Here is a 144179-nt window from a genome sequence, read left to right on the forward strand (position 1 = left end):
AAAATAAATTAAAAGTAATGTCTGGCATTTGTAAGGTATTATAAGACATTTATAATAAAAACAAATATAACTCCTTTGAATTGTTTGAAGAAATGTGTAATATTAAGGCAAATCATTAGTGGTTGAAATGTATTTCCCACAAATCCCACCAGTTGTTTTAAACGCAATCTCACAGTAACAGTTTGTTCAGCCAAGATTAACATAAGCCAATATACACATTTGTAGAAAAATTCAACCCAATTACTTTGAGAACACTGACATATTTTAGATTAAAATGCCAAAAACTCAAATTTTCTTAATAATTAGTTTCAAAAATGACATTTTTTAAAGAGAAAAATTGTCCTTAAAAACACCTCCATGCACTTATGTTACATCTATTATACCAGATACTGAGTTGCATAAATGGGCAAAAATAAGAAAAGCAACTCATCTCAACAGTTAATAGCTCATGTTTTTTTCTAGTTGACATATGAGGCAAGTTGCCTTAAAGGTCATTAGCCACGTGTTCTGCAGATAAATCTTACAACTGTTGCTGTTTAACTTGGCAGGTCTGTAAAATATTAGAAATCTGTGATTGAAACCCTGGAAGTTTTTGCAAAGTTCTAAAACTTAAAAAATTGAAACTACGGCAAAGATTGTTCATGTTTTTATTGTCTGAAATCAAATGATAGCAACTCCTGGCTTTTTTATCTTCTCAAATACAGCTCTGAGCATCTCTTTCTTGATTTAGGGAAACATATCTATCCCTGTATACCAATTCAATGGGTTTATGTGATTTTTATTGGGACTTTGGGAGAATGGGGAGAAAGCCATCAGAAATACACCTTTTATATTGTTTTATAGTCAGAAGATTAAGGAAAAAAACAAGAGACTATAAGGCTGAATGAGCAAGTGTTAACAGAACATTTCAATATGAATGCTAGAAGGGGACTAGCTAAAATTTTTATAATTTCAGATGCTGTCTGCATGGAAAATTTAAACTACATTATTACAGCAAATCAAGTAGAGAATTTTAGGATTATGTGTGCTGATTAGTAGAAGAAGGAAATTTAGGAATAGATCAATAGAGCAAATAAACTTTAACCATCAATATGAAAGTTGTATTGGAACTTGGAATTCTTATTTCATGATGACTTGGTTTAATCTTTCAGACATGTAGTTCTTGAGTTCTCTCTGCCTGGGACACAATCTCCCTTATTCTTAAATACCCAGAAGAAGAGTATTCTTTTGATGAAGATCAAGGTCACATATCACTCAGTCCTTCATGATCACACTACTTCTTATCTTACCATTAATTTTTACTGCCTTGTGGCTATTCCTGAACTATTAATTCAAAATGCAGTTGGATTCTTAAAAATTTCAGGGCAGAAACCAAATCCTTTACTGCCTGATAAACTCCCATATGACTAGTATTGTTTACGCACTTTGAAATTCACAGAAACCTGTCAGGTAAACATGAGTGATTGAACAAATGTGTTCATCTCTCTGCTCTCTCCCAAATTTCCAGTCAATTACAGGAAGGAATAAAAAAAGATACTGATTTATACAATACAAGATAATAAGAATGGGAGAGAAGACAGCAGTGGACTAGAAAGATAAAAATTGGGGAAATGTAGCATGAGGATGGAAGAAACACTTAATAGTATAGGGGAGGATGAATCTTAAAAGGAAGCAGAGGGAGGTAACAAAGTGTAAACCTATTCATTTGTCAAACTGTAGAAAGGCTCACACATTAGAGATAGCAGTTAATCACAAGGAGGGTATTATGGTCTGAAGATCTATCTGTGTCCCCATTCCCCAGATTCATCTGTTGAAATCCTATCCCCCAAGGGCATGGTATTAAGAGGTAGGGTCTTTGGTAGGTGATCAGGTCATGAGGGTGAAACCCTAATGAATGGGTTTTCTGCCCTTATGAAAAAGGTCCTAGACAGTTCCCCTGTCTCTTCCACCATGTGAGGATACAATGAGAGGCCCAAGGCCTCCAACCTGGAAGATGGCTCTCACCAGAATCTCACCTGCCTCCAGAATTCATGCTGGTACCCAGCCTCCAGAACTATGAGCAATACATTTCTGCTGTTTATAAGTCACCCAATGTATGGTATTTTGTTATACAACCTGAATGAGGAGGGGTAAGATGGAGACTAAAAACGAATGAATTCATTAAAGATACAAATTAGGATTAGACAGTTATCTAGGTACCTGTCCTGACCCCATGCAGCATGTACCCAGCCTTATGCCACCTCTAGAGGAAATTAAAAATTTGGCTTCAGAAGAAATTTAACCCCAAGGACTCTAGACTTGTGGATGTCAGGCAAAGATTGATGTGGGTAAACTAGCTAACTCAAAGCAGAACAGATTAAGTGAAAGTGTGTACCATGAATGATGAGAACACCCTCCCCCACAAACATCCCCTGCTCAAATCCCAGAAAATCGGCAGTCACCTTCTCCTTGAGGCAAGAATTGTTAGGATCTTTCTGTGGGGAAATTGAAGAGCCATGGAGAAAATACCTATTCCTATTAACATTTGTGTACGACCTAGTAAAAAACCTAGCTAGCCACCCAAACCCCACAGTGAAATGTATGCTCTCAAAAAGCTTTGCCCTCTCATGAAGTTTTGAATAATCCTTAAAGTACATTACCTTAACATATGAATGAGCCATCAAGGATCACTTGCCAGTTGGGGAATTCCTCCAACAAACAGAAAAAAAGAACTTGACAAAAAATAGAAGCAACCCAGAAATCAGACAAAAACTCTCAAAAACACCCTTAGAGAGACAAAATGATGCTATTATCATAAAATAAGAACTAGATGCTTAAATAAAGAAAAGACTGGACATTAAGAATAAAATCTTAGAAAATAAAGACTTGGTATCTGAAAAAATATCACTATACTGATTAGAGATAAAATCAAGGAAAAATCTCAGATAAAATCAAGGAAAAAACCACTATACTGATTAGAGATAAAATCAAGGAAAAATCTCAGATAAAATCTCAGAAAAAAAATCTAATAAAAGGTTAAAAGAAAGGACAAGAAAAATGAAGGATTGATCCACTAGTTTTAATGTTTAAATAAAAGATGATCCAGAAGGATAGTATAGAGAAAAATGGGAAGAAAATTTCATAACAAAATATTGCAAGACAATTTCCATTAATGAAAACTATGAATGTCCAGATTGAAAGTGACATTTGAAGGGTCCCTGGGTAGCTCAGTCAGTTGAGCATCTGCCTCTTGATTTCAGCTCAGGTCATGATCTCAGGGTTATGAGACTGAGCCCCACATTGGGCTCTTTGCTGAGCGTGGAGCCTGCCTGGGATTCTTTCTCCCCTCCTCCCATCCATTCATGTTCACTCTCTCTCTCTTTTTCTAAAAAAAAACAAAACCCAAGCAACTCAAAACACCCCCAAATCCCCTCCAAACCCAAGCCGAGGTGGGTGGGTGGAGGAGAGAAAGCGCCTTTTAGGAGACTAATATAGTTAATTAAAAGAAAGAAAAGAAAGTAACAAGATAGATCCAAACCAAGGTACGGCCTCATGAAATTCAGACCACAAGAATAACGAGAAAATTCTATAGTTCTCCACAAAAGAAAACAAACAGGTAACATACAAATTATTACGGCTAAGAATAGCATCAGATCTTTCAACAGCTATCCGAAGGAGAAATAACTTAAAAACTGTGATGAAAATGATTTTCAACCTTCATACTCTATCCACAAATTATAAAGAACTTGAGAGAATAATACATTGTCACTTTCAAATAAGTAAGGTTTAAAAGTTTCTTTCCCGTTCTCTAATTTTTAGGTAGTGACTCTAAAATTAGTTAATTCAAGAAAAAGAGTGGAAAACATGGGATCTGGAAATAGTAGATCTAACACTAGAGAAAACTGAAAGCAGTTCCCCAGATGATGGCCAACCCAAGTGCCAGGATGAGAGGTGTGCTGCCCGCCGGGAGGGCCAGTTAAGCAGGGTCAGAGTGAAGTCAGGTAAAGCAAAGACCAAGAGGTATCTTGAAAAAGAGGTCCAAGTACGTAAAAAGTGAAACAAGAGCTGTTGGAAGCTGTGAGAAAAATTAGCAGTGGATAATAAAGAAAACTTAAAATCACTATAGAAAAAAAAATTCTAATTGTAGGGGAAATGGAATTTGTTTTTTTGTTTGTTTTTACAGAATATTTCAAAGAAGATGGGGCCATCTGGACTGATCTTTGAGATCACAGTAGTCGGTACTATGGAAGCCTCCAGTTTCCACTCTAGGCAAATTTCAGGGTGAAGAGAAAGTGGGTGCCCTCATTTTTCCACCCATCCTTTAGGGCACTGGAGACCTTCTTCTAAATATTCTCTGTAAAGGCGGCACTGACGATACCAGGTGCCAAGACTGAGGATCCCTATTGGGAGGAATCCTTTTATACTGATCCTCCAATTCCCCAGGGGAAGTCTTTTCTCCTAACACTTCCGTTATTCTCTACCCGCCTTTCTCATTGGCTCCTCCCCCAGCAAGGAGAAAGGACTTCATTTTATTGGTGGATCTGAGGGAGGGGAGGAACTGGGCATGCCTGGCTCTGCTCCTTCCGTTCATCTTGAGCGTGCCCCCTCCAGAGGCTGAGCGGAAGGAGGCCTGCTCCTCTGTGCTATACCAGGTAGAGTTTCTTTCACTGGGAAGGCTCTTGAGTCGGGGAGGTCTGGTTATCCAGTGCTGCCAGTCAGGCTGCCAAATCCTGCAGTTCATAGTTAGGGAGTCCATTGTTGCCCCGTATCTTCGCTTAGTCTTTGGGTAGTACTAAAGGTGAGGCTTTGGTTCCTCCATTAGCCAGCCATCTTGTCCTTAGTTGTTATGTATCGGGTTGAACCTAATTCACCGTTAACTCTATCAGGTATCTGGCTGTCATTCCTTCGGTGTTTTCAGTTCTGCAGGATTGTGTGTGGTCAGCTTCGTGGCAGTATATAAATACCATTTATGCTAATTATAAACTTAATAACCTTGTATCAAATTCTTCTTTGCACTACTGGTGTAATAAGTCAATTACATAATGAGAAAATGAAGAGATTAAGTTAAACTTCCTTGATTTGTTAGTTATCCACATTGAAAATATGTTATCAACTGAAGTATAGAATGGTTTGTTTCTCTCCTGAGAAAACATGAAAGTTAGGAATATGAGGATTCAGTGAAGTGAAAGTTTGACAGAAATCATGTATACGTTCCTATTATATCCCAAGAGAATGAGTTCAACTCACATTAGGAATTGACTTCTATAACCAATGTGCTTTGTCACATAAAATTATCGAGTTTTTTCTAAGTGCCAGGCAATGTTTTAATGTTAGGGATACAGTAATCAACAAAACAAGCAAAAATCTGTACCCTTTTGGAGACTTTATTTCTTTTTTCCTTTCTCTTCTTTATTGAGGTATAATTTCCCAGTGAAATACTTTCTCATGGACAAGGCAGATGATGAACCATAAATAGGTCAAATACAGAGTATGTTAGAAGGCAATGAGTGTGATGGAGAACAAATAAATAGGAAAAGTTGAGTATGGAGAGTTGAGATCGCATATTAGAAATGCAGCTTTAAAATAGCACATCATTTTAGTAAGGACCTGGAGGCGAGTGAGGCAACAAACTATATTATCATCATCATCTAACATGCTATGCATGTTACTAAGGGAGTGAGTGAGAGAAGAGGCCAAAGATCTCAGCCTTTGGACGCTCCAACGGCAAGTATTGGAGATAAAGTGAAGGGAGCTGAAGAAGAAACAGCAAAGCAGTTTGCAGGAAATATGGAAACAGCCTTGAGAGGCCTATTACTATCTGAGCATAAACAAATAGAGGAAGGCTCAGGAAGACTTGACGAAGGTGTTAACTCCGCTTGACATTAGAGAATAAGCAGGATGTTGATGAGCAGAGTATTTTAGATAGTTAAACATGAACACCAAGGCAGTGACAGAGGCATGTGAAAAAAAACAAAAACAAAAACAGATTTGGAGATTGCTGAGTATTTATTTGAGTGTTCCTGGAAAGAGGGTTGGTTGGGATAGGAGCTGGATTAGGGGCAAGGTTTGCTGGGGGTGGAGAGCTGAAAGATGAAAATTGGAAGTCTTTAAAGACTTGGGTATGCCATGATTCCTAATCAGGTAAGTGAACTTTATAATGGAGACATCAAAGCCAAGATAAAGCCATTTTAGGGGGCGCCTGGGTGGCTCAGTGGGTTAAGCCGCTGCCTTCGGCTCAGGTCATGATCTCAGGGTCCTGGGATCGAGTCCCGCATCGGGCTCTCTGCTCAGCAGGGAGCCTGCTTCCTCCTCTCTCTCTCTCTGCCTGCCTCTCCGACTACTTGTGATTTCTCTCTGTCAAATAAATAAATAAAATCTTAAAAAAAAAAAGAGATAAAGCCATTTTAGTAATATTACTCTGATGACCTTGTAGTTTTGAATGGGGTAGGGCTGGAGGTAAGAAATTATCTTTGTGCATGACTATATCCAGATTTGTTGTGGTTTGGCATAGGCATTTGAACTTCTCATACTTTGACCTCTGGTAATTCCTCTCCTCAGTTTGTCATAATCCCATTCACCCTTTAAGTCCTAGTTTGAGTTCATGTGTTGTGTGTGGCTTTTAAAATAGTTTGTTGATTCCAATTCCTGCTGATCTCTCCTAAGATTTATTGCATTGAAAAGAAAACTTAAAAAAAAATTTTTCACTATGGCTGCACTTTTTTCTTTGTGGTTATTAAAGAATTGTAAAGCCAGAGGACATGTATTTTAATTCCTTTATGTTGTTTTCCAATGTACTGTCTGTGTGCTTGGTGCTCTATTTTATTATTGATTTATTCTCATGATGATATTTATGAAATCAGGTCACCATCACCTGCTCACTAGAACTCTTTCTTGAGCTCTATACCGCATACATAACACTGTTCAAGTCCTTTAAGTATCCTCAGCCTATGCTCATAGTTTTGTCTCTTGTCACTCTGTACCATCTCCATGTCTTAATTAGTGAGGTTCTGAAAAGATAGACCTTCAGCCAGATTTGTCATGATCCCATCACCCAAGCTGTCACCTCTTCCTTTGACTCTTAACTATCTGAGATATTTGGATCTTCTTCCTTTTTAAAAAACAATTTAATCGATATATAATAACCATATTATAAAATGTATCATTTTAAAGTGTGCAGTTCGGTGAGGTTGAGTATATTCAGAGTTGTGCAACCATATGATATCTATTCATGGAATACTTTTATTGCACTAATAGAAACCCTGTTTTGTTAGTTGTTGTGCACTACTTCCCCTTCTAGTTCCTGATGGTTATTAGTTTACTTTCTGTGTCTATGGTTTGGCTAATCTGGACATTTCATTTAAATGGAATAATACAATATGTGGTCTTTTCTGTGTGGCTTCCTTATCATAGCATCTTTTAAAGATTTATTCATGTTGCAGTATTTAGTAGTTCTTTTAATGGCTGAATAGTATTCCATTGTATGGATATACCAAATTTGTTTGTACAAATACCATGTGATAATTATCACATGATAAACATTTGAATTATTTCTACTTTTTGATGATTTTGAATAATGCTTTTTGTTGACATTTGTGTACAAGTTATTGCATGAACATATGTTATGATTTTTCTTGGATGTGTAACTGAGAGTGGAATTGCTGTGTCCTATGACAACTGTATCATTAACCTTTTGAGGAACAGCTCTCCAAAGTGGCTCTACCATTTTATAATTCTACCAGCAATGTATGAGGGTTTCAATTTTTCCATATTCTTTTTTTTTTAAGATTTTATTTATTTATTTGACAGAAAGAAACATAGCTAGAGAGGGAACACAAGCAGGGGTAGTGGGAGAGGGAGAAGCAGGCTTCCCACAGAGCAGGGAGCCTGATGTGGGACTAGATCCCAAGACCCCAGGATCATGACTTGAGCCAAAGGCAGACACTTAACAGCTGAGCTACCCAGATGCCTCGATTTTTCCATATTCTTGGTAACACTTGTTATCATCTTTTTTTTTTTTTTTGACTCATTTTAGTGGATACAAAGTGGTATTGTTGCAGGTTTGATTTGACATTCCCTGATGGTTACCATGATATTGAACATCTTGAGCATCTTCTCATGTGTTTATTGGCCATATATATATATATATATGTTTCTTCAAGGCATCAGTTCCTTTACCTATTTTTCAGTTGAGGTATTTGTATCTTCATTATTGAGTTAAGATTTTTTTGTATTTTGAATACAAATCCCTTATTAAATATAATAAATCTATAAATATTTCTATAATAATCTATAAATCTATAAATATTTCCTCTCATTTTTGGGTCCAGTTACCACTTTTTTGATGTTGTTAATTGAAACATAAGAGTTTTTAATTTTGATGAAGCTCAACTTATTTTTCCCTTGTTGTTTCTGTTTTTGTTGTCAGTATTTAAGAAACTCTTCCTTACCCAAGATCACAAAAATTTATCCCCATTTCCTTCCAAGAGTCTTACAGTTTCAGCTCTTACGTTTAAGTCTGTGCTCTATTTTGAGTTCATTTTTGTATATGGTGTGAGTTAGGGATCCAAATTGATTTCCTCAATGTAGATATCCAGCTGTCATAGCAACATTTTTTGAAAAGATTGTTCTTTGCACCCATTACAGTGTCTAGCATGCTTTTGTAAAAATCAATTGATCAAAAGTGTGTGGTTTTTTTTTTTTTAGATGCATGTCTTTAAGCCAGTATGACACAGTTTTGATCCCTATAGCTTAGTGAAATATGGGACCTCCAACTTTGTTTTTCTCTAAGATAATTTTGGCTGTTTCAGGTCCTTTGAATTTCTATATAAAAATATAAGATCAACCTGTCAATTTTTACAAAAAAAGCCAGGTAGGATTTGATTAGGGATTACATTGAATCTGTAGGTTGATTAGGGAAGTATTATTATCTCACTAATAATTGTCTTTCAATCCCTGAAAAATGAGATGTTTTTCCACCTTGGTAGATTTTTTAAAAAAAAATTTCTTTCAGTACTACTTTATAGTTTTCAGGTACATGTATTTAATTTCTTTTGTTATATATATTGTTATTTGTGTGTGTTCATGTGATGCTATTGTCATTGGAGTTGTTTTCTTAATTTTGTTTTTAAACTGTTCATTGCTAATGGGTAGAACTCAAGTGATCTTTTACTTTTAATCTTGTTTTCTCCAAGTTTGCTCAACTTGTTTTATTCTAATTTATTGTGGATTCTTTATGATAGTCTATATACAAGATCATATGAATATGATTTTCAAAACAAGGATAGTTTTGCTGCTTCTATCCAAGTCTGAGAGTCCTTTATTTGTTTTATTTGTCTGTTTGTCCTGAATAAAACTTTCAATGTTGAATATAACTTGTGAGAGCAGATATCTTTGTACTGTTCCTTACTTTAGGGGGATAACATTCAGCTTTTCACTACTAAATATGATGTTACCTATGGGTTTCCTGTAGGTGTCCTTCAAAAGGTTTAAGAGGTTTCATATATTCTGTTTTGTTTAGTGTTTTTTCTTAGGAAAGTGGTTGGGTTTTATCAAAAATTTTCCTCTGTTTATTGAGATAATCATGTGGTTTTGTTCTTCATTTTATTAATTAATCTCATGCCATTTGTATGTTAAACTGACTTTGCATTCCTGGAATAAATACTGCTTTGCCATGTGGTGTGATTTTTTTTTTTTTTAAATATTGCTGTATTCATTTGCTAGTATTTTATTGAAGATTTTTGCATCTGTATTCATCAACAATATTGGTCTGTAGTTTTCCTTAACTGACATCTTCATCTAGTTTTGACATTTATATATATTTATATGTATATATATACATATATATATATATTTGGGAGGAGCATGAAATCAGCATTTACTTGTTTACTTATTTATTATATTGTTTATTATATTCTGTTACCCAGCATATAGTACATCATAAGTTTTTGATATAGCATTCAGTGATTCATTAGTTGCGTATAACACCCAGTGCTCATTACAACCTTGATATCCTAGTTTTGATTTTATAAAATGAGTTATTTTGGGGGGAGAAGTTTTCTCATATTTTTTAAAAGCTTTGTAAGAATTGGCATTAATTTTTCTTTAATTGTTGGATAGAATTTATCACTGAAGTTATCTAACTAGGTGTGGGCTTTTTGGTTCCAGGTATACAGCACAAGAATTAGATATTTGTATACATTGTGACATGATCACAGTAAGACTAGTAACCATCTGTCTCCTTACAAAGTTTCACATTTTTTTTTCTTGTGATGAGAAATTTTAATATTAATTCTCTTAGCAACTTTAAAATACTTGAATCAATATTATTGCCTATAATCACCATGCTATACATTGTATTCCCATGACTTATTTATTTTATAATTGAACTTTTGTACCTCTTGACCCCCTTTACCAAATTTTGCTCACTCTTTAATTACCCTTCTCTCTGGTAACCACCAATCCGGTCTTTGTATCTATTAGTTCTGTTTTGTTTTGTTTGTTTATTTTGTTTTTTAGATTCCACTTATGAGTAAAATCATAGGTCTTAGCATGTATATAGTACTATTCAATGTCTTTGCTTGTTATATGTCTACTCAGAGTTTTGTTTCTCCTTGAATCAGTTTTTATGGGTTGTATCTTTCTAGGAATTTAATTTCTCTAAGTTATTTTTTGGTTGACAGACTATTTTCATGTAATTTTCTTCTAAGACTTTTATTTTTGACAAATATTCAGGTGATATGGATATTTCCTCACTGCAGAAATTTTGAATTATATCTTATAAAGATAAGCTCTGTGAATGGGATTCTTCCAGGGAGCTGACAAATAAATCTAATATATGAACAGTGTTCTGGGGTGAGGCTTTTTTGGCAACTCCAGACCCATTTTGTTCCCTCCAGGGGCTGTTATTCTGCTGGTTTTCGTAGGTTCTAAGACTACTCACTAGTTTAAAGACCTATCATGGGAGAGAAGAATAGGAATAACACAAATTCAAATGTCACAAAATTTACTGTTCTTGAGATTTGTCATTTTTCTTGAAGTAACATTGCTCAGATTGTTGAAAGCCTTTGGTTATTTACATAGTTACAAAAAAGTTGATATTTACAATTTTTGCCCATGTTCCCACTTTTTCAGAGGTGCTTTTGTGGAGGAGTAAATTTTCAGAGGTACTTACTCTCCCATTCTCCCATGCTAGAAGTGCTTCTCTTGGCTGTTCTTTTTAATCACCACTTTTGCACAGAGCCAGAAAGAAGTCCAAGCAAAGACTTAATCAGCTAAATGTATGTGAGCCATAGACACCAATAAGAGAAGACCAGCTTATATTGGTCTTCTGCACCAAAAACACTTTTCATGAGCACTGAAAATTGTTTACAAAAAATTAAAGTTTTCCACGTGTCAAGTTTTGTGCCATGGTGAACAAAATACAGTTTTGGATTTTTTTTTTTTTTTTTTTAAGTGGCCAAAGGATAAAGTAACTTTGGATAAGGAAGATGATACCAGGCTAACAGTTTAGAACTTGAAGACATAAGGAAGAAGTGGAAGATTCCAAACAGAAAGCTATAATAGGGTTTGATAAAGGGTGTGATGTCTATCATGATCATGATGTAATATAGCATTGTAGAAGCCAGAAGAATCAAAGTAGCACATTGCCATTTGATGTAATTGGTTTTATGCTAATCAGAGGTCTTTTGAGGTAATGTGAAGGGAATATATTTTTTCTATCTTGTTTTTCTAACCATAGATAAGGAAAAATTTTGAATTTAAAAGATGAAGATATGATGGTGAAATGCAAAACATTGGCTCTACTATTATCACCTGGAGTTAGTCAACCCATTTGAATTCAGATATGTCTCAGATATGTGACCTCCTCATTTTAACACTTTAATAAACCGATTCACAAACGTGAGAAAAGGTTGTTGTTTTTTCTTTTTTAAGGAAAAGATGAATTAAACCACTAATAAAAGAATCCTGGGGGTCCCTGGGTGGTTCAGTGGGTTAAGCCTCTACCTTCTGCTCAAGTCATGATCTCAGGGTCATGGAATTGAACCCCGCATCGTGCTCTCTGCTCAGTGGGGAGCCTGCATCCTCCTCTCTCTCTCTGCCTGCCTCTCTGCCTACTTGTGATCTCTGTCTGTCAAATAAATAAATAAAATCTTAAAAAAAAAAAAAAAGAATCCTGTCCAGAGAACAGTCCATTTCTGTGCTTTTCCAAAATGTGAAATACTGAATTAAAGACGTTACTTTCTTTCCTGTGGTATGACTCACCTATGGAATTTAAAATGTTTGCAAGCATTAATGGAGAGAACTATTTATTTTTAATTTTAATTTTGCTCCTGTTTCCATACTGCAAAGCAATTCTGGAGAGAATCACATAACCGTGTTGGCTGGTCTCCCTATTACTGGTTTTCTCTGAATGTAGTTATGTTTCATAGTTACTCAGTTGTTCCTTATTCACCCAAGTAGACTCAAGTTATCTCATTTCACCTTGCAAATCTTTTTTTGCCCTTTCGAACTTGTATACACATCCCTGATCGCTTAACTGTGAGCAGACATAATTAATTACTTCTTAATTAAGGAAATGGTACATATATATTATGAAATATCCCAACTTTGTTTTCTTTTAAGCTATCTTTGTGCTTTTATACATCATCTAAACTGTCTCTGCAGTTTTATTAACTTCTAATTTTTCCTATTTCAAAGGAAAATGTGTCCCTCCTCCTTTAGGGGTAGTCAGTTTCCTCTGTCTAGAATCTCATAACTGCCATCTTTTTTTGGACTTTGTTTAAACACTCTCTCTTACATTGTGTGTGTGTGTGTGTGTGTGTGTGTGTGTGTGTGTGTTTAACTACCTCCTTTTGCATTTATTTTCTCCTAGACCTATACATTTTATGAAATTTTCTAAAATATACTGATAAGATCTTAGCCAAAAGGCCGAGAAACGATGAAATTTTCTAAAATATAAACAAAGAAGTACAAACAAAGAACCACTAGCCCAGAAATGTTCTCTTCCACTGTTTCATTATTTTACTTTCTTGCATGGATTAGAAGTCATTTTTAAGATCATGTTATTTTCTGATTACAAAAGTAATTATGATAGTTTAGAAAACTTGGAAAACAAAGAGTTCAAAGGAAAAAAATAGAAAAAAGTTATTAAGTTTTTTTTAAAAAAGATTATATTTATTTATCTGACAGAGAGGGAGATCACAAGTAGGGAGAGAGGCAGGCAGAGGGAGCGGGGGAAGCAGGCTCCCTGCTGAGCAGAGAGCCCGATGCAGGGCTCGATCCCAGGACCCTGGGATCATGACCTGAGCCGAAGGCAGAGGCCCAACCCACTGAGCCAGCCAGGCACCCTTGTTATTAACATTTTAAACTATATTCTTGCATAATTTTTCTGGTACTGTAGTTTTTTTTTCTGTGATAAACATCATACTATTCATTTTATATATATGTCTCAGAGCATATTACAGATTGCAATGTATTGGAAACATTTTCCCACGTCAATATTTTTTTCCTTGTAATTTGATTTTAATGGCTACATAGCCTGGAGTTGTATAAATGTACCAAAAAACACTTGGCAAATTAATAAATTTTCTTATTGTTACTGAAATTATATTGTGTACTTTTTTATTTTTTGTCTCCCTTACTACTTATGGAAATAAGAAACTTGATTGTCTTATTTCCCACTGTTCAGTGTCTAGAGCAGTTTGGGTACACAGTGCTCACTGAATAGAGAGTTGTTTGTTATAGGTTAGTGTATCAATACATAATTAAATTATTTCCAACTTTAATATTATAAATGATAGTGCAAGAAAATTTTAATATTTTGGCACAGATTTTTAATGATTTATTTAGCATTAATTTTTATAAGGTGAATTTTTGAGTCAGATTATTCAGAATTTAATGTTTGTAATAAATTGTCTCATATTTTCTTAAATGATTGATTCAGAGTACTCTCCCATTAGCTGTGTGTGAATGTGTCTATGCTAGCAGTCTTTTCCAAAATTGTATTTTGTATTAAAAAAATTTCTTTCTGAATCAGTAGAAAGTTATCTTTATTTTTAATTGCATATCTTTGATTATATGTGAGTTTTAAGGATCTCATTTATGTAATTTCAGTTCTTTTGTATTTGTTAAGTTAAGCAGAATATGGCCTATCTTGATTCATGTTCTACATGCTTTTGAAGATTATGTATATTCTGCTGTTATTTGGTAATAAATTGCACAAATATAAATGGGGTAAAGTTGGTTGAGAGGTCTTCTATATTTTTATTGATTCTTTGCCTACTTGTTCTTTTAATTAGTGAAAGAGTGTTTTGAAATCTCCAACTATAACTGTGAATTCATTTATTTCTCCTTTTATTTGTATTAGTTCTTGCCTTATGTATTTTAAGCTGTGTTAAGTGCATAAACATTTTAAATTATTATATCTTTTTGCAGAATCAACCCCTTTATTATTAATGTTCTTCATCTCATGATATTCTTTGTTCTCATGTCTGCTTTGTCTGATGTTAATATAAGTACTCTGACTTTCTTTAATGTTTGCAAGTTATATCTTTTTCTGTCCTTTCACTTTTAGTCCATATATGGCTTTATATCTGAAGTGGGCATCTTGTAGATAGCATATACTTGTGTTGAATTCTTTTACCCAATATGACAATTGTCTTTTACATTGATGTTCTTGGACTTTTTACACTTAATGAAATTATTTAAATGGTTGGACTAAAATCTATCATTTTTTCAGTTGTTTCTATTTATTATTTTCTACTTATTTTTTCTATTTTCTGTTTTATTTTGGACTGAGAATTTTTTATAATTTCATTTTTAAACATTTGATTTATTATTTTTTCTTCTTCCTAAAATTTTTTAATGGTTTCCCCTGCATTTACAGTAATCACCTTTAAATAGTGAGAATCTGTATTATAGCACTTTATATGTAGTATAAGGGCCTTACAACAGTGTACTTCCAATCTCTCCCTCTAATTGTGTTATTGCTGTCATACATTTCACTTTTACATATGCTATAAACACAAAAATACAGTTGTATGCTTTAGGTAGTCAGTTATCATGTAGAACAATTTAAAAAAATGAAAAAATGAATTTTGTATTTTCATTCATTATTGAATTCCTAGTGCTCATTTGTTTCTGTACATCCAAATTTCTGATTGGTGTCATATACCTTCTCCCCAAAGAACTTGGTACGTGTAGGTCTCCTGGCCATGAATTCTCTGTGTGTTTATTTACCCGAAGAAAGTTTTATTTCTTCTTTATTTGACAGGAATTACACTGGGTATAAAATTGTGGCTTAAGAGTTTTTCCTTCAGCACATATAAGATGCCACTCACTTCTTTCTTTTTTGTATTGTTTCTGATGAGAAGTTGCTGCAATTAATTCTTAATTTTTTTACCACCTCTGGCGGTGTTTAATGTTTCCTCTTTTTGTCTTTGGTTTTCAACAGTTTCAATATATATCTAGTTATATCTAATGTTTTTATATTTATCTTCCTTTGTGATCACTGAACTTCTTGGATCTGTAGTTTGATGTCTGTCATCAATTTGGGAAGCTTCTCAACCATTATTTCTGTAAGTTTTTTCCCTGCTTTGTTTTCTCTGTCTTCTGGAATTTTGATTATACATATGGATTGTTTGATATTATGCTGTGGCTCTTGGGTGGACTGTTCACTTTTTTTCACCAATTTTTCTTTTTGTGTTTTATTTTGTTAATTTCATTTGACTTATCTTAAATTTCACTTATTCTGTTTCTGCTGAGTCAGGTCTGTTTTTGAGCCCACTGAAGCCATATTCATCCATGTTAACTTCTGGCATGTTCATTTGATTTTTTTGTTATGGGTTCAGTTTCTCCATTGAAATTATTATCTGAATTTGCATGTTGTCTACTTTTTTTTACTAGAGCTTTTTATATATTAATCATTGTTATTTTCTTATTTCTAATGTGTGTTTCCAACATCTATATCATATCTAAGATTGGTTATGTTTATTGCTTTATTTTTGACAATGTATTGTTTTTTATTCGCTTTTTTGGATGCTTTTAAGTTTTTCTTGGCATATGGACATCTTGTGTAGGATAGCAAAAACTATGGGGTGTCTGGGTGGCTTAGTCAGTTAAGTGTCTGCCTTCAGTTCAGATCATGATCTCAGGGTCCTGGGATAGAACCCTGCATGAGGCTTCCAGCAGTTTCTCCCTTTCCCTCTGCCTCTCCCCTTTGCCCTACTTGTGCACTCTCTCTCTCTCTCAAATAAATAAATAAAATCTTTAAAACAAAAAAGATAACAAAAACTGAGTTAAATAATTTTTTTGCCTTTTGTGCCTGAAAATGATGTAACAACCTCTTCTTCTTCTTCTTCTTTTTTTCTAATAGGCTTTTAGTATAGAGGGGGGTTAAGTCAGTTAAAGGAATTGAGCTCCATTTGCATTTTGTTGTTGCTGTGGTTTTCTCTGTAATAACAACTTCAAATCCTTTAGTATATTTTTATATTCAGGGTGGGGACTGGTTTGCCAGAAAGTTTTCCCAATGGCTGCTCCACCCTCTGTTTTAAACCTTGTCTTTGAGAGGGCCTCTCTCCATGATCTTGTTCCTTTCCCAAAAGTACTCTGCTGTTTCTTGTTGCTCAACTTTAGTTGCATCATGGCAAGGATGGTGGTCGTGGTGGTGGTGGTGGTGAGTATTTTCTGTTGTTCTGATTAAGATTTAGTTTAAACAGGCATTGTGTTCTGGGTCATGGGAGTCTCATGGGTCTTCTCATGATGTCTCTCACTCAGTAGGAAAGATCCTTTATTGGTCTGGGACCAGCACTTTTTTTCTGCCCCTCACGGAAGGGTAGAGAACTTTTTCCTATTCCAATCTTTTAGCAAGAATGGGTTTTCAACAATGCCCTAAAGGAAGGGAAAGAGGTTTCCCTCCCTCCCTTTTTCAATAGTTTTAAGCCCTTTGATTCTAGGAGAGATAGGAGAAAGGGATCCAAATGGGGTTTTGTGCTTTTCCAGCAGACTGTTTCCTTTCCAGTTCTGCATCTCAAGGGATGCTTTATTTTTACTCTCACCAGTGGTTTTGTAAGCATCTGGAAGATATGTAGAGACTGGAATTGCAACTGGGTGCAAGATCTTCCTATGTTTCTAGCCCCCAGAGGTTCTGTATTCTCTGGCTAGCCCATATTCATCCAGTAGCAATTCTTTAAATATTTCAGTATAATTCTTACTACATGTGTCTAGCAGCATCTACCTGAGGTTATCAAGTTCTTGCTTTCTGTCTGTCTTTGGAGGGCATTTCCTAAGGTTTCAGGTTAGTTTGTTGCTGCCCTGCAACATCAACAAAATGATGGGTTCAAGTATTAGAGATTTTCCAGCATTTTATTATTATTTGCCCAGTATGAGATTACATGGAACTTAAGTATTGAGCCACCACACCTTGAGTATAGAATCAAAAACAGATAGTAAAGCCATAAGGACTCAGGCAGGATACCCAGTCGATCCAGTTGTTCTGTTCATAGCACTTAGCTTTTGAGGTGCTTCCGAACTGAAAAGTCTTATGCCTTTTCCAATAGTGAGACACATCTATATCTAAGAAGTAGGAAGAATGATTCAGGACCTTTTTAGAGTAGCAACAGTGTAGTACAAGAGTTAGATTTACAATAATTCTTGTTTTCAAGTGCCTTTGATAGATGATTTTTTTAAAAGGAAGATGAAAACGTCTAAAAAGACAGCTGAGCTCAGAATAGCTCTGAGCAACGCTGGAAAACCTTCTGGCCAGCCCAGCTATCTCATATCACAACATCCATTTACCTCTAATCTTAAAGGATATTTGATCTGTTCAACATTGTTAACATGTAGTAAGTCTACTAACTTTCTGGTACATACATTTATGTCATCTGGTTACACAAGCATGGAGCCCTGTTGATCATGATGGTACAGTTATTATTTATTGTAAATTTAGCCATCTCATTATAGGTGAATGAAATTCAAATTGTCAGAGTATCAAGTATAATAAAAGCTTTTATCTGCTTTCCTGTCCTTCCTGCCAAATACACATGACAAACACATTTCACTTTAGGAAAAGACTTAAAAGTACTCTGAAGTGCAAACTATTCAAAGGTCTCCAGTTTCTACAGAAGGAACACACAACAGAAAGGCAATTGCAAATCAGGCTAATCTTCAAGGTAATAGGATACTCTTTAAATCTCTTAAACTATGTCTCTTTTGTATATAACACTACATAATTGTCAGAGAAGAGAAAGGAGAATCCCATGGTACCTTTGAAACTTGAGTGTTAAAATCATACTCATTTTATAATTCAGTCATTTTAAAATGTAGGTCCCCAAATCCTGATCTGTAACGTTTTCTTGATGGGATTGTATTGCCACGGAACACTGCCAATGACACTGCTTAAATAGTAGTCTTCTTTGTTCCAGCTGCCCTCTCACCCTTTTCTGTCACACCAAGGCTCTCCCTCTGTATCTTAAAAATTCTATACAAACTCATTTTTATACAGCTTTCACAGATAGATGGCCCCAGGGCCTGGTCTCTCAGCAACAGTATCACCCTCCTGTCTGATTCTTTACAAAGCTGAAACTAGCTGTGTGTTTTAGTATGTGTTTTTATATACTTACATATTTATATTTATCCTCTCTGACAGTAAGTGATATGCTTTTCAAATATGGAAAACATATCTACTCCCCTCACATCTCTCTATAGCATCTGGTATACTGCTCTTCTTTGTAGTGTGCCTTTGAATTAGGTATAAAATCAAGCTCTGACAGTAGAGACATTTTGAAAAATCTTACCAGCCAACTATAATTGCAAACTGACTGGGGTATATAATATGCAAAGGAAGGATGCTAATTTTTCTTGAGCACAGGGTTAGGGACAGACAACAATTTAATGTATATATTTCTCTTAAATTCATGTATCTATCTATGATGTGTGTGCATGTGTGTGTAATGTAATGTGTGTGTAATTATTCTATTTTTATAGAATAAAATAATAACAAGATCCCCCAGTGGTTTCTATGCACATTAAAGCTCAAGAAAAAAATTGGCCCAGAAATTAATAAATTTGCACAAGGTCATACAACTAATACTTTGAAGAGAGTATTTATTTATTAAAAGATTTTATTTATTTATTTTTAAAGAGAGCCAGCAAGCAAATGAGCATGAGTGGGGGAGGGCCAGAGGGAGAAAGACAGAAAGAACCTCAAGCAGACTCCCCACTGATCGTGGAACCCAATTCAGGGCTCTGTCTCATGACCCTGAGATCATGACCTGAGCTGTAACTAAGAATCGGATATACAACCGACTGAGCCCTGGTGCTCCTGAAGAGAGAATTTAAACACAAGTGTTTGCATATAAAGTTGATGATGTAGTCAGCCACTGACTCTCCATATAAATGCACCAGTAGTTATCTTGACATCAAATGGGACCCCCATGCAGTGACTAACTCATGGACTCCCCCAAGGTCAGACCTTGGTGTCCTTATTTAAGTACCAATTTTAGAAAGAGCCCATCAGGGGGTATGACAGATATGACAGAGATGACGGATATGACTGGTTCAGTCTTCCTGTATTCATGGTCTAAACCAGAGATCTGGGAACACCTGAGAAACTTTAAAAATCTTGAAGTCTGGGACTAGGACCCAGGCATCAGTTTTTAAAGCTCCCAGGTGATTCTAGTGTACAGCAAAGTTGGAAAACATGCTTCTAGGATCTTGTTTCTCAAAGTGCAGTACCAGGTTCTTATTAGAAATGCAGAATCTTGGGCCCCACCTCAAGTCTGCTCAATCAGAGTCTGCATTTTAACAAGATCCCCCAGTGGTTTCTATGCACATTAAAGCTCAAGAAGCACTGGGCTTGAAGTTTTCAACTCGAGCTGTGTATTAGAATCACCTGAGGAGCTATGAAAATATTATGGTAGTCTGACCTCTCTCACAGATATTATAGTCCATTTGGTGTAGGGTGGGGACTGGACATTGGTATGCTGTATGCTTCTCAGTGTGCCGTTATGATTATGTAGTAGAAGGAAAAGCTAAGCACTGAATAACTTTATGTTAAAGAGAATCTAGAGGTTACTAGGTAACCTGGAAGATAGAGATGAGGGACACTAAAAAAAAAGGGAAGTTGAAGGATGCTTATAGTGGGTGATACAACAATGTGTTGGGAAGTGGGGTTCAGAGAGAAATTTTCATGGTGGTGGGGAAGCAAGAGTAGAGATTGGTTGAAGGACTTTAAAAACAGATGTGTAATACTCAATTTTAGGTTGTTGGTTTTGTTACAAAAAAGAAGAGGAGGTGACTATGAGAATATCTGACTCTAGTAATTCACACAATACTTGTGACATGTGTAAAAACCTCAGGAGATTATGAAGGAGGATGGAGGTTTGAGCTATTTAAAATATAAACTACAGGAAGAGTAACCCCGGAAAGCTAGAGAACTTAGAGTTGGAGGCATCTGCTTATCAGTCATATGGAAAACAAACACATCATATAAGGACAGCTTGTTCTTTGAACAGCAGCTATTTCTATTACTTTAGGAATGAGTGATACATCTCTAGCTTTAGTCTAGGTTGGTAATTCATTCTTTTTGGTTATCTAGCCTTCTCTATACTCACTCATGCTGCCTCCTTCTTGAGATTCACGTTGTCCTTCTAGTTGGATTATCTTTCTCATGTTCAGTCATTAATGCATGCAGGATTTTCATCTAACTGTCTCTGGTTTTTTCATTATGTCCAGACACTCCTAAGCAAGTAAGAAATTTTTCTAAATGCTGAGTGCAGGATTCATCCCTTTTAAATAAGGAGACAGAAACAAAGCAAAGCCAAACAACAAACCCAGAATTCTCTTTCTTTCTGAAATAAGAGGGATCATTTATCCATGCCTACTAATTTCAGATGTGTGGAAAAACTCCCCTTGAGGTATCCAGGTTATCTGTGTTAAGCTTGGGGACACATCCACACTGAGTGTGGTTGTATCTTGTACCTAAGTCTTTTTAACCGAAGGGAGTGTTAGGTGTAGTAGTGAGAGCTTAAGTTATTGAGCAAGCAAATTCTCAAGGGAGGAAATGCTTTAACTCATTTCATCCAACCTCTCCTGTCTCTCCTTTCTGCAAGAAGCAAAAAAATGGACAAGAAGAAATGGTGGAAGATTTTGTGTCTAAACAGGTAAAATGTTTTATAAAAATGCTGGTGTGTGTGTGTGTGTGTGTGTGTGTGTGTGTGTACATCTTACATTCGACTGCAAATAAGCACGGTTTCTTTAGGGCTTTTGCTCCAGCAATGAAGTAGGAAGGTGAAAAATTGGAAGGTGATCCAGGCTGAGCATGGTCAGTCTGAGCAAGGGCAAGTATAAAGGGAAAATCAGAGTTGAAAGAAGTTAAGGTGATAATACCAAGGGAGCCCATTACCTTATCGATCAGGTAGAATGTCATTTTCATTGTTTAATATTTTGTATCTTTAGATAAGAGCACAGCCCATGCATGAATCTCATATGTTTTGCTACTAAGTAGAGTAGAACCACATTTTCCCTTTGTGAGTCAATATGCCATAAAATGACTAAAACTAATTTTCCCCCATCTATCTTTACTTCATGTTAGGTTACAGACAGAGAGTGAGCAAAGGATGTCTAGGAAACCAGCCCAGGGAGAAAGGAAGAAACCGATTCAGTAATTGGAGCAGTAGAGTCTTAGGTCATTTAGTATAGAGGCTGCCCCGCATACCATTGGACTTACCACATAGGGAAGAGATGCTAAAAACTGGCAACTAGCATAGACTAGTGGGTGGGAGGAATTCTGTGAGTCCAATCTAAAGTCTGAAGTCCTCAGTGGCCTTGAGACATTCAGAGCATCAGCGTGAAGCTCATCATAAGGACCCTGTGTTACCAAGAAAAGGGTAAATTGTATTCTGTATGGTGATTTGAGCAGAGAGGCGAATTATACACCTCAGCCACAGTTTCAACAAAATGATTACATTGTTTTGTAATGGGATTTAAAGGGTTACGTTTTCATCATTCTAGATATTCATTTATTTGGAAGACTTTCCTGGGACCCCAACTGAATAACGAAGGTGTCATGATATAAACATGAAGTTTTCTCTTAGTTACCAAATAGCATGCTTCTTCCTTATCTACTACTATACTGTTTGCATCTATCCTTTTAACCTTGTATTAATATCACCATTGAAAGTTAACTTAAAATTGCAAATTTTGGTTGCTTATTACAATATATTGGTATGATCATCCCTCCCTTCCCTTCTCTTAATCATGCACTGAGCCCACTTTCCCCTCCCCACACACTTCTGAAATGCTGATCAAACATAATTTGATCAGAATGTTTCCCTACCTTCTCTCTAGCCTCTCTGCTCTGTTTCTCATCTTTTTTATTGAAACTAACACCTAGACAATTTGTTTCTCGGTCATTGTCATTGCTCACCTCCAATTTTAGCTCTTCAGATGGTATCACACTTCTCTCTCAACACATGCAACTAATTCAGCCACTCGACATGTTTACTCCTCACATTTATACAAAACACATTTAAACATTCACTTTTCATTTGCATCTGCATTTCATACTGTGTAGAAAAAAGAACTCACACAAGAGAAGCATCTGCCAGAGCTTTAGTTCTTGTTGCAATTTCATTGTGCTTCTTTTTTCTTTTCTGTCTTTCCTTTTTTTTTTGGCCTAATTTGGTAACGAGGGGAACTATAACATGGTTATGTGACACTTGCCTCTTCCTGTGTCAAACAAGGCACCAATATTTCCTTAAATTTACACCTATGTAAATATCTCTGGGAGTGGTCTTTCTCTATGTGTGTGTATTCCACATGGATGGATGCACATGGTCACCTACAGAGCATGTATTTATAACGAGGTTTGAAGATTGGCAGCTTAACTGTCAATTCCTATCAGACAGGAAACAAACCAGTCTCTTCTTTAGCACAAAACCACCAAAGAGACAGTGCTGTCTGGACGTTGCTTTCAGGTGAATGATCAATTGTTCCTTTGCTTCCAACTCTACTAGTGAAATTTCCACCGTGGACCAGAAATCCTCCAAAGCTACAATTTACCCTTTCAGTGCTTTCACCCTCTTGCCCAGGCAGTAGATTTTATCTTAATCCCTCAGGAGTTTTTCTTTCAGTTAATTGTATCCATATAATAATTTCTTGGTCTCTAACTTCAGCATTTGCTCGAGTGTATTTAAATAACAGCAGATGATGCTTGCCTGCAGTGTAAGGGTAAGAAGACAGGCTGGTTTGGTAGCTAAGCAACAGGGCTAGAAGTGATAATTTATAATCTGCATTGCTTTGTGACCCTCTGCCACTTTTTGCCTAGTTTCATTTCTGGTAAGATGGGGCTAGTAGGCTGATAGTGGGTATTGACATGACATATATTAGATAAATAGACAAAAAATATTATGTACTTCTTAAATCATGGAATCCCATTTTACCTCCAAACTGCAGTGAAACTTTCTTAGACTGTAGGCTTTTGTAGTTAAGGCTCCTTTTGTGCCTGAAGGATATCTAAAAGCCACTATACATGACATTGTTTTTCCTCTTGAGATGGAGGTTATCCATTGATTCTGTATGTTACTAACCTCATCATATGTGACCTCAGGAAACTGATTAACATGTCCCCTCCTTCAGGCTACTGTAGCTCCTACACAATAAAATAAGCAAATAAGTCTTTTTTAATGTACTTTCTTGTAGTCATTTGTCTTTCAAAGATCCTCAGTTTCTCTTTTCCCAGCTCTGCAATTATTCAGAGCCCCTGTAAACTGTTGGCTGGAAGCTTGAACTCCACTCCCATTTCTGAGATATGAAAAGCTTCTCTCGTTTGGTAAACAAAACCTATTAGATTTTGTGATACAAGTATCTATTATACTGAAGAAAAAAAAAAAGGAAAACAAAATAAAAAAACCCAAATCCCCCCAAGTATCTATTATACTATTATATCTCGGCTTAGAAAACGATTTGCCATTTAGAAATGCAGGTACCTGATGAACAAGAATTTTCCTGAGGGATTTTTAACATGTCACACTAATGACATTAATAGAGCTAGGACACAGCGCTTTGGTCAGTAGACCAGTAGAGCACACTGTACTTTTCTCCTCAGGAAATTGTTGTCTTGTAGCTCCCAGTGCCTGGTGAACATGGTAATGTGTCTGTAAATTTCAGTTGACAGAAACACATCAAGTAATCAGCAACCTCAGAAAGTAAACAAAGCTGAGACATAGAGAATGATCGCTGAGCAGCCAGAGGGGTTCTTGGAGGTGGTGGGAGGAAAAGCACACCCAGATGAGAAGGAACACGGAAGATAATTCTTATCCTGGGTGGGAAACTGCCCTCCAGTCACTCCCAGAATGCTGAGACATTAAATAGTTGCCTGCCTCCTTTGGCTGGTAATTAGCTGGTAGACCACGTACCTTGATGCTTTGTACTTCGTCATCAAAACCCTTTTCATCTCTCTTTCTCCCTTTTGTCTACTTTGAAGAGTTAAACAGACACCATAAAACTGTGGAGAATAACTTAACAAACACCAGTGAACCCACCTGGAATTTAAAATTGGAGCCGTTTTCACATGCTGCTCTGGACTTAAAGCAGAGATCACGTTAACTTCCTTTTCTTCACCTAGTCCCATTCTCCTTCCTGCTCCTCTCCCACAGGGAACTGTTTTATGAACGTGAGGTCAACTTTTCAGTCAGTTTTTTAAAAAGTACTTATAAATGTGTCCCAGAACCAATGGTGTATGTGTAAAAACCTATACAAATGAGCATCTTCTTACTCCACTTAACTAATTCTTTCCTCACTCTCAACCTTTATTATACTTTCATTGCCCTGTCTTTCTTTTTTTTCTTGCATGTTTGCTCTCCTCATTTACGTCTTTATCTGGCTCATTCTGTTGCCTTCACTTTTCCCCCCTTTATCTTTGTTCTTGTTTCTTACTTGTGAGATACATATTCACAAGTGCTCATCAGCAGGTGCACCCATCTAACCTGTACATGGCCAATGACTGCACTGCAAACCCAGCCATCCTCATGCTGGTGGACCTTCCCAGACCTAGCTTACGGCGATGTGGTCCTCACTATGAGAAAAAGAACAGTAAAGTCCACACCAGCAAAGGGGGTACATAGAAGATCATGAAGTCTCTTACCTCTAGATTAACTCAAGTGTCTGATAACTAATCCTCTTTTCAAAAATGACCCATTTGTGGATGACATATCAACCTTGTGAATGAATGGTGCATTGAATAATGTATTCAAATTAATGTGGCTACCCCAGTCTTATTTTGCCTCTCTCCTTGTTATGGAAGCAGCTGGAGTTTCCAACTGCAACTTGTAGAGTATTAAGAGAGATTTGACATTTAAAAGGATCTCGGGACCAAGTTTTACGCCAATAGTTTTGTAACGAGGTCTTAGAATTTCCCTAGAGCATAGTGAAATTATTCTCTTTCTTATATATACCTCCTGTTGCAATTTTCTATTCCACTTACTGAACTCCCACTTAGATCAAAGGGCCACATGTTTGACTCACCAGATTCTTGACCAGCTCCTGCCCTTTCCTAGGTTACCTGATGGCTTTGCCATGTGGCTTCTCTACCACATGCTACTGCCCTCAAATACTGACAGTCACTTGTATTTCTTTGCGCACTCTTGATTTACCTCTTCCTCTTGCAAGAGATCAGAGAGCATACTTGCACTCAGACAAATGTTAAAGCTCTTCCAATGAGTGTAAGTCATTATGGATAGCCTGCTTTTCACTTTCACAAAACTTTCCTGGTGTGCAGAGGGTGCCAAAGAGAGGAGGCGGAGAGGTGATGTACCCTTTCCCCCAGTGATCTTATCTTCTTTGCACACTTCTTTGCTATGTAATCAGCCCTTGTTTTATTCACAGTTTGGTTTTGACTGCCTAAATGGACTTAAGATCCTTGAGGGTAAGGCTCATGGCCATGTCACTCAGTCTGTTTGTAGGAAGGAGGCCCTGTCTATAGAGCTCTGTGCCACAGGCATACTGTAGTTTTTTTAGTTTTCTGAATATGATCTCTATGTGCCCTAGTCTCTCAAACACACAGCTGATTACCTTTCCCTGAAACATTGCCAGTAAACTTGCCCCACTCTAACTTCCATCCCAGTCCACCCCAGATCTACATCTAGCTGACTTACCTTGTATGGTTTGTCTCACTGTAGACATTGAGGCTTCTGGGAAATATTCCTTGATATTCCAAGTCTGAGAGCAGTCTCCTCATCACTTACAATGTTCTGTCCTTACAGCTAACAATGGCTGTATGTGTCCCTGACCCAGACTGCAAACTGCTGTTCTCGTGTTCAGGGTGCCCTTGAATGCTGGGCCCAAAGTCTGGTAAGCGTAGTAAGACTCTTCCTTATGCACCATTATTCTAGATTGAGGGGGCTCTTTTTTTATTCGGTCCCCCAACCTCGTAAAAACATTTCACTTTTTTTTTAACCTCTCCATTTTTCTTTTTCCAGTCAATTACAGAGGAAGGAAAGTTGCTTTGTTCTTAACATGTTCATGAGTTAATGCATTGCACAGATTGAACCAAGGGAGGAGATCCAAGGAGAACCAAGGGAGGAGAACACCTTTACCTCATTAGCTACTTGAGTTCACCTGGCTAAAATCTTGTGTTTAATGAGTTTAAAATTTACCTTGCTAAAATCCTTATCTTAAAGTGTATGAAGCACCTTGATCAGAATCCATATTTCAGTTTAAGAAAATTGGAATAATGCTACACCAACATCTCATATGTATTTTATATATATATATATATATATATATATATATATATATATATATATATATGGCCTTTTTATCTTAGGGTTTCACATGGCTTTACCAACACTAATTAACCATTGGAAACAAGGTCCCATGAGTAGAGGTAAAAGATGACATCAATAACTCCTTTTATCACTGCAAACTAAGAAACTCGTAGATTCTTATCCACTAATGAGAAAGTATACATATACATTCAAAGTTGTATTAGTCCAAGGCATTTCTTAGTCCAACAGACTTTCCTGCCCTTTGGCAATTAGTCATTCTTATATAGGCTGTCTGCACAATAATGATTTGAAAACCTTTGAAATGTTGACCCCTGAGTGTATAGCTAAGCTGAACAATTTCTAGAAGGAGTCAAACGATTATTTTTCCCATCCCTTCTTGTATGTTTCTTTCTTTATGAAAGGAAAAAAGAAAAACTAGTGAATCATGTCAAACAAGGAGAGAAAAATGGCCCTGAAATGTACAAAATGGCAGAATACTGACTCATCACATTTACACTTACATATAGTTTATTTTAATATAAATTCAAGCTGCTAAAAATTACTCCCACAGACAGCTGTGTAAAGTCACTACCCCCCCCCCCACATTTTCTTGTAACCAGAGTCTTAGAGTAATTCTTTCAAATGTCTGTAGAAAAGAAGATGAAGATGACGTGTCAACCTCTAAATTAGGAAACCACCTCAGTGTGGTGAGTATTTCCTGAAGAGGTACTCTGGAGAGCTGCTGTTCCTATTGCACAGGAGATTCTGCTCCTGTCCAGCTCCAGGCCAGTCTCCAGAATCTTTGCTCAGATATTCTCTCTGCTGTCTTCCAGCTCTGTCATTTAATGGTTCATCTGTCACTTACACTTGCTGCCCGGGCTTGAGGTGAGGGTCACATTGGATTACGTAAGTAAGGTGGCCAGCACTCTGGCACATAGGAGTTACTCAGTAAATGTTAGCTCCTTCCTCTCTCCTCTGTGCTCTTGCACACTCTCTTGACAGATTCCCTTCTATCTTTTCACCTACAAGGAGCAGTACTTAGAACACTCATTTTGAGAGTTACTTCATCATTCTAGTTCATACTGATTGGCATCTGGATTTAAGTTACTCTTAGTTGGGGTCACCAGTTTGTCATTGCATTTTCAGTTATATGGGTAAGTATATTTTGAATAGTCAACAAAAATGTCTGTGGACATGTTTTGTTTTTATATAACTGCCCTAGTACCTAACATTGCAGGTAGGTAATCAAGGGGCTCCAAACTATGTAATTGGTTATTATTAGCTAGGATCCAGAAGATATCTAAGATGTTGATAAGACTAATCTCTAAAAAGACAAACACAGTGTTTTACCCACTTTGGGGTTTTAAGCTTCTAGTTCATTAAACAGTCATCCTTTCATTCTGTGAGCTGACCTACTTTTTAAGATAAACTATCAGCTGGGTGAGGTCCCCCCCCCACATTATTCTACTACAAAAACAAAAACTAACCTAAAACTTCTCATTCTGTTATTGCATTTGAATTTCAGTGACTTTGGAGAGCTAAGCACATATTGTACAGTTCCTCACTCTGTTCTTAAGGATTTAGATGATGGGTTTAATGTTGGTGACTCAAGAAAACAAGATTCAGGGAAGATAACCAGTATCATTTATGCCAGATGTGGTCAAATATACTGAGGGAAGATGACACAAGGACTGTTCTTTGGGAGCTGCTAACTAGCATGCGTTGAAGATGAGATTGAAACTTCTGTGTAGCTAAGTCTCTATTTATAAGTACCTGAAAAAATTCAGAGCCAAAGCAGCTGATTATTAGATAAACAAAAGTATCTCAATGTTTATAAATTAATTTGTTTCAATAAATTAGTGTCACTCAAGAGAAATTACTATCCATCATTTAAAATATAAATCCTCACTGTGTCTCACCCTAGAGCACCTTATATGGAGTTGCCCATTTGAGAAGCAACTCAAATACAAAATAATACTTTCAATTCGAGTCTAATATTGTGACTTTTTCCTTTAGGGCGGCTAAAGTAACTATACATTTTACTTTGTTCAGGAAAGTGCTGGTTTATGCCTATTGTCCTGACATAATTTTTCATTGCACCAATTTCACTTTCAAAAATTATCTTGGTTTGAATAATAAGTTTTTCTTCATCCTTTTTGGGGTCCTAATTGCAGTTCTTGTTGTTTTCTGTGTTCATAGCATTTTATATTCTGGGGCCTGTCTCTCCAGATTGATATTTAGTGCCTGGCATATTGCGGTTCTCCACTCATGTTGGCTAAATGGTTCCTGTTGTTTCTTCAGTTGTGTCCCTCTGCAAGATACATTGAAATTTGAACCTCTGTTCTTTTATTTGGACAGATGACCTTTTTGGGAATTCAGTATTTGAAGATAAATCAAGTTAAATGAAGTCATACTAGATTTGAGTGGGCCCAGGCCCTAAATCCAATGACTGGTGTCTCTATAAGGAGAGAGTGATTTGAAGGCACAGAGCATACACAAAGAACGAGGCATACGAAGACTGAGGCAGAGGTTAGATTTATGTTACAACAAGCTGAGGAGTGGGAAGCATTGCCAGCAGCTACCAAAAGCTAGAAGCAAGGGAGGATTCCTCTCTAGGGCCTCAGGAGCTCTAGGAAACTAAACTAGCATGTGTTCTCACTTCACCTGTTCTGGAAGATGACTAAAAGCTTTGTTGCATTCACAAAGTGAACTAAGTCTCTGTAACTCAAGCCTTTTTTTTTTTTTTTTAAGTAAGCTCCATGTCCAGCGTGGAGGCCAACATGGGGCTTGAACTCATGACCCTGAGACCAAGTCCTGAGCTGAAATCAGGAGTCAGATGCTCAATTTACTGAGCCACCCAGACATCCCTCTATGACTCAGGTCTTAAATCATACCACCCCAAATATGTACTTCAAATGAGGTAAAATATATCCTCAGTTTTGACTACCTTAGAAAATCTCATAGATTGAATTTTACTTTTAACATAATAGAGCCTATATTTTAAAGTAGGATCATCCCAACCATATTTTTCAAATTTGATGAAAACTTACATAGCATGGCAACCCATATGTAAATTGATGAATTGTCAGAAACTCTAAAAATGTTTGTGTAGGTAGATGAATATAGATATAGATTTATCTATTATAACTAATAGGATATCTATCCTGTTGTTAGTTTTAAAAAAATCGTGTCTGTATCTATGTAGTTGTAGTTGTAGAAGTGGATATTTATACATTCTGTTTTTATCTGTATCTCTTTTTATGTGTATATCTCTGTCCATATATGGTATTTTTCAGTTTCTGTTCATCTGTTCATCTGATCTGTCAGTTGATAGATGAATTAATGGATGTTGATAGATATAGATATAAAAAGGCCATTTACACTTGCAGGAAATGCCATGAATGAGAACTTTGAGAACTTCACTATTGGACCTCATTCATTTACAAAGATATTGTATCTTTTCTGAAGCTGTCTTCCTTCTCTTGCTGAGTCTATTCAATGGGAATAAAATCTACGTGCTTTACTAAGCTGCTGTTAGGATTTAGGGAAAATGTTCAAGGCCTGATGGCACTAATGGCAGAGAGACCAGGAAGGGGTGGATGCTGCTGAAACCATGCTGGGGAATAAGGAATGAGCCATCTGGACCTCCAGCTGAGGCCAATTGGATCCAGACAAGAGCTGCCAGCAGGAATGGTCTGGATCTGGATGAGGGCCATGCCTGCCGAAGGAAGTGGGCTGGCCCTGGAGCAGAGGGAGTGGGATGCTCTTCTCAAGAGAAAGGACTTAGAAGATGGGTTCTCTCAGAGGTCACAGTAAGGGACAGACATGTTATAATTATTAACATTGACAGAAGGCCAGCAAGATGATGAGTACTGTTGAGAACATGGAAGCATTCTTGATTTTTGTCCAGGGATTCATTCTGGTAAAGAGGTCAACTTTTTGGTGTTCTTGTCCCTTATATTGTAACTCTGCAGAGGAGTCATTTACTTGAACCAAAGAGACCAACCTTTTTCTTTTATTGATCCCACCCCAGATATTATATTTCTATTGAAAATTTCTTTCTTCTGGTGCTGCTGCTCTCATCCCTTTACTCTCAATTACTTAGGCATCAACTGTAGAAGGAAAGAAACATCCCTTGGTTCATCACATCTTTTATAGTAGTATCTACAATATTTTCGAATAATGTGGCTTAATAACATTATTGGTTTCCTTCATAGATTTTCTAGTTGTTAGATTTATATCAACACCTATTTAAATCTAGAGTAGAGAAAGGGGAACACCGAAAGAACTCTCATTATCCACCGTAGTTTATTCATTTGGTTTAAAAATAAGCTTTTGATGAAATTTTGTCTAATTATGTGATTTTTATGGAGCCTAGTTTAGATAAAAAAGATTATTCAAAGTAATTACTATATTTATTGACTGTTCTCTTGCAGAATGAGTCTGTGCAGGTCAATACTTCTCTGTCCATCAGGATCAGGAAAAGCATAGTAACATTGTTGCCATGAGCACCATGACACAGAATGTAGAGAGTTTTTGTTCTTTAACTACCCTAAATCCTTTTATGTATTTTCTCCACCAAATTATTTGGTTTTGGCACTACCTGGAAAATAGTTAAGAAATGGTTTATTATTATCAGAAATGTGCATCAGACCCAAGAGTTTGATTGTTTTTTAAGATGCTTGTGTCAAGGTTGCGTCTGGAATTTTTTGACGCAATAATTTTGTAAAACCATCCCAAGTCATCCTGATGCATATCCTAAATAAGTGTCACTATTTTTAAGAATGTTCCATTGTGCATCATACACTCAGTACTCCAAGGGTTTCTTGTACAGTCTAGTTTTGTCCCCTTTCTGCCTTCCTCAAAAGTGTGCTCTGTACATAATGACAAGTTGTTCAGTTGTCTCCACACACATAGGCCTGCAGACTCAAGCCCCTCAAATTCTGTATTCCTGGCAGCAGACTCTTCCATAGCTACAGACACCAAAGACTTTTATTTGTTTGAGAGTCTTAACCTTGTCCCCAATTTGACCGCCCGACAATAAGCAGGGTGAACTAATCTAGATTTAGTCTCCTTTGTTTCTCATTTACCCAGTACTGAATAGTAAAAGGGCCAAGAGGGAGGTTGACAGCAGTGAGCTGAAGCAAGGGTCCTCGTCAGTCAGATAATCAGTCATCAGACATCCATCTTTTGGGTGATGGAGAGTAGACTAAGATCATCTGAGACAGGCACAAAGTCAAAAGTGAGATGGCTTACTCAGTCTGTATGACTGTAAATGCAAAACCAAATAAAACAGCAACAAAGGATTAACAAAATAAGAGAGGGTTAAATAGTACTGTATCAGACTATATTTCATTTGAGACTATTTCTGCTGGAACACATCACAGGTCTAAATTGGAAATAAAAGCTATTAAGTTTCAGTCAACCCATGAAATTATTACTGCAAACATTCATTATTTTTTGAAGCTGCCTATTGACAGCCCCTTGCCAGAAGAAAGAATTATATACCCAAGTCACAGTGGAACACAATCACTGAATTTCAGATTATAAATTCATCACTGTGCTCATAAGCCCATGCCACTGTTTCAAGTAATATTTAGGTAAAATATGTGTATATTTTGTATTTTTTCACACTTTTGGTGCGATATGCTGCTTGATGGAAATCAAATGCTAAAAGTCAAAATGTGCTAGATTATACACAGAGGCCAAAATTAGAATGTCTTTGTATATTAAAATATAGGACAGAGAATAAATAGAAAAGTCTGAAAATGCAATCTTGTACATATGTACAAATTGATCTTCTTGTTATAGGAATAGAGATATTGTTCATTTGTCATTTATTCATTCAAAGAAGCATACTGGGCAGCTACTGTGTCCCAGATACCAAGCAAGGCAATGGGAAAACCAAGTCAGATAAGACATCATCTTGTTCCAAAGGACAAGTAGACAAGTCCGTCACAGACTACCAGGTAGAGTAAGGAGCTGCAGCTTTAGGGTTGGGCACAGAGGAGAGATAGTTAAGTGGAATTGGGTGATTCAAGGAGGACTTGCCAGAGAGATGACACTTGAGCTGAGTTTTAAAGGGGCACCAACAGAGCAAAGGGCAAGAGGAAGTGAAAGAAAGTTATTCTGAAAGAATGCTACATGAACATTCCGGTTCCTAATACCCTTTTAAGTTTTGTACGAGGTCACAGTTTTGGTGGAGTTGCTAATCTTGGAGTCTCAATACCCTCAATGCCTTTAGATTCTTTATCTTTTGGCTGCAAGATTGTACAAAATCCATTGTGAACATTGTTTGGCATTTTTATTTCTGAGGAATGTATTTTTGAGAATGGCAACTTCAACAGATTTTGTCTTTGTTACGATCTTTCTTCAGAGAGATTTATTCCATTTTGTAGGATTTTAAAAATTCTTTCTTTATTCCTTTTGAGTTCAGTGGAGTACCATATGCTGCAGTGTAGACAAGTTGGGGAGTGGATGATTCTCCTGTGTAACAAGGACATCATTAAGTGATCTGATACATTAGTTCTGATTAGAACAAAGTAAACTTCAGTTCAAACTGAGATATCCATTTACACAGGGCTCCTATTTTCCAGAGCAAGACAGATACTTTTTATAGGTCAGTGTACTTTCAGAGTAGAATCTGATACATTTTCAGCATAAACAATGTGAAGAGCCTTTGGATTTCTGTCTTACATTTCCTGGGTCAATAGAAACCCAGTAAATTTCTGGATTACTCTCCACTTAGGGAAATACGAAAAGCACTTTTGTTCGCTATTTTATAAAGACAATGAAGCATACAAACAAGAATATCATTATTCTGGAAGCAATGAGGTAGTACTAAGGAAAAATGTATTCGGATTTAGTTCTTTGAATAAAAAATGTGGTCTTCGAAAAGGAAAAATTGGACATTTGCTGAGTTAATTTGTTTATCATGCAGAGAAGGATTTTATCATGTAGTGTGGCTCTGGTTGACTACTGTCATTACATTATACTAAATGTACATTTTGTAGACCACATATTTTGTGTAATTATGGTCTGAGAATAAATTTAGTCATGAGATACAATATTTTGAGAAGTCTAGGGATTAGGCTGAAATTTGAAATTTCCATAGAAAGTTCGATTTCTGGTGCAGCCAAAAGAAAGATTCATTTTTCTGATATTTTTAGTACAAATTATGTACACAAAATGCCTTTTTTCCTCCTTCCTCATTTTCTAAAGCTTTGGTAATAGGTTTACATGTGCCAGTGATAGAATTTCAAGTGCTTTAAGGGCACCGTAAGTAATGGTGGATTTAGGATAATCTGTGGATTTGATTTCGCTAGGCTCTCTTGTCCCATTCTCATCTTCCTGCCCCCTTTTCTTTCTCTATCTTCAAGTCATATAATAAGTCAAGCCTTAAAATATTCTATTCATCCCTCATCTGAGTCTTAAAACACTCACGATTGTCACCTCTTGTGAGAATCAAGTATCTTAAGTGCATGCCCCCAATGCTGTGACATTTTCTAAAACCAAGATTGATCTGAGGGAAAGGAGACATAGATCAGCAACCAGAAGAGTGCCCTGGGATTTCTGTTTTTCTAAGATGTGAACCTCTTGTATCCATTTGTCATTTTAAAATGTTTCTGACCTCATCTTCTGTATAGACTTACGTGTTTGATGTTCCAACCTCCTTCTAAAAGTTCGCCAAGTTTGCAATGCCTTTTCACCCCATGTGGATTTACTCAGGTTGATCTTTCTGTCTTCAGTTACTGAAACCCTTCACTCCTGATGGATCCATTCAAGGGTCACGCCTAGGTATGATGGAAGGACGTGGCGTACATAAAGAGGGCTGGGCACAGTTTCTGTCTCTTCTAGCATAGCTTTCCTGGGAAGTATATTTGATCCCTTTGAAGTTTCATTTCCTCATCTGCAAATTGGGGATAATATAAGATTATTAAGTAAGAAAAAGTATATTTTCCTCTTCTTCTTTCTCAGTCTCCTCCTTTTGTGAAGCTTTCTCTTAGAACCCTAACTAGACCCTCACAGTCAGAATCTTTCTGTCCTATGTGTTACTGTACTCATTTGCTTTGATAATAAAAGTACCCTCTTACTATTTGTACTCTAATTATTAAAAGCACTTTGTTATTATAACTGGATGTTTGAATGTACATTTTCTCTCGTAAGCTGAAAGCCCCTTGAGGGCAGTGACACTATTTTGTTACATACTAAAACAGTCAGTAAAAAGGTGGTGGCATTTGAAAATGGGAATTACATGATTCCCCCTCCCTACGCCCCTGCCCTGACCCTTCCCTGAATCATCTTTGACCTCTTCTTTTCTTTCTATCAATCAATCAATCAATCAATCAGCCAATCATCTTTTGGCCTTTTCTAAGACTTGATGTTATAAAATATATATGATACTAAAGTTGTAATAGAAAGTAACATAATGTCAGCTCAGTTTGTCTACTTGGTGGTTTATTTTGTTTTTGTTTGTATTTATCATCAGAGAATTGAATTGTTCCTCAGTGAACGTATTCTTATATTGTTGTTATACTTCAGGATGCCTTGGTTTCTTGTGTAGATTTCTGTCCATGACTTCCTACAGAAAGATCAAAATTGCCCTACATTGTCAGGGCAATGATAAGCTAAAAAGCCTGACTGGTCTTTTCTCTGGTCTCTGCCTTATGAAGAGCTATAACTCTGAACAGTACCAAAGCCTTCTTCCACCCTTTATCTGTGTAGGTCCTTCTAGAAGCACAGGGCAGGAGAAGAGGTGTGTCGATGAGTGTGTGTGTGCTCATGTGTCTGAGAGTGGCAGGGAGCATGCTAGCACGCTGGGTGATGCTGGCAACAGCACATTTGGCATGCATCTTCTACATCTGTTGGAAAGAGCCAGCCAAGCCACCTGTTGTATTTCAATTCCCCATTCCTCAGGGACCTGGCTGCTTGCAGCAAAAGGTTTAAGATAGCAGAAATCCACAAAAATAGAGAAGTTATAGGTCACCTCGTTCTTTACACTGGGGATCCCCATCAGACTGGTCTCTGCGGTATGCTCTTTAACACAATACAGAGCATTTCTAAAACAGTGCACTCTTTGTCTATCTTAGTTTAAAACATTCTAAGGGACAAAGGTTTCACTCTTCTCTAAAGGAGATGAATCCCAAAATCCCATTGTTTATGGGGTCAAGAACTGTGTCCCTGATTGTCAGCCGACAGAGTAACTTTCAGAACTTCCTAGTGTTCTCCACCTCATTTCTTTTGTGCTTTGGGTCTTGAATGGAGAAGGCTCTGACTTATTTTGGCCCATAAAATACCCTGCAGGATGTCTCAACACATTGAAGAAAGGTTTAATCTATTTCTGTTAAAACCTGGAGAAAACCTTTCACCTCTCTCTAGGAGCTGCTAACCCTGGGATGCCTTCTTTCTCTCTCATTTTCTGTTACCTGTTGTATCTTTCTTACCACAGTTTCTAGGTATTATCTCCATTGGCTTGTTTTTGAATTTTCTTTCTCTCTCTCTCCCTCTCTTTCTTTCAGCATGAAAGTTTACCATAAAAATGTAAAAGCTGCTTTCCCAATTTTCTAATTCAGTGTCTTTCTTAGTCCAACAGAAAAATTCAGAGGTGATCTATTCCAACTCTCTCATAACACAGGTGACTAATACTCAAAGAGCAAGGAAGTGATTTTCCAGGAAAAATAAGGAAATATTTCAGTTCTCCTCCCCCACCCCGACCCCCACCCCCGCTTAGCCCAGAAAGTACCAATAATAAGCCTTCCCAACATGCACAGTAGGACACTGTCTTAGTCCCCCTCTGTCCACATTATGGAGATAAGAGCTCTCCCAGTGTGCTAACCTCTGTGAGCACTTAACCATGAAGCTCAAAGACAGTGTGGCAATAGGCAGCTTCAGGAGTTGTCAAGAATCCCACACCTGCCTCAGCTTGTTTGTGGGATGTCAGGCTGCCTGCTCTGTGATGTTCCCTTACTAGGTTATGGAGATTCTGTGGCTCATTTTAGAGAGTGGGGTCCTGATCGTGACCTAGCTATAGTGGACTCAGCTAATGTTAAATAGTTGCACTAATTCTGGCCTTTGCTGGAACAACAAATTTATATTTAGCGTTCACAACAAGAACAAGCCCACATAGCTCCCTTTGTGGTGTAACTAAGTAGCCTCTATACCTGAGTGGTTACCCATTAGGCTCTGGAGTCTCACAGCATTCAGATAGTCTGAATGCCCAGGCTCTCACTGATCAGCTCCTAGCCTGGGGACCAATCACTTAAATTTCTTCAAGGGTTGAGTTTATTATTTATAAAATGAAAAAAAAAAATTAGTGTGTACCTCATAGAATTGACTTGAGGATCAAATAAATTAGCAAGTGAAAAATATTGGCATGTTCAAAACACTCAGTGAACATCAGCTTTACAGATCGTCCTCAACTACATGGGATTATGGCCTGATAAATCCAACATCAATTGACAATACTGTAAGTTGAAAATGTGTGTAATATACCTCACTTACCAAACTTCATAGCTTACCCTAGCCTACCTTCAACGTGCTCACAACACTTCCAGTATTCTACAGTTGGCAGATGAGGTCACACAAAGCCCATTTTATGACAAAGTGTTGAATATCTCACAGAATTTATTGTATGCTGGACTGAATGTGAGAAATAGATTGTTTGTATGAGTACAGAATGGTTGTAAGTGTTTCAGTCATTCGCCCTGGTGATCTCCTGGTTGACTAGGAGCTCTGGCTGGCTGCCACTGCCCAACATCACAAGAGAGTATCTTACCGCATATGGCTAGCCTGGAAAAAATACAAAAATCTAAAATTCAGATTATAGTTTTATTTGGACGTGTATAGCTTTCACTCCATTTTAAATTAAAAAAATCATAAGTGGCACCATTATAAGTTGGAGACCATCTCTGTTTTTTCAATCCAAGGTGCCCTGAGTGAAAATGGGGTCACTCTGAGAACCATCATTCCTTGGCTGCCACTGGCCACAGCTGGACTCTAGTGCTCTAAACAGCATTACTGTCCTTGCTCAGGTATTTCTAAGAATGCAACAGGGGTGTTTCTCAGGTGAGAATCGTGAGCCACACTGATTATTTCCCACATGGTGGTGCATTTACACATCACCGTTGCCTCTTCTGGAGGGCGCTGCTGCCACTGAAACTAGGAGTGATCCTGTAGTGAAGTAGGGTGGGGGAAATGCCTCTCTTCCATTTGGGGGTTTGTCCTTTATTAGAATTTCTCTTAAAGTAGTAGTCACTTGCTCTCCAGTGTCTTTTAGTTTTTACCCACAGCTTCTTAGAGCCCAAATATGAGTGCCTGGAAGGCTGGAATGGCAGAAACCAAGCTGGTTCATCAGCTGAGCCTTTGGGTCTGATTTCCTCTTAGGAAGAATTATGTTCCAAGAGATTCCACAGTCCCTTAGACAAACACACGTTGGCAGCCATGTTCCTAGTCCACATCTCCACAGTCATGTTTGAATTTCAGCTGTGGGGCCCCTGCCAATGTTCATTTAACCTGAAACAGCAGAATTTGTACCAATAATGCTCATCTAAGTGAAGTTAAGGAAGCTGTTTACTCATCTAAGTAAGGCACAGTGTATGTGACTAGCCACAATCCAAGTCATGACTTCTCCCAGGCACTAAAACCTGCCACACAGGAAAACTATGGGACTTCGCTGTTTTTTTTTTTTTTTAAAGATTTTATCTATCTACCTGACAGAGAGACCACAATTAGGCAGAGAGGCAGGCAGAGAGAGCGAGAGGCTCCCCACCGAGCAGAGAGCCCGATGCGGGACTTGATCCCAGGACCCCGAGATCATGACCTGAGCTGAAGGCAGTGGCTTAACTCACTAAGCCACCCAGGCACCCTGGGACTTAGCTTTTTGATCTTAACAGAAAAATCCTCTCTCTGTCTCAGAATGGCTAATTTAAAAATCCGGTCTGCCTAATGCCTGTCAGTATTTAAATGACTGGTATTGGCTCTCATTTTTTGCCTCAACTTTCAGCATCTCTTAAAACTGCCAGTTACTAATGGGCTAGGTGTGGGAGATGCCAAGGATAACAAGGAAGTGATTTGTCAGCTTAAGGGATGTCACTGGTCATCAAAGAGTCCCTGTTCTTTGTGTGAGCTGTAAAATCCATCTGAGTTACAAAGTCAGACGGTTGACACTTGGTGCATTTACAGAAACTGAACATTTATGCCAATTATAGACTCTGTGCATGGGGAAGAACAGAACTGATTTAGCCCCTAGACAGGTAACTCACCTTAAGGCTCTGAAAAACAAACAAACAAAAAACCGTATAATGTTAAGTAACAACCAAAATAGAGGCTAAATTCAACCTCATTCTAATCTGCTCCCATCACTTTATTTATTCCTTAAGGGTCATGGAGACAAATCTTCAGAGAGGGATGAACTACCTAAAACAAGCTAATTGGAATTTTGTGAAGCAGACATATGAATATTTATATATAGTAAATATATACTATTATGAGTATAAATAGATATAAAATATATAACAAGAGTGCCATAAAGGATTAATAACATATATGATATAGTTTCTGCTTGCAAATTTCTTCTGTCTGGCTCAAATAAAGAGATACAGATGGATACATCCTCAACAGATGGCCTTTCCAGGCCTGGATATAGGAAAAGGAACTGGTAATTTCACGAAATAATTTTGTGTCAAATAAATGGAATAGACCCTTGACACTTAGGGTGGACTCTTCCTTTAATTTGAGATGACGGGGAAGTTGCCTGTTGGAAATGGGATCTAATCTGAACTTTGAAAGACGGGAAAAGTGAATATAGGTTGATAGTGAGAGGGAAGGAACTTTTTTGTTAGAGAAATGACAGGACAATCCAAATTGCTTTTGGGGGGACTGTGAGTAGACCATTTACACTGGACCAAAGGAATGAGTTGGCGAGACAAGCAGTGGAAGGAAAGCTGGAAATGCGGGGTGGGCTCTCTTGTGCTTTCTCTTGAGCATTAGGCTAAGGATTTAATATATTCTTGAATCACCACAAAGAGCACTGTTGAACCCGATTACACAAAGTAGTGTTCTGGGGAGAGAGTCACAGAATTGAATGGGATGGATCAGGGAAGTGATACCAAAACTAGGCAGGCCAAGGAAGAGTCTCAGAGCATTGTGTGGGAGAGAGTTTGGTGGAAGTTGTAATGACTGGTGGTTGATATAGAAAGAAATAAGTTAAGCAGAGAGAGTCAATTATGATATGGTTTCACTTATGTGTGGAGCATAACAAATAGCATGGAGGACAAAGGGAGTTAGAGAGGAGAAGGGAGTTGGGGGAAACTGGAAGGGGAGGTGAACCATGAGAGACTATGGACTCTGAAAGACAATCTGAGGGTTTTGAAGGGGCGGGGGGGTGGGAGGTCGGGGTACCAGGTGGTGGGTATTAGAGAGGGCATGGATTGCATGGAGTACTGGGTGTGGTGCAAAAATAATGAATACTGTTATGCTGAAAATAAAAAATTAAAAAAAAAAAAAGAAAGAAAAACCTCCTTAAGGATGTGGGATGAACGAAGGAGTGAATGCATGGTCAGACACAGGCTTTGGTGGCTTACTGACTTGATGGGTGAAGGAAGAGGGAGAATGGGAAGTGACCTGGAAGATTATTTGCTCAGCCGACAGGGGGCAAGCATTGGGGGACCACGATCAGAAGTGGGGGATCTACAGGGGCAAGTAGTTTTTGCCCAGACTGTTGCTAAGGCTTCCTAAATGTCTTTGTTAGAAATCAGCCTCTTCAAGTTGGCAAATTAAACTTTAGCTCCATTCAAATATCCAGGCCTGGAAAGGCCATCTGTTGAGGACAAGTAAAATTGAGTATGAGAGGGAGGGTCATGTAGTGTAATACAGGAAGATGGGTGATGTATTAAGTGTATGGACAACATCATTGACTCCCCTCAGAATCTGCTAGAAATTATTCTCTGAAAATGTAACTTTTATGTGGAACTGCATTCATTTATCTCTCATAAATCAGTACTATCTCTAGGGGATTTTTAAAAAAAAGATTAGGTAGCTAACCCCTTAAATGAACAGGGCTTTAGCTAATTATTATTTTCTTTACTAAGAGATTTTCATAATAGCAATTGGAATTTGAGATTGGTAATGCTAGCTGAATTCTTCTAGATGCTAAACTGTTACTGAGAGAGATGAAGCTGAGTTTGAATCCTTGTTCTCCCCTTCATAAGTGTGCGATCTTTTGTCAAAGCAGGTTCCTTTCTAGAAGAAAACAAGGTGAAGATTGAGTTAATATGTGCAAAGTGCTTGCTGTAGTGTATGGTATGTGTTGGATAAATGTTAGGTGATGGTTTTTTGTGTGTGTGTTTAACAGACTCTCTAGCAGTTATGAACCCCAGAATAAAATAGGGTCATAATTTTTTTTTAAAAAATATTCCATTAGATAGGCCTGGAACAGTCAGCTTGGCATAGTAAGAACATCTCTGTCCTTGCAGAGCCCAGGAAACTGGAGGCTATCTCAGATCTGGGGTCAGTTCGGATTACAATCAAATCCCATCAAGAAGAAATCAGTTGTTTGGTTGGTTGTCCACAGCCTCAGGCCTCCACTGAGAAGGTGTTGGCTGTTGAAAATGGTACCCTCTTTGTACTTCACCATTAGGGTGCAGGTCCAGAGCGGGAGAGAGAAATCTTCCTAGCCAGGGTCACCCCAGACATAGTCACCTAGTGCTGGAAAAGAGCTGGACCTCAAATATCACTGACCTCTAAGGTTTGTATACACACACTTAAACAGACGCGTGTTCACACAGCTTTTTTTCCTGTGACAAACCCTTTGTACTAGGGCGGCTGGTTTGGGCAAGCTTTCCACAGAAGTAATCCATGTCTGAGACAACCCAGACCTTAGTCTGGAGTCTGGCTCTTCAGTCTAGAATCTTTCTCTCATGGTGAGATTTCTCTGAGCAGCTCCTAAGCTCCTAAACCACCAGCTAACCTCAGCCACATCAGTTAGAGGTGTGTGAATAATCTGCAACCTCAAAGGGAGCAGGGGCACAATTTTCCATCCCTTTCTTTCCAGAAACACTGTAAAAATTTGCCCATTCCCATTCCAGCATCCTTTGAGCTCCCTATTCTAAGGATTTAGGTAGAGCATCTTCAGTGGTGGGGGAAAAATAAAAAGGCAACCTGTAATACCTTTGCCCCATAACAATGGATGCCTATTTGTTTTATGCCACATAATTAAAAATGGTTCTTTCCACAGCTAATTGACATCTCCACTTGTAGAAGCTGAAGGGATTGGCAGTTTTTGAAATGCATATTCTCTCATTAGAAGACTTAAATTTCTGCCTCACCAGTCATCCCTCTCCACTATTATTTTTCTTCTTATTATTATCATTTCAGAATTTGAGAAACTAAAAAAGTCCCTTGAGAAGACAACCTGAGAGAAAGAGGCAAATCTGATTCTTTTAAAATCCTGCACTCAAGTCAATTACCATGCTAGCTTTGGTCTGAATATTCAAGAAGATACCTTAGCTTTCTAATGAGGTTTTCTCATATGATTTATTGAACTTTTAGGTCCATTTCAGATGACCACAATTCTAATTTTTTTCAATTAAAATTTTCTTAGTAATTTGTGCCTTTAAAAAAGTCTCAGGAAATTCTCGTTTCTTACAGTTCACATGAAAACTGGGTAACCACCTCTTCTACCTATGGCCTTAATAAAAAGGGAGAAAAAGCCTCATTGTTACAGTGTGATCACTGTTAGTTTGACATCCCCATCAAAGCAAACAGCTCTCCAAGCAAGGCTGTCCTTAAAGCCAGAGACAGACTTGTCAGTAACTCAGAGCCAGAAAAACTAGATTTCCAGAACTGTGATCAGACTGTCAGGACAGTGCTGCTTCCACGGGGATCGACCCGAGCCCACCTGTCTGAATTTTTCCCAGACATAACTAAGAACTCTAAAGATGAGCCCTGAGTGAAAGACATCAAACAATTGCATCACTGTTTCCCTTGAGGGATTTTGTCCTGAAGACTAAGAAAACTCTCTTAAATTAGCTCTAATTAAATGCTGTGAATCTGCTGTTCCACCATTCATAAAATGGATTGCCTCATTGTGTTTTTTCTCATGTTACTAACAGAGTGGGAGGATGGAGATTCTTTAAAAGAAGATTAAAAGCACAGAAGGGACCTAGAAAAAAGAGTTAAAAAAAAAATGACAAGGCTATTTTGGATCCCCCGTGGATAAATGGATGGTGGCTCTAGATAATCATTCAGTATGTGTTGACAGAATCTGTTGATGGGATCACTCAGGTGGTACGCTAGCCGTATTGATTACGGAGTGATACATATAGATTATGAAGACGACTACCAGCGCCTTTCACACCCCAGTGGCTGACTTTGTATACAGACAAGAACCAGTTATTTTGTACAGACTATTCCTTAGGGTATGTGTGCAGGGGTGGCGGGGTGGGGGGCCCACCAGATACTCTGCTTTAAGTCGTCCTGACAAATTAGAGTTATTTTAAGATTTACTATAAAGTGTTTCTGCACAAAGGAAATGTTTTGTGGAAAGAATTCATAACACCATACTAGCACGTTTGTTTGTTTGTTTCTTTTTTTAAAGATTTTATTTATTTATTTAACAGACAGAGATCACAAGTAGGCAGAGAGAGAGGAAGGGAAACAGTCTCCCTTCTGAGCAGAAAGCCGAATGTGGGGCTTGATCCCAGGACCTTGGGATCATGACCTGAGCTGAAGGCAGAGGCTTTAACCCACTGAGCTGCCCAGGTGCCCCACAAGCACGTTTCTTTAATTGGAAACTGGATACACTGTACTAAACATTTTATTGGAGAACTTTTTTCACACTTTATGAAGGATCCTGAAAGAAATGCTTTGTGATTAACTGTGATTGTCCATATATGAAAAATGAGTAAAGGGACAAGAATAAATACACAATGAGTAGGGCAATCTTCCAATCCTTTATTCATTTTATACCATTCCCAGCAGTAACATTGCTCCCAAAGATAGTTTATATTAGGCTGGACATCCAACACCACGCCTGGTTTGGTGCGCTATTATCTTTTATTGTTATTTTTTTTTTAAGATTTTATTGTTATTTTAACCTTAAATACAAGTTGGGTGTAAATAGAAAGCTAAAGATTCCATATAATCCTGCAAGCAGTTTCATTTGAACAGAAGGAAAAATGAGACCCAAGATCTGTGCTATTTTTAAGGTCTTAGTTCATAGTCCTGACTTAGAGACAAGTGACTTTTGTTTGGCTCTAGTTTTTGTTTTCGTAATGGGTAGATCCTGTACACTCCCCCGGTATGGTCCTCATGTAAGCCACATCGACTTCACCTGGAAACTTGTGAAAATGCCGATTCTCAGATCAACCCCAGACCCACTAGATCAGAAAGTCCGCAGTGGGGGTCTAGTAATCTCTGTTTAACAAGCCCTTCAAGGTAATTGTGAAGCCCACTAGAGTTTGAGGACCACTGAAGCACGCTATCGAATTCTCCCCTCTCCTTGCTTTGCACCCCAAGCCCAGTATGCAGAGAGTACAGCCATGACCCAGCACAAAGTGTAGTTCAGTGCCTTTCACTAAACCTGCTGGCTTTGTAGTTTCATAAGTACCAAACAATTGAGCTAAGCAGACATACATAAAAGAAATGTGTGAGTTTCCCCTGCACTCTTCCTTTTTTGGGTATTTAAAGGTCTCATTTCAAGTTCTGAAGTGTCTTAGTAGTTTGGGGCTTGAAGCAGGTAATTTTACTCCTCTTACCCTTGTGGACTTTGCCTATAAGCACACACTCTTGATGGAGTTGTACTGAGTCTGAAATGAGACCTGGCTAACATTAGCACTTATAGTGCCTGTATGCGGATTAGCAACAGGAGCTCCTCTTGGGGGACCAATTATTGGAAAGTATCATTTGTTAGGATTTCCACCGTATGTGGATTTGGCCTGGAGAGTCTGGGCTGGATTTCTGCCTTGCTTTCTGTCTCCTCATCTGGACAGGTTTGTCCAGGGTGCAAGTATGTGCAGAGTTCATGAATGAGGCAAATGTGGGTAAAGCAGCTGACCTCTTAACAGTTGCTTTCCATACAGCATATTAATATCTGACACATATTATGCATAAACATACTTTTCGCGGACATATCTGTCATCCTTTATGGAGAGAAGCATACCTGGTCATCATTAGGTTATCAGTAAAGATGCTTAACCTACCTAGTAAAAGTTTAAAAAGAATTAATATATTTCTCAATGCTGTGATGCATGGACCAAATTAAAAGGGTAATTGAAAGCATTTCATTTTATCCTTAATGCAGGGTAGATGTATCTTCTCTGGACCATTAAAAAACAAGATCAGGAGGAGGCACCTGGGTGGCTCGGTGGGTTGGGCCTCTGCCTTCGGCTCAGGTCATGATCCCAGGGTCCTGGGATCCAGCCCCACATCGGGCTCTCTGCTCTGCAGGGAGCTTGCTTCCTCCTCTCTCTCTGCCTGCCTCTCTACCTACTTGTGATCTCTGTCAGATAAATAAAGAAAAAATCTTTAAAAAAAACAAACAAACCAAGATCAGGAAAGAAAACTGGTTTCACATTTGCTTACTCAGATACCATCCATGACTTCTCTACGGACTGCTGAAATAATTTAAATAGGGGACTGACATTTCAGAGTAAGAAGTAACCCTTAGATATACATGAAATGTGGAGAAGGTATTTCCTGACATGGTATCATCTAGGTGCTAAAGATTGGTTTCAGGTCCTTTTTAAGGGCAAAGGTCAACAGGGAGGAAAGCCTGGACTCCTGGGAAAAGAGGATGAAGAGGAAGGAAGACACAAGAAGGGGAAGAGTGAAGCATTTGGCTTCTTCACAAGTTCACCTAGTGTCGACCCTTCCTGGAGTTTTCCATTTAAGAACTTGAGTGTCATCACCCTAGGAAAGACCTACAACTCACTGTCGTGTTTGGTTGTCTTAGATTTTGACATTCAGTTTTAGCAAAGCGCGTTACTAACTTATTTTCAGGTCCCTGGTCTAAGGAGCTTGTCTCCTGCCTCACACTCATCATTACATATTAAATTGGCACAGTGAAAATGATGGAACAAAGCACAGGCTTAATAAAAGCAACAAATTCTTTAAAGGCTACACTAAATCTTTGTGCATCTATACAATACTAGGTTACAGTAGTGCTACTGTAATTAAATACCGTATGAGGAAATGTAACAAGATACTTGGCCAAAGTAAAATGCTAACCTAAATAGGATTGTTAAAATGTAACACAGGAAATAAAATCGGAAATCACTATTAGAACACTGCTCATGTTACAAGATGTCAGAATCATGCATAATGCAAGAGTGGCACTGCTTACAGAGACTTTACACAAGAGAATTTAAACTTGCTTCTGTGGACATGAGGAACTGCTCTTTGAAGCATGGGCTCTGATGAGATTCTGCTTGGCTCTAACGACATTCCAAGGGAATGTTCCATTTCCATTGGATGCATATTTATTTATAGGGTGTGGAATAAAGGAGCGCTCATGCTATGTGGCAGGTTGCACCTCCACCATATTTTTCATTAATCACCTTTCCTTTGGCATCTTCACCATTGCTCTATTATTGATCTGTTTTTTGAAGCCTCTATGTGAATAAACCTACGATCACAAAATTACCCATTGATCAATGTCAGCAAACACATTCCTGCAAACACAACCTTTAACTCTTTTCTCCCTGAACCCTCATTCCATTTCATCTCTTGGGCAAAGGCTTGAAAAACCAGATGATCCTTGTATTATTCTCTGAAGATCAACAAATCCAGACTTTGCTAGGTTTACAAGGCTGAGCATAAAGCCTGTCTTAAAGAGAATACTCTTCCTCTGTTGCAGAGATTTTGAGTCAAAAGGCCTTTCTTGCATACGCTAATAGTCCCCTCTACACTGTGTTGAAGACTGTTGATCACATACTGGTCTTTGTTGTCACATACTGAGAAATCACCTTCTTTGAATACTTGGGCCAAATACAAACATATTTATCCACATACTAACCTCTCTAATTTGGACATAATTAGAGAAAAGGCTATTTAATTAGTGAAAAGTCTTAAATTATAGATGGCTGATTACTTTTGAGTACATAAAGTAATAGCAGGAAATGACTAACAGAGTGTTGCCAAGTACAGGACCTGCCAGGCCTGTTTTAATGAATAGCTAAAGATCACTGAAATTAGCACATTAATTGTATGCATGTAAATTGCTTCTGCTAAGTGCATTAAAATGTTGTTCTCTTTGTAATCATGTTGAAATTATTTATTTGGTTAGTACACCCTTTTCACAATTATTCATGAAAGACAAAACGCACACTCAACAGAGTCCCTGCCTAAATCGGAACACCACCAATTACATGCTTCTACATTTTATCGTGCATACCAACAACTCATGACCCATTTTTTAAAAACCCCAGATCTGCCTCTAATGAAACTCATCTTCAGGTTACTCATTTCCTTGGCTTGTGTCGTTCTTTCAGAATCCCGTGGAGGACAGGTAAGATCTCAGACTCCAGACAAAAGCTCCCTGAGTGGGAATCCCTGCTCTGCTACCTCATCACTATGTGACTTTGAGCACAGAGTTCTGAGCCTTAGTTTCTCATCTGCCCTCCAGGATCTCGGTGAGAACTGAATGGGTAAAATGATGTTTTGGAAAGTTTTCTCAAACTGCCATGATGACAAAAATCACCTGGGGCACTGGTAAAACCAACAGTTCCCAGGCCCCTCCTCTGAGGTCTCTGGAGCTTCTGATTCAAGGGGGGCCACCAGCCACCCCCAGAGATTCTTATCAGCTGGGAAACATCATTGGGAAGCACATGGTTCACAGTAGCTTTTCCTTGCTCACATGTGGTGCACTATGTATTGCATTAGTGAGCCAAGAAAAACAAAGGAAACGTAAACTGAAGATACAGAAACCAAAAGTTATCAGAACATGCTTGACAGTCCCCCAGCCCCTTCCTCCCAGTGCAATGGAGTTCTCCGTCTTAGAGGGAGAGCAATTTGCTCCACAGTTGAACAGTTTCATTGGTTCAAAAGACATATCTCTTATTGTGTAGAAATCTGTTTCTTTTGAAGTTCTGTGCATTGTTCTTGTCTGATATTTGGAGCAACACAGAACAGGTCTGCTCACCTGTGCATTTGACAGTCTTTTTAAACATTGAAAGAACTCTCTTATCCCTTTTTGATTTTTTTTTTTTTTTTCCAAGCTAAATATACCAAGTCCCTTCATCCATTATTGGTCATAGAACATGGTTTCTCTAGTTTTCACCTTCCTCTGGGGCCAACTTGAGGCTACCAATTTTCCTCTTAAAATGTTTTGTGATAAATTGGACAGAATGCTGTAAATTTCTAAACAGAACGGAGTCTAGACAAACCGTATTTCTATAAAAGATGCTCAAAATATATGGTCTGAAAACAACAGTGCACTTAGGTTAAAAGAAAAATTTTACCTCCACTTCTTTGACTTTGTATGTGACCTTGGATGAGTCATTTAACATTTCTAGGTCCTGAATGACCTGATCTCTGAAACCAGCATAACAATATTCCTCTGCCGACTCACTCACCTTATAGGATTTTTCAGAGGTTAAAGTACAAAGGAAAACACGTCGAATGATTATGGGCTACTTTTATGACAAAATCAGCATATCTATGAAGCTATGTTCAAAAGAAGTTAGTTAAAAAGTAAGATATATTTAAATATTTAAAAATTAAACAAAAGAAAATGATTTGTCACCTGTAAACTCCATATAAAGTAAAATGTATCTGACTTTTAAAGTTTTTTTTCTCTTGCTCTTATAGGAAGTATACCACACATTGGTTCATATCAAGTTCATGTCAATTTAATAAAAAGCCATGATTTTTTTTTTTTAAACATAGATTGTGGCCAACCCAGGTTATCTTGAGTTTGCAAACTGGAATTCTGAATTTTACTTAAAAAACAAACAAACAAACAACAACAACAACAAAAACCCTTTCTTGGTTTCAGGATGAGGCTCAATAGCCAGGAGATTAGACTACTGTGAAATTTTAAAGAACTGCCTGTTAGGTAGGAAGAGAGAATTGGACACCACCTTCACTTCCCTTGAGTTTGTTGGAATTCTCTTCAGAGAGGAAGGCGTGGTTTGCAGAGTGTCTTATTCCTCAATTCATTTAAGAGATTTTATTATCAGTACTTTCTTCTTTTTTTCTTTTTTCTTCAGTGTGATCTCAACGTCAGGTTTAGAGTAAATGATAAGTAGGCCTTTCACAGAAGATCGGGGCTTAGATAAATGGGAGAAATAAGCTCATTATAATCATGAAGACTAAGCCTTGCTGATGTTTTCAAATAATAATTATAGAAGACCTTTTTTTTTTGTCTAATGGTGAGAATAAAAAGTAGGATACAAAATTATATACATACAGCATGATCAGAGGTATGTAAAATGTGTGCGTGTACACCTATGCACACCAAAAAATGAACACTGGAAGGAAGTAAACCAAAATATCAAAAGTGGTTATCGCAAGTCAGTGAGAATGCAGGTGTTTTCTTCTCTTCATGCATGTATTTTCCAGATTTCCTATTTTAAGCATGTATTGGTTTTATAATCAGAAACAAGTTAGCAAGAAATTGAAAGAAAGAATTTGCTGCTAGGTGAAAAGTTGATGTTTGTATTAGAAGCAAAGTTTCATGGATGCATTTTTGTTTTACTTGTGCCAACTCCGGAAGGTGGGAAAAGGACCTTCCTTTATTCTTCTCCCCATTTAATCTGACATGTAGGATCCTCTTTTAATGATAGATTTCAGGGAGGGAAAGGCACCTGGGGCAACCATCAAGGGAGATTGCATTACACTGTGACAAAACCTTTAGAAACGCTCTTCTGTCTGGGCCAGTGAACAGACTGCAACAGGTGTAAGTCCTTTTTCTTTTTTAAAATCATTTTCAAGCAGACTTCTTACACGCTGAGATACACACTGAATATTAAAAAAAATAAAATAAAAAAACAAAAACCAAATGACAGACCCCCCCCCCCCCCCATCCCCCTGCCCAAATCCCACCAAAACCCTCTGTCCTATTTCTGAATAGTGTTAGGATTCTCACTTCACATTAATTTTCTGGTCCTTTATCTAAATCTAGGAAGTTAGGTCAGCAGCCCCTGATCATTAGAATGAAAGCTCAGTGGAAGTAGGAACGATGTTTGTTATTTATTTATTTATTTTTGAAGGAAAGCAAGAAAGTCTGTGTTGGACACAGCATGGCTAAATTAAATTCATCCAAGGTTCTATTCTGTGCATTGGGAGATTTTATTTATTTACTTGACAGACATAGATCACAAGTAGGCAGAGAGGCAGGCAGAGAGAGAGGAAGGGAAGCAGGCTCCCCGCTGAGCAGAGAGCCTGATGTGGGGCTCGATCCCAGAACCCTGATACCATGACCTGAGCTGAAAGCAGAGGCCTTAACCCACTGAGCCACCAGGGTGCCCCCGATGTTTGTTATTTTTACTTCATCTCTGTGTCCTCAGCATCTGGCCTAAGGTGGATCCTCATACGTACCTGCCCAGCAAGGTAGAAGCAAGCCCTCACACCAGCTGGCCAGCTTCCCTTCTCCCCGAGTGATAGTGCTTGGATCAAGGACAGAGGAAGCCAGAAAAACGTGGGGAGAAGGGGACTAAGTAGATTCTGCTCGTAGGAGCAGGCTGGGGAGGAGGGCATAGAGGAGGGCTAGAGAGTTGCCTGGATTCCCCTCCACAGGGAAATAACTTGTGGAATTCCAGACTTCAGACAGTGGACACCGAATAACAAAGACCATTGTTTAAGCCCTTTGGCTTCTTGCTGTGTTTTGGAAAGGGATGGGGTAGATTAAGGGTAGCTATAAAGTTAGTCACTCAGAAATGTTTGAGAAAGTGTTGGGTTAGGGGTGGGCCTGACAGAGTGACAAGTCCTAGTAGGTCCCATGTCCACAAGAAATAAAGACAGAGACTTTGGCATACACTGTGACTTAACAGAACAGTTGAGCAAACCAAAGGGAGGCCAGGTCCTGGGGACAAGAAGTTCAGTGTGACTTCAGATAGACCCTCTATTACTGAGCTTGAACTCTGTAACTCTCTGACAGAGGTTAGGTATAGCCTGTGGGTTTGAGGTGTGAAGGGCAGATAGAAGTCAAGTGGCTAAAGCTCTTAAGCCATTTGGCCTGGGGAAGCTGAGAAAAGAGGTGATTGGTGTAGGGTGGTGCTGAGTGGCCTTGGCTGGCTAACCGGAAACAGTAAAGTGGACATCCTTTGAAGGAAAGCAAGAAAGTCTGCTTGGTAACCGCCACACGCCTACAATTTGCTGACACGCATAGAACTCCCCTTCCAAAATTCCTCTCCATGTAGTAAAGCTGCCGAGATACTTATGTCTTCAATTACTGCCTGGAATGTGTGAGGATCCGAATGACTCACTATGAGAGGACTGAGTTCATAAAGCTGGAGTTTTAAGAGAAAAATCACTTTTGTCCCCCTGGGAGTGACAGAGGAGCAAGAGATCCTAATTGAGGTGCAGGATGACACACACACTACCTTTAATAGGCTTTAGGGTGTCAGCACCTTAATCTAAAGTAGTGACTCAAACGGTGGGATTTCAAGTACTTTGAGCAACTTGAGAGAAATATGAGCAGAGGCTTCTGAAGGACTCCTGCCTGAGTGATCTGGACAGTTCCATATGAAGGCCAGGATGCGGTTTCCAAGGGATTCTTATCCATCCCTGGAGCGATTTGGACACAGCATGGCTAAATTAAATTCATCCAAGGTTCTATTCTGTGCATTGGGAGTCCTTTGGAGCTAAAGTCACCAAATAGCCCATTTGCTAGTCAAGTCAATTCTCTGCTAGTCAAGGTGATCCTTTGTTGAAATCCAAGTCCTCCGACCTTGACTGTTGCCTTCCCCGGGGCCTGTTGTAGATGTGTTGACCTCCTTTTAGTTGGTCCTACCTACCATCTCCAGATTAACTATTCTAAAACATTGCTTCCCTCGTGGTTTTCTACTGTGCAGTAGACTCTGATGGCTTCCCAGTGAGCCCTGGTTCTGAGGATGTGGTTCTTGAACCAGCAACATTAGCGTTACTTGGAAAGTTGTGAGAAATGTAAATCTGGGCCCTCCTCCAGACCTACTAAATTGGAAACTCTGGTTGTCAGGCCCACTGATCCGTTTTAACAAACCTGGAGTTTCAATAACCACTGCTGCAGAGCTCCGCAACCTGGCGTTCAAAGCACTCTCTCCTCTGTGGTCTTATAACAAGCAGCCTAGTATTTGGCACTTCCTGATCCAGCCTTGTGTCAGGGCTCTTTTTCTTTGTGTAATCTGGTCTCACTTTCGGAAAGGTAAACTCCTTGAGGTCCTGGTCTGTGTTTTCTAGACTTACCAACCTGTAAAATTATAAAATGGAAGAATCTGGAAAAATACTCTCCACTCTCTTTATTTTGCAAACCTTTGAACAGTACTGCGCAGTGGACGTTCGGTTAGCAACTGCTGAATGAAATAACATGCCCGCAGGGGCCGTGGAGGTGAATTAGGACTGCTGAGACTTCAGCGTCATTGCCTTAATTTAGATTGTGCCTTTTGGCATCCTCTAAGGGCTTGTGAATGCCCGGGGAAAGCCTTGGATGCCTTTGCCAGTTTTTCCCTCATGGCCCCCTTGTATGAGCTTTGGAATTTGCTCCCCGAATACAAGGCAACACAGTGTTTTGAGATACAAATGGCAGAGCAGTTGAATTAAGAAAATAAAAACAGAACCAAAATTGATGTTGTTTTTCTTATTGCTGCTTTGAGACTCAGCATGAAATATGAATCTGTCATACCCAAGAAATAATATCTTGCCTGAATATCTAAGGCATAAATAAAAATTAATTGCAGCACACAGCTGTTAATTATCTGGCTTTGGAGCATTCCAGAAGCAGTTGCTCATGAATACCTATTCTGCTAAAGATCCCTCTCTTACTAGGACATGCTGACATTGACTATGATGTTGTTGATTGGTTGCATCTGCACAGTCTGGAGGTCCAGGCTGCCAGTGGTCATTACACTCGTAAGGGATAGGCTGCTGCCACAGCAATGGGACATGTTTGGCTTATGAAAGTACTCTTTCTCCATCTCATGATTGTTCACACGCCAAAGGGAGATCCTTGACACCACAAAGGATGGCTTTGTGGTGATTCTTCTGAATGCTTTGGGCCATGGACATGGCAGACATTTGTGTGGATGTCACCATACCAAATTAATATGACTGACTATATTCCCCAGACTATACATTATATCCCCATGGCTTATTGATTTTAAAACTGGAAGTTTGTACTTCTTGATCCCCTTCATTTATTTTCCCATCTCCAACCCCAACCCCATCCTTCTGGCAACCACCAGTCTGTTCTCTGTATCAGTAAGTCCGGGTTTTGCTTTGTTTTGTTCGTTATACTTTTGAGATTCCACATTAAATGAAATCATGCTGTATTTGTCTTTTTCTGACTTAGTTAGCATAATACTGTCAAGGACCATCCATGTAGTCACAAATGGTGAGATTCCATTCTTTATGGCTGAGTGATATTCACACACACACACACCACATTTTCTTTATCTATTTGTCCATTGAGGGACACTTAGGTTGTTTCCATATCTTGACTATCATAAATAATGCTGCTGTAAACATAGGGATGCACATATCTTTTTGAATTCAGGTTTTCATTTTCTTCAGATAGATATCCAGTAGTGAAATTGCTGGGCCAACTGGTACTTCTTCTTTTTTTTTTTTTTTTTTTTGTTTAAGCTTTTGAGGAAGCTTCATGCTTTTTTTCCATAGTGGCTGCACTAATTTACATTCCCACCAACAGTACAGGAGAGATCCCCTATCTCTACATCTTTGCCAATACTTGTTATTTCTTGTCTTTTTGATAGTAGCCATTCTGACAGGTGTGAGGTGATGTTTCATTGCAATTATGATTTGCATTTCCCTGATGATTAGTGACTTTTTTTTTTTTTTTTTTTTTTTTTTTTTTTTATAAACATATATTTTTTATATACATATATTTTTATCCCCAGGTCTGTGAATCACCAGGTTTACACACTTCACAGCACTCACCGAATCACATACCCTCCCCAATGTCCATAATCCCACCCCCTTCTCCCCAACCCCCTCCCCCCGGCAACCCTCAGTTTGTTTTGTGAGATTAAGAGTCACTTATGGTTTGTCTCCCTCCCAATCCCATCTTGTTTCATTTATTCTTCTACCCACTTAAGCCTCCATGTTGCATCACCACTTCCTCATATCAGGGAGATCATATGATAGTTGTCTTTCTCTGCTTGACTTATTTCGCTAAGCATGATACGCTCTAGTTCCATCCACGTTGTTGCAAATGGCAAGATTTCATTTCTTTTGATGGCTGCATAGTATTCCATTGTGTATATATACCACATCTTCTTGATCCATTCATCTGTTGATGGACATCTAGGTTCTTTCCATAGTTTGGCTATTGTGGACATTGCTGCTATAAACATTCGGGTGCATGTGCCCCTTTGGATCACTACGTTTGTATCTTTAGGGTAAATACCCAATAGTGCAATTGCTGGGTCATAGGGCAGTTCTATTTTCAACATTTTGAGGAACCTCCATGCTGTTTTCCAGAGTGGCTGCACCAGCTTGCATTCCCACCAACAGTGTAGGAGGGTTCCCCTTTCTCCGCATCCTCGCCAGCATCTGTCATTTCCTGACTTGTTGATTTTAGCCATTCTGACTGGTGTGAGGTGATATCTCATTGTGGTTTTGATTTGTATTTCCCTGATGCCAAGTGATATGGAGCACTTTTTCATGTGTCTGTTGGCCATCTGGATGTCTTCTTTGCAGAAATGTCTGTTCATGTCTTCTGCCCATTTCTTGATTGGATTATTTGTTCTTTGGGTGTTGAGTTTGCTAAGTTCTTTATAGATTCTGGACACTAGTCCTTTATCTGATATGTGATTAGTGACTTTTTGTTTGTTTGTTTGTTTTACTATAGGTCACATTCATTAAAAAACTAACTCACATGGAGTTTCCTAATTATTTTTGTGGTTGTTGTGTTGGGATTTGGTTTAAATAAGAGTGCTGCTACTTGTTTGTGAAGTTTCAAGGTAATTATAGTGATTGCAATTTTGGAACTGCTGGCTCTTGTTATTGTCAAGTCCTTCCTGTTCTCCTGTTTTTGCTCCACACCCGTCCTGAGGCTCCCATCATGATCTTTATGACCACAGCTTATTCACTGAGACTTCTCGGCTTTCTGTGACCAGACCTGAGACCCAAGACAAAAGGCATTGAAGGAACCCTAACTCCACACTTTTTGTTCCTCAGCATCACCTTAATTAGGCTTCTGGTCTGCCTTTGCCTTATGACATCTTTCTAGAATCATGTATGTCTCTTGTTCTTTGGGTTCAGGATTCTTGCACTACAGTTCTTGTACTGAGTTGCCGTCTCAGGAATTTGCAAAGTTTCCCCAGGTCCTTAAAGAACCTCACTCTTGCCATTCCCCCCTCTCTCAGCCATCAGGGCACTGTCCCTGCGCCACAGGCTGACTGAGGCTCTGCTGTCACAGATCAGGCTGTCTGATGCTGCCTGCCTGCACCTTGGGGTACTTTTTGCTTCTGAATTCCTTGGCATCACATGGTGCTTTCATATTGAGTGAACTTCCGTTCTTTCATGTTTGCCTCCTCATGCCAGTTTCCTAGCTGCATTATCAGCTCTTATGTACTGCCATATTTTTTAGCTACTTTGTTCTGCCTGCCAGACTGGACATTGTCCCAGCACCTGCAGCTGGGCCATCCTCCCTGGTGGCAGGTCTAGTTTCAAGTCCCAGTGTCTTCTATTATGACCTGCCAAGACCTGGTTTAACAAATTCAGCAAATGTAAAATATGTCCTTCAAAGTGTTTATGTTTCAAATATTGTAGTTTAATTCTCTTTACTCCAATTAGGTTATGTTACATTTAAATAATTATTCCCACACTTTTTTAGTATTCTGTGTGGATGGTGAAAATGGTTGCTTTTCTTCGTTTGCAGGTCTTTTAAATAAAATGCAGAGGAACTTTGCTCTTAATGGAAATTATGAGCAAAATTCTTTTGAGAAGAACTTTATGTTTAGGGGTGCTATAATCTGGTAAGATTTTTTCTGTTTCTGTCCTGATGTCTAAGGCAAGAACTTTGTGCCTAATTGTTGTGTTTATTATCCTTAATGTTGATTTAGATATGAGGAGCTGAAGACTGGGCAAAAGCAAAGAAATTTATGTGTGCATGAGTGTGCATGTGTTGTATTGGAAGAGTGAATGGTAGGTAAGGTAGCAAGGACAGGGGAAAGCAACTATGTCTATTTGACAAGTGTTAAGGGATCCCTATTAATGTAATAGATACTGTTGATGTGAACACTTATGGTGTATCAGGCAGTGTGCTAAGTACTCAGTGAAGCCCTCTTAAGTAGGTACTTTTTTTTGGAAAGAGGATGAGAGAGAGGGGGGGAGATGGGAGAGCAGAGGGAGAGGGAGAGAATCTTAAGTGTGGGCATGGAGCCTGATGCAGGGCTTAATCTCATGTCCCTGAGATCATGACCTGAACTGAAATCAAGAGTCAGATGCTTAATTAAGTCACCCAGGTGTCCCAAGCAGGTACTAATTTTATTTTCACTTCGGATAAGAGAAAACTGAGGTTTAGAGAGGTTAATTAATTTACCTGAGTCCACACAGGAAATAATTGCTAGATTAGAGAGTTGAACCCCAGCAGTGTAACTCCATATTAGTATCACCAGTTATTCTTGTTTTCCTGTTCTTCACTATGATGTTTCCTGATTATTCTTATAGGACCAGAGACTAGAGAATATAGGTGGAAAATAATTAACATGTATTAGTTATAATTTTCAAAGAATTTTTACATTAATCCTCAAAAAAAGATAAGGTAAGTAGTATTGTTGTCTCCATTTAAGAGGGCAAAAGAGGCTCTGAAACAGCGACTCTCTATTATCATAAGTACCTTCATTTGGCTCTTGTTTACTGTTCCATTGTGGGAGTCTACCACATTATCCCGATGGTAGATGTTTGGATATCTTCCAGGTTTTTTGTAGTGTATAATGTTTCTATAAACATATACATATTTCTAATGCACATTTTGTGTGACTTTTTCTCAGGTGTATACCTAAGAGTATATATGATAAAAATGACATTTAACTCCATATATATAACCATGCATAAGCATGTCGTGAGCCAGTAATTTTGATTAAACTAATTCTGTGAAACTGGGATACAAAAAAGTTTCAGTAAACCTGAAGTCTCACCTTCTTCTCCCCCAAAACAATTACTGGGCTTGATGACTTGTCTAGGGCAACCAAATGGTGGGCTAACTCTAAGTTCTGTAGTTACAGACAATTCTTAGTCCTGTCCTGCTTCTATACATGAACATTATTCTCACCATTCCACTTGGGTGGCCTGAGAAATACAAACTTCACAGGTTCTGAGGAGAGATTATACACCACTGAGTTGCAAGTCTGTTTTTGCAGAAGAGATTTGGTTTTGAGAAATTACTCAGTAGTGTTTATATTGCTTCACCCATGGGCCTGTATGCTGTTAAGCTTGAAATGAAAAGAATGGCTTCGTGGTTTAGTTTTATGAGGGAAGCAAAGCCATAGAGTTATGATCCAGTGCATATAACATTGAAGGATAACAATTTAAAGTCCAATAACTCTTGCCATTTATCTTCACCAAAGGATCTCCACGAGTATGATGAGAAATTATAGACTAAGAATTTGGAAGAGTTACGTGCAATTTATGGTTAAAAAAGGAAGTGATAAAGTTTTCTGGAATGTTCCAAGTCTGTCATTAGAGAAGGCATGAAGAGAGCCCAGGGTTATTGACTCTTTGGCGAGGTAGGCTGGCAGGAGTAGATGTAACCAAACGATTCAGTGGTTCTGAATGGCTTCAGCTTCCCTTGAGTGATGATATTCCTTTTCCAGGGGCCTTGGTCATTGAAGGAAGACATAGAGGAGCCAGCATGAACCGATTCCCCAGAACCTTTAATAAATGATGATATGGTGGCAGTCATATTAATACAGCCTTTGTAATATGCTCTCTGATTAGTGTTTCTTCCACTTTAATTGGAATTTTAAGCACCATAATGATGTGAGCCAGCTGAAGTTTTTAAACAGTGCAGATATAAATGGTTATCCTAAATTACATTTAGGAGAAACTCTACTTGAACTATTTAGGTTATAAATAAAGACACCAAATTAATAAAGGCTATTTTAAGACCAAGAAATGTAATACTATAAAACTTTGGTGATCTGTATGCTTTCTGTTGGCTGACCATAGATTTTTAATTGAATTACTACAGAAAATTCAGCACAAAATTTTATCAGATTTAACCACCCACTGAGTGTGTTGTTATTGTTTTATTAGGCTAAATCAAAGGTTACCACAGCTCTTTTCTGCACTGACTTTCAGCCCAGAGGGGTAAAGTCTTAAAATGAGATGATGAAATTTTAGAAAAGAATAAGAACTTAATAACGGGATAATAGTCACGTATTTTCTTTAGAAAAATGAAACTATTTTATATGTATTTTATATGTGCATCCCTAGCCTTTTAATAATGAGAGAGTGTCTGTCACATTCAAGTTTTGAAGCTTATAACTGGTCTAAGGTTGAGACTGAAGGAGAGTTGTCAGGGGTCATAGGTGCTCCTGGAGTAAAGACCCATGGGCAAGTCCAGTGGCAATAGTATCCACATTCCAAGTGTACTGCTTTCTGGCCATATCCTCCCAAGAGCTCAAGAGGTAGGTGGAATGGCAGCATGGCTGGAGGAGTCAATCCAGAAGGTAATCATTTCAGAGCCTGTACATCTTCATCTGGTCATAAATGGTTAGGAATGCACCCCCCCCCCCCCAATCTGTTCTGAGTCTGTGTAACTCTGCTTTCAACCTGAGATTATCAAATTCAGTGTTTCTTAAAGTGCAGTCTCCAGACCAGCAGCACTGCCCAGGAACTTGTTCAAAATGTATACTTTAATGTGCTCATCCAGACCTACTGAAACAGAAATACAAAGGGTGGGCCCAGCAATCTATGTGTTAGAGGCCCTCCATGTAATTCTCATGCCTGCTAACATTAGAAAACAATTGACTTAATTTATGTTGATCAAGTACATTTTTTTTTTAATCAAAAAGCAACTTTCCTAATGTCTGATTCTTAGTAGGCTCTCAATAAATGTTACCCTGAAAATGAAAATGAAAAATTAATTTGCCATGCAACATTCTGTAATGTTTATGATCATATTTTAGTCTCTTTGTTACTGTATACTCAGGAATGAGTACTTGCCCTCAAAGATTATTCATTTTCTTTCCCTTTGAGACTAGCTCTTTGGCTTTTCATTTAATATGAAAGGTCATCTTCAAAGAAAATTGTTGTCTGATGCTTCAGTTATTTAATTCTCCAGAGAGTCACTGAGAAGTAAAGTGAGTTCATGCCAATCATTTCTTTCCCATTTTTAAAGAGGGATATTCACTTCACTGTCAATGATGATTAGTGAAATTTTTTTCTCATCTCTTCTGCAGGATGAGCCAGAAATTCAGTGGCCCAGAGTTTGTTGTTTTAAGACTTCTCAGTTGGCTGTGGGTCTGCTTAGGCAGTGGATTCATCCAAGGGCTTTAATGCTCTCAGCTTTGCTTCAAATCATATATGAAAGGGGGGAAATCTATCACAAAGAAAGCTGAAGTGCAACAGGTTTATGGAGACAAATGGGCTCAAAGTGTAACATGTGAATTCACTTGTATTATATATCCAATAATTTCTGATGTGTGAAATCCAGGGGAATTATGGGCTCCAGAGTCAGGGAGATTGATGTGATATAAACCTTTTTAACCTCTGGTCAGGGAAATGACTTCTGTGGGTTGAGCAATATCCCTGCATATGAGCACATATAGCCCCAGGGACAGGTTCCCCAGGTAGGGGAAAGAATCAAGACCTGGAGTTGGGTATATGTACTATGGGAATGAGAATGCTGATTGTGGGTGAAAACTTGTGATGCAGACATCACTGAGAGTTTGGGAGGGGTTCCCACATGGAGCAGAGTGGGAAGTAGAGATGGTTAAGGGTTTCTGAGAGTCGACCAACAAGATAGAGAAGTGTGGTCCAGACTTCAGGAAACCATGCTAGGGATCTGACTCGGACCCCGTTTGTTAGCTTTCCTTGTAATTTTCACGAGGAAGTGAGTGGAAGGAGGCTCCTAGAACAGAATTCTGCTGAGTAGTGCTAACCACTCCTGAACAGCTCATTCTTTCCTAAGTGAAACCTGCTACTTATGATACGGCTTTGAATTGGTAGCTGGATATATGGCTCCGAGTCCTGGCTATAGCTTCCTAGCTTTGTCCCCCAAACTTCAGCATATTTGTTCATTCAGAGAGAGGGGGGTGGATTGGCCCCTAGGCTCAGGACCTGGAGGAAGACCAGATAACTGCGTTTAGAAGTCCATAAACCCTGACCATCTCATAGGAGCCAAGTACCACAGAGACACTAGGAATCAAGTAAGAAGCAAGAATGCTTGTTTTTAGGGAGCTCTGAGTCTAGTGAAGGACATAGATAATCTAAATGGCTTAAACTTAATGGGATAATTTTTGTAGGTACAGGATGTCACATAAATTGAATGTTTTTGTTTGTTTCTGCTTGAGGAGGTTAGCTAAACCTTCTAAGAAGAAGTAATACTTAGAGTTAGGCCATGTACTAAAGAGGGAAAGGGCATTATAGGCAAAAGGAAGAATGTTTAAGAAAGCATGTGCTGTCAGGAAATGGCAAGTGATCTGTCTTCCCTAATATCATATTCTTTGAGGGTGAGTGGTAGATTTGAGGTGGGATAGGAGACATGGAGTCATATCTCAAATGACCAGTCACAAAGACCAGTATCTTGTTGGGAGAAGAGCTTTAAATAAGAGGGTGGCAGGTCAGATTTGTTTTTGAAAGATCATTCAAGCTCTTTTGTGGAGAACAGGATGGAGGTAATGGAGCCTTGTCAAAATGGAGTTGAGGCGCGATGAGGTCCTGGTCTAGATCCATTGCCAAGACATTGAAGAAGCCAGGTTGACTTTTAGAGGCTTGAATTTACCCAGATAACTTCCTTTAGAATCCTCGCCCACCTCTTTGGGGGCACCTAGGGCTGCTGCTTCTGTAGTTGCTGCCCACACAGTTGTTTTTGCTAGAGGCTGCAGATTAAACCTGAACCTGCATTCTCTCATTTATCCCATGGATCTTTCTTCTCTCAAAGATTTTCTGAAATTCTCCTCACAAAGAATTCCATGTTAATATATTTGTAAATAATGCTGAACTTAGATACCTTTTGTGAGTGTGTGTGTTTGTGTGTGTGTGAGTGTGTGTGTGTGTGTGTGTGACAAGCAGTATAACTTTGTACTTGACATGTGATTTAAATAGCTTACATCAAATGTTTGAATTCATTCATGAAACTTTTATTGACATTTACTGTGTGAAGACACTACTAGCTTCACTGAGGGGTAACTTAAAAAAAATATTAGACTTCCTCTTGCAGAATGTGCTAACTCTGGTTTATTTTTACAACCACAAAACCAAGGAACCTTCTAACAGCATTTGGTTAATTCATTCATTTATTTACTCATCCATCTATTAATCCATGAGTCAGCAAATATTTGATAATCATCTACTTTGTGAAGGAAGAGTTATGACATGAAGAACACATTAGGGGTGGAAATAAAAATAGAACAGAGAGTTCTGGATGGACCTCAGAGTTCTTAGAAAGCCCAGAATATAAAATAACCTCAAGACTTTGGGTACTTATCTTTAATAGTAGGGTCACCCTCATTATTAAAGAGCATCTTGGGTTAGGAAATAAGGTTTTTGCTTCTTAGATAGCCTATCCTATCTCTGACCCCATGTTCCTCTGGTAATTACATGAAACTTTTGGTCACTGGGTTGTATACTGCATAACTTACTCACAAGGCCACAATAATTTCCAGAAATGAATGAGGAAAGTATTTTCCATTACCTATCTGTAGGATTTTTTCTCAGTTAAAAAGGGACCAAATAGTATGCTTTCCTAGGCAGGTGTGATAGAAAATATTCAATCTACTCCACCCCCTTCTCAGTTGTAGGTCTGTTTGAAAATTGGCCAGTTTCAGAATTCAGCTACTAGTTGTTTGTATAAATGACTAATGGTCATCAGAAACCATCTGAGAAGTACACCACGCCCAGACATATTTTGATTTCTTCCTCCTTAAAGGCCCCCTTTTAACTGAAAAAGCTCTTTCTCATTCTACAGTAGTCTACTCCTTTGTAGAAAGAGCACTTGCTGGGAATCAGGTGACTTGATTTCTAATCCAAGCTAACCTGCCAGCTAGTTGAATGGCTTTAGGCCAGGGTTGGCATACAATAGCCTGCTGCCAAATCTGACCTACCACCTGTTTTTTGCAAATAAAGTTTTATTGGAACAGAGCCATGAGTATTTGTTCATTTATTCTTTTGGCCACAGTGCAGAGAGGACTATCTGTGACAGGACCATATGGCCACAGAGCCTAAAGTATTTACTATCTGGCCCTTTACAGAAAAATTTGTCAACCCCAGCTTTAGGCAGGCCATTATCTTACTGGAGCCTTAGCTTCCCCGTCTGTAAACTTGGGGAATTAGATTAGGTTGTCCCCAGGGCCTATGTCCTTTTTAACATTCTGTTGCTCTATAACTCTTAATACAGAGCAGCCTCATAGCAATCATTATACACTGGGATATACATTTATACATATTTATATTTACTTCTTCAATTTATGAAGTGCTAATAATACTGGCAAGCCCCTGTAGAAAACTAACCACTCTAAGAGGCTCTGCCCTTGAGAAGCTTATACTCTGGTTAGAAGACAGAATAACAAGGCTTTGAAGTTAAATTATAATAGAAGGTAATAAAGGATAACATACCAAAGTGAGTGTTGATAACTAAATGACTTCAGAGGAGAGAGATCATTATGGGCTGAGATGATGAGGGAAAGCCCAAGGAGAAAGTGGCATGTTTTTATGAATAGTTATCCCCACGGCCCCATAGAATATTGAATTTAGTGTCCTTTTACAGCAGTAGTTCTCAGGTTTTAGAGTGCAGATTTTAGAGTGTAGGTTACTGGGGAAAAATAGAATACTGGGAAAAAATACAAATACTGGGAAAAAATTCCTGCCACCCAGCTTTAGTTTAGAGGTTCTGATTGTAGGTCTGGGGCATATCCCAGGAATCTGATTTTTCAAAGAGCACCCTCTGGTGATTCTGGTATACATGGAGAGTTTTCTTACTTTAAAAAATATTTCTTTGGAAATTTTGTTAAGTTGCTAAATATTGTTTCTGCTGAGAAATTCATGCTACATTTTACAGAGTCTTACTAAACTGTACATTTTGTGTGAGCAGGAAGAACTCCACTATCCATGGAGCAATTACTTCAATGATTTTCTCTCTCCTTTTAGGAAATTTGTGCTCTCCCAGGCCAAGAAGAACAAACTGAGGACTATCTCTGAAGGCCATTGAATTCCTTTTTAAGTCTAGAGGGGAAATCTGAGATCAGTATACTGTTGTGTCTATGATAGCTGAAGATGAATTATTGGAAAGAGTCAGGGTACTAACTGCTTCCATTTGCATTCTACTCTTGATCCTTTTGTGGTGAGCTTTTTGTTTGTGCAAAGCTGGCTGGGGTCAGCCTAGTGGGTAAAAAAAAAACCCTCAATGAAAGAGGTTGGGAATCTCCAATCTCCATCCCAAAACATGTCACTGATGACTTGAACATATCACCAGATACTCAAGGTACAGAGGAGAGCTTCCACCTGTGGGAGAATGATCTTCTGAAGAGAAATTTGGAGTCATCATCAGAGCCATTGGAGGGGACATCTGAGAGTCAAATGGGTGACATTTCACAAGAGCCTGTCATGCCTCCAGTCCAGAGGAGAAAGTTAGATCCACTTCCAAAAAAGCATAGACGTCTTAGGAAGGCTGTAAGGACAAAGAGAATGAGAAAGAACAAGAGGAAGGAGAAAGTGGAGACCCTATGCCCCCCAATCCTTCCAACACCTTTGGTACCACCACAAAGTGAAGAAGATGAAGTGGTAGATACAAAGCCGACTGTACTCAGTGCTCATGAAGATGATCCTGACCTTCCCAGTGAAGTAAGGATAAGGCATGGGGTGTCAAAAGTCTGGGCTTGCCACATTTTCTTAGGAAAAATAATGGCAACTCTTCCCCTGCAGTGGGAGGAGGTGGGGGTAAAGAGCTTGAAGAACAAACTGAGATCCTTAGGCCCAGATAAAGCATGAACTGGCTCTGAGGGTGATGCTTTTTTTGTGTATGTGTGTTGATGTTGAGGGCTTTGACTTCTTTCTTCTCCTTGCAGAACCCATTACAGAGTCAGCAGGATGAGGGTGCCTGTGTGACGCATCAGGAGTGTCCAATCCAGCCCTGTGAGCAGCCAGCATCCTCGGAGCCTGGGCCCTCTTCCCCTGCAGTGACATCCTTGGCATCACCGCCACTCTGCTTTGGTCGCTTCTTAAGCTGTGTCTGCCGGACCTTCTCGAGGTCTAGGAAGCGGAAGCACCCTGGAAGGCAGGGTACTGAGCTGATTGAGGCAGGAGGTGATGCCAAGTCTCTGAGACCTAGCCTGCTGAGGGATCTGGGCAAAAACAGAGTGCAGCCTCATGAGGGCCTGTAGCATGTTGGTACGGCTATGGGTTCTCCCTGTGTTTAGTTTTGTAGTTTTCTCCATATCGTTGTTCCTGTTGGTTGAGTTCTTGTTTATCAAAAAGAGAGCAGCTTTTATGCTGAGATCCTTAAGCCTAAAGATGTGGTAAAAGCAAAGTAACTGAAATTTTTAACACTTAACCCCAGTAGTGGGATTACTTCCTACTTCCTCCTGTTAGGCTGAAGTAGCATTCACTCTGGAGCAGTGGTTCCCAAAATTCATGCAGATGTCACTCGTGTCTTCAGTTAGTTCAAGTCTCACTGCCTTCTCTGAGGATGGAAGCCATCCCATGCCATCATTTTGAGTAATGTCTCCAGATATTAGCCGCTAAGTGGAGATGTGTCATGTCCAGCTCCTCTCATTATCTTTTACCTTTGGCTAGAGATTTCTTTTGAATTCTTCATCCTCAGTACTTTGTAGAACTTCTGCCACTTTCTAACAGATTCAGCTATGCCTCAGGGGGTGGTGTTGCTACTTTTCTTGGACAGGGTAACACTACCATCTCCTCTATCTCTAACCATGGTTTGGTTTTCTTTTTGTCACTTGTTGGTAAGCTACCTGGCTCTTCCTTTTGAATGTGCCTCTGGTGTTCTCTAGCCATATGTATTAAACCTAGTCAAATAAGTTAATAGCCTCCTTCCTTGTTATTCTTTAGCCAGACTCTCACAGAATCCCATGTTCTTGAGAGAACCCTAAAGAAAATAAGTACTTAAGAAAAGTTCAAGACTATTTCATTTCTCCCATTGTTTTCCCAGCACACTAGGTTAATCCTGTTCCCAGGATGTAAACTTTTAAGAGTTTAAACTAATCTTATGCCCTACTTTGAGAGAGGAGGTTTAAGAAGAGTTTTAGAGTTTCCCCTATAGCTTTAATTACCTGTTGTTATTTCCTACTTGTTCCAGTTTCCCACTGCATATAAGAATAATAAAGGTGCAAATAGAAATAAATGTGTAAAGTATCTGTCTCCCTTCCTTAGGACTAACCCTGATGGTTACCACACTAGAATTGGAGAAGATAACCAATGTGTTTGTTTTGTTCTTTTTTGCCTAGAAGTTGGAAAGGGAATAGAATGATTTGCAGGAGCAGTGGCAAAGATCCTTAAGCCTGCCTCGGGGGTGATTTGTAAAAACTGCCCTGGATTAAGTTTTGTGATGTGGTGTGGATTTCAAGTTGGGATGAGGAATTTTGTAAAATGTCATAGTTCATGCTTGGAGTAAAATGGGAGGGATCTCTCAAGTCAGTCAGGCTTTGACACCTTTAGTTGTCTAAAGAGTATTCGATTGTTTAGAGAGTATAACATTTTAGTAGAGCTAATTGAGCATTACAAATGGGCTCAAGCTATTACGTGAAATTTCAAATGATCTAAACTATATTTATGCACATATCTTCTCAATGTAATATAAGAAACATTATGCCACGCAAGGCATAATGTACAGAAAATCTTGCATCATGGAGCCTATTACTAAAAGCTCAAAAGAGGATAGATATTAGCGTTGTTATTAATGCTTTGTTACTGTTTCTTATCATAAGGTGTTTCAGGATGAGTTGTTCTATCATAGAAAAACTTTCATTCCAGTCTGGTTAGCCATATGCCCACTCCCATCTACAATGCTGATTTCCACATAAAGTTTATTTATTCCAAATTTAGAGTATAGATTTCAGATAAGGGAAGATCTGGATAAGTACTTAGTTCTGAAACTCTATTGCTCATATGTCTTGACCCCTCCCTCACAAACAGGGGAAAAAGGTGTCCATGTCTCCTCCACTGTATTTGTAAAGAAGAACTTATGTGTTCTCAGGTTTCATATTCTGTATTAAACATGGTTTATGTCTTTAAATAAAGTTGTTTTTGCAAAATATATTCAGAAAAATAGTACAGCTGTATCAAAGTAAAAACAAATTAAAAATAAAACCTACCACTATTGATGAGAGATAAAGCCTGGGGGTCATTTAAAAAAAATGTTTCCCTGCAAGTCAGAGAAACAGATACTGTTGGTGTGTTGTAAACAGAAATACTTGATGAGTATTTAATGTATTTTGTTCCCTTTTTTTCTCATGGGAACGCACATAGCTAGGTAGGTGGTGGGATGCTCATTGCTACAAGTTGAGTAAACTGAGATTAGGCAGGCTGATTAAACCTTTCCATGATTTTTATCAAAGAACATTTGTTACATCAGCTAGGGAGTTATAACACAAATTCTTTAAACAGATTATTTAGTCACTCACCTGTGGTTGTATCTTCTAAATGTGATTGTTTTTACTCTGGTTCTTGTCCCAGTGTTCTGTATGGGAATACTCCTTGGTGGACATTTTGTTTTTGTCATCTTGTTCCCACACTACTATCCAAATTCCAACCAATGCTGCCTTTACTCACCTGGGAAATTTTAACACAAGAAAACTTTGGTTAATTTAGAATTACAGAGAATAAATAGAGAGGGTTTATTTATTAACTGAGTTTTAACAGAAAAAGTAGAAATGATCTAGTCCTTATTTATAGGAGGAACCGGAAACACAAAGAAATGAAGACGCTCGATCTCAAGATAGCCTCGCTGGTTAGTGGCAAAGCTAAAGCAAACAATAACTAACATTAGGTTCAATATTGTACTTTATACGGATCTTCTATAATCTTCAAGCTGTCTGCATGGGGTTAATATTAATATTTTCATTTTACAAATGAGACCATTTATGTTCAGAAATGTCCTGGTAAGTCCTGATACAGAATTCAAACCCAGGTTTGTTAGTTTCTGAAACCTGTACTCATTACATTCCATCTTCCAGTATTTATTACAGTGTTATATAATCTCTTTGTATCCAGTCTAATCCTGTAATGTCAACAACAGGCAATTTCTCTTATTTGCCAAAATTTATATTTTAGCCTTAACACATATATAATAAATATAGCTCAATTAAAGAAAAAGTTTAGATAAAAAGATTATTTCTTCCAGGTAAAATTTCTCTATTGGGCAGTAAATAATAAAATAGTTAGCCTAAGTGTCATTGATAAAATAGAATTGCAGTGTAATATAAACAAAGTTTTAATCATTACACTAATTAAAATGAGACAATTACTTAACTGAAAAGTGATCAAGAGAAAAAGGAATAGCATGTAATCAAAACAGGACCCTCGACTTCACAGGATCATAAGACAAAGCATAGCAAAGATGAATTAAGTCTCATAGAAATCTAATAGACTTAAGAATATTTCTAAACTGTTTTCAGGGGAATGGTTTGGGATTTGGGTAGCAGAGACACAGGCCCTTCTAGGTAATCCACTGACCCTTGAAATAAGTAAGTATACTCCTGCTAATGAACTCCAGGCTTTAAATAGAAAAATTTGAATTTTCTCACGCTGCAAAACATTCTTTTCATTCTGATTTGACAAGGCCTCTTTCAGGACAAAATAGAAGAACAACAAAACTGGTAGATTCAAATCACTACACTGAGTGGTCAAGGAACATTCTTCATTTTTTTTTTTCCCCCAAACTCAAGACATGAGGATCGCTGTTGTACATGGAAGATTGGATTGGGGCTTTCCTGAGCTGGATTCCGTCAGCCGTAAAGAGTTGCAGCTCTGCTCTCATCATGAAACCATTGTGTTGAACTATCTCAGACACACCATTATTACCCTGCTTGTTCCCAGTTCTAGAGGATGCCTTTGATGAGCACCCTAGTTTCCCTCCCTTTTTTTCCCACCTTCTGGTTTAGAGTCAGTTCTACATTTGGTGAGAGGCCCAAGAAAGGCTATTTTAATAGAGGTTTTAATAGTGTACATGAAGAAGAAAACTCAACACAGATTAAAAGAATTTTTACACGAGTTACATAATTTTAAATGAGTTCAAAATTTTGAAATTCTATTTTAAATGACTTCTAATATGAATTTGACTTCTCTTCTAGTTGTAATTACCATTTTGATTCTAGGATGCCTGTGAAAATACACAGTGCTAGATCATTACAGTGGTAGCTCTTCTGGTGAGCAGAACAATAGATCCATTCATACATAGTGATGAAACAGTAACTGAGATTTTTATTAACTACCATGAGAATTATCCCCTGAATATCTTTCTCTTTACAGGGAAGAAAGCAGAATTATAAAGATGGTACAACTAAAGAAAAGAATACATTTCAATGAACATTTAGTATCCAAACACCTACGTGGTCTGTGATGCTCAATAAAAATCTCTGGCTAAAATTTATATATAAAAAATAATAGATGAAATAGAAAATAGTCATCTCATCATCTCTTTTCAAGAGCTACAATTCATCCTGATTTAAAATTTGGTTTCATTTTAAGATTAAAATTAGGAAGCAAATTTCTGTGTGTAATTCAAGGTGTTATGTAATTATATAAGTAGATATTTGTCTGAGCCTGGACTTAAAAGTTAAAAAACTTAAATACGGAATCCAAGTTTTGCCATTTGCTATTGTGTAATTTGGCTATTTGTTGAAACCCATTAATCTTTGGTCTCCTCACCTAAAAAAGGAGAGTTAACACTCCGCAGGTAGTTTTGGGGATTTCTTGAGGTTACTTTGCTGAAAAAGCCCAGTGGCTCTTTTGTAGTAGGGAGCTTTGACATTGGGGTGCCTGTTGAATTCTTAGATGACAAAACAAGACAACTGCCTAAGTGCTATACAAGGGTAAGTTATTCATGTCAATCTTTATTTTGAAGAGAACTCAATTTATTTTGGGGGGCATCGGGGGCATCATGTGGAGCAAAAATTTAATAATTGTTTATTCCCAATTTGAGTGTCTCTAGAGAAAATTTTACCCCAGAACTTGGCAAGCCAAAACCTCTGTACTATTATAACCTGTAAAATCAATATTAGTTGGGCCTTTATTCGTGATTTCTAGAACAGACATTCATCTGATCCTAAGTTGCCACGGTTTAATGCAACATCTTTTTAAACAACATTTTCTAAGAAAACTTCATTATAAAGGTAATTTATTCAATGACTGTAACAGAGTAGTGTTTCTTAACTTTTCTTGCTCAAATCCTTTTGAATGATAGGAGATATCCTAATACATCACTGTGGCAAGGATTGTTAAAGAAATGATGACTGAGGGCACCTGGGTGGCTCAGTGGGTTAAGCCACTGCCTTCGGCTCAGTTCATGATCTCAGGGTCCTGGGATCGAGTCCCGCATCGGGCTCTCTGCTCGACAGTGAGCCTGCTTCCTCCTCTCTCTCTCTCTCTCTGCCTGCCTGCCTCTCTGCCTACTTGTGATCTCTCTGTGTCGAATAAATAAATAAAATCTTAAAAAAAAAAAAAAAGACATGATGACTGAAGCACCTCCCAGATGGATTAGAATTTTGGAGGGATTGTCTTTGGTTAAGCCTTCCCTGTATCTTGATAACCCCCTCACCATTTCCCTTACCTACCTGTGAATATTTCACTAAGACTTAGGGTCATTAAGTTCCAGTGTGTTTTGTCATCTGGATTTTATTTTGTCGCATTCAATAAGCATGGATGTAATATCTGTACCTAAACTGAAGCTATTTTATCTCAAAGTGAAACAAAGGAAACATATATAAAACATAGAAGAACTGCTCGATGCTGTCAAATAACTTATAGCCTGCTCAGAGAAAATAAGTGAAGCAATCACATAATGACTACTGAGTACTATCAAAAGTATTCAAACGAGCTCTTAAGAGTGGCAGTGTTAAGTAAGCACTAATAGAAAGGGAAGATTATTGCAAGGTGGAATATAGGAGGTGACTTCTTAGAATAGGTGCATTTTGACGTGGGCCTTGAAGGCAGAACACAGTCTAGATTTATCCAGTCCCACAGACAAACAGGTTAAAATTACTTTACTTGAAGGACTCCTGGAGGCTGGATGGAACCAGAGCACAAGTGTAACCAGATCCAGTAGAATGTTGGCAGAAATGCTGCAGCTCTTATGGTTGAGTCCTTGTGCCCAAGGATAGGCAGTTCAGGAGATGGGTCAGGAACAGAAGACAGAGCTAGAAAGTTAGGTGCTGAATAAAGGCAGAGATGGTGCAGAGACAATCACAAGGGAAAGAGTAAAGAGAAGGGAAAGGACTTTTATCTGAACAGCAAATAAAAGTGGGGGTTAGCCATGTAGTGTTTTAGGGGGAGGGTCCTCTCTGAAGGAAAATGGTAGACAGCATTGGGACATGAAAGCAGATGATTCTGATGGAGAACATCATGAAGAAAAGTACAGATGTGGCAATATTGTTATATGTTGGAGACATGGAGTAGCTTAGACATGTGGGGAGTAGTGGGAAATAAGATGGGGCCAGTTGAATTCCATATTTGTATTTTATATCTGCCTTTGATTTATAGTTGGGAGGGAGATCACATTCTTGTTCTTCTCTAAAGAGATAACATTCCCCAAGTTAGCAGACCCCCAAAGGGAAAAGTATAGGAATAGAGATGTGCAAGGGCATCAGCCTAGATTCAGTAATGACATTTAAGAATATGCTGTTTGGGGGCGCCTGGGTGGCTCAGTGGGTTAAGCCGCTGCCTTCAGCTCAGGTCATGATCTCAGAGTCCTGGGATCGAGTCCCGCATCGGGCTCTCTGCTCAGCAGAGAGCCTGCTTCCCTCTCTCTCTGCCTGCCTCTCCATCTACTTGTGATTTCTCTCTGTCAAATAAATAAATAAAATGTTAAAAAAAAAAAAAAAAAAAAGAATATGCTGTTTGGTTAGCTCCTTCCACTATATATCTGGGCTAGATGATTGCCATTTCTTTTTCTTTTTAACCACTTGCTTACAAATAATATATTTTTATAAAATAATGCATAAAATTAAAGGAACAATTACAGGAAACCTTATGTGAAAACACATAGTATTCTGTATCATGAAGAATGTAGAAAGTCATGATCTGACTTACGGTTCCACATTCCACATTAGTCAAAATTAAACATGAAAGTTGGACAGAATAAATTTGAAGGGAACTTCTAAATTCTTGTCTGTTCTTATGGCAACAGAGCAGTATAATCTAGTATTTTAGAATACCTCTGTGGACAGTGTCTGGGTTCAATTCCTGGCTTTCGCATGTAATAACTATGTACCTCAAACAAATTATATATCTTTTGTGCTCCAGTTTGCTCATATGAAAAATGGGAATAGTTTACCTGCTTCCTAAGGCTTTAGTGAGGATTAAGGGACGTAATAACGTGTGGAAGGAATTCAGACTAGAACCTAGCACACAGGGTGCGACTATACATCTGTTATCCTCAGGTAGGCGGGACACTTTTCTGCAATACTACTGTGGAAAGAGATTGTGAGGTCTCGAAAGGGAAGACTGTATGAGGTTCCTGGGGAGTCTAACCTTAAATGTTTGCCCTTTCAGCCTCAATATTGTGAGTGTGGCTCAGAGATAGTAGAATAACCATACCTAAAGAGATTCTGTGTGATAAGACAGAGATTATTTCTGTATACAGAACCCAATTATTACATGACTATGGGACATGTTCTTAGCATCTAATTGCGAAAGAGTCTAATTCATCTTTTGTCTTCAGTGCTTAGCATGGTGCCAAGCACTCTAATAAGCACATAATAACTTCTCAGTAAATGCCTGTCAAGTAAATGAGTAAACAATTCAGTGAAGACCGGAATTCCAATATATGTAAAATTAAATGTACCATTCCCAGAAACAAGATTTTGTTTCATGCTCTTACAGCTTTTGCAGAGCTTTGGTACTGAACACAGCTCTCAAATCATGGCACAGAGGAAGAGAGGCTCCAGAGGGACTGAATAGGAAGTTTTCCTCAGTTAAGTGGGACAGGGCGTGGGATCAGCATTAGGCTGATTTTAAAGATTTTATTTATCTATTCGACAGAGAGAGATCACAAGTAGGCAGAGAGGCAGGCAGAGAGAGAGAGGAGGAAGCAGGCTCCCCATCAAGGAGAGAGCCCGATGCGGGGCTCGATTCCAGGATCCTGGGATCATGACTTGAGCCGAAGGCAGAGGCTTTAACCCTCTGAGCCATCCAGGCACCCCATCATTAGGCTGATTTTAAAAAGGTAGATTCAGAACTGCTATATTCAGTGATTAAGAAGTAACATATCCCCCTTTCAGCAGTCTCAGTACCGTGCGTGCGTGTGCGCTCGTGCTCACGTGCGCACCCCCCCCAAATGTATCAGTTACTATACCGCCTTACTCATTTTGTGTAAGTGCTGCCTAATAGTCTACCTGAAAACTTAGTAGTCTAAAACAATGACAGTCATTCATTTAGCCTATGGATCTGCAGTTTGGTGGGGGGTTTGGCTGGGAAGGCTCATCTGCACTCCATGCAGTACAGCAGGGACAGCTCTATTTTTGACTGAACGTTTCATTCAAGATGGCACATTCGCATGATTGACAAGTTAGTCCTGACTGTCATCTGGTTGCTCAGTCATGCTGTAGGGAAGGGACTTGGTTTCTTTCCACATGGGGCCTCTTCATAGCCTAGAATCCAGTCACAGCGTGGCAGCTGTGTTCTAAGAGTGAGCTTCCTAGAGAACCAGACAGAAACTAGATTTTATGATCTAGTCACAGAAAGCAGATAGTGTCAATTCTGCTATAGTCACATGCCACATATACTCAAAGGAAAGAAATGTGGACCCCTCCTGCCCCAGGGAGGAGTGTCAATATCACAGTGGATTGTGTATAATAGGGGATATTGTGACCGCTTTGGAAAATATAATCCCTAATTAAAGAAATGTCAGTTCAGGTACCTCTGAAGTTGCCCAGGGTGACAAGACTGTTCTGGTATGCAGGAGATGTTTTCTGGAAGAAGCATATTCAAAGGGAGGAGGTATTTTTGTGAAAGTCTGGAAAAGATGGTTCTAATTACATGTAAGAGGTGTTACGATTCTTGTCTGGGAAAAAATATAAACAATATAAATGGGACAAAGGGATGGATGGGGGGGCATTAGCTGGTTGAGGTAATTTAGCAGGAAGAACTGAGTGTCAAGAATTAAAAAAAAAAAAAAAAAAATGGAATCTTCACTTTATCCTATCGATGCCAGTAGAAGGGGATATTCTGAACAAGCATGGACCTTTAGCTATTTGCTAACTGAACCTAATCTTTCTCTCTCTGTGACCAAACATCATGACTGGAGGCTCAGAAAAACTTTACCTAGCCAATTGAAAATAGACAGAAAAATCGTAGGAAAATCTATAGCTGAAGTATGTATCAACATTCTTTGTTAGTAAATATTTATTTACCTCTCACAGGTGAACTATAAATAACGGCTGTGGTTCTCCTTCAGGGCAGATTAGAGTTCAGCTGAGAAGAGTATCCAACAAATCAAATGCCAGCAGCTTTGCCCTCTCTGCCAGAGAAGAGGCACTCAAATGGTTTTAAAAATTATCTATTTTAGGACTTTGCATGGAAACCCAGAAAAATCGGTTTGCTAAAATCTATACCAGCTGGCCCAGGTGACTTCTTAGTCCCTCTCTGCATCTGTTCTATTCACAATTGAACTATTGATTTGTATGATGAAGCAATAGCACACAAGTGATTGAGCTTCCCCCAAAGCCAGAACCTCTCTCTGTCTAGGGTTTGGGATGGGAAAAAGAGATCATAGACAATACATTTTCTTTCTCAAACTATATTTGTTACTATCACCTTGCTTCCTTCCATCCAAAGGAGACTCTCAAAGCCCAGTTAGGATTGAACATGGCAGTTCTTTTTTTTCTGGAATGTTAATCTGGCCAACAGAATCTTCCCAGGCAAAGGAGAGATGATTGTGATTGGTCTTATACTAGTCTCTGGGAAGTACTCTAACATTCATCTCCCACAATTGTATTGTTTCAGCTGATCCAATATGCTTCAGTGATTTAATGTAATAGTTTAGCCTTCTGTTGAAGATTCGGGTAACTAAATGGTGATGCATTTGTGACAACTATGTGTACCTTATGTCTGAGCACTGTTGTCAGGACAGGGGCTCTTTGGGGGTTTGACTGGAATGGAACATGCTAGACCTAAAGAACTGAGGACACAGATAAAAGCAGGATTTTTATCTCTTTCCCTGGACACTTCCATGAATGGGGCCGTGGACTCCTTTACCTAGGAGAGTTGAGGCAGAGCCTCAGGAGTGAGATCATTGTCAAGACTCCATGCCATGTAAGGCTTCTTGCCGTCTTTACTGGTTAGTATCTGATAACTTATTGAGACTAGACAACTTCATGTGCAGGATTAAAGGTGTTGTCCTGATCACGGCACCTCAGTTTCCATCTTTCTCATGGGGCCTAGAAATCACATGACCGCTTTTTGCAGCTGGGGTTACTCTCCTTGACGCTAGGCAGAATTTGAAAACAAACTTGTTTTTATTTCTTCCCCTTGTAGGGATGACAATCCATGGGGCTGAGAATGGACATTTTCTGTGAGTTCCATAGGTTCTTCAACCTATGGCTGGAACTGTTTAATACTGTGTTTGGAAGCATGTTTTGAAAGGCATTATTCTGAAGCTTGGGTGCTGTCTTCCTTCATCAAGTTTAATTCTTTTTATATCCTAAGTTCCATTTCTGGTTTTGAATGACTACCATTGCTTTCAGAAAATTCATTGTAGCATGTCTCGAGATACTAATATGACATGTACCTCATAAACAGGTTAGTTTTGCATTGTGTAAGCTCTTCTTTTTGAAGAGATGTTAAATGAACCTGCTACATTTTACTTTAAGGAGTTAAGCTTTGAAGAACCCTTCAAACAGCAAGACTTCTTTAGACAGGTGGTAATTTATTGTTAGGCATTCTGAAATGGTTTGTCTTGCAGAAATAAACATAGAATGAAATTACCCAAAAAGCATTCAGGTGACTGTTTTGATTCAACAAATGACAGGAAAGTTTGGAATTTGAATATTTTGTGAATTGTAGTAGTAACATTAGCAACTGAAGGGCTATGAAGACAAATCAAATGGAAAGCAATTTTGGTTTTAATATGAAAAATGTGCAGTTATGTAGAAGATACTAAAGGTACTAGAAAAAGACTTCAACAAGGAAATAGGAATTACGTAACCAAGAAGATAAAGAACACATGGTGATTGACAAGAATTAACAGAGCTATTAATGATGTTTTTGAGGCAAATGCACATGACATATTTTAGTATTTCTCCAATGATTTCAACATAATTTTTTCTTGTTGTTGCCTGATGGTTGAGGTTTAGCAGATGATATGTAAACAGCCAAAATGCTACACAGTGAGGAAAACTTCTAAGTTGTCAAGCTGTCAATCTTTTTTAATGCCTTGTGTATTCAAATACATATGTATATAAACACCCACACACCTAGAAAATAGATTGACAAGAAAAGTCGTAAATCACACAGCAAATACATACATACATACATACATACATAAAAATGGAATAGTACATTTATCTGTATCAGATAGGACCAGACTTCTTTAAATCGTAATTGCACTTTTATTTGATATTTGTGGAAAAAAAAAACCACACATTTTTATATTGGGGAGCCCACACTGGACTTCTTGTCAAAGAGGTATGTAAGTAGTGGAAAATTAAGAAAGATATCAGCACAATGGTCAATATGAGTAAGTGTTTAATGCTGGAGTAGAGATGTCATCAAGACTAATTATCTGAAAAAAAAAATTTTTTTTTTTCTTTTTAGCACCTACAGATGATGCCTGTATTGGTCAGTCCTGAAAGTCAAATATATAACCATGTTTCTCAAACTTTGTGGGCATCAGAATCATTGGAGAAGCTCCTTCAAAGTATTATTGCCTGGGTTCTGTCCCCAAAGATTCTTGAGGCTAGTCCTCGGGAAGCAGTATTTTTAACGTCATTCTTTGCCTCACTGCCCAGGTGTGATTCTTATGCACACTGAAATCTGAGAGTTATTGGGGCAGATAATATACATACAATATGATAGGAGACCATGGCACTGGCATGGTAAAACATTTATACCTTTAAAAATGTCAGAGCCCGGGATTCCTGGGTGGCTCAGTCAGTTAGGTATCTGACTTCAGCTCAGGTCAAGATTTCAGGGTCTTGAGGTCGATTCCTGTGATGGGGTGTCTGCTTTTCCTTTTGCCTCTGCTCCTCACCCGCCCCCCGCTCATTCTCTCTCTCATATAAATAAATAAAACATTTTTAAAAGGGGTCAGAGTTCATCTGGAGTCTATGGTCCACATGAAACAGTTTAAAACCCATTTTGCTTCTGGATTAGTTGTTTCATATTTTACTTTCTGCATAATTATTCTAAGAAATATTCCAACTTGACTTAGATTACACATTTTTAATTTATGAAATAAACAAATTATTGGGATTAGGAATTCTATTAATGCCTTTTTTTTTTTTTTTTTAACTTTGGAGCCAGAGGGAAAGAGTCATAGCTTTTTGTAATGACAAAAAATTTGCAAGTATACCGGTGTTTAAGTCAAGAGAAATAGTATTGAAAAATGAAAGGCATTATATGTAAAGTGCTGTAACTTCTTTGTTATCATCCCTAAATGTTATCATTCCCTTCCAAGTGACTGTTTGTTTTCAGTTCACTGTGCCCTATTCTTAACTGGTAAGACCTGACAATACAAAGGACTTCATAGGCTTGCACAAGCAGGGCTGGTGATGGTGGGAGGAAGGTAAGCTAATCCTTTGAGGTGGTTGTGGAAAAAATTTCTGGCTGTGTTTGTGTAGCCCCAAGTGGTAGAAGCATGGGGAGAGATGGTAGAGTTGATGTGGCCAGGCCAGGTATCGAGAAATACATATGCTGGAGGTTGGAAGGGAAAGATAAATTGACTGTAGGCCTAGAACTAGCCTACCCATGAACAAGGTGTTGGTGAGGGCTATAGACGGTCTGCCTTGGGAGATGGTCTGCTGTGTTTGAAACTGGTATCAACTTTAGAATCAAGTTCTCATAGTTTGAATCATGGGTTTATCATTGACTGGCTTTCTGACCACTGACAATTCACCTGTTTTCTATGCTTAGCACTTTTCTTCGTTCTAAAATGTGAATAATAATAGTACCTACCTCAGAGAAGTTTTATGTGATTAAATGAATTGGCAACTGTCTTAATTGGGATAGAGTAAATGCTGGATATTTCAAGATGTCTTACATCTATTGAGGAAGCAGAGACTATCTGAGATGGAATCACTACCATTAAACAAAAGATTGTTCCTATGAAAGGTATACCTAACATGATGCATATTGGAATTCTTTTATTCACTGAATCATTTATTTGTTTATTCAGTAGACATTTACTAAGCACTTACTATGTGTTCATTTACTCAGCAAAGTGTTAAACACTGGGAATAAAAAAGTGAATTAGACTCTTTCACAATAAGGGATTAAGGTACATGCCTTATAGTCATATTATAACTGAATATTTTGTTATTGAGAGGGTGGTCTTTTAGTGAATTAATTAATTTTTGTTTATTAGTTCCAAAGGATATGGCCTTTGGCACTAATTTTATCATATGACTTAGAGGAATGAGAACACAGCGTCTCTCTGGGCAAGAGCAGGAGGAAATAGATGTGGCTGGGCAGTGCATGTCCTGTGTTTCTCCAAACTCACCAATGAATGACTTTATCTCACTCCTGACTCCTTAGGGAGCAGTCGGTGGGGGGTGGGGGAGACATCCCTGGTGGGTTACATGGAAGGATACATCTGAAGTGGAAAATGAAGGCCTCACCCTAGCATTATCATTTGCCAGAAATATTCTATCACATATTCTCTTTGTCATACATACTCTTATGAAGTAGGTTTCTTTTTTCCTTTGTCTCTTATCCCCATTTTAGATTTTTTTTTTGGAAAGGGAGTAAACACACTCCACCCTATCTCCTCTATTAGTTATAACTAAAATACCCCAGAATAAAAGACATTAAACAACTGAGTGACAGATGGACAAAAGCAAGCAGAATGGATAAGGATCTCAGGACTGGAGGAATGATCTGGCAAGTGAGTTTCCAGTTTAATTTTTGTTTTCCAAAAGTTCTTTCTCCCTACCAGCACGTGGTGGCACAGTCTGCGGAGAGGAGTCCTGTGGATTCTCCCCACCTTACATCAAGGGAGTGGCAACAAAGAGGTGAGATCACTTCACCTCCCTGATAGCATGGCAGCAGAAACACTGTGAGGCCAAGCCTTGCAGAGCTGCCTAGATCAGTTACCCCTCAGAATGACAAAAGTGTAGAATAAAGCTAATATCCACATATAGTGAAGAGATGGAATCTCAAACCAGGTATCACTGCAAATTCTTTGAAAACCAAGTTAACACTTAAAGATAGTACGTAGAAAGTGGGCCAGAATGTGTGTTAGACCTGTTAGAATAAAACAAAACAAAAATCTGTGTTTCATAGAAGATTTAAATAAGATCCAGAGTCTTATAGTATTCAAAATGTCCAAGATACTACTCTAAACTACTCAACATACAAAGAAGTAGGAATATCTGAACAACTATTAAGGGAAAAAGAAAACAACAGACACCAACCACAAGATGATTCAAGTGTTGAGATTATCAGAGAAACTCTATGAAGCAGCCATTATAATCATGCTCCAAGAAGTAGGGCAAAACACTCTTGAAAAGAATAGATACATGGAAGCAAAACAATAGAAACTATTAAAAAAATCAGAGAAAAATTTTAGGACAAAAGAATATAATAATGGAAATTTTAAAAAATCACCATAGGTCCTTACTAGCAGAATGCGGATGGGAAAGAAGGAATCAGTTAAGTCAGTGAACCTGAAGACAGGGAATAGAAATTATGCATTTTAAACAATGAGAGAGAGAGAGAGACAGACAGACAGAAATAGTGACACACACATGAAGAAGCAGAACCTCAGGGACCTTTGAGACAATATCAGCAGGTCTAATTTTCACATCATAGAAGGAGAAGAGAATGTATGTGAAAAAGCAAACAAAACCCAAAAGTATAGACTTGAACAACACTATTAACTAACTTTATTTAATTGACATTTATATAACACTCCAGGTCACATTCTTTTCAAGCATGGATAGAACGTTCACCAAGAAAGTCCATATTATGAATCATAAAGCAAACCTCATTAAATTTAAAAGAATTTAGGGGTGCCTGGGTGGCTCAGTGGGTTAAGCCTCTGCCTTTGGCTCAGGTCATGGTCTCAGGGTCCTGGGATTGAGCCCCGCTTTGGGCTCTCTGCTCAGCAGGGAGCCTGCTTCCCTTCCTCTCTCTCTCTGCCTGCCTCTCTGCCTACTTGTGATCTTTGTCTATCAAATAAATAAATAAAATCTTTTAAAAAAATTTAAAAGAGTTTAAATTATTGAAAGCATGTTCTCTGATCATAACAAAATCAAAGTAGAAAGCAATAACAGAATCATATCTGTAAATCATTTATTTTCTAGACATTAGAAAATTAAACAAAACATTACTAAATAATGTATCAAAGAGGAAATCTGAAGGGAAATTAAAAATCATTCTGAACTAAATAAAAATGGAAATATAACCACCCCAAATTTGTGTGACACAGCTAAAGCAGTGTTTAGGGGGAAAGTTATAGCATTAAAAATTTATATGAGAAAAGAAAGTTCTCAAATCAGTAATTTAATATTTGAGAAAAACTATGGTCAATATATATATATTTTTTTCAGATTTCATTTCGTTATTCAAGAGATAGCGAATGAAAGAGAGAGCATTAGAGGGAAGCAATCAGAGGGAGAAGCAGACTTCCTGCCAAGCAGGGAACCGGATGTAGGACTGGATCCTGGAACTGGATCCCAGGACTCCAGGATCGTGACCTGAGCTGAAGGTCACCCAGTGAACTGAGCCAACCAGGCGCCCTTATGGCCAATACTTATTAATGTGAAGTTGACTGATTAATCTTAAGAATAAAAGTGTAGAATAAAGCTAATATCCACATTCAACATTGTAGTTTGCTTTTAGTTACAAAATTTCTAAAATTTCTTTTCCTAAAACATTCACAGCAAAGGTGTTCATTTCACTTGCCTGTTTCACTTCTACATATCACCACAGTCACTGGGATTACCTGAAGAAAAGGAATAAACCCAATGGCTATTAGCTCAACATGGCTATGTTTATTTACCTACAGAAACACAAAAAAGAGCAAAATATACTGAATACAAATAGAAAAGCAAAGTCAATGAAATTGAAAACATAAAAATCAATATAACCAAAATCTGGTTCTTTTAAAAAACAAACAGTAAAATTGATAAAACTCTAGTGCAATTGACCAAGAAAAGAAGGTACAAATGGTCAAAACAAATGATCAGAAATGATCAGGAATAAAAGAAGGAATATTACTAACAACCCAAAACACATTCAAAGAATAATAAGGAAATATTATGAACTACTTTATGCATGTAATTTACAACTTAGATGAAATAAATTAATTATTTTTAAGACAAATATCAAAATCAATTAAGAACAGAGATAACTGGAGTCATCTTTTACCTATTGAAAAAAATCTTACTCATTGTTAAACATCTTCAAAAAATATTTTCAAGCCCAGATGGTTTCACTGGTTAACTTTACCAAATACCTAAGGAGGAAATAACATCAACTTTTCAAATTTATTATTGAGATAGAAAAGGACAGAGCATTTCCCAACACATTTCACAGAGCTAGCATTACTTTGACACTAAAACCAGACAAAGACAACATGAGAAATGGAAACTACAGACCAATATTCCTCTTGAACATAGAAAAATCCTCAAAAATATTGGGCAAATCCAGCAATGTATAAAAAGAATAATAAATCACAACCATGTGAAGGTTTTTCTTGGGGAAACTCTCCAAGTAATTAGAAATGACAGATCATTCCACCAGTCCTTGATTCACAGTCTAAAATCAGTTAATGTACATAGCCACATTAACAGACTTAATGACTAAAAGAACAAATGATGGTATCAGTAGATTCAGAAAAAGCATTTGACAAAATTCTACATCCAATATATAATAAAAGCTCTCAGCATACTTGGAAGTAAAGAGAACATGAACAATCAGATAAAGAGCATTTATGAAAAACCTACAGCTAATGTCATACTTAATGGTGAAAGCCTGATTGCTTTCTCCCCAACAGAAACTAGACAAGGATGTTTAGTCTCACCACTTTTATTTAATATTGTACTAGAATTCTAGTAAATGCAATATGTCTAAAAATTGAAATGCAAGTCATTTTCCTTTTCTTCCCAAATGATTGGACAGGAAAAAATAAGACTTTTTACTTGTAGGTGATATGATTGTCTATGTAGAAAATATCAAGGAATCTATTTTAAAAACTTATAGAACTAATAATTGAGTTTAGCAAGGTCATAGGATAAAAGAACAATAAATAAACTTCAATTATGTTTTTATATACTATCAATGAACAGTTGGAAATTGAGATTTAAAAAAAAATTAGTAGTATTTATGGTTGTTCCAAAATGAAACACTTGGAATAAATATAGCAAAATGGGTGTAGGATCTATATGCTGAAAACTATAAAATACTGCTGATATTAATGGAAAAACATATGTTCATGAGTTGGAAGACTCAACAGTTAAAATGTTAGTTGTCTTCATTATTATTTAGAGACGTAATGCAATCCCAATCAATATCTCAATAGGATTTGTTTTGTAGCAATCAATAAGATGATCATAAAACTAATGTGGAAAGACAGGAACTAGAATAGTTAAAAGAACAGAGTTGAAGAAGCACTCTATTGAATTTTAAGCCATATTATAGAATTATAGTAGTCAGAGTAGTGTGGTAATAGAACACTGAAACAGAAGAGATAATCCAGAAATAGATCCAGCGTTCAGAAGTGGTTGAGTTTCAACAAAGGTGCTATGGCAATTGTATGGATAAAGGGCAGTCTTTTCAACAAAAAAATCTAGAATACTTGGAAATTCACATGCAAAACAATGAACTGTCTTCTATAATTTAATCCAAAAGAACTTAACTCAAAATACATCAGAGATGTAAATGAAAATGTGAAACTATAAACATTTAGAGGAAAACACAGGGAAAAATCTTTTTTTAAAAATTATTTTTAAAATTTTAATTGCAGTGTAGTTAACATACAATGTTATAGTAGTTTCAGGTATATGATATAGTGATACAACACTTCCATATGGTATAGGGGAAAATCTTTCTGACATTCAGTTTCAAAAGAGTTCTTAGATACAATACTAAATGTACAATCCATAACAAGTAATTGATAAATTAGACTTTATAAAAAACTTTTATTAAAGTTTTTTAATAAAAAAACTGACATTATTAAGAAAATAGAAGGATAAGGGGAGAGGGAAAGAGAGAGAATAGATAGACAACCCACAGACTGGGGAAAATTTTTTTTTCAAATCACATATCAAACAAAGGATTGTATCAGAATATGCAGAGAACTCTCCAAATTAAAAGAAAGTTAGAAAATAACTCAATTTTTGTAACGGGCAAAAGATTTAAATGGGTACTTAACCAAAAAAGATATACAGATGGCAAATAAGCACATGAAACTATGTTTTCCACCATTAGTCACTAGGGAAATGAAAATTAAAACTGCCATGAAATAGCATTTATACCAATTATCTTGTCTAAAATAAAAACTACTAATGAAACCCAGGACTGATGAGGACGGTGGGCAGCAGGGACTGTTGTACGTTGCTAATAGGAGTGCAAAATGGTCCAGCCGCTCTGGGAAACAGCTTGGCAGTTTCTGAGTTAGGCATACACTTACTCTACGACCTAGCAATCCCACCTTTAGGTATATATATTTAAAAAGGGAAAGTTTTGGTTCACATGAAAACCTGTGCATAAATGTTTATGGGAACTTTATTAATGATCACTCAGAACAAGAAGCACGGCAGAGATCCTTCAGTGCGTGAATGCAGAAACACACCACGGTAATCCAAGTAGGGAAACATATTTACCAATAGAAAGGAATAAGCTGATACACACTAGAACTTGGATGACTCACCTCAGAGTTATGCTGAGTCAAAGAACTCAAAAGTTTACATATTTTTTATGATTTCATTAATATAACATTTTGGAAATGCTCTTTCCCCTTGCAAAAAAAAAAAAAAAAAAAAAGGAATAGAAAACAAATCAGTGTTTTTCTGGAGCTTTGGAGTGAGGAGGGTCAGAACACAAGAGACACTCCAGGGGAGCTCTTTGGGGTGTTAGCACTGCTCTGCATCCTCTCTGTGGTCATGGTTAAAGAATTTATACATGTTAAAATCTCACAGAACTGTACATTAAAAAAAGTGAGTTTTACTGTTTGAAAATAAATTAAAATAGAAATTCATCTGGATCCTTGACACTGTTTCATGTAATAACTTAGTGTATTCTCAGCTCTATAATCTGTTGTTATTCACTGAATGAAAGGATTTGATATTTTGTTTTCTTACTAATATATTTTAATTTTCAGCTAGGAACTTAATAGATGGCTCAAAAGATAATATGAAAACGAATAGCTTTAAATTCTGATGTTTTGAAGGATTGTAAGCATCCAGAGTTCCCTTTTCATATACTAAGTTCTCTAGTTTGCATCTGAATTAAAATGGTAATTTCTATAAAATATTTAATCATTTATCTTCAGTAATGTTTTTTAAAAAATAAAAAAAGATGAAATGTTTGTCTCTTCTCAATGACCATTTCTGCATCTTCCTCAATTTATTCTGACACATAAACTTTTTATTTCTACCAGAGGAGACTGGAGTTGGAAGCTTTATTTAAATTGAGTAATTCAGTGACTGTGTTAATGTTGCTTTGGAAAAAAAAAAAAAAAAACCAAAAACCAAAAACATGTATTTGAATGTTCTGCCCAAAAAAGCAATGCTTCCTGCAAAACTGTATATTTTTACAAATTTCTAATAAGAGGATTCAAGATCAGCTAGGGGTCATAAACTGTGAAGGACCAAAAATTTTCTTCCACTTGGAAGTTAACAAGATAGCCAGCCATGGTTTTTTTTTTTTTTTTTTTTTTTTTTTTTTTTTAAAGCTTTTATTTATTTATTTGATAGAGAGAAATCACAAGTAGACGGAGAGGCAGACAGAGAGAGAGGGGAAGCAGGCTCCCTGCTGAGCAGAGAGCCCGATTCGGGACTCGACCCCAGGACCCTGAGATCATGACCTGAGCCGAAGGCAGCGGCTTAACCCACCGAGCCACCCAGGTGCCCCGCCAGCCATGGTTTTAAAGATGCCCTTTGCCAGAGTCTCCAATCAGCAAAATCACCAGTAAAGAGAGAAATGTATCTCAAAGTAGTCATTATTATTTGGGGGCCCTCAAAGTAGAGAATGGGCTCCAGCCTGGTGTACAGGGTTCCAAGTCAGCCTATTGGTTGTTCCCCTTTCAAAGGATACTTGGTTGCAGATTGGCAGATAAAACAGACAAGTGAGGCACATACTGTCTCCAATGTTCAGAGTATCATGAAGTGCAGAGCCTTCTTCCGTAGGGGGAGAGGAGAGGTAAAGAGACAACAATTTTCCTTGACTGCCAGACAGATTGAATGTTGAGAATCTGTTCACTTAATCCTGAGAAAGTTTACTTCGTGACTAAGCTCTTGAATGTCCGTGGTGTTTATCAGCTACCCCTACTGGTGGAGGTATGATAACAGTGCAGTCAGGGATGTTGAGACTGAGGCTTTTGTTTTGCTAACCCACAGAACATCAAGTATAGAGTGAAACCTTTGGACAAATGAGATAGAGGTACTTGCGCTAAATCCTGACCCACTCACTCATTGGTGGCAAATAACAGTGGAGTTTAGGTAGCTCTGGTGGATCTCTACATGAATGAGAATTGGTCTTGGTAATCAGGTACCAGCGGCCAGGAATAAGGCACTGGTGACATCCAAGCAGCATTCCTGGTACCATTAGTCTATGCAACAGGGTTGGTTCCAGTCTCAATGTCTGTGACAGCCAGGGCTAGGAGAGCAACGACTGGATTCACTGATGATGAAGTCATTAGAGAGTGACTCACCTGTCTCTCCAGGGTTTCTCTACATGCAGTAAGTAGTTCCTGAATGGGAGGAGAGAGGATCAGGGGCCTTGCAGGGAGATGGTGACACAGCTTCAGTAAATGGGTCATACTTACTTTCCATTTTGAGTGGTGCAGCAGATGCTCATAGCTCAACTAAATGAACCTCCAATGTTTTTGATCGAATCAAAATCCAATCTCAAATAGCAAGGTCATCATAACCAATACCTTCAAAGTCAGTTTGGAGACCCCTTAACAACTACAGCCACGTTGATTTCTATTTGGAATCTCAGGATTTATGCCTTCTCTCTGACTTGGACTTTACTCTTACGCGGCAATTTTTATAATGGAGCACACATTATTCTGGAGTACTCCACCGCCACATCACCAAGATAACAGCTCTTAAATACTCATGTAATTTCGACGTAGGAGTAAGGTTGTTTTCCAAGGCAGCAGCGATGACAGCAAACATTTATCCAGATCTAAGATTGCCATGCTAGACTGTGGGAGGGGCTGAGCTATACACTGCCCAGCTGTTGCCATTCTTTCTTAAGCATTGTGTGCTTCCCTGTCTCAGTTCCCAGTTGAACCAGTCAAGGTCCCAACAATTTGCCTGCTTTCTCTCTACAGTAGTTGCAATTTTCCCTCCTTTCCTGTTCAGTATAGGTGTGCTTCCCTGAAACCTGTCTCACAGGGGATACAATATTACACTTACCAGAATGGATCTTACTACCAGTTGTTACAGCAGGGCAGACCTGAGGTTGACTTTGAAACTGACCAGGAGGTCTCCCTCCTCCACCATGGGCAGCTGTCTTTGAACCCACTTTCTTGTCTTCTATCTGCAATCTCTCCAATTTATCTTCATTAACAGGACATAAAATGGAGGACCATTTAATTCCTAGTTGACTGTAAAATTTGGTTAGATATTTCATAGTGATCAGTTAGAAATTTTCCATTTCTAAACCTGGTGATTCACAGACCTGTACCCCTGGGGATAAAAATATATGTTTATAAAAAATTAAAAAAGTATAAAAAAAAAAAAAAAAAAAGAAATTTTCCATTTCAACTATTCCCCTATGATTTAATATGGAGATAATTGACCCTGTTCCCCTGTTAAATCACCCCAACTTCTGTTTAAAGTGACCAGTGGAAGGAAGGAAATCTTAAGCTTCAGTTTCCAGGAGGAAGGAATCACTTTTGCCTAAAATAATTTAATCAAAAAGGAGACATGTATTTCTGGAAAAAAAAATAAAAAGAGGTAGGAAGGAGAAGGCACTGAAGCTTGAGAGGAGCTTAATAGTCTCTAATTGGTGCTGAAATATTTGGGTAAGTTCTGATTAAATTTGCACAGGCGTGAGTATCAATGGAAGAAAACAGGGTACGAGACATTGGACAAGTTATAAAGAAAAGGTACTTTGTTTTTTCTATGCATTTTCTCAGTGTGCACATGTAAAATACTTTTGGAGTTAGTTTCAGCAAGCTAATGTGGAATAATACCTGCCAGTTGAGAGTCCAGGCTTGGGAATTCGGCACACCCACCTTCTCATATAATTTTAAACAAATTTGTTAACCTTTTGCAACTAAATTTTAAAAAATCTTTTGTGCTGTGACAATAATATATAATTTATATTGTTGTTGTGAAGATTAAAAGATGAGATAAGGGGCGCCTGGGTGGTTCAGTCAGTTAAGCATCTGCCTTGGGCTCAGGTCATGATCCCAGGGTCCTAGGATTGGGTTCCCTGCTCAATGGGGAGTCTGTTTCTCCCTTTGCTGCTCCCCCTGCTTATGCTTTCTCTCTCTCTCTGTCGAATAGATAAATAAAATCTTTAAAAATAAATAAATAAAAGATGAGATAATATATGTAAAATGATCAGTGCAGTGCTTAGCACATAGAATCCTGAATAAACACCCAGCTATTATTAGTAATACATAAAGACCATATCAGTTTTACTTGGGTATTGCTAGAGCAGACAAACGTAGGACAAGATGACTAGTGTGAAGAATTGGTAGCTTTCTATATACCAGAAATTCAGGAGCCAATAATGCTCCTCTAAACAATTCTTAATGGATAAGACTGATTCCTGGAATTCCATGAATAGAATTTTATCACACTGAATTAAGATCTCTCAAACGTATATAAAATAGTTGGCAGATCGTAGTTATAAGAAACCTGATTCAATCTGACCCTTTCCTGAGAATAAAAGAAAAAAGAGGAGAGGTATCAAACAGTAGGGAGTTTAACCATGAAAAAGGGTTGCCCTATTTCTGATAAGACAGGGAAGAAAAAGGAAGTGAAGTTTATTTGAAGACAAATTTTACCCTTCATAATTTAGTCAAAGTTCAAACACATGATATACACGCTTATGCCATTTAGCCAAAGGATTCAAGAGCTAATAAAATTTCACCATTGTTCAAGTAGTGCTTAAATCTTTTAACTTCATGTAAGTAAATAGAAGTTATGAGTGAAATTCTGAACTTTCCATATTTTTCAAGTAATATCAGTTAATTACATCCTTGCTCTGATTTTCCTTCATGCATGCAAATCAGGCATGGGATTGTATTATTGTTCTCGGCCCATCTTGGATGACACACTGGACAATTTCTAAGTTTCTTTTCTTGCATTACGTTATCTCTCTGCCTTGGTTTGAGTGTAGACTACTTACAAATGAATGAGATTCTTGGTATTACAAAACCAACAAGAAATCATAATTTTTTCATAATAGCCATTTGTAAGTTATAATCTTCTAAGACTCTTAGGAGCCGTATATAAAATTTCTCACTTGTGGAAAAAATCTCACGGTCCACATCCTTCATCAGCGTGCATGCTTCCAGAGTATGAGAAGAGTACTACGGCAAGGCAGCCTCTTCTGTTTTTGAGCAGCTCTAATGAGAAGCTCTTTTTGATATTGTACTTGAATCTGCTTTTTGGAGCAGGAGAGAATAAGCCTTTCACTCTGCTACATGCTGGCCCTTTGAGTAAGTTTATGTTGCCCTCCACTGGCCTTCAATACACACAAATACACACACATGGCCTCAAACTATCAGTTTGACTATGTGCTCATATGATTTCCAAGATCTTGGCCTTTCATGGATTGATTTTTCTTTTTTTCCCTAAAAGATAATTTACCTAGGGTGACCACATGCCTGGATTTCCACGGATACTAGAGTTGTCCAGGTATAAATAATAACAGTGCTCTCTTTTACTCTTACAATGTTCTTGTTTCAATGATAAATTGTAATGTCTCTGTTTTACAAATAAAGATGAATTGCAAAATAGCCCTCACACAAGGCCTATCAGATTGGTGTTCTGGAAAATTCATTAGTGCAGTATCAGTAGCAGATGTGTGGCCTGTGTCCCTTCCATATCCGTTGTTTTTTGGGTGGTGCACAAAAATCTATCCGAGTTCTTCATCAGACTCCATGAGAGGGACCATGGTCCCTATGGTTGTGGATTTCTAAGCTGCATGATCAGATCTGTGTGATCAGAGGCTGACATAGCAAAGCTATATGACATGGAAGCACATGGTTCTACAGCCATATTCTACCACTTCTGTGAGTTGTAGGTTGGATATACTTTAGCCCTTCCCCCAACTTGTTCAGGGCCTTGGGTCCTGGCATTGCAGTTGATCAAGATTAACTGCCTTAATCATTGGGTTATAACCAGTTTCCATGGAGCTTTGCAAGAGATCAGCACTTTTTATGAGGCTAGCTTTTTTTCAGATCAGTCAAATTTACCTTTTCTTCAGCTCTTCCATCTTTCTCCAAATGAAGAAGTGGCCTTTAAGCAGTATAATCTACCATTTTAACCTGTAGGAGTTGTGTGGCTAGTGACAGCATTACTGTGGTTGACACAATAGGAATGAATGAATAACTACTGCCAAGAGCACTTCATGTTTATCTAAGGCAGAATGGAAAGGGCTATTAATCTGAATAGTCCTGGAGGTATCTAGCTGGAAAGTGTAATAGGACAACTATCTGTACGTCACTGTGGTTACTGAGGACAGGCTAACCATGACCAACAGCGTTGTTTCCTAGTCATAGAAAGAGACCTCTTTCTATGGGGTCCTCTGGCAGGGATCCTCTGTCATTACAGTGATATTGTATTGTAGTTCTTGATCACACCAGGGAGGGACTGACACATCCATAATCATGCATTTAATCTTGCATAGTCAAGGACTCTGTCTACTACCCCGGGGCCGGGAGGGGGGCAACCCCTGCCTTCGTGAATATTTCCCTATGAACACTTCCCCAACAATCTTATGCCACTGCTGCTTTGGCCATTTTCCCTTGTGTGCTAGACAATTATCCTAATCATATCTTATTCCACAGGTATGGGGGTAAAGAGCAGGTGAGGTGGAAGAGACATTTTCTTATTGTTCTTTTTAGAGTACTTCTTTTATACCTGTCATTTCTTACCTAGTTATGTGGCACGGTGGGAAATTTCTCCTGATGTTAGATCTGGATTAGGCCCTTTCACTGACTTGCCATCTTAGGTTGGACAAATCATACAAACATTCTTTATCTATAATATTGGAAATGTGGTACAAATACCCCCATGATTATAATTTCTTGAGATTGGAAACATGTCTTTTTATTATTGCCCTACTCCTGACCCAGAGAACATAATATGTAAGCGTGCTCTATAAATATCTAGTAGATGAATAAACAAACAATGGGTATCTTTTACCTTTCTTCTTGGTGTTTGTGTGCTGTTCCAACCTATTGAAATAGTTCTGAATTTGATTCTGTCTTTCATCATAAAAACTAACATTTCCAAGGTGCCTGGGTGGCTTCGTGGGTTAAGTGTTTGCCTTTGGCTCAGGTCATGATTTTGGAGTCTTAGGATTGAGCACCTCCCCCCAACACACTGCCCCTTTGTCCCCTGCTCAGTGGAGAGTCTGTTTCTCCCTCTCCCTCTCTCCCTGCTTGTGCTGTCTCTTAAATCAATCAATCAATCAATCTTAAAAAAACTAACTTTCCCCACTTGGTATCACCTATAGAATGGATATATCTTCTACATAATCACCTTAGTCACTGATGCAAAGATTGAATAGGATGTCGTTACATGCATTTTTCTTTGTGCCATAGGATACACAGGAAGGAGTTTGGCTCCTCCACATTCTCTAAAATCTGCCTATGTATTAAAAGCACCTGTGAAAAAATAAAGAGACAGTTCAATGTTTTGGACTGACTGAACTACAAAATCACCAAGAACTGACTGCTAAGATTCCTGTTCATATGGAAATTTATTGAAGATTCATTTGGTTCCTACATTTAACTGTCTTGGCCAATTCTGTTTCTTAAGGATGGAGGATGGTGAGGAGGACTTTTACTCTATGGTCTTCTGGTATCTTGATCCCAAAGACATACAAGACCATTCTTAAATAAAGAAGAAAAAAAGAACATTAACCTTTTATTGGTCTAACTTTGTCTTCCAATGTATAAAATGATAGTGGACTGCTAGCGACTATGAAACTAGAAAGATCTAGATGAGAAGTACTGATCAACATTGAAGGGATAAAATACTTAGATAAGTTTAAAAAATTTATTTATGTTTAAAGGATGAATTTAATAGGTCTTGAAAGTTGTAAAGAGGTGGCAGTGCTTGAATCCTGCATAGTTGTCCCATTAAAAAGGTAACCAATATTTTTCATTACCAGAGTTTAAGAAAACACTTTTATTCACAGTGAGTGTGAGAGTTGCATAAACAGTACTAGAAGCAAAAAGGAGATTCTCTGGTGGTCCTGATTAATGCCAAATCACCAAATTTTAGGATTGAGAGGGACTTTTAGAGACATCAGGCTAGGCAGGGGATAGCATAAGGATTGTGACCTTTCCAAATCACAGTTATCCTTCTACAATTAAAGTTATTTAAATGTTTATGCTGTTAGTCTTATAGTTATAAAATAATTGGGTATTTCTAAAATTTTAGAATAGGAAAGGGGCTCAAACTATCTCCTACTTAACTCACTGTCTTGTGCAACTAGAAGATGGTCCAGAAATTAAAGGTAAACTAGGGCTGCAAAAGAACAATTGTTTTATTTCTTCCTGTTAAAAAGTGTCCAGGTGACTGGACTTGGTGCCTAAGTGGTTAGACTCTCATACTTGAAACTGCATATTTTTGGCAAATGACTTAGCCTTTTGAATCTGTCTTCCCTCAGTAAGGCTAAACATGGCTTGTAGAAAATCAAATGAGAACTAACAACAAAACAATAATGATGTCACAGTGACAATAATATCTAATACTTAATTTATCTCTTCTGTGTAGATACCATGCTAAGCGTCTTAAATATGTTTGAAAATTTAATTTTTGCATAGTCATTCATACAAGATGGGTGTTATTTTCATATGTATGAAATCATTTTTAAAAAAGAGCTATAATGATGTGAGCCATTATTATTACTAGTGTCATATTTCATCTGAGTAAAAAGACTGGGTTTTTAATGTTAGGCGTCCCCTCGGCTGCCATGTATTTGCGACATAACCAGGGTTCATTTGGCAAACAAATATGCCCATTAAGAGCCATATAAGAAAACATGGAAGCGTGGCATCTTAGAATAAAGCTGGTATAAAATAAAATTTATTTATATATCTTTTTATTCATGAATAAAGCAGAGGATTTAGTGGTCACCAAGTATCTATATGATTTCCTATTTTTCTAATAGTCTAGCAATTAGGATAGAAATCTGTGATTAATTCGAGCCAATGAAATGAGGGCAGAATTAAGTGTATCACTTCTGGGTAAAACAGTTAAGAGTTGTTGTGTCTCCTGCATTTTCCTTTTCTCCACTGTCTTAATCCCAGATGACACATATTATAGAAGGCATAACAATAAAATAGAGGAGGGTTCCTCTGCTTACCTTGGTTTGAGTTGGGTTAGGTCCCTGAGATTATAGCATAGCCTGGACTATTCTGACTGATGTAATTCTGCTGTGTCTTACAGCTGCATCCTCCCAAGGTTCTAGGATAATGTGATAAATTAAAGAACTGCTTGGTAAGTATTTGTGCAAATAATACGGTCCGAGCTCATAACTTTACACAGGAGGTGTCTGAGGTATTTCCAGGTTAGATTTAATTGCCTAAACTACTAAAGATCAAGTTCTTTCCAGTCCCTTTATATAACTGCACTAATAGAAAATGAGAGCATTTGTGTGGCACTCTTGGATAAGTCTTCATGTTTGGTGGCGACACACTCAAGAGTACAGCTCCTTTCAGGGCCTAAAGGATCAATTTCTTCACCTATATATGCCACCTTGTTTGGAAGAATCTAGCCCCAATCCCCACAGTTTATTAGCAATAGTTTCAAGATTAGAATCCAGGTGGCCTGGCATGCTACTTTACTATATGTTTTAAAAAATTCAATTGAGATGATTCAATTCCAAAAAGTGTTTTGCTTCTGGTTTAGCTACACTGATTGAATTGGGTACATCTTAAGTCCTCTGTCTCTTCATATGTTAAATAAGGGGTTAATCTCTAAGGTTCCTCTAGCTCAAAAATTTTATAATTCTTTCAGAACAAGGAAATATGCTGTATGCTATGTGGACCTGACAAAAATTGAAATTGATATTTTATGATAATACAGTAAATCTGACAAGACAGAAAGCCAAACAAGATGATGTTTTCCCTGAAGTGAATTCTACTCAGTTTGGCCTTTTCTATTTAATCATATACATTGAGTGATTAGGTAACCATGCCCCTATGTGAGAAGTCAGCAATCTGCCATCCAGTTGTAGATTCTGAATGGAGTGACCCACATTTCGCAAGGATCACCACACTTGATGCTTATATATGTGAAGACCATATGTATATTAAACTTATATATACATTAGTCACCAAGTTCTGGGAAAAACTGGTTTCAGATACTTACAAAGGAAAATTATGTAAAACAGTTATGTAAATATTGTTTAAAAAGTTAATACAACATTTTAGGGCTTGGCAAATTTTTCTTTCCATAAATATATTTTTTATCTTACCATCAAAACTTAATTCCTAGTAACCACTTCTAAACTAGCAAAATATTTAAATAATTAAACACATTACTATTTTAAGTGTTCATCTAGGATTTTTGCTGCCCAAGAAGAGTTTTTCTGGGGGGCAGAATAAACTTATTTTCCCACGACCATCTTAGCTTCATGGGCTATTGCTCAGAAATTAGACTGGGAAAAGAAAAAACCAAAACCAAAACCAAAAAACCAAAGAGATTAACAAGAGAAAAGCAAGCAGAAGTTTAGTAACATGCATCATGAATACACGTGGAAGCACTCTGTGATCAGTAACTTAAAGTGGTGGTCACAACTTGGGCTGATGTAGCATTTTTTTTTTTTTAAAGATTTTATTTATTTATTTGACAGAGAGAAATTACAAGTACACTGAGAGGCAGGCAGAGAGAGAGAGAGAGGGAAGCAGGCTCCCTGCTGAGCAGAGAGCCCGATGCGGGACTCGATCCCAGGACCCTGAGATCATGACCTGAGCCGAAGGCAGCGGCTTAACCCACTGAGCCACCCAGGCGCCCCTGATGTAGCATTTTAATGAAGAGTGGTAATTTTGTAGAACAGTGAGAAGACAAGGAAAAGGACTTAGAACTTTCAGGTTCAGTGAATTTGAGGAAGAAAATATATGGGGAAACTAATGGTAAATAAAGGCTGGTTTTAGTAAAGTTTGTTATTTGGGCTAATCAGGGTGGAGAGTTCTCTCCACTGATTAACTTCTCTCCTCTTGCAAGAGAAGGCGAGGAAGAATATTTTTCCAAATTTATGTCCCACTTTCAGGCAGCGAGCTTTTCTTATATCTATTTTTTCCTCAAAAATTTTCAGCTCAAGATAAGCAATATGCCAAAGTAGCATATTTTGGGGGTGGCATATTCTGCTACCCCGTGCTGATTTTTAGGGAGGCTAGAGATTTCACCCAGGTTAAAAACCTACTGATACCGCTTTTGTTCTTTTTTCAGATGCAGTTGTTGACTCCATTATACTTGTTCCATATGGCCAATAGACCAGGAGAGTATCCCCTGTTCATAGCACTTAACGAAAATACTTATTTTGCTTTAAAGGATATTCAAGACGGCTAATGTTTCTCTTCATAAACTAAAAGGCATAGCCTCAGCTGATGTGTGAGCTTTAATTGAGACGCATGAGTTTCACATGGTATTTTCTGTCCTGACAAGGATGTAACACATGTCACTCTGAACGGTGACCCTCTTTCTCTGGCAGCTTCCTTCTCTCTGTTCAGTGACATAAGCGGCTCTCACAGATGGAACCGTGCTGGTGCGCTGAGAGTTAATCCGATTAAAACAGCATTACTAAGTAATAGAAAAATGTTTGCTGCATATGGAGGGAAAATGACATTTGAGAACTCGTTTATTAGATTGATGAACTGAGACATCTAACGCAGTGTTTTCCTGACATGCTTGGCTGGTGGGGAGGCCTCCATTTCAGAACCAGTTGACAGACTGCGTCCTGCCTCATTAAGGCAGCTTTAACGCAGATTACATCTGGAGAGTCTTGTATTTTTTGTGTTTTAAGGTCAGTGTGAAGAATATAACGTGTTTGTGAGATTTCTTCTGGATATTCTTTCTGAATATGCAAATAAATGTGGGCACGAGCGAAAGCTTCTCATCTGGGCCTCCTATGGCTGAGGCAAACTTTACAAAAGTGTATTCCCCTGGCGTGGTTACTTCATCTTTTATTTTTTTTTTAGTGTGAGGTTGATCCCTACGCCGCCCTTACTCTGGAGTCACATCAACTTTTCCCCTCACTGCCTGATGAGTGCCTATTCATTCATGATGGAGCTGAAGCATCTTCTCCCCTGTGAAGGAGGTTCCTAGCATGACAGCCATGGCAGCACCCAGAGTGCCACCTAGGTGCCATGACTCATGGATTATTGCCTATAATGTTATTTAGTCTCTCACCTGTTTTTATTGTTTCTCCATTGGTCTTCTTTTAACTGTATTTTTTCCTTCACTTGTATCACCCCAGCCCTTCAGCTAAGTCTATGCATCCTTTCTGCCTGAAGATTTAACTGGACCCTACCCAAGACATTGCTGACAAACTGACCCATCTCTGGGCTCCACTGAGGACCTCTGCTTTGACATTCTGATTCTCCAGGACTAGGTTTCTGGTTCAGTTTCTGATAGATGATACCTGTTCCTTTCAGTTTCCTTGCCTGCAGAGGTCACCCATGGCAGGCATCTGCCTGCCTGACTTGCTGGTGCTTGAACACACACGCATGGGCTCTTCTTGGCCCCTCAGACTGTGTGCTCTGGTATTGCAGACTGTGGAGATGTCGTAGCCTCAAAGACTTGTTTATATACAACTGCCTTTGAAAAGAGAAGTGGCCGGAGACTGTTCTTTCCTTCAGGTTACTCTTGGACCCTAAAGTATGGTTTTTTAAGTGAAAGCAGTTCTAGTGTGCTAGCCAGAGAACTTTGAGTCAGAGAGGCAGCATGAGGTAAATGGAAAGGTGCACGTGAGGAAGTTCAGGGCCCAAGGTGGCTTGGGGGTAAATTCTGCCCAGTGGGTGCATTTGAGAAAATGATGGAGAATCAGTCTAATTGCACTTTTATTTTGAGATGTAGAACTTCTGAGAGTGTCTCACTATTCAGGATGTCCTCTACCAGAAGCTGAACATGTTTTCTGGGTTTCTATGGGATTCCTGGAAGTCCTAGACATCTGAATCTCAGAATGGTTATTAGGTTGGTGAGGTAAATTTCTTGTAGCTTAATATTTTTACATCCTGGAATAAACCTCCATTACTGAAGGCAAGCCATGAGCATTTCTGCCTTGGATTTTGTAGGAGGAAAAGTGCATACTTATTGGAAACTTATGACCTTCTCTTGGCAGTAAAGTACTCACAGTTGCCTAGAGCATGCTGCCTCTTGTCAAGTCCTATGAATTTTGGGCTGCACAGTGATCTAGACATGTGTCGGGTCCAAGTTCCATCCTTTGTCTTCTGTCTTGCTGGCTCTAAGGGAAGACAGATTATGGCTCCCTGTGGGTTTGAGATAGTGTTTCAAGCCTGCACCTCATGAAACACAGATAATATATAGATTTTTAAGTAAATATTCTTCGATCCAAAGTCAATGAGGTCACTGTTGTCCAAGATATGTTCTTGAACAAAAGTGAGTTTTCATCCCATAAATATGTGCATATATAAAGTCTGTGTGTAATTCTATATTTATATTCTAAGTATAATCTGTATTTTGTACAATATAAAATATAATATTTATAGAAAATAGTATTTATATGATAAATTCTATGCGCACACACATCTCCAATATTTTAGTCCTCATATACTGGCTATTGTAAACTTACAGTCAAACTCAGCCTCTTTATCAGAGTTTTTAGCAAAGGAGAATCAAATTTCTTGTTATTCAAAGCTTGTCTCAGGAAGCCTTTTCACTCGTGATATATGCAGACACAGTGTTGCTAAGTATAGAGGACAGTCCTTGTCCATCCAAACGATTTGTTGTGTTTTTTGGTGTCATGGTACCTCAGCTAAGCACTACTCAAGCATTACAAATGTAGCTACAGTTGTCAAGTGGTTTCATTATGACGGTAGTTTTAATAATACTCTAAGGGATACATTGAAAAAAATAAATATGCTTCTATATAAAATTTCAGCTGAGGGGTAATACTGGATGTAATTTTGCTTCTGAAGTGTCAAATGCCCTTCTTTTGAGGTAGGGAGATGTGCTCTTAAGGAAGTTATATCCCACAGTTTCTTCACAGCTGCCTTCAGGTTTTACTGTGTAATAGCTCCATGTCTCATGTCCCTGACATGGAGTTTCTACTTCAGAAAAACAAATGTGTGGTTTTATACATCTCAGCTATCTGGCCCCTGGCTTGCACTGTTTTATTACCGTTGACTGGAGTGCTCAAACTTCTTCTTGCCTCCTGATCTTCCTTAAGAATTTGTCTCAAAACTTACTGCTTCTTGTTCCCTTTCTGGATTAAAGCCATGCATATATGATTACTCCAGTCATCCCAGCACACTCCTGGCACATGTGGGAATGAATGCTAACTACAAGTCGTATGATTGCTTCCGTTTCCATCATTTGGGTATGACTCTGAGTCATTTCAGTAATTTGAGGTTTATAAGAAGGGTGGGAATGATGAAGTGCTAATGGCTTAGGTCAGTGAAGAGGCTTTAGGAGATTGAGGGTTGGGCACTTTGGGAACATCAGGAAAAAGTATCCTTGAAATTCCCCTTGCTGGTTCCTGGCAGAAGTGGCAGTGATAATCTCGTCTCCTAAAGAGTCTTAGCAAGACATGATCATCAGTATGGGAGCCATGAGGAAAGGACAGGAGTAGATGATCCATCAACACACATGAGAGTCCTTCACAGAGAACTTCATCTCTGAATTGAAACAGGTGCTAGTAAAATATAGATGATTTACTTGAATGTGAGGGTCACCCTGGTCGTAGCAGGTGATCTACCTCCTCTCATTGCATCAAAGGTAGCACACAGAAATGGAGTGTACTTCAGGAGGACCACCTGGACCCTCTCTTTGCCCATTCTATTGTCTCTCCTCTTAATGATGTTGTGACCTTCTGTGTTGGTGTAGAACTCCTCTTTGTCATGCTATTGTTCTAGATTCATAAGTGAGTAGTAGTTGCTTTCAGTGTGTCCTACCTTATCTAAAATAATTACTGTTGTCAAGCATGGAGAAGGTTCTTTCCTTCTACTTTAGGGCATTAAAACTCTTGGCTTAGCCTTCCTTTGTAATCTGAATATGCTTGGCTAAATATGCTAGTGAAATTTAGAAGATTATCTCTTTTTCCAACAGTTTTCAAGCCTTTGTATTATCCTGCTTCTAAAAAAGTAAAATATTTGCCCTTTCTTTGCATGAGGCAATAATACTCAAGATTCCACACTGGAAGTTGGAAGGTTATTAGGAATTCTGAATTAAGAGGACAATTAAATACATGTGTATGCTATTTGTATATATCATTACAATTTTAATATCATCCTATTACAAACTGATTTATTTGTTTCTAGTACTTGGCTATTTTCGAAGACTTTATTAGTCATATGAATTTATATACATAAGAACGTTGTTAGATTCATTCACTTAACTGTTATTTGTTGAGCATGGATTAAATTCCAGGCACTATTCTAGGCATTTGGGAGGCATCTTTAAATGATAACAAAGGTCTATACCTTATAGGACTACCACTCTAGGGCAGGGAGAACTAAAATAAGAACACAAAAAATGTAAAAATTATATTGTATGTTATGCAGTATTTCATGCTATGGGTACAAAAATGGAAGAAAATAAGTATAATCATGAATGTGGATTAAAAGGAAGACATGGCTCAAAAAGTAGCATTTGAGCAAAGCCATCAGGCAGTGAAAGAGATGGCCATATATATGAGTCTGAAGGAAGAGTGTTCCAAGCTAAGAAGACCACCAACAAGAAGGCCCTGCTGGGTGTATGTGCCTGATGTGCTCCAGGAACAAAAAGCAGTAGTATACCAGCTGGGAAGGGAGTGAGGAGGAGAAGAATACATTTTCTTTCTTTTTTTTTTTTTTTCTTCTAAGATTTTATGTATTTCTTTGGCAGACAGAGTTCCCAAGTAGGCAGAGAGGCTGGCAGAGAGAGAGGAAGGGAAGCAGGCTCCCCGCTGAGCAGAGAGCCTGATGCGGGGCTCGATCCCAGGATCCTGAGATCATGACCTGAGCCGAAGGCAGAGGTTTTAACCCACTGAGCCACCCAGGTGCCCCAAGGATATATTTTCTTGACAACAATGTTCAAGTTCACAAATAAAGAAATGCTTAAATATTAAAAACAGTCTTTAAATTGATAAGATAAAATTTTAAAACAAATACATCAACGAAAAAGTATTTTTTTGCAAAATAAAAAGGATTTTATCAGCTTGTTTTTAATTTAATGCTAATAGACTTCTAAAAAACATTTCACATCTTAAAAGGTCTGAATCAAGTTTCTCTCACCATTTTGTCTCTCTGTGCACTCCAACATGTACATCGTTGACATAAAAGCAGAAACACCTGTGTATTTTTACAAATGTGTGTTCCTCCTGACATGTGGATCAGCCCCTCAAGAGCATGCCGCTTGTCTAAAGATACTAGCTTCTTGCATAGTGGCTGAGGCTATCTAATTATCTAATTTGTGTAAATGTAGACAGCTAAACTGAATAAAATTCACTACAGGGATTAAATTACCTAGTGTGCTGTCTGCAATGATTAGATCAACTCTATAATTACAAAATAGTTGCTTCATTTGGGGTTCCTTCAACACCGTGTTGGCACCATACACAGCATAGTGAATTCTCCTGCTAATAAAAAATTGTAAGTGTTAGAGCTGAAAGGATTCCTACAGATTATCAAAATCTCTTCATTTTGTAATTACACAATCTGTGTAATTAATTAAAACTCAAAACAAGTAGAATCTGAAATATTTTAATCACTTGTCCAATCAGTGTATTGGAAAATGTGCCAGAGCCAAAAACTTTGGGTGTTGGGCTACCTGGCTTAGGCTATTGTGAATGCTTTGACATTTCCAATGGGAGGAAAAATGGGGAGCCACTGCAGACCTTGAGCAGAGGATTAAAACTATATTAATTATATTTTAAAGATTACTGAGGATTGAAGGGACCAAAGGTGGTTAAAGGTAAAAGCAGGAGATTATGATGTTAGAGAGCGATTGTAGGAATCCGAGGGAGAGAGATGATAGCTCCATTCAGGGTTTTAGCCATGGGGGCACTGGGCAGAAGAATAGATTTTGGAAATATTTTGGAGGTGGAACCAAGAAGACTTTTGAGAAAATTGAATATCGAATATGTCAAGGATAATGTCTTCAGTTGGGTTGCCTTTATGAAATATTACAGATTGGTGGTTTCAACAATAGAGATCTATTTTCTCACAGTTCTGGAGCTAGAAGTTTGATATCAGCTTGCCGGCATGGTCGGCTGTGGCTTGCAGACAGCTGTCTTCTTGCTGTGTCCTCACGTGGTGGGAAGAGAGAACAAGCAAGCCCTTTGTTGTCTTTTCTCAAAAAGGCACTAATCCCACTGTGAGGGCGCCATCCTCATGACCTCATCTAAACCTAGTCACCTCCCAAAACCTTGATCTCCCAAATGCTATCATACTGAGGGTTAGGACATCAACATACAAATTTCTGAAAGAAACAATTCAATCCATAGCAGGCAACACCAGAATTTGTGTCCTGAAAACCAAGAGAATGGAAATATATCCTAACAGGAAGGCTGTAGGGGAATATGTTTTGTGGGGAGAGATTAAGAGTTCAGTTTTGGACCTGTTGAATTTGAGATGTTTTTAAGACCTCCAAGGAGAAAATTCTGTAGGGAATTGTATAGATGAGTCTGGAGGATGGAAAAAAGTTTTGGATAAAGGTATAAATATGGGAGATGCTGACATAGAAATGGCATTTAAAACTATTACTATCAGATCACTTAGAGACTGTGTTAGTGTTTCAGGGCTGCAAGCACAAAGTATCACAAACGGGTGCCTCACACAACAGAAATTTATTGTCTCACAATTCTGGAAGCTGGAAATCCAAAGATCAGGTGTCAGCCAAGTTGGTTTCTCTGAGGCTTGTAAAGAAGAATATATCCCCTGCCTCCCAGCTTCTGGTGTCTGCTGGCAATCATCAGTGTTCCTCAACTTATAGAGCATCATCCTGTTTGCTGACTTCATGCTCATGTTATGTTCTCCCTGTGTATGTATGTGTCTGTCTCCAAATTTCTCTTTTGTATAAGGAATCAGCCATATTGGATTATGGCCCCACCCTCCTCCAGCATGACCTCATCTTCTCTAATTACATCTACAACAACCCTATTTCCAAATAATGTCACATTCTGAGGTACTGGGGATTAGAACTTGAACATGGATTTGGTGGGACATAATGCAACCCATAGCAGGAATGAAGTATGTATTTTTTAAAAAAGAAAAGAGGCTCCAGATCTAGGAAAGGAAATTGAAAATGAGTGATCAGTGAGGTAAGGAAGAAAACTAAGAGACAGTTTTATTCTGGAATCAAGGGAAAAAGTGGCTCTTACATGCATCTATTATGGCTAATTGGTCAACATCAATTTATACCTACCTGACTAAGCTCCAGAAATACCAGGACCAATTCTTTTGCCACTGTTGTATAACCATCGTATTTTTTATAACCATAATGGATACTTAGTGTTATAATGTTTATTGAGAAAGTAATCAACCAATGGGTTTTCTATCCCTTTGACTAAGAGTTTTACCCTCAAGATGCTTCATTGTTTTGGGATGTCTAGTTTTATTTTACCCATAGAGGGATAAACTCTGAGTACAGAGATTGTGCCTTCTGCTCCTGTTTCTCACAGTGTCTAGCACATACCAGGCACATAGTAGACATTGCAATAGACACCTATTAATTGATTTCTAGTATGCACATTTATGCTTGCTAATAGTTCACAAGTTCTTTTAATCTTGTTGATAAGTATATTATTTCTGTCATAAAAGAGATTACTCATAATTTGGAAGACAGGCTAAAAACATCAATTATAATTCTAATATCACAAAACAAATTCTTCTAGAATTTTAATCTATTTTTTCCAGTTAAGTTTTTTTATCCTTGATTTTGTACATAGCTTCCATTGTCTTTTTTCCATCTGCATATGTCTTGTCTTCTTTAATAGATTCAGCAGCTTTCTCCCTCCCCCTTCTTCTGTTCCCAACTCACATACTTTGGATTTGCAATAATCACTCACAGTGAACTAACAACCTGATTCCCATACTCTGAAGAAGATTTCCGCTCTCATTTCTCACCCCTTGGATATTGCCATATTTATAATCCTTTCTTGTGATTTTAGCAACAAATCAACACTTGGCTAAAATCAGGTGAAATTCAAGATGATGTTATCAGGGCCTTGTTGATATATAATGTTCAGAGAGGCAGTCTCCCCATTTAGACCAAGTACAGACTCTAATGCATCAGAAACATGGCAGCTTTGGACTTGTCTTTCAGCACCATGGTTCAGTGCTGTGATTGAGAATCGAGTGAGAAACAGCAAAGGGAATTAGGCAGCAAGCCTGGATCACTACAACAACTAGCAACAAAAACTCCTTTCATGAGAAGCAGTTTGGGAGAATGAAAGGAGGTGGTAGAGGGTAGGAAGTAAATATTTTTCTTTTTAATGAATGTCGGTTGTTTTATTTATCAGAATGTGCCCACTGAAAATGTTTTGAAATTTTTGTAACTATAATGATAGACTATAAATTAATGACTATTTACCTCAAATCCTGGCAAAATAAGTAAAATATCATTGAATGCAGTTCTGTGACTAATTGAGCCACACTTTGGACAGAATACCCAACACAAAAATGTCTTTCAATTTGCTATATGAAGCATCCTCCAAATCCATAGCAACAAAGTTTCACATATTTGCCAAAATTCTCACAGTAGACTTTAATTTAGTCCACTGTTGGCAGAGAGAGAGAGATAATTACCTTCTTCTAAAAGCAGCCATAAAAGTTTCTAGGTGATTTTCTTAGAAATCTTTTCTCCATACCAATATGAAAACTAGGGAATGCTTGACTACTGGGATAGATTGTTAAAAGTGATGTATATGTGGAAAAAATTCTAAGCATTTATAGGAGATCATAATATAAAGTGATAGAGTAGTAGAGAGAGGGAAAAAAGATTGTCATCAACAACAACAAAATGAAATAGAGCCCCGGTGACCTGTTTCACACTATTATTATGGAATATCAGGAACTATAATATACATGTAACAGGAGTCCTAGAAGAAGAAGAACAAAACAGAGAAAAATATAAGAAATAATTTGACCTAACTTCCCCCAAATTTGGTAAAAATATTAACCTACGGATGTAAGACATTCAGCAAACCCCAAGGTGGACACAAAAAGAAAGCCACACCAGTGCATATCATATACTGTTGCAAAGCAGAGGTTTTCAAAAACTTTTGAAATCACAAAAATAGCTAGAATGACATTACATTATCTCTCTCTCTCTGCCAACAGTGGACTAAATTAAAGTCTACTGTGAGAATTTTGGCAAATACACAACATCTATAATGTGCTGAAAAAAAAAAAAGACATATTGTCAACTCAGATTCTATATTCACTGAAGACAACCTTTACAAATGAGGATAAAATGAAAACATTTTGAGATAAAGAAAAGCTGGCAAAATTTGTTGTCAAAAGACCTGTACCATGAGGAATGCTGAAGGAAGTCTTCAGGTGGAAGGCAAATAGCACCAGATGGAAATTGTATTGTAGAAGGGAATAAGAAGTTTAGGAAGTAATATAAATACATAGGTGAGTTTAAAGGACAATCTGATTTTTTTTCTTGTAATTTCCTTAATGGACAACTGATGGCTTAAAGCAAAAATAGAATATTTTCTTGGGGAATTTATAACATAGATCAAGAAAAATATATCAGTAATGCAAAGGGTGGGATGTAAATAAAATTATATTGTTGAAAAGTTCTTATATTTCAGGTTAAGTGATACAATTGTAATTCTAAATACACTATGGTAAGCAAAGGATACATATTATAAAACAATAATTAATACAAAGAATTATAGTGAAAAAGCCAGAAGAGAAAATAAAATAGGACACCAAAAATTAAAAAAATAAAACCAAAAACAAAAGCAGCTTTGACTTCACCTATGGCTTCTCTTTTTCTCTGGCATCTCATATCCAGTTGTTAGGGGATCCTGCTGGTTTTACCTGCAAACTATAGTCAGAGTCTATTTTTTGCCACCTCCACTGTTACCCGCCTCACTATCCTCTCTTAGCAAAAACCACCCAAGTGGTGTCCCAGATTCTGTCCTTGCTTTCAGTGAGTCATTCTTAGCATAGAAGCCAGTGATGCTATTAAATACTAAAGGTCTTACAGTGGTCTGCAAGGTACAACAGGCTCTGGCCTCAGGGCTTGTGTCTACCTACAATTCCTATATTTCTCCCTTTTGTTTCTTCTCCTTCAGCCACACAGTCCCCCTGCCAGTCTTTACAGCACACCAAACATACTCATGCTCAGTGCCTTTACACTGGCCATTCTATCTAAATACAGTTTCCACAGATGTTTACAAGGCTAATTCCTTATGCCCTTCTGAGTTTGCTCACACCTTAATCACTCAATGAAACTTAGTTTGATCAACCTATTAAAAATCACAACCCCGGGGCACCTGGGTGGCTCAGTGGGTTAAAGCCTCTGCCTTCGGCTCTGGTTATGATCCCAGGGTCCTGGGATTGAGCCCCGCATCAGACTCTCTGCTTGGCAGGGGAGCCTACTTCTCTCTCTCTCTCTCTCTCTCTCTGCCTGCCTTACTGCCTACTTGTGATCTGTCTCTCTGTGTCAAATAAATAAATAAAATCTTTAAAAAAAAATTACACCCCTATGTCTACTATCCTGATCTTTTTTTTTTTTTTAATTTCATTTATTTATTTGACAGAGAGAGGGAGAGATCACAAGTAGGCAGAGAGGCAGGCAGACGGGGAGGGGGAAGCAGGCTCCCTGCTGAGCACAGAACCCGATGTATGGCTTGATCCCAGGACTCTGAGATCACGACCTGGGCCGAAGGCAGTTGCTTAACATGCTGAGCCACCCAGGGACCCCTACTATCCTAATCTTTTATGCTTCTTTCTTCTCCTCTCTATTCCTTTCTTTTCTTTTTGTTAGCACTTAACACCTTCTAACATACCATGAAATTTGTTTACTTGTTATATTTATTGTTTATCTTCCCCCAATAAGAAAAAGTTCCTTAAATACCTGCACCTTTTTCTGTTTGATCACCATAATTTTTATATGTCAAGCACATAGAGCAGATGTTTGGTAAATAATTGTTGATGAAATGAGTGAATAAATAAGGAAGAAGAACTAGCTGTCTTGCCATTGAGAATATATGTATGTATTTTCATTACTTGTCCATGTCCATGTCCATAGTGTCTGGACATGGTTCAGTAAAAATTTCTGGGCTCAGTTTTATGAGACTTATTGTGTATGAACAATTTTATGAGACTTTTTTATAAGATTTATCTTGAGTGCGACTTTCCCTAGTCAGTTACAAATGTAAGTGATAGAAAAACTACAGATAAGATGGAGATGAACCTGTTTTTATCACTGAAATGACTGGCATTACTTTCACTAGTGGCAAGACTGATATTGCTAACCATGGCTTTTGACTGAGGGCACTGCTTGCTAAGAGTGAACCCCACAAATTGACAGACCCCTCAGCCTGTCACAGGCAGTGCTATAACCCTCATGGGTGGATTCCATGTTTGGAAACTTACAGAAGAGAAAGAATATACACTCTTTTGTTTGGTTTCTAAAGAAATAGAGAGCAAGAGAGAGAGCGAGAGAGCGAGAGCAAAGTGTTGACCTAAGTATTCCTGGTTAATTCTTCTCGAAATTAGCATTTGAAAAATAATCTCTCCTTCCTTTGGGAGGAACAAGAAAGGTTTATAGGGAAGATGGGAGTGTACTAATGGACATCCTCCGTTATGGAAGAAAACAAAAGGAGTGAGAATTACGTCCTTCATATCTAGAACATAAGCCACAATGAAGCATCACTGTGAGGATGGTATTTGATTCCATGGTCTTGGACAAACTCACCTAGGAAGAGAATACAAAGAAGGCTGAGCCTCGGTCAGAAAATTGAGAAGCCACCTGTACCTGGAAGATAGTTAACAGGCTAAATTATATCATTTCCCTTGCCTCTATCTAAATGTTGAATCCCTAAATCCTAATGTTCTATATTTAAAGACGGGGTCCTTAAGGAGACAATTAAAGTTAAAAGAGGTCATAAAGTTGGAACCCTAATATGATAGGACTGGTGTCTCATAAGAAGAGGCTGAAACATCAGAGCTCTTTCTCCACAAACACCCAGTGGAAAGGCCCTGTGAAGACACAGCAAGTATGAAGCCATTTGCAAGCCAGGAAGAGAGCTCTCATCAGAAACAGAATCTCCTGGCACCTTGACTGTGGTCTTATAGCTTCTAGAACTATGAGAAAGTCAATTTCTGTCTCTGTTGTCTAAGGAAGCCAGTCCGAGGATTTTGTTGTGGCAGTCCCATCTAACTAAGACCGGAAGCTGGCTAGTATCGGAGAGGAGAGAAGTGCACACAGGCAAGAGTGTGTCACAGAAACTAAGGGCAAAGAGTATTTTCACAAGGAAGGTGTAGTCGACAGCTTCAAATGTGGCTGACAAGTCAAGCAATATGAGGACTAGAATGTCCACTGTTTGGTGACATGGATGATTTTGCTGTTGCATGGATTGATGGAATGACTGGCAGGGTGGAATTGGGACAACAAGCATAGACAACTGCTCCAAGACATTGGCTTGGAAGCTCTGCTACAGGCTGGAAAGAAAGGAAAGGGAAAAGGAAGGATAGCAACGGGGAAGACACTGAGGTAGGTGTTAATCTGATGTGTTTATGGGCACTAACGAGACCAGCCTGACCAGAACAGGGAACTTACTTAAGAGTTGGCAGCCCCATAGTTAGATAGAATAGGGCTGGACTGATTGTCTTTAATCCCCAATGGAGAGAATGTTATTCGATGGAGAGGGAAATGGTTAGGCTGTGAAGGACTTTGACAATTTAAGGTAACATTCTTTAACCACTTATTGTTAGCTGGTAGCTGCTGTGACTGTTTCAGAAATTAATATGTAAAATATACATATGTATTTTTTCAAAAATCAAAATAATGTTCATAATTTTTGTAACTTTATTTCAAGTTATTTTCTAATGATCATAAGAGATGCACTCAAATTAGTTTCAATAACAATATGTATTGCAAAGATTCATGTGCAGTCATAAAGAGGATAGATTATCCCAGAAATATGAGAGCAGTAAACAGTGCCTGTAAACCAAATACTCTGGAATTGTTCATTCGATCCCTCTTGCATTATACTTCCAGAAAACAAAATAAAAAATAAAAAATAAAAACTACACCCTGTCTTTCTTGCAGCCAGAAAGCTAAAATTCTGGATGAGAAATAAGTTCTTTCAGTTAGGTTTATTTGCACAAGATTTGAGAGGCAGAAGTGAAGCAATGCTATCTTCTACAGTGCTATCAAGCAGTATTCCAAAAATGTACAGTTTTAATGCATCAGCTTTCCCATGTCTGTTCTTCAGCTTCCTCTCTGTTTCTGAGAAAACAGCACAGAAGCAGAATCGCCTTATTTTGTCTGTCAAAGCTCTAGCTGTAACCTCAGAGGGAGTTGCTTCCTAAGTTGGTTTGTTCTAGATCTTATTGGAAACCATTCCTGAAAGCTTAAACAAGGAATAGGAAAATTGTTCTATAAAGAACAACGTAAGCATGTTAGGCTTTGCAGACCATAGTTGTTGCAATCAACTCTGCTATAGCTCACAAATAGCCACACACAACATGTAAATATATTGGCATGGTCGTGTTCCAATAAAACGTTATTTACAGAGATAGGTGGCAAGGATGAATTTGGTCTACAGGCCATAGTTGGCTACCCTGTGGCTCATACCCTCTCCTTTAAGCTTTCTAATGATTTTAGAGCACCTAAATCACTTTGTTAATAATGCTTGTGCCAAAATAATATGCAGAGTAACTTCCAGTTCTTGCACTGTACTCTAATACAGTTATAGGGCTGCAAAGCAGTGCGGGAGGATTATATTATACCACAGTAACAACAGTCTCACATCTCAGTGACTTAACATGGTAAAGGATAATTTCTCCTTCACACAAAGCATCTAAAGCAGGTCTGCACATAGTGTTCCATCTTCTTACTTAGGGTCCAGCTCCAAGAAAGCACCCATCTGCAAAGTATTGCTGGTCTCCCTGACCTAAGAGAAAAAGGAGAACGTGGAAGATCTCACAATGACTCTTAAAATTTAGAAATGACAATGTCGCTTATGTTCCTATTCGGCAAAGACAAGTCATGTGGCTCTGCCTAATTCAGGGGATAGGGAAGGGCAAGCCTATCATGTGAGAGAAAAGGGGGAATCAGAGTATTCTGGAAGAGTTATAATGACTCCTGAAAGTTGAATTTCCAGAGAGTAAAATAGGAGGGAAATTCTGGATCCAACTGGGCCAAAAGAGTTTGTGGAACGTTTATTGCATTTTGCTGTCAACAAGATTTGGTTGCATTACAATTGTCTATCCCATTTGTTATACTTGTGTGAATAGGAAATAGGAATCCTCAGCTGACTCAGTTTAATCAGACTAATAACAATGGTGAGAAATACTTTTGGAAAGTGCATGAATTCTCGGATGCCACTGGTTATGAGGATTCACTGACGTGAGTTCATGTAGCTCTCAACAATGCCTCTGAGTTCGCCTAGCTCTCAACAGTGCCTCGCTTACTGGAGGAAGGCAGTTTGGAGTCTGAGAAAACATGATTTAGTCTCTGCAGAAGTCTTTCTGCAGTGCACTTCTGTCATCATATTTTTGTTATTGTCCTGTGAAAGTGGCAGTAATAATACATTTGGTTTTGGGTTCTGAAACCAGACTGGGTCTGTGTGAATTCCGTCTTTTAAAACTCACTGAGAGAGTGTTATTGAGCATATTAGGTAACCTCTTTGGCCTACATTTCTATAAAATGGGTTGAATAATAGTCGCTATTTCATGGGTTTGGTGAAGGATTAAGTGAATAGGTGTAACCCGCTTAAAACAGAACCTGATGGATAGCAGCAGCTGCGAGGTGTTTCTCCCCCTTCCCGTCCTCGCTCCACAGCTTTACAGTGAAGATTACAAGATAAAATGTGTATTTAAGCAGTCCATGTTAACTCTAAAGCACGCCCTTAATTGTTATCAAGGGACACAGAAAACCTAGGGAAGCTAACTAACTTGTGGAAGATGGAACTGGTCTCAAAGTCACACAAGAACTCTAGAGGCTTTTGGTGGCTTCACGATGGCTCAAATCCTTCTATGCAATTGCCTTGCCAGGCAAGGTTTGAGTCTTTTTTTTTTTTTTTTTTTCTACTTAGCTTGGCAGTATTTTTATTTAGCTCACTTTCGTATTTTCTTTCTGCGCCCATTTCCGCTCCAGCATTGTTGTTACTCTCTAACTCCCGAAAGAAGAGTTTAGTTCTGACCCCTCCAATTGAATTCCTGGAGAATGGGGGTCCTCCCCTCTCCTGGCTTCCATGGATGAGAGGAGAGGTGGTACAGGTGTCTCAGAAGAATGTGCTCCACTGTTGGGAGCCCTCAGGGAGGCTCATTCCAGTTCCGAGCCAACCAGCTCACATGCCTGGGGATTGGCCCAAAACAGAGTTCGCCAAGAACCTCTTCAGAGGCGCCTGTGACGTGGCCCACTCTCCAGAATGCATTCTGAAGCCCTTGAGAAGGGCTGGCTCTCGGCAGTGTGACAGCATTCCCAGCCCTCATGCCACATCGCGGGCTGAGCCTGAGTTTTCAAGTAAGAACTTAAAAACAATGGAGCTCCTCCCTGCGTCAGAGCCCCGCCTTCTGAAATTCCTGACCCACTCCACGCTGGTGCCCCAGCACCCCAGGGCATCTCATTATTAAGTACTTACAGCCAGCCGAAAGAGGAATGTGACATTCATTTCCATCCCATCCAAAATACTTGAGCTTAGAAGGGTGGGTAAGTTCAATATTTGTCTAGAAGAAGAGGATGAAATTTGTGGGTGGTTCTGTAATTTCAAGATGTGGTACAAAGGTGCGCAGGAGATGAATTGCAAATAAAAGAGCAGAAAAGAATTTCCCGAGTGTCATTTTAAAAGGCTTCATGCTAATAGGAGCCAAATTCATCCTTTGATATTTCCCAGCTTGCTGAGTAAATAAATCATAAATTTCTCACAGTGATTATATGCATGCTACTTGTGTGCCTCAGAGTCTGACCTATTTTGCAGATTGACATTAGAGTTGGCGAAAGTTGTGCTGGTATCCAGCACCCCAGCTAGCTCCCGGCTCCCTGTGTACCCATCGGGTCTGGATGGTGTCTGTTGCGGGAGACTAGACAGATATCCCACCTGAAGTCTGCTTAAGTGGTATTATTATTATTATTAGTTTTTAAAGATTTTATTTGTTTGAGAGAGAGAGAGAGAGAGAGAGAGAGCGCACAAGTAGAGAGGCAGGTGGAGGGAGAAGCAGGCTCCCCACCAGGCAGGGGCTCCAACCCAGACCCCTGGGATCATGACCTGAGCTCAAGGCAGACGCTTAATATTGAGCCATCCAGGCCTCCCCACTTAAGTGGTATTATTTCCCTTCCTTTTCTTTCCTTCAAATTCATTTTATATCTTTTGTTTTCCTTTAGCTAAGTGGAGATAAAGACGATGTGTGTCCTAGAACATTCCTGAAATTCCTCACCTCTTACAAAAGATTTTAAAGGTGCGGTACAGAAACACCTGCATCTAACATTTTTTTTTTTTTTTTAAAGATTTTATTTATTTATTTGACAGAGAGAGATCACAAGCAGGTAGAGAGGCACACAGAGAGAGAGGAGGAAGCAGGATCCCTACTGAGCAGAGAGCCTGATGCGGGGCTCGATCCCAGGACCCCGAAATCACGACCCGAGCCGAAGGCAGCGGCTTAACCACTGAGCCACCCAGGCAAGTGCTTGCTTGAACTGTCAGGAAGTAGAGGACAGGTAGTAAGTCAGTCAAGTGTTGCCACAGGGTGCGTTTCCATATGCAAATCTCCTTTTTCCATCTACTCGTGTATTTTGATTGGTTGACCAAGCAGTGGGAGCTGTGAGCAGTGAGTAGACCCGAGGAGATGGGGCAGGTGGGGGTCTCGGGAAACACTCCTGTTAATACAGCCTCAGGAGCAATGCTCAGAGTGTCCCTGGCTTTGTTCTTAGGTGGGAAATTTTACGTATTCGAAGTCTAGTTTTAACTGTGACACTTCCTTAAGGTGGCATTTCATGAGAAGCTCATTGTGTGGTTTCTCACGGAAGAGATGAAGTGAATGTGGATACGGTTCTCAGTCCTACTTTCTACCTAGATAATAAAACACTGATATTAAACTATAATAAAGAAAATGACAAAACTAACACCACCATTGAATAGTCATATGACCAAAGCTACGGAAAACAGTAATTTCACAGATGGAAGCTCAAATTAATTTCAACCAAATGCTTCAGTGCAAAGGAGAAGTCTGAAATAAATAGACCATAATATGTTTTTAGAGGGTGCCTGTTTTTATTTTCAATGTCACAGATACTGTGTCCTGTTTTTACGGTAGCCAAGCTGGCAATGCAAACCCTTGGAAAATAAGAACTGCTTTCGTTCTCCACTGGGGTGCTTCTTAGGCATTAGGGCAATGTTACATTTTCTTTGTTTATTTTCTGGAGTCTCTTGTTGCAATTTAAATTTCTGGCCGTCCTGTCTAGAAAATTTATTTTCCCCTCATTTGAAACAGTAATGAAAAGGCTGGTTCCTTTGTCTTTTTACAACAACCCACATATGGCCTTGGGATATGAGTGTGCAGCCTTGGGCACAGCCGGGAGGCGCCTAAGAAGGGTGCACTGAGAGGTACTCTGGGGATAGGAAAAACCCAGCCGTTGGCGGATTCAGTTCTTCTAGTTTCTGCGGCTTCCATTTATCTAATCTTTAAACTGCCTCAAAGGAGGTCATGTTACTCTTTTCAGCCTCCTGCTCCCTTTGGACCAAACTCAACTGTTGTCTCCTCTCCGGCTCCTCAGCCTGGACCCATAGGGACCTCGCTTCAGACACCTGCCTCCAATTCCTTTGTTTCTGCTCTCTCATCATCACGGTCTTCTTGCCCATCTCCACTGTCACTTTGAAACCGAATTTGTGAACAAACTCCCTAAATTGAAAATGACTCCGCCTTGGGGAGGCCTTTTAGAATGAATTAAGAAGCAGCATTAACACCAACATCCCAAGGATGCCTCCCTTCCCGGTGACTCTCTGGCTTTTAAAATGATCATTTCTGCTTTATAGATGGTAGAAGTCAGGTGGAGAGAGGTCAAGTCAGTCAGCTGGTGGGCAGATGCAACTGAACTTAAATTCACAGGATCTATGCTTTCTCAGTGAATCTACCAGCCTCTAGTGGAGGTCATAAATAACCGTCCTTGAAATATAATTCATGTGAGTATGCAAAATGACCCATCTTTTACTTTATCCAGCTACCTTTTTCCAAATATTTGAACCCCCAAACCCTAAATACTTCCGCAATGCTCTTAGGTCCAGCCACAGACCTCATAACCGTCATTGCACCGTTTCTAAGGCTTCACCAATGAACTTAGCCTAAAGACTCCTCAGTTGTTGTGGCCGGCGTGACAAATCGACCAGGAATGTGAGGATAAGAGGATGGTGAAAAGAAATTAAGAGACAAAGAGATGGGGGCAGGAGGAGCACTGAGGAGGATGTCCAACAGTGCCGATTTTATTCCACATCTTACAAGCATTTATAAGGCAGATCACAATAGAAGGAGTAATACATCAGTATGTAGTCAGATGACTGCAAGTTCCTATAACAAGTCTTACATTAACTACAAACAAATCTCATGATACCAGGTAATTAAATCACGACTAATGCCATTAGCTACTATTGATACAAGAAGTTACAATCAACCAGGGAGTGGATTATGGGAGATACAGGAACAAGGACCAACTAAGAACGCATGACCCTGACCACATTATTCCCTTCTGTAGGGAGAACGTGTGGGAAGTCATGTAGGCGAGCGCAGGACACATAGCACATACCCTTTCTCAGTGTTACTCAACTTTCCTGTCCTTAACCCTTATCAAGGCGTCTGGACTTTAAAGGAGACACAAGTCAGGGCCTGGTGTGATCCATGACTCCAATCGTGCCGTGGCCTCTAGCACTCAGTTTTTGGTTTTAGGTCACTATCTATCCTTGGCTGCATGTTAGAATGATCTGGGGAGCTTCAAAAATTATAGATGCCTGGGTCCCACCCCAATTCAGTTGCAATCTTTGGGCTTTGCAGTTTCTGAATCTAGGTGATTCAGATATAAAATTCAGGTCTTAACTAATCCCCAGTAACCATATCAATGTCCTATCACCACAGCCCAGGGAGGTTATTCTTATTACCCTCATCTGCAAACTCTGAATTCTAACCCCAGTATTATACTTGCAGTGCTTTTACATTTACATCTTTGGAACCTGAACTGTCCTCCTAAGACCAGTATTGTGAACTCTTCACAAGTACGTCCTCATTTCTAAGGCCAAAGGAAACCTGATCTGGTGTCATTGGACCTCTCAGCCCTCGGCATATGAAATTCCTGGAGGTCATGCCGAGTTCCATCACAGGCTTGGGTCAGATCTCCTTCTCTAGGCTCTTAAGCACTTACACTGGAGGCCTGTAGATCTCACTTCCATCCTTCCTCCATCAACGTTTCTAAAGGACCTACGGCAGACACCAGAATGCATCATTTATTAACTGGAATATCTTTTACTTCTAATCCCTTCAGTGTGCTATTTATTGTCGGGGACCACCTCTGGCCGGGAAAGTCCCCACCATTACAAGATGGCGCTTGGCTCACTGCCAGCAAAATACGCTGGAAGTAAACAACGAACGTTCTGGTGAAGCCCGCCTAAAGGAGGACATAGTCATTGGCTGTTTCAAATTTAATCAGCATAGTAACAGGACTCTCATTGGCTCTCCCCATTGCTTGGCCCCTTATTGGTCACCCTGCTGCATATAAGCTAAGGAAGTTGACGAAATAAACAGATGAAGCATTAACACCATACCAGGCTGATTGTCATTCTTGTGGGCCGAGGGCGACAATTTATCCCATCCTTTCTCCCCCCCCCACCTTTTTTAAAGTCTAGTCATTCAACATTTAGTATTTTTTGAACATCTTCTGTCTGCTAGGCTCTAGGTATACAATGATCTTTTTTCCTTAAGGAAGCTACAGTTACTACCTCTAAGTAATTCATATTCAATTCATGCTCCAGATTTAGTTATTAAGACTGACTTTGCTGTTAATTTCTTTGCCAGAATTATTCTTTACAACAATGTGCAATAAGTTAGGGTCCCATACTTTCCCTCTTCTTGTAATCCAAATAGGACCCATTCTCAAAGAAATGGTTCTGCTACTCAGAAGACTCATTTCTGCAGCTAGCAGCCTGTGTTCCAGCAAAGAAAATAATATTTATTCTATTAAAAAAAAATAAACAATTTGGAAAACCTACCAACAGAACAATTAGGCATAGTAAAATGTTCCACGTTGTTTAGTGTAATAAGCTTAAGCCCATGTAATTAATGGCTAGTATATCTCAAGGGAAGCCCTTAGAGCTCTAGGTGGGTCTCTTTAGTCCTCATTCAGCAGGACTGTTTTGCATTGCAGGATGCTTTGTAATCCCAGCCCTGCCCAGTTAATGCCTGTAGTGTTTTCTAATCATTGTGAAAACAAAAACTTCACCTTAGGAATCCAAATATCCTAAGGAATAAGAACCATCTTTGGTGGAGAATCACTTAGTGTATCTACTAAATATTATAAATGCAAAATTTATGGCCATCCAGCAGAAGCATGGCAAAGAAGTGGACATAACTCTATTGTATGGAGCTAGGTTTATTGTAATGTTTTTTTAAAGAGGTGGCACACACATGTTTATACCAGCATCATTCACAGTAGCCAACAGGTGGAAGCAACTCAAATATCCATTAACAGATGAATGAGTAAACAAAAATGGTAAATAAAGACCATGGACTATTAGTCTTAAAAAGGAAGGAAATTCTGACATATGCTACAACATAGATGAACTTTGAGGACATTATGCTAAGTAAGGCAGGTACAAAAAGACAAATATTGTATAATTCCACATGTTTGAGGTATCTAAAATATTCAGGATCACATAAACAGAAAGTAGAATGGTGACTGCTAAGAAAGGAGGTTGGGTGAGGAAAGGAGTTATTTAGTGAAAAATAGTTTCAGATTTGCAAGATGAAAACATTCTAGCAATTTTTAGTAATATTTCATAATCTAGTAATCTAGTAATATTTCACAATATTGTGAATATCCTTAACATTATTGAACTATATACTTAAAAATGGTTAAGATAGTATTTAAAAATAAAAACAATGTTTAAAAAGGCAAAAATAAAGATTATTAGGCAAAGCTGTATTCATCCTCATGATCCCTTTCTAAAACCTGAGTGTGTATCTATTATGTGTCATTAATATATGTAATATCTTGATTTTTATATTTTACTTTATTGTGGTTACAATGCATATACTCTTATAGTATAATATACTGAAACACTCATATTTTAAAGTAAAATCTCACTTTCTGGGTGTATTCATAAATATATCAATATACATTAGCAAAGAAAAAAATCAGAAAATGAATAAAACTAATAAACCAATGTAAATAAAACTACGAAATTCTAAGGGGTAAATCTGATAAACTTTCCATGACCTATATTCACCAAAAGCTAGAAAATATTGCTGAGAGAAATAAATGAAGACCTAGTAACTGGAGAAAATACTGTGCTCAGAGACTAGAAAACTCAACATTGTTAAGATGGCTGTTCTATGGATTCAACAGTCTCTATCAGAATTCTAGCAGGCATTTATTTATTTATTTAAGAACTATCAAGTTATTTCTCAAATATATATGAAAATGTAAAATACATAGAACAGACAAAACAACTTTAAAGGAGAGCAATACTGGAGGACTTACACCATGTGGTTTCAAGATTTATTCTGCATCTTCAGCAAATACAATGTGGTTTTAAAAGAAGAATGGACGTATAAATCAATAGACTAGAATAGAGTCCAGGAATACACACATATAAAGTGCATTGATTTTTGCACAGGAATGTTGAGGGAAGTCTAATGTAAATGGAAACACTATGTTCTTTGATAGCACAACTTATATTGAAAAGGTATAAATTTTCATAAATTAATCTATACATTTTGATTATAAGCAAAATTCATTTGGAAAAGTCAGTCTATGCCAATATCCAGGGATTTTTTAAAAGAAAAATGCGTGCAGGTTGATAAGGATCAGTTCTATCTGATATGGAAACTTATCAATCTCTATGGAAATAATTTAATAGAGGAAATATGTAGCCAGAAGTCAGTGAATGTAAATTCATAAAATCCATATTAAAACTTAACAAATTACAGTAATGTAAATAATCTAATCCTAGAGACAGACTTATATCCAGAGAAATCAATAGATATAAAGTCAATAAAGAATATCTTCTTTTTTTTTAATTTTTTATTTTTTATAAACATATATTTTTATCCCCAGGGGTACAGGTCTGTGAATCACCAGGTTTACACACTTCACATCACTCACCAAAGCACATACCCTCCCCAATGTCCATAATCCCACCCCCTTCTCCCAAGCCCCCTCCCCCCAGCAACCCTCAGTCTGTTTTGTGAGATTAAGAGTCACTTATGGTTTGTCTCCCTCTCAATCCCATCTTGTTTCATTTATTCTTCTCCTACCCACTTAAGCCCCCATGTTGCATCACCACTTCCTCATATCAGGGAGATCATATGATAGTTGTCTTTCTCTCCTTGACTTATTTCGCTAAGCATGATACACGCTCTAGTTCCATCCATGTTGTCGCAAATGGCAAGATTTCATTTCTTTTGATGGCTGCATAGTATTCCATTATGTATATATACCACATCTTCTTGATCCATTCATCTGTTGATGGACATCTAGGTTCTTTCCATAGTTTGGCGATTGTGGACATTGCTGCTATAAACATTCGGGTCCACGTGCCCCTTTGGATCACTACGTTTGTATCTTTAGGGTAAATACCCAATAGTGCAATTGCTGGGTCATAGGGCAGTTCTATTTTCAACATTTTGAGGAACCTCCATGCTGTTTTCCAGAGTGGCTGCACCAGCTTGCATTCCCACCAACAGTGTAGGAGGGTTTCCCTTTCTCCACATCCTCGCCAGCATCTGTCATTTCCTGACTTGTTGATTTTAGCCATTCTGACTGGTGTGAGGTGATATCTCATTGTGGTTTTGATTTGTATTTCCCTGATGCCGAGTGATATGGAGCACTTTTTCATGTGTCTGTTGGCCATCCAACCTCTTCGACCTCAGCTGCAGCAACATCTTCCTAGGAACAACGCCAAAGGAAAGGGAAGCAAGGGCAAAAATGAACTATTGGGATTTCATCAAGATCAAAAGCTTTTGCACAGCAAAGGAAACAGCTAACAGAATCAAAAGACAACTGACAGAATGGGAGAAGATATTTGCAAATGACATATCAGATAAAGGACTAGTGTCCAGAATCTATAAAGAACTTAGCAAACTCAACACCCACAGAACAAATAATCCAATCAAGAAATGGGCAGAGGACATGAACAGACATTTCTGCAAAGAAGATCTTCTTTTAATGATGAATGTGCTAGGTGAAATCACTGATGAGAACAGGGAGTCAATAGAGTTAAAATAGCTAGTTAATTATTTGGATAAAATATCTGGAATTTCTAGGGCGCCTGGGGGTTTCAGTTGGTTAAATGTCCGACTCTTGGTTTCAGCTCAGCTTATGATCTCAGGGTCCTGGGATTGAGCCCCACTTTAGGTTCTGCACTCTGCACAGAGTCTGCGGGAGATTGTCATCTTCTCCCTCTCCATCTGTTACTTTCCTACTCATGTGTGCTCTCTCTCTCTAAAAGAAATAAACACATCTTTAAATAATTCTGGAATTTCAATGTGGTTTTGGTTTGAATCTCCCTGGTGGCTAATGATGATGAACATTTTTTCATGTGTCTGTTAGCCATTTGTATGTCTTCTTTGAAGAAGTGTCTGTTCATGTCTTCTGTCCATTTTTTGATGTGATTATCTGCTTTTTGAGTGTTGAGTTTGAGGAGTTATTTATAGACCTTGGATATCAGCCCTTTCTAGTGTCATTTGTGAATATCTTCTCCTGTTCTGTGACTTGCCTCTGTTTTGTTGACTGTTTCCTTTGCTGTGCAGAAACTTTTGGTCTTGATGAAGTCCCAAAAGTTCATTTTCACTTTTATTTCCTGGGCTTTGGAGATATGTCTTGGAAGATGTTGCTGTGGCCAATGTCAAAAAGGTTACTGCCTATGGTCTCCTCTAGGAATTTGATAGATTCCTGGTTCATGTTGAGGTCTTTTATCCATTTTGAGTTTATCTTTGTGTGTGGTGTAAGAGAATGGTCGAGTTTCATTCTTCTATACATAGCTGTCCAATTTTTCCAGCACCATTTATTGAAGAGACTGTCTTTTTTCTATGGTATATTTTTCCCTGCTTTGTCAAAGATTATTTGACCATAGAGTTGAGGTTCCATATCTGGGTTCTCTACTTTGTTCCACTGGTCTACGTGTCTGTTTTTGAGCCAGTACCATGCTGTCTTGGTGATCACAGCTTTGTAGGAAAGCTTGAAATCAGGCATGTGATGCCCGGGTTTTGTTTTTCTTTTTTAACATTTCCTTAGCAATTCGGGGTCTCTTCTGGTTCCATACAAATTTTAGGATTGTTTGTTCCAGCACTTTGAAAAATGCTCGTAGAATTTTGATTGGGATGGCATTGAAAGTACAGATTGCTCCAGGCAGTATGGATATTTAACAATGTTTATTCTTCTGATCCATGAGTATGGAATGCTTTTACATCTTTTTGTGTCTTCTTCAATTTCAAGTACAGATCCTTTACCTCTTTGGTTAGGTTTATTCCCAGGTATCTTATGGTTATTGGTGCTATAATAAATGGAATCAACTCTCTAGTTTCCCTTCCTGTATTTTTATTATTAGTGTATAAGAAAGCAACTGATTTATGTGCATTGATTTTGTATCCAGCCACATTACTGAATTACCGTATGAGATACCATCTTACAACAGTTAGAATGGCCAAAATTAACAGGACAGGAAACAAGTGTTGGGGAGGATGTGAAGAAAAAAGAACGCTCTTACACTGTTGGTGGGAATGCAAGTTGGTGCAGGCACTTTGGAAAACAGTGTGGAGATTCCTTAAGAAATTAAAAATAGGGCTACCCTATGACCCAGCAATTACACTACTGGGTATTTACCCCAAAGGTACAGATGTAGTGAAAAGAAGGGCCATCTGTACCCCAATGTTCATAGTAGCAATGTCCACAATTGCCAAACTGTGGAAAGAGCCAAGATGCCCTTCAAAGTCGAATGGATAAAGTAGATACAGTCCATATATACAATAGAGTATTACGCCTCCATCAGAAAGGATGAATACCCAACTTTTTTGTATGGTGGACTGGAGGAGATTAAGCTGAGTGAAATAAGTCAAGCATGAAAGGATGAATACCCAACTTTTGTGTATGGACAGGACTCGAGGCCATTATGTTGAGTGAAATAAGGACATGGAGGAACATTAAGAGAAGGAAAGGAAAAGTGAATTGGGGGAAATCAGAGAGGGAGATGAAGCATGAGAGACTATCGGCCCTGAGAAACCAACTGAGGGTTTTGGAAGGGAGGGGTTGAAGGGATGGGTGAGCCTTGTGGTGGGTATTGTGGAGGGCATGTATTATATGGAGCGCTGGGTGTGGTGCATAAATAATGAATCTTGGAACACTGAAAAGGTAAAAAAAATTAAAATTAAAAACCTTCTGGAATTTCTACCATATTCCTTGCTTCAGCATAAGGTTTAAATTGATTAAAATTTAAGAATTAAACTGTAAAGTTTAACAACAAAAAAAAATGTATGTTTGAAGAGGGCTTGCAGAGAAGAGTACAAAACTCCACAAACATAAAGGAAAATATTGAAAAATTTGATTGCATAAATATTTAAAACTTCTATATGTCATAAATAACTTAAAGTTAAAAAAACAGAAAAAGGGACGCCTGGGTGGCTCAGTTGGTTAAGCAGCTGCCTTCGGCTCAGGTCATGATCCCAGCATCCTGGGATCGAGTCCTACATCGGGCTCCTTGCTCCGCAGGGAGCCTGCTTCTCCCTCTGACTCTGCCTTCCACTCTGTCTGCCTGTGCTTGCTTTTGCTAGCTCTCTCTCTGACAAATAAATAAATAAAATCTTTAAAAAAAAAAACACAAAAAAAGCAGAAAAACAACTACAAAAACATAACAAGGAACTTTATTATGTACAATTAGCTCATGCATATTAAATAAGGAAAAGAGTCAAAAGTATAAATAGTCAGTTGACAGAAAATGGAAATATATGGCTGATAAAATATAAAATATGCCCAATCTTACTCATAGTTGAATAAGGGAAAACCAAACAAAAGGTTCATTTTCTTTTAGATTGGTGGAGGTTAATGTTCTTCTGTTGGGGAAAGTATGGAGAGGAGTGGCATTAATTTTGTAATTTTTAGATAGCAATTTGGAAATATTTATTTTTGCATAACTCTCAAACCCTTTGATCCAGAAAATCTATTTTTAGGAAGTTAGCCAGTAAAATAGAATATATGAAATTACTCTGTGTTGTAAGCATAAAAATGCTTACTTTTTAAATAACAAAATGCTGGCTATAGCCTGAATGTCCTTTAATATGGTTCTTATTAATAAATTCATTATATTTATCTAATGGAATATTATATACATGTTACAAATGGGTTAGTTTAAACATAATGATATAAAAAATTAAGAATGAAAATGTAGACTTCCACTTCTGGCCATAATGCAATAATAGAGAATAGATGTTCTTCCCAGCCTTAAACAACTAGAAAATTGAAAAAGTATATGAAAGAATGGTTTTCAGACATGGGACCACAGACCACACATACTTTTGAGGTAGGTAGACGCTGTATGCTTTTGTTTTGTGTCTGGAGGTAATTTCTAGGCTGAATAATGATAGGCAAAATCTAAATGGACCCTGGGAGTTTTACTGAATATGATAGGCAGAGAATAGAGTTTCAGAAGGCCTACATGGCCTAAAGGCAACAGAGCTACACACAGAGCTTCAGATATCTGTGGTGAAATTCTTTTAAGTCTTTGGCTAAGTACTAACTTGTGCATATACAGGAAGAAGATTACCACAGGCTGGGGAAAGAATCCCAGAGACAGTAGGCTTAACAATTTTTGGAGCTCACATAGGGCTGAGAAAAATGTGTGATTCCAATAGCAAAGTAGGAAGATGTCTCAATATATAAAGCACTGGGGAGGTTTTCAAGAGACACTGCTACATCACTTGAGCAAAAGTCTCCTAGACCATAAGATGCTCTGGACCTAACCTAGTGAACCTTATAAACAAGCCTCGGAAGGGTACAGCTGATTCTAAATAACATAACAACATACAACAAGAAGGTCAAATGCTATTTATAGAAACACACCCAAATCCAGAACCCAAAAATGTAACATTAATATTCAAAATGTATATTATCCAATAAAAAATTACCAGACATGCAAAGAAGCAGAACAATATGTTCTATGCTAAGAGAAATCAAGCAATAGAAACAGATCCAGAAATAATACAGAGGATGGAATTAGGAGAGAAGGACATTAAAATATAAAATATAAACATGTTCCATTTGTTCAAGAACATGGAAGAAAGCAGTAACATGATGAAGAGAGAAGTCGGGGGAAAAGAACTCAGTAGAACTTCAACAGACAAAAACTACAATATTTAAAATGAAGACTAGTTCTGTTGATGTATTAGTGTGCTAGGGCTGCCATAACAAAGTACCACAGACTGGGTGGCTTCAACAAGAGATAATCCTGGAGGCTGGAAGTCCAGGATCAAGGTGTTGGCACGTTTGGTTTCATCCTGAGGCCTCTTTGTCTTTGGGTTATAGACAGCCTTCTTCTTTTGGATCTTCATGTAGTCTTCCTCTGTGTCCTCTTCTCTTCTTACAAGGATACCAGTCATATTGGATTAGGTCCCACCTCAATGACCTCATTTTTTAAAAAAAGATTTTATTGGGGCACCTGGGTGGCTCAGTGGGTTAAGCCTCTGCCTTCAGCCCAGGTCATGGTCTCAGGGTCCTGGGATCAAGCCCCACATCGAGCTCTCTCCTTGCCAGGGAGCCTGCTTGCCCCCCTCTCTCTCTCTGCCTGCCTCTCTGCCTACTTGGGATCCCTCTCTCTCTGTCAAATAAATAAATAAATAAATAAATAAATAAATAAATAAATAAAATCTTAAAAAATAAAATAAAATAAAATTTAAAAAGATTTTATTTATTTATTTGAGAAAGAGAGAGAGAGGGAGAGAATGTAGAGAGAAAGAGAGCATGAGAAAGGGGTTGGTCAGAGGGAGAAGCAGACTCTCTGCCAAGCAGGGAGCCTGATTCGGGACTGAATCCTAGGACTCCAGGATCATGACATGAGCCGAAGGCAGTCCCTTAACCAACTAAGCCACCCAGGTGCTCCTCAATGACCTCATTTAACCTCAATTTCCTCTTTAATTTCCTCCCAATATAGTCACATTCTGAGGTACTGGGGATTAGGATGTCAACATATAATTTCAGGTGAGATATAACTGAGCCCATTACAAATGGAATTAAATAGGAGACAAGACACTGCAGAGAAAAGATCAATGAATTTGGAGGCATAGCAATATAAACCACCTAAAATGAAACACAGGGAGGAAAAGTGACTGAAAAAAATGCACACAGCATAGGTTAGCAGTAGAATAAAATCAAGCAGTTTAATTTATGTGTAATTAGGTGGGGGCATAGAGAAATACCTGAACAAATATTGGCTAAAAATGGTGAAAACAATAAACTCTCAGATTAAAAACTCAGCAAATTTGAACAAGAGAAAACCACACCAAACATTAGAAACAAATTGCTTAAAATGAGTAATAAAGAAAAAATCTTAAAAGCAGCTGGAGAAAAAAGAATCAGATGAACAAATGATTTCTTTTCAGAAATTTTGCAGGTCAAAAGACTCGATGGTAACACCATTAAAATTCTATAACATTGAATTTTGTATGTAGCAAAGTATGTTCTAAAAATGAAAGAAGAGTAAAGAATTTTTTAGGTAGATAAAAGCGGAGAGATTGATCAGCAAGCTTGCACTACCATTAACTTCAAGTTAAAAAAAAATGATACTAGTGTAAATTTGGATTGATATAAAGAACACTGGAAATTCTAAGTATGTGAGCACATATAAGAGATATTTTCCTTATTTTTAATTTATTTTAAAGAAATATAATAAAACTCAATAATATAAGAAGGAACAAAATGTATAATAAGAGGTAAAAAAGCAAATGGGAAAATTTACATGATGTGTCCCATTATTATTTGGTACAGACTAAGATATAGAAAAATTATATAGTAAATACCAGAGAACCCGCTAAAAACATAAAACAAAGATATGTGCTAATAAACCAAAAAAAAAAAAAAATCAAAGTGCAACAGAGTATGTATTTCTTTTGGAGAAACATTGTTTTTGAGAGTTTCAGAAGATGTTAACAGTGATTATATTTAGAGTAGTAAACTCTAGGTAGAGAGGGAAGTATTTTTTACATTTCATTATGTACCTTTGAGGTACTCGGAATATTCTTCCAATACTAAATGAATCTGTTTTAAACTATTTATTTATTTATTTTTAAAGATTTATTTATTTATTTTTAGAAAGCACAAGAAGAAGGGGAAGGAAAAAAGGAGAGAGAGAATCTCAAGCAGACTTCCTACTAAGCACAGAGCTTAAAACATGGGGCACAATCCCGTAGCCCTGAGATTATGACCTGAGCTGAAATCATGAGTCAGACGCTTAAGCCACTATGCCATACAGACATCCCTTTGATTTATTTATTTTTAAATGCTAGCTGTTGGCTGGACTTATGGGTTATTTTGTTTCTTTATACTTTCCTAGCTTAAAAATGAATAATTATTATTATTTAAAATAAACATTAAAATAATTATGCACACCTCACATTTTAATACTCATAGTATAACAAAAGCATAATTATAGTCCTACTTTAAATGTTAAAATTCTATGTCATTTATGAATAGATTTATTTGAACAAATTTTCACCGTATGTGTATTTGTTGACTTTCTACTTAATGCCTTTCTTTTTATGAGGTATCCAAAAGGAAAATAATATAAAAGTTTGTATGTGTAATTAAACTGGATTATAGAATATTTTTTTGTCTATAAAATGCAATAAAATTAAGTTTGAATTAAACAAAGTCTACTGAATTACATGTGAAATATCCAATTTACCATTCTGAAGCTAATTCCTCAGAAAGCACATGTTTTCAGATGACCAACATAAAGCTTTCCAGGAAATGTGTAATGCACAAGGATCTGTTCCGTTACAGCATCTATTAGGTAAGGGAAAAGCCACAATGGGAACTTGAGAATCTAAATGCCATTCTAATGGAAAGAATATTGTCTTAGATGTTTCAATACAACATCTAATTTTGATAAACGAAACTTCTATTTTGTCTCTACATTTACAATGACATATAAACCCATAATACAAAGAGACAGTATTTATTTGATTTGATATAGTACAGTAACTAAATTTTTATGATGGTCTCATCAGATCACATGGTTGCAAATGGAAATAAGTATGTGAAATGCTATTTTAATAGACCAAGGTATAAGTGCTGCATCATTATAAGTAGAATTATAAAACACAGAGCAACCTTAATTTTTCCTTGCACAGAAAATGAGGACAGTTTTTTGTTTCTCTTTAGTTTACCTCCTGTTCATAAGAGAGTTGAAGAAGGATGAATGTTGACAATGGACAGTTGTGTAAGGCTGTTTTCAGACCTTCTCCAATTAAGTTCTGAGGGAAGAAAGTTAAAAAAAAAAACAAAACTGTGGGTTCCCTGGGTGACTCAGTCAGCTGGGCATCTACCTTTAGCTTGGGGTCATGATCCCAGGATTCTGGGACCGAGCTCCACAATGGGCTCCCTGCTCTGTGGGGAACCTGCTTCTCCCTCTGCCTGGTGCTCTTCCTGCTTGTTTTACACTCTCGCTCTCTCTCTCCAGCAAATAATTAAATAAATAACAACAACAACCAGAAAACTTCATTTATTTGTCAAAAGAGAGGGAGAACAAGAGAGCACACACAAGCAGGAAGAATGGCAGGCAGCGAGAGAAGCAGGCTTCCCGCTGAGCAAGGAGCTGGATTCGGGACTTGATCCCAGGACTCTGGGATCACGACCCCAGCCAAAGGCAGTGGCGTTATTAACTGATTGAGCCACCCAGGTGTCCCATAGTAGACTCTTAAAAAAAAAAAAAAAAAAAAGTGTTAATAGGTTCTAGGACAACATTGTAAACAAGAAGTATAGTTGACACACAATGTTACCATTAGCGTCAGCTGTACAACATGTGATTAGATGAGTCTACACACTATGCTGACCACAAGTATAGCCGCCATCCATCACCATAAAAAGTTACTAAATACCAATGAATATGTATTCTATGCTGTATCTTTCATCCTGGTGACTATTCATTCTGTAACCGGAAGCCAATACCTCCCACTCCCCTTCACCCATTCTGCTCATCACCCCACCTGCCACCCCTCTGGCAGCCATCAGCGAACAAGATCTTCTAAAGCTTTTGATTAATTAAAAATTTTACATGCAGTAGAAATTACTCATTCTGATGGACAGTTCTGTGAGCTTTGACAGAAGCATAGAGTTGAGTAACCACCACAATAATTAAGATACAGAGCCGTTCCCTCGCCACCCCAGCAAACTCCCTTATATGTCTTCTTTGTAGGTAAGCCATCCACCAGCACATCCCCACCCCCTGCCAAACTGTCTACCATTAATTGATCACTAAACAGTAATCATCATGTTGTTCTTTCCTATAATGTCACATACTGGAATTATTTGAGATTTATTGCCGAGTTCCTTTCTATCGCTGATTCATGTTTTACTCTATGAATGCACCAGTTTCTTTCTTTCTTTCTTTCTTTTTTTCATTTTATTTTATTTTATTTCTTTTCAGAGTTTCAAAATTCATTGTTTATGCACCACACCCATTGCTCCATGCAATACGTGCCCTCCTTAATATCCAGCATCAGGCTCACCCAACTCCCCAAACCCCTCCCCTCCAAAACCTTGTTTGTTTCTCAGAGTTTCTTCATCTGTTTACCAACTGAAGGGCATCTGAGTTGCTTCCAGTTTTCAGCAATTATGAGTAGTGATGCTCAAACATTCACACAGGTTTTTGTGTGAACGTAAGTTTCATTTCTCTTGGGTAAGTACCTAGGAGGAGGAGTGCTGGATCATAAATATTTAGACATATAACAGCCTAGCAAGATATCCTCCAAAGTGGGCATTACCATTGTACATTCTCACTAGTCAGGTATGAGAGTTCTGGTTGCTCTCCATCCTCATAAGCATTTGATATTATCAGTACTTTTAAACCAGGTTAATAGGCATATAATAGGCATATCTCATTTTGGTTTTAAACTGTGTTTGCTTGATGAGTAATACTGTTGAGCATTTTGTCATGTGCTTATTTGGGTTCATGTCTTCTTTGATGAAGTGTCTATTCAAACCTCTATCTCATTTTTTAAAAAGGGCTGTTTGTTTTCTTATTTTCAGAATTCTTTATATATTCCGGGTCAAGTCTTTTGTCACATATGTGATTGGCAAATATTTTCCCCCAGTATGTGGCTTGTTCTTCATTCTCTTAATAAGGCAAGGTTTGTATTTTTTTAAGGTCAGTTTATGATTGTTTTTATGGGCTGTGCTTCTGTTGTATCTAAAATCCCTGTCTAACTACAGTCACAAATTTTTTATTTTCTTCTCCTATGAGTTTTATTTTTTAGCTTTTATATTTAGGTCTATGTATTATTTTGAGCTAATATTTTTTAAAGATTTTATTTATTTATTTGACAGAGACAGACACCGTAAGAGAAGGAACAAACACAAGCAAGGTGAGTGGGAGAGGGAGAAGCAGGCTTCCTGCCAAGCAGAGAGCCCAATATGGGGCTAGATCCCAGGACCCTGAGATCATGACCTGAGCTGAAGGCAGAGGCTTACCCCACTGAGCCACCCAGGTGCCCCCAAATTTATAATTTTATACTCATGTATGCACATATATAAAAATTACGTATATAGTTACATATGTACTTCTTTTCAAAGTACAGTCTTTAAATAATAACTCATTTTCTCCTTCTTTTAAACTAAGCAATTGTATAGACTTCCCCTTGTCTTTCTGAGCCTTTTTTTTTTTTGAAGATTTTATTTATTTATTTGACAGACAGAGATTACAAGTAGGCAGAGAGGCAGGCAGAGAGAAAGAGAGGAGGAAGTAGGCTCCCTGCTAAACAGAGAGCCCAATGTGGGGCTAGATCCCAGGACCCCGAAATCATGACCTGAGCTAAAGGCAGATGCCTTCACCCAGGTGCCCTGAGCTAATTTTTATATAAGGTATGGAGTATGTATTGAGTTCACTCTTTTGCCATATGTGTATTTAATTGTTCTACCAGCATTTGTAAAATAGACTATGATTTCTCCATTAAATTGGCTTTGCACCTGTCAAAATCAATTGACTGTATGTATAGGGGCGTATATGGTATATTCTGTACTATTTATTCTGTTACATTGACATATTCTTTCACCAATTGTATCCTGCTTTGTTATTCTGGCTTTTATAGTAAGTCTTGCAGTCAAATCATACTCAACCTGAACGATTTTCTTTTCTTTCTTTTTTAAAAAAGATTTATTTATTTGAGAGAGAGAAAGACAGAGTGTGTGCACAAGCAGGGGGAGAGACAGAGGGAGAGAAAGAGAGAGAATCTCAAGCAGACTCTCTGATGAGTGGGGAAGCCCAATATGGGGCTTGAACTCATGACCCTGAGATGATGACCTGAGCTGAAATCAAGAGTTGGTTGCTCAACTGACTGGGGAAACTGGGTGGCTCAGTTGGTTAAACAGCTGCCTTCAGCTCAGTCCATCAGGGTCCTGGGATTGAGCCCCACATTGGGCTCCCTGCTCAGTGGAGAACCCGCTTCTCCCTCTCCGTCTGTCCCTCTCCCTGCTAGTGCTCTCTCTCCCAAATAAATAAATAAAATCTCAAAAAAAAAAAAAAAGGTTTGTTCTTCCAAGTTCCTTTCCCTTCCCATATAAAATTTATAATCACCTTGTCAATAGCTGCAAAATAATACTTGTGGGAATTTGGGTTTGTAATGAATTTATTGATCAGTTTGGGGAGAATTGACATTATAATGATATAGAGTTCTCCAGTTCATGAGTGACATAATTTATTTCTCTGTTATTTCAATCTTTGATTCTTTCTTCAGTGTTTTATAGTTTCAAAGATAGTGATTCTAGACTTAGATAGCCTTGTAATTTATGATCTAACTAAACACACTCTTAAGTGGCAAATGATTGTCAGTTTCCTCATATTATTTTATGTACATAATCATAACTAAAAATAGTTTAATTTAGTACTCTCCAATCTGTACACCTTTTATTTCTTTTTATTAATTGCTTGTACCACCTATGACTTCCAGTATGATATGGAGTAGAAGTGGAAAGATGAACATTTTTGCTTTGTTTCTGATCTTAGGAAAAAGATATTTAGACTTTACCACTAAGTATTATGTTAGCCATAGTTTTTAATGTATGCAGGTTCACATGAATGAACATATACTATTCTGTTAGATGATTGTATTAGTCAAGACTCTCCTGTGAAGCAGAACCAATAGTTTATGTATATTAAAAGATTTATTATGAGGAATTATGAAATTATGGAGGCTGAGGAGTCCCATGATTTACTGTCTTCAACCTGGAAACTCAGAAAAGCTTTGGGTGTAATTAAAGTCCCAGTGCGAAGGCCTGAAAACCAAGGCAGCCAATGGTGCAAGTCCCAGTCCTAGGACGGAGAAGACTGATCTCCTATATAAAGGAGATAGCCAGGAAGCAAAAGGGATGAAATTTCCTTTCCCCACTTTTTTGTTCTATTTAAACCCTCCATGGATTGGATGATTCCCACACGTTGAGGGGGGATCAATCTGGTGACAGAAGATAGGAATCCAGGGTTGGCATGACCTGGGTTTTAGATGATGCAGTCAGCCCTGGGGAAGAGAATAAAAGTTGCTCACTCAGGAAGTTTGTGAGGGAAGTGAGGCAGTCACAGCAAACTCAGGCTTCAATAGTGGTGAGGAGATAAATGGCATAACCCATGGAAAAATTTAAGGAAAGTGGAGCATTTCTTTGGAGTACTAGGACGTGGTGGCTAGGAATATGCTAATCAAAGGCAAAGGGGAGCTCTAAAGCAAATGGATATGGGGAAATGGGAGGAGGTGAGTGACTTCAGTAGGAAGTTTGAGATAGAAAAAAAAAAAAAAACACAATTACATACATAATAACACAAAGTTGAAAAACTCCACAATCCAGTGGATCTGTGCTTGAAGGCATTTCCTGGTGGATGCCATCTTGTTTCTCAGATGGTTGTTAGGCCTTAATGTCTTCACAGGAAGTCTACCTCTGCTTTGTAGTTGGTCACTGGCAATTTACTTTGCCTCTTTGAAAAGTCTATCTTTGTTAATGAGCTAGTAACTATTTCTGGTTCCTAAACTCCTCTCCCAAATTCTGTAACCTCCTCCCCATCCATATGCTGAAATTCTGTCACCCACAAATACTTTAGTGGCTCTTAAACATCACATCTGGAAGGTTGTGTGACTTTGGTAAATTGTCCAACTCCAGGTGGAGTTTCTTCAGCTGTAAAATGAAGAGACTGAGCTAGATGATCTCACAGCTTCCTTGTGGCTCATTCTTTAATTTTATCTTTAGCATAATCATCTGTAAATCTGTTTTATATACATTTGGAGAATATGAATAACACAAGCAGCTTGGAAAATTACTTATTCAGTCCTTGATCATGAAACAATTCCATGTGCATTATTACCAGATTAAGCAAGAGCTTGCAGACCAAACTATGACGATTAGATACTACTCATGGGCAAATTGTGGGTTAGGAATTGTGAATGGTGAGGTGGAAGCTGTGCTGAATCTTTCCAGTCCAAGCTCTATTCCCCAACTGATGATTTTGGCATTGGCAGCTAATGGTACCTGTTTTGCAAATGATCAGTAAAACTCCGTAGTGGAGGCAAGGCTCATGAAATTTTGAAACTTTAAAATCTAATTTAGGGGTAAATCAGACACAGTGTTTATGGAGTGATCATGTAATGAGTGAGTAGAAAAATAAAGATCAATATACTACTGTGGAAGCAACTCAATTATTTGGGTTTCAACAAAGACACTCTAGAGGTCCTCATGAAGTATTCCTTGTATCGATACCAGGACTGACTGATATTTAGTTATGGTGCTCCTAAATTAGAGTATTATGATGCTTTTAGGTATTTTGAGTATTCTCTCAATATTCTGAATGCCTGTCCCCCCTTTTAAGACTTTCTGAACCTCCTTATAGGTTCGGAACCTTAGTAATTAATAGTATCATACTTGGAATACCCTGTTCCCATGCACTAATACTGATGTCAGTGTCTGAGCTTTATAGGTGATTACATATTTCAGGTTTTATCTCTTGTCAGTACTTAAAATATTTTGTTTTAATTCTTTTGAAATTAGTTTCCAATATTAAAACACCTGGATAAAATTAAGATTTCCTATTATTCTTGATAGATCAGAAGATCTGATAAGATTGGCTCTCTATTCCAATATGGTACAATTGCTTAGACCTCTATGGTTCTTCCAGATCCATAGACTGTCCTCCATGCTGAAGAAACCAAAAACCAAAAACCCAGACATTCTTGTGATTTATTTATTTATGTTCTCTGTCTTGCTGTCAGGGTAGTATTTCCTGGTATGCCTGTAACAGTCTTAGTTGATTCCATTGACTCATAATTCATTAATATTATGCCCTGTGCAGTCAAAAACGTCCTAATGTAGATGAACAATTATATGGTTATGCTATCCAGGAGAGTCGAGTCTGTGTTCTCTGATATAAAGAAAGGATAGGATTAACTATAAAGAATCTGTGTGTTTAAGCAATGTTTTTATTTAGGATGTGTTCATTTTACATGCAAATTTTATTAAATACCTACTAATTGTAGGGCATGTATTAGAACCTAAGGATAGAGTGAGAGCAGGAAAAGACATGCTTTATCCTCTTACAAATTCTGAGCTCTATTGAAAAAGACAAACAATTTTACAATAATTAAAATAAAGTCTGATGAGTAGTAACTCAGAAGAAATACCAGGTTTAATGGGAATGTATAGAAGGAAACCTAAACTTGTTTATACAAACCAGGGGGAAGCTTCCAGAAAGAAGCAGAGATCTGAAGATGTTAAGGATTTCCCAGAAGATGTTAAGAATGGGAGAAAATGTTCCAGAGAAAGGAATTTGGATAGATGAAGGTCTGACTATGAGAATGTGTCATGCTCAAACACTGGGGTAAAAATCTCCGTGTCACTCTGCAACAGTCTCGTCTAGGAGGAAGAAATGAGGAGTGAGACTAGAGATATAGGTGGGAACTTACAAACTCTGGTAAAGAATTGATAATTTATTGTAAGGTCAATGGGCAAAGACTTTGTCAGGGGAGTGGTTTTATTTTTTGATTATTTATTGACACACAGATTATTTATTGGACACAGAGAGAGAGAGATCACAAGTAGGCAGAGAGGCAGGCGGGGGGTGGGAGAAGCAGGATCCCTGTCGAGCAGAGAGCCCGATGTGGGGCTCGATCCCAGGACCCTGAGACCATGACCTGAGCCCAAGGTAGAGGCATAACCCTTTGAGCCACCCAGGCGCCCCAGGAGAGTGATATTTTTATTTAGAAGGCTCACTTTAAATCAATTTGTAGACTGGATGGGTGGGCTAGAAAGCAGTCCCAGTCATCCAGGGAGATAGTGGTAGTATGGCCTATAATAAAGACAGATGGATGGAAATGAGTGGACCCAAGAAGCAATTAGGGAAGAAAATTGTCAATATGTAACAGTTAACTAAATATTGGAGGTGAAATGTGAAGAGGAATAAAGGATAACTCCTAAATAATGAGACTTAGAAAACCAAATGGATGGGGCTTCCTTTCATTGAGATAGGAAAGACTTGATAAGAAATCGATTTGGAGGGAAAAAAAAGGCAGTTTTGGATGAACTTAGTGTGGAGTGCTGTGGGACACACAGGTGAAGTCTAATAGGTAATCATACATGTATGATATTGGACTATATGGCAAAATAACAGGCTGGAGGTACAGATTTGGGATCCTCTATGTATGAAAACAATCTTGATACATTTTATAGATAGAAACAATCATGATATAGTGTATCAAGTGTTGTAATGAAATTTATTAAGTACTAATAGAACATTATTTGATTAGGCAAATACATACTGAGTATTTATTATGTATAAAACACAAGGAAAATATTTTCAAGAAAAATTGACTATTAAGAATTAGATGATCAGTGGGAGAGGTCATGAGGTTGAGAGGGATTTGCTTGTTTGCTTTAGACAATTGACACATCAATCATGTTTAGATGTTGATGGCAAGAAACCAGTAGAAATGGAGAGCCTGAAGAGCCCAGTGACCAAGCAGGAAGAAGAACAGGTAAAAGGAAGCTGAAAGAAGTTGAGAAAATAAAATTAGCAACTCCAGTTATTGAGTTTAAATTCTTGTTTTGACCTAGAGGGACTCTCTCCTGTTAATTAGGAACTACGTGATTAGCTTTTAAAGTAATGAAATACAAGACACATTCTCTAGTATGTTTAAAATCCATTTACAAACAACCATTCCCCTGTCAAAAAGATATTTCTTCATCTGAGCTTGTCTTCTGGGTCACCACATTTGTGGCATCTTCAGTGCTTCATAAAGTTAAATATGTTTACTTGGAATATTGCCGGGTCCATTAATGGTAAGTCCGCTCCCCCCACTTCAGTTTATGCTCTGGAAGCTTGAGGCGTACCTCTCAAATTTCATCAGGGCTCTCTCTCTAATGTTCACAACATCTGCTCTTACCAATAGCGTCTGAATTCTTGAATTAATCTGACATCATTGCGTGAGCCCAATCCACATACACACTAAACTATGAATTAAAACATCTCCCTTTATTCCTAGAAGGCTACAAGTAGGATTTAAATCATTAACTGATCTCTGTTCTTATTTGGGCACTGAAGGGTGGCTTCATTTTTCTGGAAATTAATAGACTCAACAAGCCACAAACAGTCAGCTTAGGCAGGATGTCAAATGAAGGGGAAAAAAGAGAATAAAATCACTTATACTTAGCCATTTCTTTCAAGGAACTCAAAGGACATCACATGAATGAACTCATTAATACTTGAGAATTTTCTCATATTGTGAAAAACATTTTATAGTTAAAACGAGGAGATTACTTGGATAGTCTTAGGAAGGTTTATCAGTAAAAGCAGAAACTAGAACAAGAATTCCTACTTTGGTGAGCTAACATTGGTTGTGTTGAATGAGAAAGTTTCCATTGTAGGACATAAAAATCATTACAAGAAATAACGAAAAAATCTGTAATTTGAATAAAACATTACTGAGTCACTGAAGAGTAATCACATTTCTGTAGTTTGTTTAGAGTCTCCTGAAACAGCATACAAATAGTTCTTATATTCTGGAATAATCTGTTCTTATCAGACCCTCTTCTCCTATCTAGAGGGGCAGGTTCTTGAATCATACAGATGTGGGTTCCATTCATATAGTTTGATCACTATGGGATCTTGAATATTTTTATTTAAGCCCAGTTCTTTCATCTGAAAAATGGGGAACAATGCTCTTTTATACAGTTGCCATTAACGTTAAATAAGATTATGATAGGTTGCGACACATGGTGGAAACTCCATTATGATTTGTTTTTCATCTTTCTTCGAAATGGAAATTTAACTTTCAGGCTAATGCACACTTTCCCTTTTCTGACTTCTTCCTTCCCATTGTGCCACTGATAATCACTGTCCTCTAAGTATTCCCAAATCCATATTCCCTACCTATCCTCTCTGATCCTTTTATCTTTCAGCTTTTATGTAGCATCTGCATAAAGAAAGTAGGGAATATTACTTTCAGGAAACCAGAGTTCAATTTACTAAAACAGTCATTCATCTTTCTACAAGCATTTCAGCAATAAGAGGTCATGTCTCTGTTAAGGTATACCACACCAATAAATGAAAAAGAAAATTTTTGTTCAGAATTTAAAATTTTTTAACCAGAAAGGTTATATAATACTATATAATACTGTAGTTGTTATCTTGATTTGGTATTGATTTTAAAATCTGACAATACATACAAAATAACTCAGAGATGGATTTGTGAATTACCCATACTTTCTCTAACTCCCTGCCCCCAGTTGGATAGTGGAAAATTGTTATAGGGAAATCCATTTTGGGGTGATTTCCAAATATATAGAATGATGGCTTAGGCAAATGAGGGTTTTTTCCTGACTTGTATTGAAAGGAGTTAATTTTACTTTTGAAATATGATCTCCTAAGATGGAAAACAAGGCTACCAGGGAAGGGAAAGAGGGTACTTTTTCTAGTTAATATAAATATCTCAGGGCACCTGGGTGGCTTGGTTGGTAAGCATCCAACTCATGATTTCAGCTCAGGTCATGCATGATCTCAGAGTCCTTAGCTAGAGCCCTGCATCAGGCTCAGTGTTCAGCAAGGAGTCTGCTTGGTATTTTCTCTCTCCCTCTCTCACTGCCTCTTCTCTCTGCTCCTACACACACACTTTCTTTCTCTTTCTCCCTCCCTCTCAAATCAATCGATCAATCAATCAGTCTTAAAAAAAAAAAAAAAAAACCACACCTCTTTCAAAACAGTGATTTGAGGGAGGGGGAATGGGATGCAAGACAGAGCTGGCTTACCAGTGATGGCTCACTGAACTGCCAGCCGGAAAAGAAGATTTATCATTGATCCCGATCCGTGTCATTGCCATCATGTAAGTGGATTGTTTTGAAACTCACAGGCCATAAAATTGTAACCGTGAAAAATAATTAAATGTTAAAGTATTATTTTGGGGTTTTGTTATCCTTTTTTCCCCTATACTGGTGAATCTTATAGAAAAGTCCCCAATTTAATTCTTCAGTGATCTGGTAGTATTTTTCAGTTATGTGGCTACTAGATTGTGAGTTTATATCACACTCTAGGCATCTTCTTGGTCTTCATAACTTTGCATATATAACAGATGTCCAGTAAATATTGGGGGACTGGATGGACAGATGAATGAATAAGTAATGAATGAATAAGTAAATGAATATTTACCTACTAGCAGTAGGAATTCCTGGATTAGCAGGTGCCTATTCTTTGTAGGCACTCCAACCCATTAAGTCTCTTGTTTAATATTCTTAGTAAGGGAAAGAGGAAGAAATTAAGGAGATGAGTTACAGGTAATAGCAGAGCCAGCACAATTCTGAATATCTTTACATTCTAGAGGTTATCAGCTCTAACTGATGGCCTTTTCCAGAACAGAACATGTTTGCAAGTAGTTGTATTCATTAAACCTGTTATTACAGGGTGGGAAAAGAGATATATTTCTACCTGTAACACCTGTACATCCGCTCAGTCTATCTGTTGGACTTACTCGATAATGCTTTCAAATAATTTGCAATCATTGCTTTATCTTCAAAGCACATATAGACACTTAATTATAAAGTATAGTGATTTGGTGATTTTGTTTTAGTAAATAACTTGGCAATCAGGGGATGAAAACCTGAAAATTTAAGTCCCAAATGGTTTATGATATGGAAAAAAAATGAATTTTATAAGAAATGTTTATAACAGTTACACAAACACTTGACTTAGTAATTAGTTTCAGACAATCATCTGCTTTAAGGAAACATACATTTGTCTAATTTCTCACCATATTAAGAAGACCATATATTCAGTGAATCAAAGTGTATGAGCTATAAATTATCTTAAGTATAGTTACTGCTGCCTTTTCTGAGGCAGGTTGTTCTAATGCCTATCCAAGTGTTTCTTTAAGAGGAATATCTCTTCTTGAAAATTGCACTAAAATAATATAAAATTGGAAAGAGAAATGTGCATTCTTTAATTTTTAGATTTTTATATAATATCTACATCTGTATCTATAGAACTTTATGTGCTTATATAGACCTATAATTCATATACAAGTGTATGAGGATTTGTGTGTGTATGTATGAACTTTCCATTTCAGTGATCTACTTTTTTGAATGATTAACTAATTTCTTAGATTGAATGATGCCTCTGTTTTAAAGAATACAGTTTGTGTTTTCATAATAGGATGCTTGTCTCAGAAATTGATAGAATGTATTTAAACCTATTGTAGTACTTACATAATTCTGGAGTATTTGGAGTACATTTAAACACATTTTTCTATATTTGTGATTGTAAAAATTTCCTTTGATATGTGTACTGCTATATTAAGGCATACTATGGTGATTTCTTTTAAATATTTATGAGAGAATTACTTATTTTGACTTATAAGGAAACAATGCTTAGCATAGCAATTTGAAAGTTTTCCTGGGCACATGAAGTAAACAAAAAGCAAAATCTTTAATGTGAATGCAAATCCTTGTTGAAAGTGTTTTAATGTAACAACTGCACCTTACTTGTACAGCATTGTTGGGGCCCAGCCTTTGGTTGTGTCTTCAAATAGTAGCCCAGTTCCCTGTGTTCTTCCCTGCTTTCTAGCAGCCCTAGAGGTGCAACCTCCTTCCCCTTTCTTATTAAAATGCTCACCATGTAATCTATTTCTTTGGGGTTGTCTCTATCCTAATGGCTGGTGAATGTTGGCCTTTCTTGTACTCTAATTTATTAAATTCTATTGAAAACATTCAGACCTTTTCCCCTTTAAGACTTAGGCTGCAAATCTTCCCTCAAGGAAGAGCTTTGGGCAAAGCAGAACCCTGGAGTGCTTGCCTTGGGACTCTTTTCTCTACAGCTTTACTGTGTAGGTAATTAAGCACACTTTATCTTACTTGATTATCACAATGGGGGGTGATTGTTTTCCCCCACTGTACAGATAAGGAAAAGAGAGCAAGGGCAGGCAATTGATTTGCCCACTAATCTCTTATTTATGAGAATTTAAACCCAGTTCACTGACTCTTAAGTCTAAGACCCGTTAAGATGTATGTACATTTACTTTCTTTACTTTTTTTGTGTGATTTAGAAGCTATTCCTCTGAAGTGCAATCTGTGGTTCCCAGCAGTACAGAATGTTTTCCAGATTTCAGGAGAACAAGCAAAGTATAGCCACTTCTGGAAGCTTGTGACTGGTCATGTGGTTTCCTATCTGTATACACATCCCTAAAATCCTATGTGAGCAAATTGTTAGATTTAGGGGAAAATTTGGATTAGGTCCAGGCTGGGAAAGAGAGAGAACACAGAGAAACATAGCCAAGGTCAGTGGATGTAAGCTCTTTTATAGGATACAGAAAACGTGCTTGTGTTAGGGAGCATAGAGGCTAGCAATAGCTTCTGCCTTTTGGTTCCTTGATAAGTCTACCACTCTGGGTTCCTAAAGCAGATAATTATAAATAGTGATATGGATTGTGGGCCTGAAGAGATGTATTTAATCAACGTACAGTGCCAGCCTAGACCACAGAACAAAGTCTTTTTTCCCTGAAAAAATAGAGCTTTCTTTTCTGTTGCATTCATACTTCCCTTGGCAGCACCTGAGCAGCAACTATGGGGCTGGCAGCATTGCTAGAAGAACTTCCCTAAGGGCATGGGAGAGGCCTGGGGTTGGGGAGCTGGGTTGAGCAGGGAAAGGGTAGATTCTGCAGGACAGCCCAGTGTCCAGGATCAAGGCCATTCTTTTCTCTCATTGCTCACAAACTGCTCTCAGAAAGACACGTTAATTCAATTCAACCCTCAAGGCTTTACACCAAATGTTTACTATTCATGGCAATTATTATGCAATGCAGCAACCAACAGTTTCATATACCTTTAAAAATTGACTATAACATTTGCATACCATATTCAAACATTGTAATGGTGTTGCATATGATGAATTTATTAAATGAATAATTATTAGTTATACTGTGTTTTCTTATTTTTCTAAAAGTAATACCTGGATCCACTTAGGAATTCCTAAGTGCTTCTTTGTTCATAAAGAGTTATTTTTTCTTGTTAAGTAATTGGATATATAAAAATAATAGACATACAAACTGTAATTAATAAAGATAAAAATTTAAAAATATGATTTTTAAACATTAAAAAGTAAAAAAAAACTATGGCTCAGAGTCATCTAGTTTGCATATTAACTTTGTCTTTACATATATGTATATATATATATATATATATATATATTTTGAAGCTTTGACATCTGGGACCTTTGAGGGGCTGCTCCTCCTAAGTTAGCCAATAGCTAGAGACCGTAAACAATTTGCATATGAGTGTCTTTTTCAAGCACAAACTAACCAAAACAGGACCCACACCCCAACCACCTTGTTTCTTGAGTTCTTACACTCTGGGTCACTATCCATCCACCCCAGTCACCCCAGGTACCAGATAGCTAGGGGAGTCCCTATGTTTCAGAGCCCACTGAAATTATATAAATGAGCCAATCCTACCGAAGCCTGCTTACCCTGTTTCACTCCTTTCCCAGGGAAACCACAATAAAGGCTCTTGTCCAGAGTTCCTCTCTTTCCCTCTGCCTTCCCATCAACCCTGGTACTTCCCTGTGTGACCCTGAGTGATGTCGTATAACCTCTCTTCTTGGAAACTCTATGTAATAAACTATCTTTTAAATGGCAATCATTTCCTGATCTGCTGGCCTTACTCAAAATTTTTTTATTAATACACTATATTTTAAAACATTTGGCAATGTAAAGAACTGTTACTGTGCTTCCAAATTCATTTTTTGTACCCCAGATTGAGTAATTAGGCCTTCGATTCTTTTGCTCACTCTGGTATCTGAATCTATTATTATGTTTCTTTCTGAGACCAAATTTCTTCAATAGTGGGAATTTCTCTCACTCCATTCATGCAAGAGAAGAGGATGAACAGAATGTGTACCATGTCATCAACATAAGACTCTTAAGGAATTTCAGAAACCTTTGTATGTGTCTCCAATGATTGAAAATGAATGAATATTGATCGACATCAACAAAAACTAATATTGAAAATTTGATATTTAGAAGGAAGAAAGGAACATACTGAAGTGAAGACATTAAGGCAGGGCCCTAATTATTCAACTTATGATTCAAAGTAGAGATTGGGTTACAAGGAATAAGAAGAAATGAGCTTGGTGCCTGGAAACCAGAGAAGAAAAGCATTAAGTCACCTTTGAAGAAGACTACTTGACAACGGGTAAAGCCGTTCTCATATTTGTTCTTTATAAAGATCACCTTGGTTTAGGGACAGTGTGTATAGGAGTGGTAAGGAACACCAGCGGGAAGACTGAAGAAAAGAATGAAAATTACTGACAACATAAAACAGGATGTGTTGTCTAAACTCTCCAAGCCTCAGTTGCTCAATCTTGAAAACAAACAAACAAACATAATCATGACTTACACATACAACATTAGGAGAAATTAAAGGAGATAAGCTATGAAACTAGAATACACAGTGTTGTGTATGCAGCAGGCACTTAATAAACACCCCCTCCCTTTTTTTATCCTGATTAGAACACTACTAGCTGTATGACTATGAGTAAATTCCTCTATCTCTGTGCTTCACTTCCCACAGGATAATCACAGAACTCACTTCACAGTTTGTTGTAAGGATTAAATGAGGCAATACAGTAGATTTGCTTTTAAAAATAACTGTCAAAAGTATTAAATAATGTTTGCTATATATTTATGCTCTTATTTTGGCATTGCCTCAGGAAATTGTGGTACATTCTTTTTAAAACTCAGAAGTGGTTATATTTAGAAGGAATCTGAATTTTTCTAGATAGACAAATGTTACCATAAAATCATGTCTTACGTATCTGTATGGTTTACAAACAACTCTTAAATCAGGAGATAAAAATGCTGATGCTGAGAAAGAGTAGTAGCTTCTTATACCACAAAAATATGTAATTTGGAATAAGTTAGAATGTTTAAAGGAGACAGCTTGGGTTACTGGCCAATGATAAAACATTGAGACAGAAGCACTGATATGCTGATAAAGACTCAGAATTTAAAGGTCAAAAGGATTCCTGTGACTCTTCCCAGGGTTCATGTTGGGGGAGGGAGGAAGGGTAAGGACACCCAAATAATTAGCAGAGGATGTAAGACTCCTTGTATTTCCTCTCATGTAGTTTGCTAAGGCTGCCATGGTAAAGTACCATAAACTGAGTAACTTTAGAGAAATTTTTTGTCTCACAGTTCTGAAGGCTAGGAGTTCCAAGGTCAAGGGGTCAGCAGCATTGATTGCTTTCTAAGGAAAATGTGTTCCATGTATCTGGCCTACCTGTTAATCATTTGCTGACAATCTGTAGTGTTCCTTGGCCTAGAGAAGCATTTCTGCACCTCATCTTCAATCTCTGCCTTCATCTCCCTGTGCATTCTTCCTATGTGGGTATCTCTGTGTCGAATTTCCCCTTTTATTAAGGAATCTGGTCATAATGTTTGAGGTCCACCCTAATGACTTCATCTTAACTACAACAGTTTTATTTGCAACACACCAATTTCCAAATAAGGTGATATTCTGAGTACTGGAGGTTAAGACTTCAACATGTGAATTTTGAGGGAACACAATTCAACCCATTACACCCCTGTTTAGAACCATTAGCTAGTGGTGGTACTGGAGGTGACTGGAATATGGAAATTAGGCAAGAAATGACTTCCATAGCAGGAACCAAGTGAAACTCAATGCTTATAGAAGACACAGATGCTTTTTTTTTTTTTTTAAAGATTTTATTTATTTATTTGACAGACAGAGATCACAAGTAGGCAGAGAGGCAGGCAGAGAGAGGGGAGGAAGCAGGCTCCCCGCTGAGCAGAGAGCCTGACTCGGGGCTCGATCCCAGACCCTGAGATCATGACCCGAGCCAAAGACAGAGGCTCAACCCACTGAGCCATCCAGGTGCCCCAACACGGATGCATTTTTAACTCATGGCTGGGTGTATGTCATCCTCTTTTCTAGAAAACACCACCTCCTTTCTTAAATCCAAGTCTTGTCTTTTAAAGCTGACATTAATTTCTATTCCATGAAACTTTCTTTGGAACAGCTGTCCCTTGGTTATTTCTATCACCTCTAAGTTCCTATAGCCTAGCTGTTAGGAGAACTGATTTGTGCATGGAAACCTATATGGTTGAAATTGATGATATTCAACCATTCTGACCAATAAAAACTGCAGTTTCATGTTTCAATGTAATACTTGTATTGTGGTAGTTAAGAGGCTGAGACTTTCAACTCACAGCTTATGCCAAATAATAGATTTGGGACCTAGACTCTAGGCAAGGCTGTTAACAGTCTATGGCTCAGTTTTCTTACTTGTAAAATGAGGATAATAATACTAATAATATCATGAGGTTACTAGAAAGACTAATGTATATTTAAGATTAATTATATATACAGCTCATTAATACATTTAATGAGCTAATATATATGTATATTATGACAGTGCTCTAACTGTGTATGACATTCCATAATTGTTAGATATTATTGCTATTTACTTAAGATTCATGTTTCACCTTACATAATGTTTTTAGTATTGCAGAAATTTTATAAATATTTATAGAAAGATTGTCTCATTAAATGAATATGTAATGTCTTCCTGATTACATGTACTCTAACACAAATCAATATACAATGTAGATAATAAGTGCTTGCTGATAATTATTAATTGTTAATAATTCATTATATTAATAATTGGAAAGATAAACTAAAAATACAACTTGGCATAAATTTTAACTCCCATAACTTCATTCTGACTTGTTTTTCTTCATTTAAAATTTTTCAAAGTTTTAACTCACTTTAAATAAAAAGTTTGCTCTGGGTTGCAATCTAAGTTAACCAGTCTGTCAGGTGCAGACTCTTGGCTCTCCCTTTTTCTAGATTTCTCATGGATGGTTTTCAATCATCATCAAATTAAAGAACAAGGAAAAGTCTTTAGGCAGTTGCTGAAGCACTTATAATGGAAGTGCCCCATAAGTTCACTTACCTGGAGTGTTTACAACATTCTCTGAGGTTTCACTGTGGTCTTGTCAAACAACTGTCCATCAGCCCCAAACTAACTCCAAATTCGTCCCCAGACTCCTTACAGTTAGTATAAGTGTTTAAGTGTATGGAGAGTATAATTCTCTCCAAGGATAGAACCTGTGAACCTGATTTGAACTTAAATTTGAACTTAAATTATAATATTTCTCAGAACATTTCTGTACAGTTTAGAGTTGATAGGAATCTGGTTTTAGTGTCTGAAGACCATATAGTCTCTTATTTTATCTTGCTTCTCAAAATAAGCCTATTCAAGATCCAAGCCGCTGGGAAATGGACGGCAACGGTGAGGGTCTCCAGGCTTCTGTTTCTACGCAGAGTTCAGAAGCATCTTAAATTCAGAAAACAGGATGGACTCCATCAGAGAGCCGTTAGAGATCATGTGGTCCAGTGTTTTCATTTAATACGTATGGCAACATGGGGGATGATGATCTGTCAAGATGACACAGTGTCTGTGGAAGCTGAACTAGATTTGGGACCGGTGGTTACTCTGTGGCATTTTTGTGTATACGTGTTTCTCAGATGGTTAAAATAAAAGATTCAGACGTGCAATGCTCCAACAGAGAGCATATTTCTGAACTGTAATTACGGGAAGATCTTTCGATTATTAAGACGAATGAGGGGATGTGAAGGACAGCAGTGTGGTGATCTATAATCTAGACAATCTACAAGGGAAGGCACTTAAAGGAACTCCAGGGAATGCTGTAAAATCAACCACCATAAAAACAGTTACTCATATTTTAATGAGATTAATATAAATATTTTGATAGGTAGAATATAATCAAATTAAGGAGATACAGATAACTTCATTTTGTACTCTTTTTCAAACATAAAACTTGAATCTAGGAAAAGTAAAACACAAACACTTTTTGTTATTAAGGCACTTCAATAGGATAGGTCACACTGTCAGAGAGAAACTTGATTATAGAAGGAGAGGAGTTGATAATAAAATACCATGGCATGTAAAATGTGTTTCTAAATCATAATCATATTCACTTAAAGGAATATTTATTGGCAGCCAAGAGCTATTGGTCTATTTCTCAATATTTCTGGAAGATTTTTATTTAGATAAAAACAGAAAATCTTTCTCCCTTTGTCTCTTTTAACTAATTTTAGTATTCTTGCATCTGAGAAGATGGAGGAAGGCAATACTGTCCTGGCATCAGACGGCAGAATGGTAGCGGTGTAGGCTAAGGGTTTGGTGAGATGAGTGATGGGATAGCCAGAATAAAGGGCCATCATCTTACGTTTGGAAAACAAAGTATGAGCTTGTGTTAGCTGGAAGAATCCAGAGGTTTAGAAGGGAGGCTGAAATAAAGTGTGGACAGAAGTAGATCTAGTTTCTATCAAGGTTTTCTTTTCAAGCATCTAAAAGTTTATAGATGTGACTCATAAGCCATATTTGCCTTTGACAGCATTATTTTAATTAAAAAAACTCATGCTCATTGTATAAAATTAGAAAATATAGAAAAAAAGAAAATCCAAAATCACTTATAATCCAATCACTCAAAATATTTCTATTTGCATTTTAGCATGCTTTCTTTGCAAATACTAATTAACGTAATTGAGAGAAAAATCCATACACAGTTTTGCTGTCATTTTTTATGACACTGACTAAATATTTCTCAACAACTGTGTTTTAAGAGCATGCTTCATTTTAACATTTGGATGTAGCCACATTTATTTAGCTACTTAGTTTGCATTCAATTTTTTTGCTTTTGTGTTTAGAATTGCAGTAACACTTGTATCCCTGTATTTTCTTTAGTATAGATTGTTGGACTGGAAATAGTGGGCAGAAGAATGTTTTTAAGGGCCTTGATAGATATCCCCCAGTTTTTTCTCCTGACAGGAGATAACAGTTAATTCCCTACAACATTGTCTGGAAGATCAACCAATTTAGGGAACTATAAAAGGGGAAGCAATGGATTTGAGCCAGATATGCGCAGAGTTATGCAAGGGTCTCAAGAAAGAAAGCTTGAAACAATAGCATAGGGATGGGCTCAGGATTGTCCTCAGCCAGTGTCAT

At 38.0% G+C, this 144179-nt stretch overlaps 1 protein-coding gene across 1 annotated transcript; it reads left to right on the forward strand.

Moving 5' to 3' along the window:
• The first annotated feature begins 4537 nt into the window (after positions 1–4537).
• LOC131825915 (uncharacterized) lies at positions 4538–66278 on the forward strand. The gene is made up of 3 exons (XM_059165246.1): positions 4538–4631; positions 63207–63899; positions 64124–66278. The coding sequence occupies exons 2-3, from the start codon at positions 63636–63638 to the stop codon at positions 64436–64438; spliced, it is 579 nt and encodes a 192-aa protein (XP_059021229.1). The 5' UTR covers positions 4538–4631; positions 63207–63635; the 3' UTR covers positions 64439–66278.
• The last annotated feature ends 77901 nt before the right edge of the window (positions 66279–144179 follow it).

Source organism: Mustela lutreola, chromosome 2, assembly GCF_030435805.1.
Source record: "Mustela lutreola isolate mMusLut2 chromosome 2, mMusLut2.pri, whole genome shotgun sequence".
Taxonomy (NCBI): Eukaryota; Metazoa; Chordata; class Mammalia; order Carnivora; family Mustelidae; genus Mustela; species Mustela lutreola.

What these genes read in the sequence shown, in the direction of transcription:
- LOC131825915 (XM_059165246.1), top strand. Translation starts at nt 63,636, where the DNA reads ATGGGTGACATTTCACAAGAGCCTGTCATGCCTCCAGTCCAGAGGAGA. An exon ending in ATCCTGACCTTCCCAGTGAA is followed by an intron (nt 63,900 to 64,123) that starts GTAAGGATAAGG and finishes TTCTCCTTGCAG; the next exon opens with AACCCATTACAGAGTCAGCA.